Source organism: Schistocerca gregaria, chromosome 7, assembly GCF_023897955.1.
Source record: "Schistocerca gregaria isolate iqSchGreg1 chromosome 7, iqSchGreg1.2, whole genome shotgun sequence".
NCBI lineage: Eukaryota > Metazoa > Arthropoda > Insecta > Orthoptera > Acrididae > Schistocerca > Schistocerca gregaria.
Window position 1 is genome coordinate 453,368,122 of NC_064926.1, and position 144,179 is coordinate 453,512,300.

Here is a 144,179-nt window from a genome sequence, read left to right on the forward strand (position 1 = left end):
TTTTAGTATAGTTTGTTGTCGAATAGCGTTAGAGAATGTTCTGTGGTTGCATATAACACCAGCTGGAGATAATTGTTTGTAGGCCCCACATGAAAAAAAAGATTCTATTAGCAAATCAGTAATATCGATTATTTTTTCTTATATAGGATGTGGTGCATTATCTTTCTCTCTGTAAAATGCCGATTCTTCAGATTTATTTTTGTTCATTCTCTCATTTACTCCTCGGATGAAAAGTCATATAGCATGCCATATGTGTGGAGTCGGCTGACAGCTATGGAAGTGAAAATACTTGTGCAGATTCCGAAATTACGTGGCTGGTTTTCCGTCTGCGTCTAGTTTATTCGTTTACTGATTGTAATGTGTCAATTTGTTAGTAATCAGTGAACTCCTGTAAGGGTTTGTATAGTCTGTCGCGGTGTTACTGTTAAGAAACTGATGTATTTTGAAACGTAAACACTCGACTAGGTTAGTGACCAGCCATGGCTAGTACATCGACCAGCTCTGTGGGGGCACTACTGTCACGGTCTCACAACAACGATACACCAATGCAAGGCACCGATCCGTACACAGCCGGCCGCTCTACAACCACGCTGTCGCATCTGACATCGACTATGTCAACGCGCCATCAATTATCTATCGTTCCTTACTGTTCATCTCTTCAGACACCGTGATCCTCTTTGAGAATTTACCTGATAGCATCAACCATGGCTACTTGCAGGCCGTGAGTGACGTAATGTCTAGCTCAGATTTTGCGCGCCATTCATTTTTGGGCTCGAAATCATTAAAAGAAAGGCGTTTTTCGTTGCGACGGAATATTATCACGAAATTCCAATCACCAAATTTCTCCTCCGAATCCGAAAATATTTTGTTGACACCGACCTACATAGCGAGGAACGATCATCACTATAAAATAAGGGAAATCAGAGCTCGTACGGAAAGATATAGGTGTTCATTCTATCCGCGCGCTACACGAGATTGGAAAAATAGTGAATTGTGAAGGTGATTCGATGAACCCTCTGCCAGGCACTTGCATCTGATTTACAGAGTATCCATGTATATGTAGATGTAGATATCGTAAATGGCAACATCTGTATTTTTCTACACAAGTTGGATACGTTGAATCATTACTGTAAGAAGGCGCACACTAATTAACATGATGTTTGCGGCATTCAGACGTTTCAAAAGTTCAAACACACAAGTTGTTTTCTTTTCATTGTGTTTCCTTTCATATCCAAAAGCTGAGTGATTAATCAAGTGTCTAAATATGGCTGGGCCCTTGAACATATACGCGAAGTACCATTGCGGTCTAAGATGCAGGGTTTTCAAAGTACTGCACAATTTATCATTGAAGACTTCGATAGAGTGTCATCCAAATTACAGCTTCCATTCAAAGCCCGTATTTTTACAATTTGTATGTAAATGGCTGATGTAATTTACTATTAATGTAAAACTACTGGCCACATAATGAAAAAATGCCAAAATCCAGTCGATAATATGAGTAACGACAGCGATTTCTCTACGTTTAAGGTCACAACATCTGTAAGTGAACCAGTCCGAAAAGCGCTTGCTACAGTGCAAACACTATACAGGACAGTACAAGAGGTTGACGTCTCTCAATTCGTTTCAAATTGTCCCCTGGATAAACCAAGCGACCTCGCTCTTTTTCTGAAGTGGTCATGATCAGCTCTGACATGGAAAGATCAATAATATTTTGGATCTCATAAATTCTAAAAAACTTCATAAGTCCCCGACTACGAAGGTTTTAAAAATCACTAATCGATTGGCGAAAGCGTCGTTTTCTGCTCTAACGACAAGAAGCTACTCTGCAAAATGGAAGGCTTACTTAAGTTCCTTTGAGGCGTATTGTTAGTGCTACATGGTCTCCTACTGACGAGTTAGCTAGACACCTTGCTTCACTGCTGAAATCTTTATGTCGGTAGAACTGATAGTCACATTAAAAATTCACATCATTTCATTGACAAATTGAAAGAAATGCGCTTGGGTCCAGGTGACATCCATGTTAGTTTTCATGTTGCTTCGTTATTTACCACGACACAGGGGAACGAAACTATCTCATCCACAGTGAATATCTTTCCAGCGGATATTGTGGAGTTATTCAGATACTGTGGAGTTATTCAGATACTGCCTCACCACAACGTATTTTCAATACAGTAATGACTTTTATGGAAAGATTGGCTGTGGCCAATTTGTTTAAGGACATCTTTCAACTAAAAGATTAATCAGATGGTACCGACATGTCTATGATTCTTTCGTACTATAGACACACGGTGCAGAGGAGTTGGATGTCTTCCTGATTTATCTCAACAGTATCGACCGAATACAATTTACTATGGAGGCAGTTAATAAAGGCCAACTGATTTTTTGGACGTGTTTGTTATCGTGCGAGAGGGTGGGACGTTTGGCCATAGGGCATTCGTTTAAGACCAGTAAAAATTTAAAAAAAGTCCTTAGGCTACAACGGGTGGATATAAAATCTTGTAATTCTGGACTCCTTTACATTGGTAACACAAAAAGGTGTGTTAACACCCGTCTGGTTAAACACAACTAGGTTAAATTGATAAATTGACCGTAGCGGAACATGTTTACCAAGAGTGCGATCTTGAAATAAAAGTCAGTGAGACGAGCATCATTTCTAAAACATTGCGTTATCATGCCCGCTTGTATAGAGAGGCTATTGAGATTTATAAACATCGTAACAATTTTAACAGAAAAAAGGAAGGTGTTAAATTAGATAAAATTTTAATGTCAATACGATGGATTACTTTCGTACCGAACTTTCTGATTGAGAATTACGAATTATTTAGGAATAAAGGAGATGACTCACCGAAGGCAGAAGCACTGCGTTTTCGATAGGTACACAAAGTATAGAGCTTGGACAGGTTTCGGTATAAGCTTCGTTTTTCAAGCTTGTAGGAAAAACGTGGATTTTCAAATTTGTAGTAAAAAGACCCCACCTCACTCTAGTACATTCAACGTAGGCCATGAAAAAGAAAGTGCATTGTGAAAGCTAGCTAATCTCTGTACCTTTTGTTTTTGTACCTATCGACGACTCAGCGCTTCTGTGTTCCAGTGGACTGATTACTTTCAATCGAGAATGCGAGAATGTTGGCCTTGTCAGAGACAATATCGTATTCGACATCATCCGACGGGCTGTGCTGCCTTTTACAATGCCCTTATATTCGTCACTCACTGGGGGCTCTGATGGCTTTGCTTTTGAAGATGTCTCCCGTTGTCGGAGAGGAGACGTTATAAGAAAGTTTTCTGCATCGAACACGGCCTATTAGCCCGAAGTTTCAAGCAGAAGCAGTACCAGCCGTTCAAGTTCACGTTGTATGTGTTGCGATGCGCTAGCTGCTGTACATCTTGGAGTATGCTGACACCGTCACTTGCGATGTACTACTTGGGCTGAGACAACCTCGCCACTTGCTGCCGCTGCTGTGAAGTTTGGGTCACTGGCCTCGAACCCTGGACATCCGACTGCCCCGGCGACGTTTCCTGCCTCCTGCTCCCGCTGCTGACCGTTATTTGAAAGCTCATCTTCCCGGCCAGGAGATGTCTCTGCTGCGCACTCGGAACGGTACCTACCGACACCAACTTCTGCTCTGATTACTGACTGGCTGTGCTGCCCTATCCTCTATGAAGTCAGAAAGTTGCAAGTAATCACAACATCCTGCAGGTGCTATAGTCACTGCATTAAAATCTATCAATTCCTAATCACACGACCTACATGACCCTACTCATAGCACAAAATTTATTAATATTGTGTCCCGAGGATGAGTTTTGCAAGGGATTCAGCGACACGGGTCTGTGCTAAATGGAATTCAGCCGATTGACTAAAGTGAAAGGGAGACTTGATGGTCTGACTAATTCATGAGAGTGATGTATAGTATTGAAGGATAACGGGGAAAATAAGCAACTCAGAAGATACAATTAATTTCCTCGTTTGTTCCCAAATATTGTAAGCAAAACCGACATCCCTATCTGGGATTTGTCATGCTAGTAGCTAAGCCCTTAAATGCACAAAGAGTGACTGCTTATCACTGTTGTTATATGCTTACTGAACTCGTCATATGCATTGTGATTCAGCTGATCCACACGATCTCTTTTTATGCAGCCTTCAATGCGTAACTACATGTGCCACGTTACATTCCACGTTACACTTCTGTGGAACGTGCCTGTATTACGAATAAATTCGAGTACGTAATCCGTCAGTTCGGTGTTTAATACATTATTTACTTCACTATCACCTCGTTTTGAACATTATTTTCGCTCTTTGCTACGCCTCGCCACTAGCCAAGACATATTAATATAGTTATATGGTGAACGGAAGTGTATACATGATTTAAAGGATTGACGTTTTATGAACGGACTACACCACCTGTTAGTTGTGTTCAGAATCGTTTCTAAGTTGAAATCACTGAACATTAGTACCATAATGTAAGTCAGCAGGTTAATATGGTGGTGGTGACAAGTTCCTGTGGGACCAAACTGAAGAGGTCATCAGTCCCTAGGCTTACACACTAATTAATCTAACTTAAATTGACTTACGCTAAGGATAACACACACACCAGTGCCTGAGGGAGGACGCTGAACTCCGACTGGTGGAGCCGCGCGAACCGTGGCAAGGGGCCACTTGACCGCGCGGCTACCCTGCGCAGGAGAATATAGACCTTGTGACGACTGCACACGTATGCTGGGCTGCATCAGACTGTTTCGGTAAGGGCCACTGGATCACCCTCTAACTATGTTTCTATGTCGTGCCTATTGGCCGAATGTAGCAAAGAGTGAGATTAATACTTTAAACTAGGTAACAGAGATGTAAATAATTCATTAAACACAGAACTGAAGGAGTATTTACTCTATTCTATTCCTCACACGAACATGTTTCCAGCAGTGTAATTTGGCGCATGTGGTTAGGTGTTGTGAGCTGCTTAAAACGAGACTGGTAGGGGAAGCTGAATCGCCACGTATAAATTTTAAAACCAGCAGAGCCCTTCCAGCTAATTAGTTCACTCACAGTGAGTTCGGACGAGCACTCTGACCGACTCTGTCCGCGACTGCTTCTCTGCCTAACCCGTAGTGTCTCCTGTCCTGTTTGTAACTCTCCACTTCTCATAGCCAACTCTGCTTTTCAGCTGGCTATTAGCGCATACTGCGGAGAGTGAATTGTCCATCGTTTACAGACGATGCTTCACCCACAAAGAAAAACTTGCGTAAAAAGGTCGCACTAATTTTCAGTTTTTGTAAAGAGCATTCTGAAAACTGTAACAGCTTTTGAAAGTCACTACAATGAAACCAACGGTGTAGCGAGTTGTGGAAAGGATGAAACGCGATGGACTATAGTATTCGCACAACGAAAGTTTTGACTGGTCACTGTCGCAGCTGAAGCAGCCTTGGATTGACACATTATTAATCTCTTACCGTTGCTAAAATATGGGCTGCATATGACTCACGTTGCATTTGTTTTTCATGGCTCATTTATTCTTCACCCATCGAGTCTCGTGTGTTTAGAAAAGTTATTCCAAGGGCAGTTAACGAATGACTGACACGACCAGGATAGCTTTCGCCGCGCGGGGTGGGCGCGCGCTTTGAGGCGCCATGTTACTGACTGCTCGGCCGCTCCCGCCGGAGGTTCGAGTCCTCCCTCGAGCATGTGTGTGTGTGTGTGTGTGTGTGTGTGTGTGTGTGTGTGTGTACTGTTTTTAGCATAAGTTAGTTTCAGTTAGTTTAAGTAGTGTGTAAGTCTAGGGATCGATGACCTCAGCAGTTTGGCCCATTGGGAATTCACACTCATTTGAACATTTTGATAGCTTTCTATAAACAACTGCGTCGCTGCCTTAACGGAGTGTCGACTTTCACCACAATGGAAACGCATCTCAACTTTTCGGTTGTCTTATTCATTGCGGAAGTCTAAATATACTTACTATGAAGTTGTTTCATAGCCACAACAAAAGGTCACAGCCCGATAGACTTCAGGTGCACTGGAGACGTCATGACCAGCAAGACAATTATATGTTCATTTAAATTCATCACAGGAAGGCGCGCCCCTCTTCTGACGGTGGGACAGTGGTTCGTGGGACAGTGGTTTATCGTCTTGTTAGTACGTAATCCAGCTCAAAAACTGTTACTTCTTTCGCAACAGTTCAACACAGTGTGTCACACTATGATATAGAATTACAAGAACGGAACACTCTTCGTTATTTCTTTGTCAGTGAAGATTAGATGCAATATCGTGGTTCTGATTTCATGTGAAGAGATTCAAACGATTTAGTAAATTTTGTAAACTAGACACAATGACAGTGTCAGAGATGCTGCGTTGTATAGAATCAAAGGTGGTACACACTATCTGTGGAGTATGTGAGAGCGGGTAGAGTCGGAAGTTGCAGTGAAAGGGATTAAATACGATGTAGTTGCGATAAAAAGCGAGTGTGAATGAATGTGTATGCATATGGACTGGTGGCAGTGTAGCTGTAGGCCTCAGTACAGTGTTAATTGCTGAAGAAGCTTCAAGAACATGGTAAACGAAAAATATTGTGTGGCTAAATAATTTCTAACGATTTCCATAATTGCAATATGAGACAAGTTCAATGTAACTGTTGCCTTCAAACTAGTACATTATACCTTTAGCTCTGCATTATAAGACAGTACCATTTCAGACAACCAGTACTGTTAATCCTCTCCCAGTAGCAATTATTAACGCAGGACCCATATCCTATCATTTTAACTATCGAGTACCTTTTTATGAAAAAGAGAAATGATCAATATAAGAATGGTAAATGAGTCGAAAAGAAAAACTATTTTTTTCATTTTCTTTGGAATATAAATTCTTCCTAGTTAATGAAAGCCTTTAAGTAAATCTTGTATTCAAACAATATTAATCAACCCTTTGGAACTTCATTAGATATTCTAAATACTAAAGCTGTGAAACAAAAGTTTCTTTATACTCATATTCATATTTATCATTCAAAAGTGTGTGTTTAGTAATTTCATTTGCTATCAAATTTCGGCTGTGAGGGACACACGTGTATTCAGGGGATTCTTTGATGACACTGATCATTATTTAATCTGCAGTGAAATTGGAACTGTGAGGCCGAAAGTGCAGGAGGTCAGGTCCATATGTAGTAGGATAAGAGTGGAGAAACTTCAGGATAAGAAAATCAGGCACAAGTACATAACAGCGATATCAGAAAGGTACCAGTTAGTTGACTGTAGTCAATTACAGTCATTGGAAAAGGAATGGACAAGCTACAGGGACACAATACTAGAATTGGCTAAAGAATGTAGTGTGTAAAAGTAGGATGAAGCAAACAGCTTGGTGGAAGTCAGCCTGTAAAAGGAGAAAGAAGGCGTATCTAAAATGGCTACATACTAGAACTCAGGTAGAGAAAGTTATGTTGAAGAAAGAAACAAAGCCAAACAGATAAATGCACCATCCAAGAAGAAATCTTGGGAAGACTTTGGAAACAGGTTGGAGACTATGGGTCAAGCTGCGGGAAAACCATTCTGGAGTGTAATTAGCAGTCTTCGAAAGGGAGGTAAGAAGGAAATGACAAGTATTTTGGACAGGTCAGGAAAACTGCTGGTGAATCCTGTGGATGCCTTGGGCAGATGGAGGGAATATTTTGAAGAGTTGCTCAATGTAGGTGAAAATGCGATCAGTAATGTTTCAGAGTTCGAGGTAGAATGGGATAGGAATGATGATGGAAATAGGATCACATTTGAGGAAGTGGAGAAAATGGTCAATAGATTGCAGTGCAATCAAGCAGCTGGGGTGGATGAAATTAAGTCGGAACTCATCAAATACAGTGGAATGTCAGGTCTTAAATGGCTACACAGGATAATTGAAATGGCCTAGGAGTCGGGACAGGTTCCATCAGACTGGACAAAAGCAGTAATCACACCAATCTTTAAACATGGAAACAGAAAAGATTGTAACAACTGCAGAGGTATCTCTTTAATCAGCGTTGTGGGTAAAATCTTCTCAGGCATTGTTGAAAGGAAAGTGCGAGTATTAGTTGAGGACCAACTGGGTGAAATTCAGTGTGGGTTTAGGCTTCTTAGAGGTTGTCAGGACCAGATCTTTAGCTTGCGGCAAATAATGGAGAAGTGTTATCAGTGGAACAGGGAATTGTATGTATGCTTTATAGATCTGTTGTTGTTGTGGTCTTCAGTCCTGAGACTGGTTTGATGCTGCTCTCCATGCTACTCTATCCTGTGCAAGCTTCTTCATCTCCCAGTACCTACTGCAACCAACATCCTTCTGAATCTGTTTAGTGTATTCATCTCTTGGTCTCCCTCTAAGATTTTTACCTTCCACACTGCCCTCCAATGCTAAATTTGTGATCCCTTGATGCCTCAGAACATGTCCTACCAACTGGTCCCTTCTTCTAGTCAAGTTGTGTCACAAACTCCTCTTCTCCCCATTTCTATTCAACGCCTCCTCATTAGTTATGTGGTCTACCCATATAATCTTCAGCATTCTTCTATTCTCTTCTTGTCCAAACTATTTATTGTCCATGTTTCACTTCCATACATGGCTAAACTCCATACAAATATTTTCAGAAACGGCTTCCTGACACTTAAATCTATACGCGATGTTAACAAATTTCTCTTCTTCAGAAATGCTTTCATTGCCATTGGCAGTCTACATTTTATATCCTCTTTACTTCGACCATCATTAGTTATTTTGCTCCCCAAGTAGCAAAACTTATTAACTACTTTAAGTAGTTCTAATTCCCTCAGCATCACCCGACTTAATTCGACTACATTCCATTATCCTAGTTTTGCTATTGTTGATGTTCATCTTATACCCTCCTTTCAAGACACTGTCCATTCCATTCAACTGCTCTTCCAAGTCCTTTGCTGTCCCTGACAGAATTACAATGTCATCGGCGAACCTCAAAGTTTTTGATTTCTTCTCCATGGATTTTGATACCTACTCCGAACTTTTCTTTTGTTTCCTTTATTGCTTGCTCAATATACAGATTGAATAACATTGGGGCGAGGCTACAACCCTGTCTTACTCCCTTCCCAACCACTGCTTCCCTTTCATACCCCTCGACTCTTATAACTGCCATCTGGTTTATGTACAAATTGTAAATAGCCTTTCGCTCTCTGTATTTTACCCCTGCCACCTTCAGAACTTGAAAGAGAGTATTGCAATCAACGCTGTCAAAAGCTTTCTCTAAGTCTACAAATGCTAGAAACGTAGGTTTGCCTTTCCTTAATCTTTCTTGTAAGTTAAGTCGTAGGGTCAGTTTTGCCTCACGTGTTCTCACATTTCTACGGAATCCAAACTGATCTTCCCCGAGGTCGGCTTCTATCAGTTTTTCCATTCGTCTGCAAAGAAATCGTGTTAGTATTTTGCAGCTGTGACATATTAAACTGATAGTTCGGTAATTTTCACATCTGTCAACACCTGCTTTCTTTGGGATTGGTATTATTATATTCTTCTTGAAGTCTGAGATCTAAATAAGGCATATGACCGGGTTCCTAGGACGAAGTTATTGTCTGTTCTACGAGATTATGGAATAGGAGGCAAACTTTTGCAAGCAATTAAAGGTCTTTACATGGATAGTCAGGTAGCAGTTAGAGCTGACGGTAAATTGAGTTCATCGTTCAGAGTAGTTTCAGCGGTAAGAGAAGGCTGCAACCAGTCTCCACTGTTGTTCATATTATTTATGGATCATATGTTGAAAACAATAAAGTGGCTGTGTGAGATTAAGATATGTGAACAAAAAATAAGCAGTCTTGCATATGTGGATGACTTAGTTGTGATGGCAGATTCGATTGAAAGTTTGCAAAGTAATATTTCAGAGCTAGATCAGAAATGTAAGGACTATGGTATGAAGATTAGCATCTCCAAAACGAAAGTAATGTCAGTGGGAAAGAAATATAAACGGATTGAGTGCCAAATAGGAGGAACAAAGTTAGAACTGGTCGACGGTTTCAAGTACTTAGGATGCATATTCTCACAGGATGGCAACATGGTGAAAGAACTGGAAGCGAGGTGTAGCAAAGCTAATGCAGTGAGCGCTCAGCTACGATCTACTCTCTTCTGCAAGAAGTAAGTCAGTACCAAGACTAAGCTATCTGTGCACCGTTCAATCTTTCGACCAACTTTGTTATATGGGAGCGAAAGCTGGGTGGATTCAGGTTACCTTATCAACAAGGTTGAGGTTACGGATATGAAAGTAGCTAGGATGATTGCAGGTACTAGTAGATGGGAGAAATGGTAGGAGGGTGTTCACAACGAGGAAATCAAAGAAAAATTGGGAATGAACTCTATAGATGTAGCAGTCAGAGCGAACAGGCTTAGATGGTGGGGTCATGTTACGTGCATGGGAGCAGCAAGGTTACCCAAGAGACTCATGGGTTCAACAGTAGAGTGTAGGAGGAGTCGGGGCAGACCAAGGAGAAGGTACCTGGATTCGGTCAAGAATGATTTTGAAGTAATAGGTTTAACATCAGAAGAGGCACCAATGTTAGCACTGAATAGTGGATCGTGGAGGAATTTTATAAGGGGGCTATGCACCAGACTGAACGCTGAAAGGCATAATCAGTCTTAAATGATGATGATGATGATCAAATTTCGGCGTTCTCTTAATATATTTCTTCTTACTGTGGTGTTATTTATACGTCATTATTGCGGTTGTGATAATGAATTTTAACTATTTAGAAGAAATGGTTAGTTAACCTCTGTGACAGTAAACATTACTGCGAGGTTAAGCTATGTAATTATTAACGCATCATGGGAGACAATAATTCAGTCAGTTTTTATTTTAGATAATTCTTAATTGTTGAATATTGTGGTAAGTGAACACCGAAATTTTGTGGTAGTTAATACGTTAAATTGATCTTCTACATGAGTAATGACCACAGTCGTCCAAACATGTGTCATTAATTGTTACTTAAAATTCAATTTGTTCCAGTTAGTTCCAAATACTGTTGTCCACTGTAGGACTGGTTACCATATAGCTTCAATAATTAATTACGTTTTCTCTAATTTGCAATTTCTTAATCAGTAACAAAATTGATCTTTGTGTTTACCTATGATTCGAACCGATCGTTGTTAGAGCAACATACCCACATGTCACAGTAACGAGTGTTTTTACTCTTTTCCACATCATTTCTGTTTATTTCGTTCGAAATTGATGTATTTTTCGGTAATTTCTTGCCCTTAGTCACTGTCGATTCCACGAGTGCCGTAGGGTGAGGGAGTGTTACATGTTGAAGAAAGCTTCTTCCTAGAACCACAGAAAAAGTGATCGAGTCACATTTTTATCGAAGGTGGTATCATAATTTGGCATCTTTGAATGTTACAAATTACTTGCATACATCAGAAAATTGTACACATTTTAAATATAACTTGCCGAAAGTTGCATATTGATGTATTTACTCCTTTTTTTATTTACAAATTCTGCCAGCTATGGAACCCATACAACTTAAGGCTTATATTGTTTCTTTTTCTTCCTTTCTCCCCAGTACTTCCTCATTTTCTCTCGAACTGCTCGTCCCTACTCATCTGTTCACACTTTCTTGGGTCGAGGTTTTGGATCATCTTCTTCACAGTTTGCGTTTTCTATCAGTAGCCTGAAGTGATACCTGTCACGTATTATTTCTTTTGTAACACCCATTTTGTTAGCATCTTTCTTTATTGCATCTATCCATACTACAGTTTTTTCAGCTAAGTAACGCAATTAAAATTTTCTTTGTAATCCGTGTTCCCTCCATTCTTTTCATATGGCCATAAAATTTTAGCTTTCTCTTCCTCATTTTATCTGTGATCTTTTCTGTGGTTTTTGCATAATTCTTAATTTCTCCTTTTAATCCTCCTTGTTTTTCATAGGACCTAGAGTTTATCTTAGTATTTGTCTCTTTTCTATTTCTAGTTAATTCACTTTTCTCATTCTATGTTACTCTCTCTGATCCACATGTTGCTTATGTCCTAATAACTGAATCAGAATATCTAATCTTCGCTTGTATTGATATTGATTTCTTATTGTAGTTGTTTTGTGTTAATTTATATGCAAATTCTAACTTTTTTATTCTTTCTTTACTTGTTTTGTTATCCAATCCATTGGCTTGGACCCACTGCTCAAAGTATCTGAATTAATCAACTCTTTTAATTTTTCCGTACTTTGTCTTCATAAACTTTTCTGTGTTACGTTTGTGTTCTATATACTCGATTTTTTCATAGGATATTTTAAGCCAGTCTTTTCAGCAATCTCTTGTAACAGATAAAGCATATCTGTTGCGTCTGTTCGGTTTTCAGTTATCAATGCCATATCATCTGCAAAGGGTAAACATTTCACTTCAAATTGGTTCTTTCCTTGGCCCATGCTTATACCTTTTGTGCCTCTGTTTTTAATGTGCTTTCCAATGTTTTTGCTAATTTATCTAAAACCAAGTTAAAGGGAATTGTGTACAGTCTATCTCCTTGTCGAACTAATGTTTTGATTTTGAATGGTTCAGAAACTTCGCCTTGAAACTTAATCCTTGATTTTCTATCTGTGAGCGTTTGTTCAACAAGTCTACTGGTGTTTATGTCTATACCTGATTCATATAGTATCTGGAATCGTGTTCATCTGTCAATTGAATCGTAGGCCTTCTTGAAGTCTACAAATGTAACTACTATATTTTTAGTTTGTATTGCTCTCACTCTCAAAATTGTTTTTAAATTAAGAATCTGTTTTGCGCATGATCTATATTTTCTAAAGCCTGCTTGATAATCCCCAATATTAGATCCTGCTTGTTTTTCTATTGTATTTAAAACTGCTGTAGACAGTATTTCATGTGTTACTGGTAAGAAGGATATACCCCTGTAGTTGTTGGTGTCCGTTTTACCTTCTTTTCTATGTATAGGATGGATCAACGCTTGTTTCCAGTCACTGGGTATGATTCCTTTTGTCCAAATGTCTTTAATTACTTTGTGAATTTTCTGCCATGCGGATAAGCCCCCTAGTTTCCACATTTCTGCTGTTATCCCATCATCTTCTGGTGCTTTGTTATTCTTCAATGCTTTGATAATATTTTCTATTTCTTCTTCTGTAGTTGGTTCCAATGGTGGATTTTCATGTTGTGGTTTTTGAAATTGTCATCTGGCATTAGGCCCTTCACAATTTAATAGATTTTCAAAGTATTGAGCAAAAATTTGGCATTTCTCTTTGTTGCTTAAAACCATGTTTCCATGTTTATCTTTAAATTGTAAACGTGGTGATTAGAATACTGTTAAAACTTCTTTGAAAGTCTTATAGAAGTCACTAGTGTTGTTCCTTTTAACGTCTGTATCTATTTCTTCTAAACTGTCTTTGTCATATTGTCTTTTCACTGATCTAATGATTTTTGCTGCCTTTTTCCTTTCTTTTTTTAACTCCCCCCAGTATTCATGTTTCTTATTACTGTTCCATTTTTTCCATGCCTTTAGTGGATTGTCAATTGCTTCATCACACAGCTCTTTCTACCATCTGTGCCTTGGTATTTTTGAGGTTCTCCCATTTCTTTAACTGACTATCATTGTTTCTTTAATTTCATCCAAAACCTCCATTTTTCTTGTGTTTAATATATCACAGAATTTGTCCTGATTTCGAGTGAGAAATTTATTGTTTACTCTTGAAAATCTTTTTGGTTTTGGTTTGTTCGGTTGGGATATGGTCTTTATTTCAATCAGATAATGGTCTGAGTCTATGTTTAGGCCCTTCCTCTTTCTGACATCAAAGATTTCCTTGTAGTTACGAGTCCTTATTCCCACATAGTCTAATTGATATTCACCTTGATTTGGATTACGTGATACCCACGTTTTCTCCTTTTTGCAAGTTTCCTGTAAAATATCGACAGTAGTTTTAGGTTAAATTGCTTACAACAATCTATGAGTCTTTCCCCATTTCTGTTGGTTCTTTCAAGTGCTGGATAATCTCCAACTATTAATTTAATTTTTATTTCTTCGCAAACTTGTGCATTAACGTCGTCCACTAAAATTTTGATATTTTCTTTTGGTAATTTGGATATTTCGTGTTCTAACATTTCCCAAAAATCTTCTACTTTGTCAACATTTGTTCTGTTATCTAGGTTGATAGGTGCATGTGCATTTATAGTGGTGTAACCTTTATAGCCTGACTTGAACGTCAGAAATGAAATTTTTCTGATTGGGAGCGAAAATTATTGATTCCGTAAGTTGCTGTTTGACCATAAATGCTGTCCCCAATATAGTATTATGGGAATTTTTAATAGCTTGTTTTCCTTTTTATATTCTATATCCAACTGACTAAAATGCATTTTCATCCAGATACCTTGTTTCTTCTAGTGCTAATGCAAGTATGTTGCGTTGATTGAGAGTGTCCGTTAGGTGTTTTAGTTTTCCAACTTCCATAAATGTGCTGATGTTCCGAGTCGCCAGTAGTTTCCTCTTGGTTCTTATCTTTGAAGAAGTTCTAGGAAGTTGCGACTCTTCCTTACATGGCTTTCTAGGCTCTCCAGAATCCAAAGGCCTAGCTGCATCGCTATGAATAGCAATGGAAGATTGCTTACTTCCTGGAGTAGTTTTCCTTTTGAAATTTACTATCATGTCTTAGGTTAAAGTCTAGTTTGGGGAAAGGTAACTGAATCTTTCCATGATAAAAATTCAAGCATTTAGCTTAGAATTATAAGTGAGGGCGCCACTAACATGTGGGACAGACGCCTTTTGTATTTGCCCACTGTGGGAACAGACGCTACAGTCTAGTGCTTTTAAACAAAAGCCTGCCTCTTCCGCCAGTTGCGCCATTCTGAAGATCTTCATCACCGCTTTCACTCCTGTATATATATTTGAGGAGCTCCATTATAGCTGCCTATACCTGTTTAGAAATTTTTACATCGAATTCAGATGACAAAAATATTATGTTCGTATAGGTTCACAATGAACAACCAGTTGCTCTCAGACTGACAACGGGATCAAAAATTCAAGATCCCAGTTCACTGAACATAGTAATGTACTTATCACATAGTGCAGGATAACAAATTACACATCAGTACTGACACCAGCTACACCTTAGCAATTCGTCATAGAAACTTAGTTAAGACACTTTGAATGAAATTGTGACTGATGTAGTGATGATAATTTTTTTTATAGACCAAACAGAAGCAACATTCAATTTACATTGAACATTTCATGAGAATGTATATCACAGTATATCACTCAGTGTGAAGACAGTATTTCTCTCCAGAATTCCATCCGTTCCTTGAGCAAGTCCTGACGTGTCACAAATTCGAGTTTCATATCAAGGTAGTTGGAAGCATTAGCCGTCAGCTTTTCCCACACCATGGGATTTCCAGATGGTGCCGGATCCCTGGAAAAGAAATTGACGATTTTGTGGTGCATTGTGTGTATCTCTGTCAAGCAGAAAGTATAAAAAAGTTCATCTGATCAAATGTAACATAAACTCTTAGCTTGTATTTGTACGGGAAGAGAAACGATTTGTTTGGCGTATGAGAAAATAAATTGAAAACAAAATTCATCAATTTTACAAATTTAGAAAAATGACAGAATCACGCCTAGCTCGAGAGAATATAAATGATAGACACGAAAGTTAATACGTGGTTGTCTTGGTACAGCTGCACACCAACAAACAGCGCTGGGATGGCCAAAGGTAATTTGTACAAAGCTGGGACAACTACATAGCCAAATGGTGGCAGGGTTGTCGTACTCACCTCGTTAACAGTACGAGGGCGGCAATAACTCCGGCAGAGGTAACTGACGGTTAAATATTTGTCTTTCCTATCTTTATAAACTATGCAACGTCGTCTGCTTAAAAGTGCGAAGTAGTAAGTTTCAGTCAAAGACGATTAAAGGTTTATGATCGATAAATGCTGTTATACAAACGACGAGAGAGGAAAACAGTACCAGCAGTAACATCAGTTTTGATTACATCCGCCGACAAATTTATTGCTTTGAGCACTGTCTGCAGAAGAAATCAGGGAGGCTGTATGTAAATGAGGCAACAGACCAAGTGAGTATTGTTTATTGCTTGTCGGAAGAGGCAGTGTCTACAAAGGGCGCTTAATTTAAACGGTCCAGTCACATTAACGTGGTCGCCACTTATATTCGACGTTAATCTGCAACAACCGCTCATAGAGGAATGCGGTAAACAGTGCAGTCGGTCTTGTCTTGTAACAACGTCTAAAACGGTATACCCAATGACTTTCGGGTCAAAGGTGGAAGCATTTCCAAAACATATAAGTTCGTAAACTATTCGCGTGCCGCCGACCGTTCAGTGAACGTTGCTGTGTGCGGGCCTCCATAGAGATGTCTGATTCATGCACCCGTGCTTACTCCTGTTTATCGGCGACGAAGGTTGGAATTTGCACTCCAGTTCCGCAACCGGACACCCACAGATTGGCGACAGGTTTTCCTCTGTGATCTTGTCATTCTGGAATGCACATTGGATCAACATAGGCATGAATCATTACTTGGCGACCATGTTCATCTCTATATGCAGCTTGTTTTTCCTCGAAACCAGCACGACAATGCAATGTGTCACAGAGCTCACAGTGTACACGCGTCGTTTGAAGAGCACCAAGATGATTTTACCGTGGCCCTTAGCCAGCAAACTCCCTGTATTTGGTGTATTTAAGCCCAGTGAGGAATCTGTGCGATCAGCTCGATCGGGCTGTTCGCACCACGGATTCTCTCAACTGAGTAAGTTAGCGAGGCTGGCTATGGACAGAGTCAGCATGGCTCATTTCCCTGTTGGTACCTTCCTGAACCACACTGACTCTATTGCTGTAGTGGTCTGCGCTGTGGAAGGCGGTTATTCAGGCTTTTGACAGAGGGTCATGTTAATCTGACTGGGTAGTGTATACACAAGACTAAAGTCAGTGGACGAATGTTGTCCTCATAGATGACTGAGTCTACTTAGTGCATAATGCGTGTTTTAATCTGGTGAGAACATTGCGACCATTTTCATCAATAAAAAACCTGTGAAAAGGACACTTCAAAAGACAGTAAACGTATGTGCAGATGAGGCCTTTTACGTTTATGGATCTCCTTGTTTCCTTGCAATAGGATAGGACACCATTCTATAAGTTCACTATAATCTTGAGTACACAGCTTTCGTCTCAACAGCAGACACGTCATTACGTGCTGTGATCAGTTTCGTACTCCAGAGATCTTGTTTTGGATTCTTCATGAGTCGTGTTGCTGCTGACAGTCTTCCACCAAAGGCCTTTCCCGATCTGGTAGCACATTTCCACGAAAAATTGTATTCGCTTCTTACGGGGCTTTTTGACACAATGACCAGCATAATCAGATGTTGTGTGTGCTGCATAGCTTCGTGCAGCAATCACATTTGGTACTGGAGTTATTTTAGCTGGAGCCGACTGGCGCATATTATTGAAGATTTTTAATGACGTGTGTTCTAACTTAAGTTATTTACCAGAAACGTATTTGAGTGTGTTTTACACCTTGACTTTGCGGAAAATTCAACACTTTCAACAGGCATCTGAAGAACTTATCGTTAATATTATGAATTTTACCTTAGTTCGTAGAAACGTCTGCATATATTTTTAACTAAAATGTAAGGAGGTGATTGAGAAAAATTTAGCAGTTCAGCCACACATTGTAACTGTGGGGTTTAACTGGAGCTGCTCTGATGAACTCATTCCGCTCAACGGAGGACGTTCTTATGCTTCATAAAGTGACAACTCTCTTACGTTATTCGAATGGTTCATATAATTAAGTGCATTTTGGAACCGTTTAATAGTGGCCACGCTCCAAATCAGTAGACTGTGTAAGAGAGAATAATGATATAAAGGTACATTCATTCTTCTTTGTAGTCGTTAGAAATTCAGGGCTCGTTGCCCTGTTCCAAAACTAGCTACACCATTGGCTTCAAGCATTCATTTCCAGATGCTTCAGAAGCTTGTTTTTAACACATCAATTAGGTTAGCAAACGCATTCCAAGTTATTTACAGAGGCATCCAGTAATAGTCTTTAACTTCGCCAATTCAAAAACTGAGCAATTGATCTACAATGTTATCGTTAATTTGTACTAGTTCTCTCGGTATGTTATTTTTTCTGAGTACAAGTGATCAGCAGAGTATTATCATTTTTTTCCATTTAGTTTCTCCATTCCTTGTTGAATTATATCTAGAGTTGTGGCGTCACCCTCAGGCTGGCCAGTCCAACCAACGAAGGGATGTCCGGGCCAGCGGTGGACGTTGTCTTACCTTCCGTTACTGGAATGGCTCTCGCTCATTACCCTGCAACGCGACGTTCTTCCATCAGTGATGGACTAGGTTGCTACATGCTGTGGCACGATGTAACACTTCCTCAGCTGGCTACGTGATGCGCATCTCGCTCCCTTCATTACACCACAGGCCGGAGTATCTATGCTGCCAGCTCAGCTAGTGGAAGCAGAGTCCTTTCGGCGTCACGCGTTCAACCAGCATATTCTCCACGCCAGTCATCAGTCGAATGTGACGTGAAGCTACCACAGTCTCACCATGCAGCGTCACCAACTAGGTGAAGCCGCTGATCCTCGGGACATCAGCTAGCCCTGATGGTTCCAGACTTGGAACTGGAACTACCAAGGCCAGTGGGTGCCACCGCCTGACTCTCCAACCTATCTCTGTTGGTTCAGCACTGGATGCCTGCAAGTCCTGCCAGCTGCTTCGGACCGCGTGCAGTGTATGCCAGCCCAGCCATAAAGCCTGACTGCACTGCGGAGCTGACCATTTATTGCGTCTGACAGAGCATCGTCTTTGTCAGCTTCTGTTACGATGCCACAGCATTCCAGTGCCTCAGTAGTCACACACTGGTACCAGCCGCATTTGTCGGCACGACCCTCAGCCGTCGACTCCTGTATCTAAGCATCGATTAATAAGGAATGCTGTTACTGAGTGAGTTATACTATAACAGCATTCCTCATTACTTGATGCTTTCATATACGATTCGACAGTCAAGGTCCAGGTGCTGACAAGTGCGGCTATTACCATTTGGTGATTACTGAGACGTTGGAATGCTGTGGTGTCTTTACAGCACCTAAGTGAGTTATCTTGGAATACTGGGGGATTACTATTACCAAAACCACCTGAAACCAAACCCAGCAAAGACGCAAGTTTCCATTTTTCACCTGAAGAATAAAGAAGCCAAAAGTCCATGTGAGTCGGAAAGGGCAATGACTAGAATACTCCTACACTCCGAAATACTTAGGTGTGAAATTAAACAGAACTCTGGCATTTAAACAATAGTGCCGAGACACTAAGCAAAAGATTAGTGCTAGGAATAATATCATTCGTAAACTGACCAACATAAATTGGGGTGCTGACCGACAAGTGCTTAAAACAACAGCCATTGAACTCAGTTTGTCAGCGGCTGAATTTATCGCGATTCTGCGGGAGAATTTAGCCTATGTGCAATACACTGATGTGGCCATAAGTATACTCCTGCATCATGTCAGGGTGTTTCACGCCAACGCCTTCAGAGATATAACCTCTCATAGGGACAGCTATCCTCAGTATACGGCGGCAAGTTGCTGCCGAGGTGACGAACAAGAAACATATGACAGATAATAGTCACTGCCATATACGGGCACCAACAACAGCTCAGGCGGCTTCGTTCAAGAAAGAGCTTCTTTTGGACACCAGGGCCAATCAGCCCACAGTAGAAGAGAGGAGACTTCATCTATAAAAGGTGGAAACACCAAATTCATCTAGAAGCAACAAATTCTTCATAACCTGGAAGGCTCCCAACAGGCTGAGGACTAGGGTCTTAAATTGCAAGTATCACCTTGCCCAATGGGGCTACTTCGATGGGAAACCTCTATGTGACCGTGGGAATTTCCAAACTGATGACTATCTACCGACGTACTGTATTCACAGCTAGGTAATAACAAGCCAGTCTGTGTAGCTGAATATTTGGCCAAGTATATGTAACTTAAAATTTTATTATTATTGACAGAAACGGAAATCCCATCCCAGAGCAGTCCACAATTATCACTTTGGAATTGGAAGTGGTCATCTTGCAACACTGTTGGCCCTTGCGGCCCTGACACTAGATACAAGCAGTGCAATGTCATCAGAGTAATTACTTAAATAAAATGAATCTTTAGCACACCACATTTATAAACCAGACTACGAAGTATAAAATATTTCTTCCTATCCCCATACAGAATACTAATCCCATACCGACAGTCCTGAAAAATAACGAAAAACGTGGGGTGCATATAAAGTACTGTAGATGAATCATTCATGCATAAATCAGTAAATAATATAATATTAAGGAAGTGCAATATCTATGAATCAGTTATATATTGCCTGTGCTCCACGTTTATCGATTTGTATACTACAAGCATTTTCATAGCTGTTAAAAATTCACAATTACAAACTTTCAGGACTATCTGTATGGTATTAGCAGTCTGTATGGGATTGGGTAAAATTATTTTACACATGTTACTCTAATTTGAAAATATGGTGTATTGAAAATCTATTTTTGATTAAATAATAATTTTCTGCTATTTAGACTTGTGTGTATGTGAAATTTTTCGATAGATTTCAAATGTTTTGATGAGATTACAACTGAGATTGTGGTAAGTATCAGATCTATTTCAGTTTCACTTCACCTGACTCAACCAGTGCATTGCTTCCACCTACATATATCTGGCGAAAAGATCGTGTAGGCAGAAATGAGAGAGATTCGAGTGCACTCTGATGCTTACCAGCAATCACCATTAACACGAAGCGATTTCGCGAGTGGAAAAAGAGGGAGGGGGATATGGAAGTGCACACAAAGTACTCTCTGACACACAACAGACAAAAAAGCACGTTAATATTGCATTGTTATTCAGTTCTCAGCTATTTTTGTAATTTCAAGTCTGCAGCTCTTCGGAATTTAGTTTAAAATCTGTTGCAAAATTTGTACCAAACAGATACTCTGACGTAAAAGGAATCTAATGACAACAGACGAAAAAGAGAGGTGAATCCTCTATGATCCATTAACAACGTTTTCTTTCCTCTTCCTCTGGGACAGCTTAGAACAGTGTTGGTGATTCAACAGCTATGAATCCTTTTCCTAAATTCTGATTAATATTCATTGTTCCATTCTGTAATTTAGTTCGCCCCTGGGCAGTGACCCATTGTGCTGCTTACACGTCTACAGAGTTTATTTCTTTGAGTAGTTAAATTTTTATTTTATTAATAGTTGTTGAGTGATAATTTGATTGATAGAAGCTCATGGGCTATTAGTTTCATGTTTTATAATGTTCAATAACAACACCATTGTTCCAGTTTTGCGAAAATTATTTCTCCACAGAGAGTCTGTACTTAATGTAGCAAGTTCTACCTTAAATATTTCTATTGAAATGTCATCCAGGGACACACTAACTGTCTTCATATCCCGGTTAAATCAATACAAGCAATCTGGTATTAAGTCGGGAAAATACGAAATTGGTATGCGGGCGAATGTATTTTTTCCTTCTTGTGAATCTGATTTAGTAGGTATGCATTGTTTCTTTTTGATTTTGTTGTTCAGTTTATCAATTACATCTGGGTTGTATTCATTTCTCCATGCAATTTATTTTATAATGTTAATTTCTTTTTGTTTATCATGGGAGCTGAGTGCGATTTTATGTATACGACTAAATATGGATCTGAAAATATCCATTTTGTGTTGTACTGGATGACATGAGGAGTTGTTAATTACAACGTCACTAGTGGTAGGTTTTCTGTAAATCTGGAAGGCATGTTTGTTGTTTACATTAGATATTGTAAGGTCAAGAAAATTGATGCCTTTATCTACTTGATGTTCTACGCTGAGGTTGATGTTGTTGTGCATGCTGCTGAGGCCTTTAGCAAGTTTCTCAATCTCCGCAGTTGTACCATTGTACAACATAATAGCATCACGCACATACCTTTTGTAGTATATTATTTTATTTTCAGAAGCTTCAACAGCACATCATCCACAACAGTAAGACAAACAACCAATGCCACCACAAATCAGGTATTTACAAACTTTTATGTGACAATTTCCCACAGTTCTACATAGGTCAAACTATAAGGAGTTTCACTATAAGATACCGTGAGCATATGGATGCCTTCCGGCTAAATAATTTTGATAAATCCATCTTTGCAATGCATCTTAAACACCATGACCACTCAGCCACAGCCATTGCAGAAAACCTACAAATACTACACACTGTGAACAAAGGAAAGAAAATGAATGTGCTTGAAGAGCTAGAAATTTATATCCACAGCTCTAACTCACAAGACCTTATTCTCAATGAACAAGTGGAGCTTGCAAACAAATCCTATCTTCACATATTTCATGAAATATTCAACAACAGAAACTAATTATCCTCTGATATACTAACAATGTAATATTCTATGGAAATTCGATATACCAGTCATACAACAGCCCAAGTGTCAATATCGTAATTTGCAATAGTCATATTGTAAACACAAGCTGTAACTGTCATTGTATAATGTGTAATAGCTTTCAAAATTTCTAGTGTTTAACATTATTGTACCTCCTAGATCTAAGTTCTCTGACAAAAGTGTGCCTCAAAACAGTTCTAGCTGTCATTTTTTTTAAATTTGTAATAGCTTTGAGTAATTTTATATATATAACATCATTGTACTTCGTAGATCTAAGTTCTCTGACAAAAATGCGAATCAAAAAATTTCAAAATGTGTATCAAAACACGTCGCAGTCTATAATAGCTTTTTAAATTTCTATATATGCAGTACCTTTGAACTTCCTGTGGCTAAGTTCTCTGACCATAACCTACAAGTTTCTGTATGAGCAACATCTTTACATCTGTTACATCTAATTTCTTTGACCACAGCCCACATGTTTGTATGTAAACATAGTGTATTTCATGAGTGCACCTCATAATAGTGAAATATGAAGCTATACTTGGTAAAACTGAAATGTTGTTGTTGTGGTCTTCAGTCCTGAGACTGGTTTGATGCAGCTCTCCATGCTACTCTATCCTGTGAAAGCTTCTTCATCTCCCAGTACCTACTGCAACCTACATCCTTCTGAATCTGCTTGGTGTATTCATCTCTTGGTCTCCCTCTACAACTTTTACCCTCCACACTGCCTCCAATACTAAATTGGTGATCCCTTGATGCCTCAGAACATGTCCTACCAACCGATACCTTCTTCTAGTCAAGTTGTTCCACAAACTTCTCTTCTCCCCAGTGCTATTCAACACCTCCTCATTAATTATGTGGTAGAACTGTCGCCACAGCATAACTGTAATAATGGTGCTTCATCTTTATGTAAGTACCGATATATTTTCGTCAAATGCTGCCTTACCAATTACAATTGTCCCCCTTGTATCTGTGTAGACACCGGTAAATAATTTTTTGCATTTATACAGTGATCTCCAACAGTATAAACATGTAAATGAATGTATAAACACCTGAGGATGGGTGCAAGCCCGAAACTGGTCGTGTGACAAATAAATAACCTTTTATTGTGACTGGTAGTGGATATTTTTCTACACCCAATAAAGGAAAAGTCACGGACTTCTACAGCATCCACTATGGATAAAATTCACTTAAAGAAATATTCGGATGTTTGTACGATTCGATAACGTATGCTCCTTCATTGCCAGACTCTACGTATGACTCCTGGTTCCAAACCTTGGTGACGTATCATACAGAGTGACGGCATGTAACACTGTTGATGGTGATTTGTCCCAGTGAATAGTTCTCTTGGTGACCATCTTGGTGCTATTCGAGAATAGTAACTTACGTACTGGCACCATGTTTTACCCGTTACCATCATCATCATCATCATCATCATCATCATCATCATCACTATGCACACATTCAATTATGCACACACTCAACACAACAGCTACGCCCCCAAAGAAGATGCACACTTGATACCCACAGTCCGAATGGTTAGAAAGTACTGTTTCGCACTAAATTCTGAAAAGTGAAAAAAAAACCAGAATCGAAGCATTTGCGAATTGGTCTACAGAAGGATACTGAAAATTAGGTGCCGACCTGTGTGGCCGAGCGGTTCTAGGCGCTTTAGTCTGGACTCGTGAGACCACTACGGTCGCAGTTTCGAATCTTGCCTCGAGCATGGACGTGTGTGATGTTCTTAGGTTAGTTAGGTTTAAGTAGTTCTAAGTTCTAGGGGACTGATGATCTTAGATGTTAAGTCCCATAGAGCTCAGAGCCATTTGAACCATTTTTTTGAAAATTAGGTAGGGTTTTAAGTAATGAGGAGATACACCGCAGAATCGTCGAGGAAAGCATTATGAGGAAAATACGATCAGGGAGAAGGAACAAGATGATGGCAACCGTGTTAAGAAGCAAGGAAGTAAATTATATGGTAAGAGAAGATTCTGTAGAGTGTAAAATATATAGGACAGGACAGAGATAGGAATGCCTGGAATAGATAATTAGGGAAGTTGGCTGTAAGTGCTATTCTGAGAAAAGAGATGTGGCACAGAACAGGAAGTCATGGCGGGCTGCATCAAACAAGAGGACTGATGTCCAGAAGAGGACCATTGGTCAAATGAGTAAACATCTGTGCTGATCAGTATCAGCCTCTACAATGTATTATAAGTTATTCCAGCGTAAGCATTTAGTAATTTCAGTTCAGCACTATTTGTTAAATCAAGCGTGTACTCGCTTTCCTACCATATAGTCCTCTACAATACCTGATGGTCTTAACTGCCACTATGTTGACCAACGTTTTCTTTTCGGCGACAAAGGATTTTCCTACTTTCCTTTGTAGCAACAGAATTTTTTTTGTATACAGTTTAGGATTTGTTCTCACACAGGCTACGACAACAACAAATTAATAAGAAACATCCTGGCAGATAAAAACTGTGTACCAGACCGAGACTTGAACTCGCAATATCCTTTCTTCCAGGAGTGCTACTTCTGCAAGTTTCGCAGGAGAGCTTCTGTGCAGTTTGGAAAGTAGGAGACGAAGTACTGGCGGAAGTTAAGCTGTGAGGACAGTGCGTGAGTCGTGCTTGGGTAGCTCAGTCGGTACAGCACTTACTCGGGAAAGGCAAAGGTCCCGAGTTCGAGTCTCGGTCCAGCACGCAGTTTTAATATGCCAGGAAGTTTCATATCAGCGAACGCTCCGCCGCAGAGTGAAAATCTCATTCTGGCAACAAATTAATGTTATGTTCAAGCAGTAGTTGACTGAGGAAGCTATTACTAACTAAAAGTAAATAATGATGATGTACTCACCTGTATTTTGGGAGATTTGTCCATAGTGTTGTCATCTGATCTGAGACTTTTAAATCGTTGGAATTAGGTTCTGTGCCTGGTTTAAATAAACCGTCTGAAAACAGATACGTAGTTTCCCCAGCATGTATCATGCCTGTAAAATAATTATACGTTAATCGTTGGAAATGGATTAAAGTAATTGGGATGTTAGTAGATATTCTTTTTTAATTACAAGACAAACCAGGATGATTTCTCAGAGCATGCCCACTACATCGCCATCAGGAAAACCCAGTAATTATTAAAATTAAACAGGAACTACTTCCTAATTTTCTGCAAAATTATATAATATTTGTTTAAAAAGAATAATATGACATCTCCCTATGCACCAGCAATGACAACAGTTAGTGTAGCACAGCACCAACAGTAGGTCACTTCGGTTTATCATAGGAGAATTGAAATTAAACTGTCAGAATTCCTGCCTCTAATGCACGTAATACCAGGAATAGAAACCGCTTTGAAATTATAAATAAATAACAGCAAAATCTTACAAATCGAATAGAACCCCTACCAGCAAAGTAGGCTGGGCACTACTAGTGACTTTACTGCAAGTTGAGAGTGGAAATGCGACATAATGTAGGTAAAGGTAAAAACAATAAGGTAATGAAGCAAATTTACCTAATGTTACTTTTGCATACCAATATTCACTTATGGTATCACGCATTAGACGCTACCCACTTCTCGACTGACTACTTTAGGTCTGTAAGTATTATATCTTTGGAGCCTCTAGGACACAGTTCGAGTTTCTTCAACTAGCCGTTACTAAAGTCGCTAAAAATCCAGGGTGGTGCAGACAGGAAATTCATAAATCCAAGATAGCCGATGATGGAAGGCTATAAAATACGACATGGTGTTCGCGGGAATTTAAACATATAAGATTGCAGTGATTGTAAATTTGAAAGAAGCCACCATGGCAGTAAGGGAAAATTTAAAAATGCAAGATGGCAGTAGTGTCAAATGTAAAAACGAAAGAGGATGTTGAGCGGGAATTTAAAAATCATGGATCTAGCCCAGTTCTGCTTGTAGCCCCTCGCCCTTTCCTCCTTTCCTCCACCCACTCCTCTCCCCTCTATAGCTGGAAATAGCCAAAAAATGACGTAGTCAGCATAAGTAAGGTAGTCCTGTCTTATCAATATAAGAATCTTATTTCGTTTTCCACATTTCAAAGAACATTACTTTATATGTATGTATGATTTAAGATATGCGTAATTAAGGAGACCCAGTCTGAAATGTGCCTGACGTATCTCCATATTAGAAGTAATAGGAAACTGATGTGTGCATTCAAGAAACTGAAACACAGCTATTGTTGCCTCTCTGTTGCGTGATTATATTCGCTGACCACAACTCTGCGTCAAAAAATGTAACGAGTGTTTAAGCCACCTGATACATCTCACATGTCAAAAGAGCCTTTAGCAGTCGCCAGCCGCTACCTACAGGGGAGAGCAAAATAAGAGGTGCTCAGCTGAGCAGTACCTTACACACTCAACTCTGTTAAGTTTCCAGTGCTATAATTCGGTGCATATTTTCAACTTGCCTCTGAAGCTGAACACAGTCCCTTGTCATCTGTTCCCAAGATCCAACGTGCGCATCGATATGCAAAATCCCATGTAGTAATTACATGAACTGTTTCCATAACTTCAAATCGCACTTTTACGGTAGTCTTTCAACTGATAGAATGTTCTTATGCATAACATCGCATTTTATTTTAGGATGATGTGTGTTATTGCCAACCATTAGGAAGAAAACCCATAACTCCACAAATTTATTTCGATTATTCCAGACATCAAAACTGATGTTTGATGATGATTCTGTGGGAAACTGTCTTTAGTCGAGAACACCAAGAGCATTTTCGTTCTGCCTCATACTGATACGTATGTTATCACCTGTCAATAATAATTCCCAAGCAGTTTTATCTAATGGAGGCTTAACGATGTTGGTATGTTAAGAGCCTCTGAAGAAGAAGTTGTTTTGTTTATCAGCATTGTTTTCCCTGTGTATTTTAACATAATTTTCAAAACCTAATGCCGTGTAACTCCTCTTAGGAAGTATAATTTTAAGCAATATATTATGCAATCTCCTCATGCGCCAGTATCTTACTTCTATATTATTAAATCATTTCCTTCAACAGTTACTTATGAATTAATAACTATCCACACTTAGCTGTTAGATCACATATTTTGATATATACCGTGTCACGGGATTTTATGTTGGTTTAATAAATAATAACGCTGCCAGTTTACCCCATGCCCATGCCATAGTTTTCTTTTGTGACTCTTTCTCATTTGTATCACCATCTCCTCATTTCATTCGTATTCTTCTTCTACATCTGCTTTCACACATGCTATGTTTTCTTTGACCCCTTCTCGTTGATCTTTGGCTGCCTTGTTTTCCTTTTGAAAAATCTATCACTACCACTCCGGTCTCTGAGAAACAGGTTTAAATGCTCTTTCCAGACTAAGCTTCAACTACCTGTTTTACAACGCCAGTTTCCTGCAGAGATTTATGTCATAACTTCAACACCTAGCTTTTTAGAGTATTCGTTTGACAAGTGGAATAGAGACAATTGTTGACAATCATAATGCTAAATCAATATATGGAACGATTATAAGCAGTCATCTCAATCTATACCATTGCTCAAGCATAGCAGATGATATCTAACACAAATATAAATGTCGAAACAAAACGAAAATATCCATTACTTATATCATTAAGTTTGTTTATATCTAAAAAATGTATGTATTATCACTCTACGCTCATATGCAAATTTGGAGGAATGCATTAAAAGTCGTGTCCAGGTTAACATGATCGCTGAATGTATTACTCAAATCATGTTCCTCTTCTCTGAAAACAGTAATTCCACTAGCATTTTTTCTAATTAACTGGTGCAGATTTTTGAAATGTTCTTGGCACACATAAAAGCAGTCCACACCATAATGGTGACCCAAAGAAAAATATGGCTTCGTATTACTTTGTTTATCACAAGCAATATCTTTGAAATTAATTGTTGAATTTGATAGCACTTTATCTGGCGATATTATATCTTCATTATTCAAAGATGTGAAATACACAATGCATTTCTAGTTTTCACGCTCGTGTCCTAGAAATTTATGTTTATATTTCTGAAGTGATATGGACTGCGCCTACACTCTAAGAAAAAAAAAGGAATTATTCGAATAGGACGAAAATCGGTAGATGTGATGATGTACACGTAGACACAAACAAACGACTACAATTTCTGAAAAATTGGGTGATTTTTAAGAGACAGAGCTTCAGAAATTGGGCAACTCAGTAACGTGTTGGTCTACCTCTGGCGCTTATGCAAGCAGTTATTCGGTTTGGCATTCATTAGTAGAGTTGTTGGATGTTCTCCTGAGGAATATCGTGCCAAATCCTGTCCAATTGGCGTGTTAGATCGTCAAAATCCCAAGTGGTTTGGAGGGTCCTGCCCAAACGTTCTCAGTTGTGGAGAGAATCAGTGATCTTGCTGGCGAAGGTGGGGTTTGGCAAGCAAAACAAGCAGTAGAAAATCTCGTCGTGTGCCGGCGGGATTATGTAGCTGAAATATTTTCTGTAAGGGTACTGTGGATGACAATCAAAGGGGTCCTGATAGGAAAAGGAATGGCACTACAGACCATCACTCCTATGTAGCGGCACCCCCTTTTAAGATGGGAAAATGTTAGCTTTAGTGAAATATTTCTGAGTGTACAAGCTACAGCCAAGCGTTTGCCCTGTTGGCAGTAAGTTACGCTACCAGCGGTTTGCAAAGTAGAATGGAAGCCACAGGGCCATAGACCTGCTGAAAAGGGTAAACACAGCGGTTTGCAAGGCGCAAGTTACAGGCAGAAGGGGCCCACTGACCCGACCGCAGTGTTATGAGTACATGACTAGGATCGGCGTGTTAGCAAAACAGAGGCGCACAGCCGTGTATAAATAGGTGCCGGTTCACTAACAAGGCATTCAAGTGTGACAGCTCTCCTGGACGGTGGGGCATGTCGCAGCACTGGTACATGCAGCAGCAGATGGGGTGCCAGCATTCCAGTCCATGGCAGGTCGCTGGTTCGACCCTATGAGGCCAACGAGGGGTCCACAGCCAGCCAGTGGCGGGCCAAGCCATGGCTCGCTACTGCACGTAGTCTTGTTGGCTCCTAGCACACGCCGGATGCATCCCAAGGTGAGGGCCGCAGATTCGGACGCCACATCACGGGAGCTTGTTGTCGCCGCGATCTTACCCAAGCCGGTGAGAAAGCATGCTGCAGGCCACCTTGCAGCTCTCAGTGGGCGGCGCTGAAGTGGCAGGGACAGATAACGCTGAGTCGACTGCTAGCGCATCCTGAGTCGTCACAACTCGATGGCCGTACGAGGCCGACATACAGCAGGGCGTTGCACTGGTCGCTGAGGCAGCCATTCTGCGACAAGCCGTTTCACAGAGAGCAAAGTTGTGTGCTCAGCATTGCAGGACCCAGTGACACAGACTGAGAGGAATGGGGGCACTGTAGCTGGAAATAATAAATCACTTGGGAATCTCGGACGAATTTTAATAGGGAGCATCCTGACAGTTTCCATCCTCGTGCAACATTCTATCTACATCTTGTTGTCGGGCTGTATGGTGGGCAACAATCAGTTTGGTATCCCATCGCTGTCTGGGGCATCTACAGACATGTCTTCGCTGATTACTGGGTCTCAGTTCGAAGTGGGGCTCATCACTGAAGAAATTATAGTCCAGTCACTGGGATTCCAGGCCGAATCGTTTATTGTAGGACGTAAATTTTCGAGGAGACGAATCCTGTGGGTCCTGTTACTTGTTCCGTCACTGGTAAACATTAGGAGAGACTTTTGGGCACCAGCGTGATTCCAACCATTCAACAGCATGTATGTGAGGGTAGGATCATTATTATAGAAAATGGCGCTGCTTCGCACATTACGCAGCCATTGAAGTGGCTGCTGCACAGGCATCTTGGAAATGCTGGAATTTTCAGCCGTTATTTCCCCGCAGCCGCCTGTTCAAATCACCTGATTTTGATCCGTGGGTCTCCTGTCTATGGGGTTATCTTTATAGACGTTGTGTTCAGTGCCCTAATTATGAATGTAGCTGACTTGAAGGCGTACTTTTCGCATCGCATTCTGAACATAACTCCAGAGACACTCCGAACTTTAGTGGATCATGCTGTTTCACTATTTCCATTTGTGGCAGAAAATGGTGGACAGCATATTCAATATGTCCAGCACCAGTCTCACAGCAATTAAGAACTGATGTCATTTTGCATTTTGTGCCGTTTTTGAGCTTAGGACAATTGAAAACTGGTTTTTTCCATTCAGTGTTGTGAGGTAAGAGGCGAGTTATGGGGTCCTGAAAATATTCTAAGTTTGGAGTTGACGTGGCCGCATGGGCCATTCGGCAAGTCGGGGCTCGTCAGCAACCATGTGGTGCTGAACATTAGCTGGAGCAAGTCTGAGTCTGAGGGTACGTAGTTGAGGGCCGCCATAATTTTTTTTTTTTTGAAAGCCCGCAGTGTGGTACAATTTGCCTTGATGGGAGGGCTTACTAACAGTAGCACAAGCAGAACTTGTGAAGTCATTTACGTTGAACACTACGGATGTTGTAGTGTGCAACTCAAACCATAGCCGTCATGTTCCGATTAATCTGTCATTTGTAGCGGACCACATTTACTTTAACACGCTTACAGCACAATCTACTGGTAAATTTTTCGCAAATTTTTTTATTGTTCCTTGACGTTTCCCCTGCGATCAATAACACACTGTTCAAATCTGACGTCATTCTCAACAGCGTTTTCAAACTGGAACTTCTGTTATGGATACGCTATATATACAACAGCATCACCAATCTTTCACCTCCTCCAGAAATACTGAGATACAGCGACAGTTCGTTTCAATTACCTAAAATCAGAGGTGCGGCTACCTGTGTGTCAAGTTTCTGCGCTCTAGCAATTTTTTTAGCAAGTAATGACAGTCTCTCAACGGATGCCATCGAACATGGTGTAACGTTTAGCCAGTCCCGTAAATACTCGTTTATGACAGCTCTCTTTAACCTCATAATGCATATGAAATTGCCTTACTCAATTTATTTACTTGCATTGTTATGGAATTACATTTTCCTAGCGACATATAACTCTCAACTTTATCTACGATAAGGATGGTATTCGTTGCTTCAGTTGCTATCCTTATTTGTTTACACTTCCGTAACAAGCATTACATCGAGAAACAATAACGTCGCCTTTTGGAATCAGATAGGTGATATGGAAGTTTTGGACAGAGTTACTTTAAAAACGCCACTTGCAAATTCGGTGACATTATTTTCACCTTGCTGAGGGAGGCTGAGTCATACATCAAGAATGGTAACGAGAATAATACGGAGAAATGAAAAAAATATGAAACGTTCAGTTACAACAAAATTCGCAAATGATGCGAGATGAAGAGTTATATGTATGTCGATATGAAGTTGAATGATAATATAGGTCTAGTTTTAGTTTTTGAGATCGATGTTACTGAAAAAAAAACCTTATAAATAGTAGAACATCCAGCAAATATTCGTAATATTTACGTCCTATGTGTTGACTGTAACATATACGGCGGCTCAAAAATGGTTCAAATGGCTCTAAGCACTATGGGACTTAACATCGCAGGTCATCAGGCCAATAGACATCACATACATCCATGCACGAGGCAGGATTCGAACCTGCGACCGTAGCAGCAGCGTGGTTCCGGACTGAAGCGGCTAGGACCGCTCAGCCACAACGGCCGGCTTATGGCGGCTCATTTCAAAATGCTGCTCCCACACACATGTTACATCAGGTCCACCTTGCTGTACCGTCTGGATGTAAGATTGTTGAATAACCAGATTCGCCTATTTACATGCCGCCTGCAGTGAGATAATTTCAGAATTAGTTACATCAATTAGAGATCAAGACGGAAATCTTGTGCATTACTACGGTGACAAAATAATTGTTCGGTTGCACTTAAAACACGTAACTGGCATCGTACTCGTATACAGGCAAAACACTCGGCGAAGTGACAAATCGGAAAAAGCAATGTCAGGTATGGCCTTTCTACCGTACATTCCCAGATTAACGGACAGAATCGGTCGTATGCACTAACAAGGGGGAAAGATTACTTAAAAACCGACAAAGAAGATCAGAAAGTATCTCAAATTGACAAAGGAGAAAAGGAATCCACTTGCAACGTCGGGAAAATACAGCGTACGACGCACGTGCAGAAAAGTTTATGTTGGAATGGCTGGACGATCAGTTAACACGAGGATCACGGAACATAAGCAACATTGCAGGTTGGGGCAGGTGGAGAAATTGGCCGTGACAGAGCACGCTCTGCCTGAGGCCGACCTTTTAGTAAAATTCGCCGACACAGACGTTCTGGCTTTAGAAAAGAGTTATCACACACGCTTGTTCAGAGAGGCTATGGAAGTACACAAAGCCGAGAACAGCTTCAGCAAGAAAGAAGAAAGATTCAGGGTAAACGGATCCTGGCTTCTCGCGCTGCAGCCGACGATCGTCGCAGGCAACAAGAGAACCGCACCGGAAACGACAGCGAAGAAGCCCTCGGACGTTGGCGCGCCAGGTACATGTAGTCTGCGGCCGTGAGCTCGGCTCCAGTCGGCCACCAGCAATGGAGGGTGAACCTTTGACAGCGTCAGACACTCATGCCGGTGGAACGTCATAAAAATCACCAGACTAACGTCGTCCGACGAATCCGAGACAGAACCCAACAGGCAGTTTCGAGCACCTTATATTTTTTGCAACAGGATGATTTGAAAAGTGACTGAAAAGGTCCAGAACTAGTCTTTAGTTAATAAAGAAAAACTTGTGTGCAGCTTGACTTTTTTTTTTTACAGTTTTGTTGAATCATTTCAGGTTGCTGCCTTGTTGCCATCCAGCATGCTGGAAGTAAGTTTCGTACTTCTATTTAGTTAATACATTTGAGAGAAGTCGTCTGTCTCTCTCAGTGGATTCAGCTGAGTTAACAAAAACACTGATAACATACTTTTGTCTTGGATTAAGTTGTGATAGTAAAAGTAGTAGTACCATGTTTTCACACTGGGGTTAACTACATATTATACGTAAAAAAATATTTCTTTGAGTGTTGGTCGCCAGTTTTGTGGGGAACCTTCCAGACAATCGTTGTCACATTTGATGCCCCGTTTTTCTCGAAGCTGAGAGAACTGGTTAGTGCGTATTCGGATACTACAGTGTGGGTTTTCATTATTCTGCTTGTGCCATAGTGTAAGTCGTGGAGCAACACGTCAGTTTTTCCTACATTGCTGTTGCCGGTTGTCGATGGAAGAAGCGCTGAATATATACTCTTCCCTTCATAGGCCATAGCTCCCTGCTATCTTAAGTGAAGCGTATACACGTAATTTTCAACGATAAATGCATATGTGTGTGAAGGTTATTGGCTGACAGATGTGGATTTAATCTGTGCTATCTTCCTGTATGAGCGATGAAGAAACAAAATTGGTATACTTGTTTATGTCGCGTAATTCGTCGCAGGACAAGAAATGTTTGAGAAAATCAGTCAGATCGTAGTATTAACCAATAAAGAAAACAGAATTATTCCATAACTGGGTTTTGGTCAAGTGAGGTGAAATTGAACGCAGAAGAAGTAGTCCAACAAAATAAAATTCTTGTGGAAACACTATGGCTTTTTATCTAACTTTTTGTATAAATGTGTCACGCTTTAGATGGAAGCGACGCCTAATGGCGCAATCTTACCGTATTTCGTATAGCCACGGCCGTTGTAATCGAAGTAGTAGAAGTGTACAGGTACAGTGCTGGAGTTCACCACTGCCCTAGCGAAGGAATTCGCTGGTTGAATGAAGTACAGATCTGAAAACAGCTGCAAATAAACAATTACCCTGTAAAAATAAATGGAGACATCAGCCAAGTGTGTCAACACAAAAAAATGGCTATAAGCACTATGGGACTTAACATCTGAGGTCATCAGTCCCCTAGACTTAGAACTAATTAAACCTAACTAACCTAAGGACATCACACACATCCATGCTCCATGCAGGATTCGAACCTGCGACCGTAGCAGCAGCGCGGTTCCGGACTGAAGTGTCTAGATCGACTCGGCCACAGCGGCCGGCGTGTCAACACATACAGATAACGTTGCAGAGGGCTGTCCTTGTCATATCTCCCAACAAACTTCCGTATTTTTTCCCTGTGTTTCTCCTCATAACAACAATATTAGAGAAACAGCGGTTTGTCGTTTGTAATTATGTGATCTGAAAGATGGTAGTACTGTGAACCCCATATTCGTGTGGTTCGCTTTACTGTTCTGTTGTAATAAAGCATTTGGTAGGTAAAAGTATCAAAGGAATATTTCAGTAAGCTATTAGAGCTATTCACCACTTGGCCAACGGGTACACTTAGACTATACAGACAGAAGGAAATGAATCTGTGGTGTCACCCAGACACCACACTTGCTAGGTGATAGCCTTTAAATCGTCCGCGGTCCGATAGTATACGTCGGACCCGCGTGTCGCCACTATCAGTGATTACAGACCGAGCGCCGCCACACGGCAGGTCTAGAGAGACTTCCTTGCACTCGCCCCAGTTCTACAGCCGACTTTGCTAGCGATGGTTCACTGAATTCTACGCTCTCATTTGCCGAGACGATAGTTAGCATAGCCTTCAGCTACGTTATTTGCTACGACCTAGCAAGGCGCCAGTATCCGTACTATTGATATTGTGAATCATGTACCATAAAGAGTGACGTTCTCCATGAATGGATTAAAGTTAAGTATTCCACCAGCTACGTCCGTTTTTCTCAATTCTTATTCCCTTGTCATGTTCCAGACCTCACGCCAGCCTGCGTGAGCTGAGACGCGTGCATTTCGGACTCCTTTAACCATACGGTTGGCTCTCCTGCCAACCACAACATTGGCGACGAGGCAAAACCGCGTTCTTATCGATATTGCTCTGATTTCCTTGTGTAATGGCTTTTCCACAATCTCCAGATGTACTGTCCGAATGTTATCACTTACAGAATCAGCAGACGCAGGCCTTTCTGGATGCCCTTGGACAGCTCGTCCAGGGTCAACGTGCGATGCAAAACGATGCGGCAGCAGCCGCTTCACCGCTAACGCAGCCACAACACGCTGTTGCACCCACCTTTCGACCTTTTGATGCTGCACTGGAAAGCTGGACGGAGTGGTCACGCCAATTTGGATTCCATCTCGCCGCCTACAGAATTCAAGGTAACGAGCGGCAGCCTTTTCTGCTTTCATCCGTCGGGTGCCCACGTACCGTGTGATAGTCAAATTATTTCCCCGACGCGACGTAGCAACTCTGTCCTACGAAGAAATTTTGTCTGCATTAGATGCATATTTCAAAGAATCAGTCAATGTAGTTGCGAAAAGGAATACCTTCTTTCGTACAAAACGTACGGCAGGTCAGACTAATAGGGAGTGTCAATGTGGACTCACTTATTCAGATATTATGGTACGTGATGCAATTGCACAGAACGTTTCTGATGTTCGTATAAGGGAACAGATTTTGAAACTAGTAAATCCCACCCTTCAACGAGTGCTGGACATATTGGATCGGCAGGACACACTTGACTTTGCTCAGGAATCATTTGAAACTTCGCCAGCAGTATGTCAGGTTCACCGGCCCGCCGGTCGAGCTGCACGGAGCAATAAACAGCCCTCGCGCCCGGCCTCGCAGCTGCCGCCAGGCTCTCAGCCACGTGTCCCTCGTCGGCAAGCAAATGCAGTGATCAAATCATGCCCGCGGTGTGCTACTAAACATTCGCGTGACAATTGCCGGTCACGCCAAGCTATTTGCTTTTACTGTAATACAAAAGGACATGTTCAGAGTGTTTGCCAGAAAAAGCTCAGATCGGAAGCTCAAAACCTTTCCAGGCCCTTTGCTTTGCGCTGGAATAGGAATGGAACCAAGGATACTCAGGCTCTCGAAACTTCGCCCATGGAAATTCATGGAGTTCATTCCACTCCGCCCAGTGCCATTCTCTCTAACAGTGACTGTGTTCGTCCCAAAAATAGTGTGCGTCGACATCGCCGGAACTCCCGTCAAGTAGCAAGTGAATCTGTACCAGTGTCAGTTCACGTTGCACGAGACAGTCGCTCTTGTCGTCAGCAGTACAATAAACTTTTTGTGGACTTGGACATTAAAGGCAAAGTGATACCATTCCAGCTCGATACAGGAGCTGCGGTTTCCCTGATCAATCAAGACACTTACAAACTGCTGGGCACACCTCCGTTGCGTGCCGCAAATGTTCAGTTAACAAGCTATTCAGGGCAACGTATCCCTGTGTTAGGACAGTGCACCCTTCTTACTACCTACGAAGGACAAACAAAACTTGTCATTTTACGTCCTTCGTTCTTCTTCTGCAGTGAACTTGTTTGGTTTCGATTTATTTCAGTTGTTTAATTTGTCTATAGTAAATCAGGTCCTATTAGTGAACCAGACGGTGCCTTCAGACAGTGTTTCTCGTCTATGTGAAGAATTTGCAGACATTTTTGCACCGGGCCTCGGTTGCGCTAAGAACTATGAAGCACATTTGGAACTGAAAGTAAACCCGCAACCGAAATTTTTCAGAGCGCGCAATGTTCCCCACGCATTGCGTGATGAGGTCGCAAAAACATTACACGATTTGATTCGCAAGGTGTAATTGAACGTGTGCAGGCTTCTCTCTGGGCATCACCCTTAGTAATTTTGCCAACACCTTCCGGAAAGTTAGGACTTTGTGTGGACTTCAAGGCAACAGTGAATCCACAACTAGTGATGCGTACTTGCAAATACCGGTGGACGAAGAATCCCAGCTCGTTTTGGTGGTTAACACGCATCTTGGTTTGTACCGATTCAAACGACTGCCATTCGGGTGTGCATCCGCCCTGCATTGTTTGAGCAGTATCTACAAACTGTTTGTGCGTCGGTCCCTACTGCAGCTAATTATCCGGACGATATTGTGATCTCCGGAAAGACGGAAGAAGAACATTTGGCCAATCTCCAAACATTATTTCAGGTCTTGCGACAAAATGGTCTTCGCTTTCGGGAGGACAAATGTGTGTTCTTTGCTGGGGACTTACCATACTTGGGACATGACCTCAATGCCCAAGGCATACATTCCAGTCCAACGCACCTTCGTGCCATTCAAGACTTGCCTTCGCCGCGGAATTTGAAGCAGCTACAGAGTGTGCTGGGAAAAAATACGTATTACAATAAATATGTGCCGCATGCCTCTTCCATTTCAGCTCCGCTTCATCGCTTACGCCGTAAGGGTGTTCCGTTCGTCTGGACGACGGAATGCGAGCGCGCCTTTTGCCATTTGAAATCGGCGTTGCTTTCCAATACTTGCCTTACGCCATTCGATCGCCGGAAGCCCCTTTTGTTGATGGTGGATGCATCTGATTTCGGGATCGGTGCTGTGCCTGCTCGCAAAGATGGACCACACTATCGCCCTATTGCCTTTGCGTCCAAATTCCTCTCGACTGCGCAAAAAAATTATTCACAGATCGAGAAAGAAGCATTGGCTCTCGTATTTGGTGTTACAAAGTTCCATGATTTCTTGTATGGTCGTCACTTTACCATAATCACAGACCACAAACCTTTGACATCGCTTTTTCATCCGACCAAGCCTGTACCTCCACGTACAGCGCATAAATTCATTCGCTAGTCTATTTTCCTTTCACAGTACCGCTACTATATCTTGTATCGGTCCACTGCTAAGGACGGAAACGCCGATGCGTTATCCCGCTTGCCTATTGCTGAGGATAGGGCATTCGATTCCTCCGAACTTGCTTGCATGTTCATCGATGCGGAAATTGATGACGTGGTCGAATCGTTTCCGATTGATTTTCGTCGTGAAGCTACAGGCACAGCTGCCGACCCTGTCCTTGCTCCCGTTCTGCGTTTTGTTGCTATGCAATGGCCCTTGTCAAAATCACGGATCGGGGACCCGTTGGTTCGCCGATTTTTTGCTCACAAGGAGGGCCTTTTTCGTACGACGTGGTGTTTTGCTGTTGCGTTCTGATAATGATCAGTCCAGGGTCGTGGTGCCACGTTCGTTACAGTCCTCTGTCTTACAGCTTCTCCACCAACTCCACCAAGGACATTGGGGTATAGTGAGAACGAAACAACTTGCTCGTCAGCACTGTACTTGGTTCGGAATCGATGCCGCGATTACGAATATGTGCTCTTCTTGAATGGTGTGTGCCGAACAACAATCAGCACCACCGCGGAAATTCTTTGCATGGCCAAAAGCCACTTCGCCTTGGCAACGCTTACACATCGATTTGCTGGAATGCTCGATGGTTGGTTGTGGTAGATTCATTCAGTAATTTTCCTTTTGTTGTCCGGATGTCTTCCACGACGTCATCTGCCACCATCCAAGCGTTATCTGCTATCTTTTGCATTGAAGGTCTTCCACAGACTATTGTTTCCGACAATGGCCCACAATTCATGTCCGCAGAATTTCAGTCATTCTGCAAGACCAATGGTATTCAGCCGGCCGCGGTGGTCTCGCGGTTCTAGGCGCGCAGTCCGGAACCGTGCGACTGCTACGGTCGCAGGTTCGAATCCTGCCTCGGGCATGGATGTGTGTGGTGTCCTTAGGTTAGTTAGATTTAAGTAGTTCTAAGTTCTAGGGGACTGATGACCACAGCAGTTGAGTCCCATAGTGCTCAGAGCCATTTTTTTTAACCAATGGTATTCAACATCTGACGTCCGCGCCGTTTTCGCCACAGTCAAACAGTGCCGCTGAACGATTGGTCAGGACTTTCAAGTCACAGATGTTGAAGCTGAAAGAGTCGCATTCTCGGGAGGACGCGTTATTGCTCTTTTTGTCCTCGTATCGCTCTCAGCCCCGAGATGGTCGCTCGCCGGCTGAGTTGCTCCACGGTCGCCCTCATCGAACCTTGATGTCGTTACTACATCCGCCGCATCAGGTTCCTGTACAGCGGCAGACACCAGCTTTTGCTCCAGGCGCCGTTGTATACTATCGCCACTATCGAAGTTCACGGCGTTGTCTCGAAGAGCGCATACTTTGCTGCCTCGGCCGCGCTATGTATCTGGTTTTGGGGGCCTCTGGTGAAGTACGTCGGCATCTCAATCAGCTGCGCCTCTGCCGTCGCACGGGATCTGCCGCTCGACGTCTGCTTTCAGCCGTCCGGTCAGCACCCCGGGGACCCATCTATTGGCTCGCCTCAGCCCCAGGTGTTACCGACGCTGCCTTCCATTTTGCCCCATGGCGACGCGCCGCCGCCGCCGCCGCCGCCGCCGCCACCGCCGCCTGTTCTCCCGCCGGCGACGCCTGCAGTGGACGCGTCCTACAACCGCCGGGCACCTTCCTGGGTCACGTGTCACCGATCGCTTCCCGTGACTAGTTGTCATCCGACATGGAACTCTTGCCCGCTCCGGACCATACGTCGTCTTCGGCCGTCGGGTGCCCCGGCCCGATGGAGGTCGACCCTTCGGCCCCTCCTGTCTCTCTACGGGCGCATACACCGCATGTTGGCGTGCACCCTGGAGCAGGTTTTCAGGCGTTTCCTAGCTCCCCGCGGTCCGAATGGCAGGGTGCGGATGGCACAGCTTCGCCTGTTGTTAGGCTCCCCACCTCGTCGCATGCGTCAACATGCTGTCCTCCCCACGGCGGCCGGAAGCCTTATTCCAAAACCGTACGCCGATTTGCGGGGGAGGAATGTGGTGTCATCCAGACACCACACTTGCTAGGTAATAGCCTTTAAATCGTCCGCGGTCCGGTAGTATACGTCGGACCCGCGTGTCGCCGCTATCAGTGACTGCACACCGAGCGCCCCCACACGGCAGGTCTAGAGAGACTTCCTAGCACTCGCCCCAGTTGTACAGCCGACTTTGCTAACGATGGTTCACTGAATTCTACGCTCTCATTTGCCGAGACGATAGTTAGCGTAGCCTTCAGCTACGTTATTTGCTACGACCTAGTAAGGCGCCAGTATCCGTACTATTGATATTGTGAATCATGTACCATAAAGAGCGACGTTCTCCATGAATGGATTAAAGTTAAGTATTCCACCAGCTATGTCCGTTTTTCTAAATTCTAATTCCCTTCTTATGTTCCAGACCTCACGCCAGCCTGCGTGAGCTGAGACGCGTGCATTTCGGCCTCCTTTAACCATACGGTGGCTCTCCTGCCAACCACAACAGAATCAATCTATGGACTGAGCGTTGATTTCACTGTTGTAAACTACTTCGTACCTGTCTTTATCCCTCATATGGTCAGAAGTTTGTCTTCCGTCGAAGGCAGCTGTCGAAAACTCCAGAAAGATCGAGAATTTCAGCTGCATGAACACAGACTGAATACCGAGCAACTTCTATTCTCTGACAGAACTAATGCGATGTCGAGTCATTTCAGAAGTCGATGATGACCGTGAGTGAGGTTCATCGGCTGCTCGATGCTGAGTTTTGCTGACTCTATTACACGTTCGACGATGATTGGCAAAGTCTTCAGCTAATGTGTGGACCTTCACAATTCCAAACTATAGACTACCGCTACATAAAATGTGGCAAGCTTTAAAATAACCAGTAATTCTTCACCGGAATGGCCTATCGCAATTTGTTGTTCTTGGATTGCATATGTAAGAGGATATGGTGGAGCAAATAATGATAGTATAAAGTCGTAAAAATACTACAGTGGTGTCTGAATCCAGTGAGCGATATATCTACATTCAAATACAGATTACCTGTTTCTGTCACAGGTTCTTCAGATTAAGAAAATATTATTCATCAGAAAAGTTTTATTCCGCTTGAAAATCGTTAAAGAGAACCTTATACGAGAAAGATTATTCCTACTCAGTCCGTTATATTTTTAGTAGGCTGTTTAGGTTCTTATATTGGTAACGCCGCCGCCACGTAGCGCTCTGTATGAAAATCACTGGCTGTGCTTTGTGCAGTCTGTGGCTAGTTTGCATTGTTGTCTGGCATTGTAGTGTTGGGCAGCTGCGCGTAGCGTTGCGCAGTTGGAGGTGAGCCGCCAGCAGTGGTGGACGTGGGGATAGAGATAGCGAAGTTTTGAAATTTGCAAGAATTGATGTCATGAACTGATATATAAATATATTATGACTATTAAGGTAAATACATTGTTTGTTCTCTATCAAAATTTTTCATTTGCTAACTATGCCTGTCAGTAGTTAGTGCCTTCATTAGTTTGAATCTTTTATTTAGCTGGCAGTAGTGGCGCTCGCTGTATTGCAGTAGTTCGAGTAACAAAGATTTTGGTGAGGTAAGTGATTTGTGAAAGGTATAGGTAAATGTTAGTCAGGGCCATTCTTTTGTAGAGAGTTTTGAAAGTCAGATTGCGTTGCGCCAAAAATATTGTGTGTCAGTTTAAGCACAATCCTGTACAATTGTTCAAAGGGGACGTTTCAATATGTTAAATGTTTTGACGTCCCTGACGCTTGTCTTCTACTGACAGCACGTGACTTACTACGATAGGAAAGGATTACTGTCTCTCGAATAGCTTGAATTTTTGCTTTGCAAAAAATCGCAAGCAAGAAAATTCCGGAAGTATGAGAACTTTTGGTGCTAGACAGTCACGTAAAGCTACAAGTGTCATAACCCTTTAGTAATAAAAGTCGTGTGGACTCCTAAACAAGAATACAAGTTTAGGAATTTTTCCGTAGGATTTCCTCACAATCATATTTTAAAAACTTAGAACTAAAGAAAGCAGAAGTATTCTACTGTCATGAGACTCCTTCAATACATCGGAGTTAAAGAGGAATAATATGAAAGGTGTCTCATCAACACCCCCGCCCATCCCTGTTATACTTCACCACAAACGAATTAATACTCAACGAGAAATCCACAGTATCTTCATTTCAGGAGACCTAAAGCCTCACGACTGAACCTCCAATATTTGCGTCATAACTGAGCCACGAACAGAGACTATGTCATGGACACTTGCTTTTAGGCAAACCGAGTGTGGCTCCCAATCCAGCTTCAGAGGATTATAGGGAACCCAGTGTAGAGCCAACTCGATATGATATAGTTAGTATTCTCCGACACAACAGAATGCCTTACCTATACTTACATCAACAACGGCTTGAACGTCGTCTGTGGAGAAGCCGTCGTCCCCAAAGTAGAATTGCTCCAGCTGTTCCGCCGCACGAGACCGCTGTTCCTCGGTGGGCAGCGGCAGCTGGGAGCCGACCAGCGCCGTGAAGTTCTCCTTCATGTCGGCGATCCCCGCTTCCGTCAGCAGCCCCGCCGCTGGAACACACGCACAACTCTCCAGCAACTGCCAGCCATTCCATGAACGATAGCTCTACAGGTCCAGATTAAAGCTTCTAGCAGCTTCTGTAGGCCAATGAAATTTACACCTAGATTTCAGTCATTTGGTAGAACGTCCTTTAGTAATATCCTTGCTAGAGGCTATGCTTACGTATACTTCTCCATAAAGCCAGCTCGTTGTTTAGTGTTGTCACCAAAAGTCTCGAAATGTAACTGACCGATTTACTATAGATTTTTACATGATACTCTAATCTCATTCAGCCGGAAATAGGCTACGTATGTGTTAGTATTTCAAGATATAACCGTAAACATAATATATACTGAAAAGCCAAAGAGATTGGCACACCTACCTAATATCATGTAGGGCGCCCGCAAGCAAGCAGAAGAGCCGCAACACGACGTGGCATGGACTCGACTAATGTCTGAGGTAGTGCTGGAGGGAACAGACACCATGAATCCTGCAGTGCTGTCCATAAATCCGTAAGAGTACGAGGAGGTGGAGATTTCTTCTGAACAGCACGTTGCGAAGCATCCCAGATATGCTCAATAATCATCATGTCTGGAGGGTCTGGTGGCCAGTGGAAGTGTTTAAACTCAGAAGAGTGCTCCTGGAGCAACTCTGTAGCTGTTCTGGACGTGTGTGGTGACGCATTGTCCTGCTGGAATTGCGCCAGTCCATTGAAATACACAATGGACATGGATGGATGCAGATGAACAGACTTGATGCTTACGTACTTGGCACCTGTCAGAGTCGTATCTGAGTCCCATATCACTCCAACCGCACGCGCCCCACACCATTGCAGAACCTCTACCATCTTCAACAGTCTCCTATTGACATGTATGGTCAATGGATTCATGAGCTTGTCTTCATACCCGTACACATTCATCCTCTCTGAAAGGAGACTCGTCCGTCGAGGCAACATGTTACCAGTCATCAACAGTCGATCGTCGGTGTTGACGGACCCAGGCGAGGCGTAAAGCTTTGTGACGTACAGTCATCAAGCGTTCACGAGTGGATCTTCGGCCCCGAAAGCCATATCGATCATGTTTCGTTGAAAGGTTAGCAAGCTGACACTTGTCGGTGGTCCAGCATTGAAATCTGCAGCTGGCCATGCGGTTCTAGGCGCTACAGTCTGGAACCGCGTGACCGCTACGATCCCAGGTTCGGATCCTGCCTCGGGCATGGATGTGTGTGATGTTCTTAGGTTAGTTAGGTTTAATTAGTTCTAAGTTCTAGGCGACTGATGACCTCAGAAGTTACGTCGCATATTGATCAGAGCCATTTTTGAAATCTGGAGCAATATGCCGAAGGGTTGCACTTCTGTCACGTTGAACGATTCTCTTTAGTCATCGTTGGTCTCTTTCCTGCAGCATCTTTTTCCACCCGCAGCAATGTCGGCGATTTTATGTTTTACCGGATTCCTGATATTCATGTTACACTTGTGAAATGGTCGTACGGGAAAATCCCCACTTCATCGCTACCTCGGAGATGCTGTGTCCCATCGTTCGTGCACCGACTATAACACTACGTTCAAACTGACTTAAATCTTGATACCCTGCCATTTTAGCAGCAGTGACCGATGTAACAACTGCGCCAGACAATTGTTGCCTTATATAGGCTTGGCCGACAGCAGCGCCGTGTTCTGCTTGTTTACATATCTGTGCACTTGAATACGCATGCCTGTACCAGCTCCTTTGGCGCTTAGTGTGTAAAGGGGAAACTTGTTAACAAATATCTAGAGAAGATATTGACCGAATTACTTCAGATTTTTACACTGTACTATAATAAACATTCAGACCGACCTAGGCCATATACTTTTTAAGCAATAATGTACAAGTTTTCTTTTATAACCGACTGAGACCTAGAAAACGCTGTGCTGTAAAGATAACGCAGTTCCGATTTCTTTTTCACAGTCACAACCACGATAGTAAACCATTACACAAACGGTTTCTCCGATGTTGACATTATTTCTCCTTGCACATATTTTCACACAGAAGTTGTATACACAACAATGTGCTTTTATGTTTTCTTCTTTGCCGTCGGTTTCACGGAAAAGAGGAAAACTGTATTTGTATGGCTCTCATCACTATGGGACTTAATTTCTTAGGTCATCAGTGCCCTAGAACCTAGAACTACTTAAACCTAACTAACCTAAGGACATCACACACATCCATGCCCGAGGCAGCATTCGAACCTGCGGTTCCAGACTGTAGCCTCTAGAACCGTTCGGCCACCCCGGCCGGCACTGTATTTGTAGCTTATCGGCCTATGATTAAAATATTATTACGGGATCTGAATCGTCCGATGCATTGTAATTCACCCCATCGCAGATTACAACTATGTGAAATACTGTCATTGAGGCTACTATCCTCATAGACCGAGCACCAGGATAAGTCTCTCATACCCGGTATATCAATGACACCAACCGATTTACCACATTTTAAGCGAGCTCAAGACTAAATCAAGATTTCGTTTGCAACAAGAGTAAAGGTCAGAGAAAGGAACAAGAGGACAGATGGGGGGGGGGGTGAGGTATTGGAAATAGAGAGGTGGAGAAGGAGATGGACAGCGAGAGGAGATAGTAGATGATGGACAGAGAGAGAGAGAAGGTGGAGGAGGAGATGAACAAACAGACGGGGGAAGGAGGAATTGGGGAGAGATAAGGGGGAGAAGGAGTTTTATGTTGGTAAGTTCCTGCAGGACCAAACTGCTGAGGTCATCGGCCCCTAGGTTACACTACTTAATCTAACTAACGTGGCAAGGCGTCTGAGACCACACGGCGGAGGCTTTTTATGATATATCCAATTCCCATAGATATTTAGCAGTTGTGAAGCACTTTAAGGTTCTTTAATACTGTATAATGTTATGGTAACCGAAAACTGTCTAAGCTTAACTTTTTTTAAGGTCCATGTTTGATTGGCAGTTCAGTGTAATAATGTCCATTACAACTGGAACACTATGAAGCCGGCATGCAGCAAAGGTCAATCTGGGAACAAGTTTACTTCGAACTTGGGTATGCAAAAGATTACTATTTAACTGCAAAGGCAAAAAATAGGCTTAGTTTCGTCATCTACATTAAGGGAAAATTACGCTGTCCCATTTAAATGTTGTTTGTTTGTAAGAAGATCAAATTATGCCTCGTGAAAGAAGAAGAAACATCTATAGCAAAGTGTCGGAATCATACGGCTTTCATGCATCTATTGATTCGTAGGTTTCAGGAGTAGCTGAACGGCCTCCCGACTAGCGCCCGAGAGGACAGACATTTTGTCTGCTGGGCCGTCAGGGTTACACAGCGAAGTCACATCCGCTGACAGAGGGATTAAGATGGCTGCAGCAGGACAAGTAACCACGCTTGAAGTGCACTGACATCTGGAGCTCAAGGACTGTCAGCACAGTGTCCATTGTTGCTGTCCCCCATGGTGCGAAAGTAGTAAAATTAGGCCTGCCGAGTGCGGTACGTCAAACGACAACAGTGGACGCAAGGTTGGCTGGTGTCGTGGACTTCCCGAACGTGGGCTATGCAACCTTTAACGTCAACGTGGCAACATTCCACACAAATACCCCCGGACAGAGACTTCCTAATACACGTTCCAGTTACATTAATGAGACCACAGCCTACGTTCGACGTCAACGTGCCGCAACTACTCAGAGACGGCAGGTGGCAGCACTAATTGTGAAGGAAATGTAAAGCGTGTAGGGGAATCTGTAAAAGACTGCACCTGGCAAGGAGTGGATGAAGTGCTGTAAAAATTTGTGTGGGAAGAAGAACAACAAAATAAGACAGAAGAAGAAAAGCGCAGATGTCTTTCGAAGATTGATAACACAGAATTTAAGGAACTTCAAGAAGGCCTTACAAAACTGTAAAAACTGAAAGGCTCCTGGAACGGACTATTTAAACATGGAACTTCATGAATACTTACCATAAGGAAAGGATACTTCGCTTTTTAAATAAGTGCTAGCAGTGAAAGAAAAATACCGATGGAGTAGAAGAAAGCTTTGATAATAACCACTTTTAAAAGGGCGAGCGAGGACAAACTATGGAAATTATAAAGGTATAAATCTCTTAAATACGGTATACAAGAAATATGCGATGATAATAGTAAATAGAATGAGAAAAATCGTAGACGGCATATTAGTTAAAGAAATACACTCCTGGAAATTGAAATAAGAACACCGTGAATTCATTGTCCCAGGAAGGGGAAACTTTATTGACACATTCCTGGGGTCAGATACATCACATGATCACACTGACAGAACCACAGGCACATAGACACAGGGAACAGAGCATGCACAATGTCGGCACTAGTACAGTGTATATCCACCTTTCGCAGCAATGCAGGCTGCTATTCTCCCATGGAGACGATCGTAGAGATGCTGGATGTAGTCCTGTGGAACGGCTTGCCATGCCATTTCCACCTGGCGCCTCAGTTGGACCAGCGTTCGTTCTGGACGTGCAAACCGCGTGAGACGACGCTTCATCCAGTCCCAAACATGCTCAATGGGGGACAGATCCGGAGATCTTGCTGGCCAGGGTAGTTGACTTACACCTTCTAGAGCACGTTGGGTGGCACGGGATACATGCGGACGTGCATTGTCCTGTTGGAACAGCAAGTTCCCTTGCCGGTCTAGGAAAGGTAGAACGATGGGTTCGATGACGGTTTGGATGTACCGTGCACTATTCAGTGTCCCCTCGACGATCACCAGAGGTGTACGGCCAGTGTAGGAGATCGCTCCCCACACCATGATGCCGGGTGTTGGCCCTGTGTGCCTCGGTCGTATGCAGTCCTGATTGTGGCGCTCACCTGCACCGCGCCAAACACGCATACGACCATCATTGGCACCAAGGCAGAAGCGACTCTCATCGCTGAAGACGACACGTCTCCATTCGTCCCTCCATTCACGCCTGTCGCGACACACTGGGGGCGGGCTGCACGATGTTGGGGCGTGAGCGGAAGACGGCCTAACGGTGTGCGGGACCGTAGCCCAGCTTCATGGAGACGGTTGCGAATGGTCCTCGCCGATACCCCAGGAGCAACAGTGTCCCTAATTTGCTGGGAAGTGGCGGTGCGGTCCCCTACGGCACTGCGTAGGATCCTACGGTCTTGGCGTGCATCCGTGCGTCGCTGCGGTCCGGTCCCAGGTCGACGGGCACGTGCACCTTCCGCCGACCACTGGCGACAACATCGATGTACTGTGGAGACATCACGCCCCACGTGTTGAGCAATTCGGCGGTACGTCCACCCGGCCTCCCGCATGCCCACTATACGCCCTCGCTCAAAGTCCGCCAACTGCACATACGGTTCACGTCCACGCTGTCGCGGCATGCTACCAGTGTTAAAGACTGCGATGGAGCTCCGTATGCTACGGCAAACTGGCTGACACTGACGGCGGTGGTGCACAAATGCTGCGCAGCTAGCGCCATTCGACGGCCAACACCGCGGTTCCTGGTGTATCCGCTGTGCCGTGCGTGTGATCATTGCTTGTACAGCCCTCTCGCAGTGTCCGGAGCAAGTATGGTGGGTCTGACACACCGATGTCAATGTGTTCTTTTTCCATTTCCAGGAGTGTATCAAGTTCTCGAAAGGAAAATTCATCTGTCAACATCTTTTCCTTAATAAAATAACGGAAAAAAGAATAGAATACATTTTAAAAACCCACGTAGTCTTTAAAGACTACAGTAAAGGTTTTGTTAATGTGGACAGAGGAAAAATATGGGATCCCTTGTGACAGGAATCGATCGAGAACGGAGCGCACCGGCCAACGGGCCGACGGCGTCAAGCAGAAATCGCCGGTACAAGGCAGAGACACGCACACAGCAGGCATGGCTGACAACGCATACCACACGGCGAAATACCACTCCAAGACCAGAGAGCAAAACTAAATAGGATGTCGTCTACGTCCATCCATTCTGGCGGAGAATCAAAATTGCCGGACCGAGAGAGTAGAGAAATTTACGGAAAAAGGAGAAGACAGCACTACAATTGACCGAAGTGACGCGAAGTGTATGCAGAGGAACACAAATAATTGTTAAGTTAGAATCTGGAAGCATCGCCCATAGAAATATTAATAAAGGGATTGGACAATGGTTATGTACTGTATTTCACCGACACTTCATATTCCTAATTTGTGTTTAGACGACGTTGTGAGGGACCAGAAACAACGGATTATGAAATTTAATATAGAGGAGAGCTTCAGAGGAAGAGATTTTATCAAAACTCTTATGTTTGCTCATGACCAGATTCTAGCTGCGAACAACGAAGATACTGAGCGAGGTGGCGCAGTGTTTGGACACTGGACTCGCATTCGGGAGGACGACGGATCAATCCCACTTCCGGCCATCCTGATTTAGGTTTTCCGTGATTTCCCTAAATCCCTCCAGGCAAATGCCTGGATGGTTCCTTTCAAAGGGCACGGCCGACTTCCTTCCCCGTCCTTCCCTACTCCGGTGAGGCCGATGACCTCGCTGTCTGGTCTTCCCCAAAACAACCCAACCCAACCCAACAACGAAGACAACTTGAGAGAGCGGTGTATAAACTATGTAAAATAGTAATGCGACATAAATTAAGCATGTCGATAGATAGAATGAAGTCCATGGCATACCGTGGCTCACAACCCTTAAGACTTAAATTCGTATTAGAAAAAAGACAATTAGACAAGATAACAACTTCAGTATCTTGGGCTGTGACATAAAGGCGAAGTCGATGTTGAAAAATGAAAGGGAGATTCAATATGGTGTGTGACACCGTCAAAAGAACGCTCAGGTGAAAAGTACGAAAGGACACAATTCTACAATTGTTCAAAGTTGTAGCAGTTCCACGTGGACTACATTGAAGAAGCAATTGTGAGAGTAAGAGTATGAACCCTAGAAATAGTAGACTCTAAGCAGCTGAGTTTTGATTTTTGACAACAATACAGGGATTGGTAAGAAGAGACAAGTAAAATAAATACATAATTGGAAAGCATGTAGGAATTTACGACTTAAATGAATAGATTAATGAATACAGAAAAGGATGGAAAGAATATATAGAAAGACTGCACAATGAACTTACACCAAAACGACTTCTACAGTACATCCTTTAAGGAAGGATGGACATTGGCAGATCCAAGAGAAAATGGGTAGAGCAAGAAGTCGCAAAGGACCAACAGGTCTAGTGCTTGAGAGAGAAGAAGAAGAAAAAGAAAGAAAAAAGAAGCTCGATTTGTTTTGTGTTTTACTTTTATCCCCCCCCCCTCCGTCCCATTTCCCATTTTGCGAAATAATTCTTGAAGTCACAAAGCTCTTATAATTTCGCAATCGGTTTTAGATAGCGTAATGAGGTTGTTGGTAAACTACGCTGCGCCAAAGCGGGTATTCAAATGGTTCAAATGGCTCTGAGCACTATGAGACTTAACATCTATGGTCATCAGTCCCCTAGAACTTAGAACTACTTAAACCTAACTAACCTAAGGACATCACACAACACCCTGCCATCACGAGGCAGAGAAAATCCCTGACCCCGCCGGGAATCGAACCCGGGAACCCGGGCGTGGGATGCGAGAACAAAGCGGGTGTACTTTGCTGCAGAGTTAATATTAGATATTTTGTTCTTATTTACCTAGACAGTAATTTTTATTCTTAACGACATACGTAATGTCTCTATCGGTATTTGATAGCTTGCCAACTGGTGATTACAGTTACATAACAGACGCCAAAATCTTCCACAAAATAAAGTAGTTACTGGCACCAAATCGCTGGCGTTGAGAAGGTAAGAAACTGATGGCTCTCCCTGAAGGTTTTCGTGGAAAATAATGTATAGTTCAAATAAATGAAAATCGGCAGCCACAGAACAATGGCTTGCAGGATATGTTTTGAACAGGTTGCCCACTTTTAGTATTGGCAATAGCCAGTGCCTCTCAACGTTCTATTATCCTTCGTAAGAGGCTTACAGTTTCTTCCAAAACAGGAAGCGTTATTACAATTTGAAATGCATTAAACTCAAATTAGTGATACAAAATAAAGAACAATAAAAATGTACTCTGGCAGAAGTAGTACTGTTACAAAGACATGCTGTAAACTGAAGTTCACGACGAGAGCGGTATGATTATATGGAACCCACAAAGGAAGCGATAATGAAAATTCCACAGTTCGTGGTCGTGCGGTAGCGTTCTCGCTTCCCGCGCCCGGGTTCGATTCCCGGCGGGGTCAGGGATTTTCTCTGCCTCGTGATGACTGGGTGTTGTGTGATGTCCTTAGGTTAGTTAGGTTAGTTAGGTTCTAAGTTCTAGGGGACTGATGACCATAGATGTTAAGTCCCATAGTGCTCAGAGCCATTTGAACCATTTGAACCATATTGTTTCCAGCTTGTGTGACAGCTCTTCACCGACTACACTAGGCGCAACACTGACCCTGTCGGACCGACACGAGTTGGCTCTGCTCGGCCTACATGTACCCTATCTCGCTGCAAAATGTATCACGTTCTGCTTGCACACCCGTCGGCACTCCCACCAAGCGTGGCGCTATTCGGGTAATTCCTTCTCGGTGTTGCACTTTTCACAAACGGCAGTGTACTAAAAAAATTATAAGTCAGTCACATATGATTGCAAGCGTTGGCAGTAAAGCAAGGCAATGCACAGATTTTGTTACGTACAGAGATATACGACGAAACCTTCTCCAGAAGTGACGCCAAGTACGATGGGGACCTGGTTGTAGCTGCCAGCTCTGAGGACGTCTGCTGGAGGCTCGATGATCACTGCCGAGTCCGATGGTGGCTCCAAGACGGGCACGAAAGCCAGGTGCACCGGGCAGCGCTTTTCCTGCACGGGGAACACTGTGTTAACGGTGCAAGAGGTGTTAGTATGGGCTATCTGTAAATAAGAATGCTTCATCACAATTATACACAAATTATCACTGGGACCACAAGTTTTCCACATTAAAATGAAAAGAGAAAAGTAGATGCATAGTAGTTTGGCACTACAAGAATTAGGTTACAAGTTAAACGTTGGTTGCATGAGACGATCCTGAAGGAGAGGAAGCTAGTCTCTAGACAGTGATATTTCAGGACTCTCTCCCCCCTTAGCACCAATTTATGGTGGAGAGGACAACATAATATAATTGGTTTACAGTAGCAAAAAATGGTTCAAATGGCTCTGAGCACTATGGGACTTAACATCTGAGGTCATCAGTCCCCTAGAAATTAGAAATGCTTAAACCTAAATAACCTAAGGACATCAGACACATCCATGCCCGAGGCAGGATTCGAACCCGCGACCGTAGCAGCATCGCGGTTCCGGACTGAAGAGACTAGAACCGCTCGGCCGCCGCGGCCGGCTTACAGTAGCAACGTACAGCCTCAGGACAAGAAAATATATGGCCCTATACTAGCAGTAAACATGAAGTTAACAGATGTCAGAGTAAGTATGGGTTACTCATGACATGAAGACTTTTAGAAATCATCGTTTTTGATGAGTAAGTGTATCTTTTGGCACGTAAAAATAATTTGATCGGTAGGTCGACGGATCTGGGCGATCCAGTCACATGTAAAGACACACCCAGGATGCATTTTTCCAGAACGTAAAGGAAGAGAGAAACAGGTATAAATTTGTGCTGGAGACGCTTGTATAATCTGAGGCATATGAACATTAGCTGGGAATTGTTTTAGTCATAGGTGGAAGCAATGACAGTCAACATGTTATAAAAAATTTCGCCTCAACAGCACAACTTTTATTGAACCCCATCTAATTTCAGTTCTTTAGATACAACTCGAAAATGGACCTTTGTATCTGAAGTCGGATGTGGTATAATAAAATATATACAACTGAGGTGACATTTTGGATAATGTACTATATAAGCAGTTGCAGTTGCTCAAGAGTAGAGAAAATTGATGTGGAAGTCAAGTCGTTTCCGGTAGATGCCTGGTGAAGTCTGACCTGGTCACTGCGACACATGCAGCCGACACTTACAAAGAAAGGCTACTTCTTCCAATTTCTAAGAGCCATAAATCTCTTCAAAACTCCATGGTATATGGAAAAAAGAGATCTCCCGCAGAATAATTGTTAATTATTGGTTAGAATGAAGACCTGTTATCATTACACTGCTACAAATATTTTCCCTCGAATCTCCTCATCCATGATGACTTTCTTTCGGACGTCCTGCGTTATGTGTTCAGGAATTTCGTATTTACTTGAGCAGATATTTCAACCGCAATTCGCTGTTGAAATTGTAGATGAAACATAGTTAATTGGCGCACTTACGAAATCCGAGAGTGCCACAGAATCGTCAATGGCGAGGTCTGAGTAGTTTAGGGAGCGAAGGAAGGCGGCCAGCCTCGCGTCGTCGTCGTCAGTGTGGTTGCTGCCCTGCGCCTGGAAGCCGAGCGCCTCCCCCATCCGGTACGCCCTCTCGCGGGGTTTGTCCGTCAGCGCCCAAGGGGTCGTCGCTACCCCACTTTCCATGATTACTCCGCTGAAGAGTCCTGCCAAGAAATTTCTTCTTAACATTAAACATCAATCATTACCGCAGTGAAGGCGTTCTGAATTAAATTAGTATCCTAGTGTGATGTATTGATTATATATTATGCATTTATAAGAAGAAAATAAGCGGTGTCATGCCATTCTTTCACTACAACCTTCACGAACAGTACACCCTCAGATTGGTGATCATCGGGAAATAAGAATACATTCTTAAATCCGTAGCCATACTATTAGCTAAGAGACGAAGTACAATCTGGGGAAAGAGAAGCTAGAATTGTAACTAAACAGCGTTGCTTTCATATTTGCGTTTGTTGTTGATCTCTAATACGATTAATTAGAGATGATTGTGGGGAGAGAGAGTTTATCAAATCATTTTAAAAGAATATTGTGTTAATAATTCTTCACTGTCAAATACTTAGGGATGTAAATCGGTCATGTAAAGGCTGAGCCCTTCTTGAGTATGCTATATTTTATTATTATGAAAAGAGTAGTATTCCACCAAAGAAATGAGAAAGCCCTTACGCCATATACGTCTTGCATTTTGTTGAAGAAAGAGAAGGCGTTCTGCTTCAATTTATTCCGTTTAGGCTTCTCTGGAGTCAAGTTGTACTGTTTGTGTGAGATATAGTGTGATTTTTATGGAGGGTGCATTATATTACACTGCGAAAGGTGCAGAGCGATACCTAAAAGTAGCCTATGGTTTGTACTCATGCAGTGGTGCAAGGAATAGAACATATTATCTATACGTGGACTCCAGAATACAAGGTAATCTGTTTCTTTAGTTTAAGACCTGGCGAGCTGTACTGCAATAGTGTGATTTCTTTGACAATCGAACGAATAACTGTCACCCGTGATTATGATCGACCTGGGGCAGATCACCTTTTATTTACGAGTTGTTTCTGATTTTTGATCGCGTTTAGCAAGCCGACTTCTCGTACACGAAAAGGTTTTGCAGTTTAAATATCTTTTTGTTATTTTTATTTTTTATTATCCGTTTTGTGGAGCCGGTCTTAGTATGATTGTGCTAAGAGAACAACTTAAATAATGCAACAGTAATCTGATTATTCTGTGTGGAATCCTTTATCTTTATGGTTTCAAATAATAACTCTGAATCTGAATAGCAAATTTCAGTTCTTTGCTGCTACTTTGTTCTTTTCATCAGTTTAATTAAAATATTGAAAGTACCTTTGTAAGACAGTAGCACTGACGGCTTTTGCGGAGGTACTTTCAGAACTATTGTCGTGTTTTTAATTGAGTAGATAGTTTAATTCGGAAGAATTTCTGCTCCGAGCAATTAATTCAAATACCAAGGTTTTCTTAACATTAGCAAATTTTTTCAGGTTACTGAAGGTAGGTTTGCGAGAAGAGTTGCAAGGCAACAGATGTTTCGTCGTCTCGTTATTACGCTTTGTGACAACGGTACATCATTAGGCCGCCACAATCAATAATAGATCTTTTCAGGTGCCAAGAGTACTCCCGTTGCTTTTTGTATATATATATATATATATATATATATATAATGTGTGTGTGTGTGTGTAATGAATTATTCCTGTGTAAGGTCATACGGCGTAATAATATTGTATTCTTTCGGATTTATTCATTTGTAAAGAAGGCGTCTTCAATCAGAGCAGTTTCAAGTGGAACTTGAATGTCCACTACTTTCTAGGGAAGTCACACTCTGTTAAACAGATACCATGTAAGTAGACTGTTTATGTGTTTGTATGTTGGCAGCGCTGTGTAGCGCTCTGCATTAATAACTCTGACAACGTTGTACGCACTCTACGAGAGACTCTGTGGCTGGTCGGGTTAGCAGTTGGAGGTGAAAAGCCAGCAGTGATGGAAGTTGGGTGCGAGTAGTCAGCAGTGATGGAGGTTAGGAGTTAATAATTAGGAGTGTTGTAGGTTTGCAGTATTAGCGCGAGCGGACGGTCTGAATGTGCATCCTTCATGAGGATTTATTACTGATGATTATATAATTTTTTTGATCTGGTTGCCACTTGATTAAGTTAAAATCTGCTAAATACATTGTTTTCTCTGCAACAAAATCTGTTCTTTGCTAACCACATGCCTATTAGTAGTTAGAGCCTTCAGGAGTTAGAATCTCTTTTTTAGCTGGCAATATTTTCTGTGAGGTAAGTGACTTATGATGTGCATGGGTTATTATTAGGATGTTTTCTTACTCAGGTGCATTTGAAATCAGGTTATCATTTTTTGAGAAGTCAGATTGCATGGTGCTAGAATATTGTGGGTCAGTGTTGAAATGATAAAGACTAGCAAAGTGACAGTACATTCAGTTTCACTCCGCAGTTAAAGTACAAATCTTCATTAGGAAGTTTCAACCATCTTAAGTCTCAAGATTGTTGTCACTTCAGTTTAATGACAAATACTAACTTCATTACTTTCTTTGCAATGTTTGTAAAGTAATGTCATTTAAGATCTTGTTAGTTTCATCGTGGGACAAAAAGCAATAATTGCATTTATTAGGAAATAAATTTATGAAATGTTATAAAACTAATCACTGATTTCCTTTCCAGTTTCGTCCGTTGAGAACATGGCGACTGGTATTGGCTAGTAGAATTATTTGTTTTGAGGAAGAAAGTTCTCAACGTGAGTTAGTATTGCTTCATGGATCATTAATTAACAGAACGATAACTGAGGGTAAGCATGGAAATGTCTATTTTGTGTTTGGATATAAAAAGAAGGTAATCGGGGAGGGGCAGTTCATTGATTCAAAGGTCTATAGAACCAACGGCAAACTGTGACACAAGGTCTGCCAAAAAAACACCTACACCTGCAATTACCTACACGCTGAATCTCAACTTCATACGACTCAGAAGCGTGTCGTCTTCAAAATGGTTGAAATGGTTCTGAGCACTATGGGATTTAAAATCTGAGGTCATCAGTCCCCTAGAACTTAAAACTACTTAAACGTAACTAACCTAAGGATATCACATACATCCATGCCAGTGGCAGGATTCGAACCTGCGACCGTAGCGGTCGTGCGGCTCCAGACTGAAGCTCCTAGAACCGCTCGGCCACAGCGACCGGCAGTGTCGTCTTAACAAATGCCATTTGCCCGAATTCACGTGCTTGGGTAGCTCAGTGGTAGAGCACTTGCCTGCGAAAGGAAAAGGTCTCGAGTTCGAGTCTCGGTTCGGCACATAGTTTTAATCTGCCAGGAAGTTTCATATTAGCGCACACTCCGCAGCAGAGTGAAAATCTCATTCTGGATCCTGAAACAGCTTCACAACATCAATAGTGGAGACCACTACACGCGCTAGGAGTTATTTCTGCCAACGTTCATGATATGACACACCACATGTGATAGAAGTGCAGCGGTCTAACTGCACTCTGCTTCAATCTGCATGTACAACTGGCATCATGTTCCCCAGAAGCTACTCGCTGATTCGTATTGGGCATTCATTCATAGTGTGTCTGGTCCACAGACCCGCTCTCCGGCCTGTCCGACTGTGAGTGGACACCGGCAACTGCTTGGCAAACTCTACGTGGTTGCACTGACTGAAGTGTGGGTTGGCTGCTAGCGGTCGAGGCAAGTAGGTAGATCGAACAACGGACGTTGACCACGGATCCGACCGCGGACTCATCGTCAACGCACAGAGTGAACAGGTCGGGACAGACTTGCTCAACGGACAGTTTGGCGGACTCGTCCGCCTGTGTACGGTGGCCTGTAGAGGCCGATTACCATCAAGCCGTGTAATCCACAAATAGTCTACTACATACAGCCTCTCTCTCTCTCTCCTAATACCGACCAGTGGTATTTCAGACCCAAAGGAATCAAAGAAATCTGACGTGTGTGGTCTTGTTAAACCGATATACTGAAGCATACGTTACCCACCAATCTAGTCTTTCTCTGACAAAGCCAACTGTAACAGGCCAAAACGAGGAATACTGTAATATTTTAACATTTTAAGTGCTTCATAAGACACTTCGTCAGTTCACACAGAGGAATTTTAAGGAGAGGCTGTAATTAAAACAAGAAACAAACTGAAAGATTCATGTAAATTTGTCAACTTTACTGATATATTTGCTTTTCTTATCTTGCTTAGGAGTCTTCGAGTTCTTGAATGAATGCACATGGTTTATGCTCTTGACTCCTTGACAGGTGCTCACCCTTGGTCGCCGGTGAGAGAAAGAGGTGTGATACGGAGCAGCCACCTGCGCTTTCCCCGAAGATGACGACCCTGCTCGGATCTCCCCCGAACGCTGCGATGTTCCTTTGTATCCACTGCAGCGCCAGCACCTGGTCCTTAAGTCCCGCGTTGCCCGGGATGTCGTCGTTCTGAAGGCTCAGGAAGCCTGCCGCAAGACAACAGCATTACCAGATATATTTTCCTTCAAAACATAGACTATCAAACGACAACAAAAATGTTTATGCTATGTAAAAGTTGCTTTACATCTCTCTCTCGAAATCTGGCATAAAACCCGTGGAGATTCTGGTCGTATGTAAAGTACACCAGTGGCAAGATACAATCAATACCTTCACTGTCCGATGTTACTGAAGATAGTGCCATCAAAGTAGAGTTACCAAACACCGTTTTCCGAAATTCTTTCACCAAAGGAGAAGAAGTAGATAGTCCTGAATTTGAATCAAAACAACTGCCAATACCAGTAACTTAAAACTAGGTATCTTCTTTGTAGCGAAGTAACTCAAATCATTTAATAATGGCAACGCCTCCAGTCTAGATTGTATACCAGTCGTGTTTCTTTCAGAGTACACTGAAATAATAGCTCCATACGTAGCAATCATATACAACGGCTCCCTCGTCGAGAGATATGTACCTAAAGACTTGAAAGTTGCCCAGATCGTTACAAAACCCAAGAAAAAATAAATGCAAGTCACTAAACTACGGATCTCTATAACTAAAGTCGACTTGCAGTAGGTTTTTAAAACATATGCTATGTTCACACATTATGAATTACCTCGCAGGAATCGATTTATTGACAAATAATATCGTTCTTGTGAAATACAACTACCTATTTATTCTCACGAAATGATAAATGCTATCGACACGGCATGTCAAACTTCTAGAAGGCTTTTAACACCTTTCCTCGCAAGGAACTTCTAATCAAATTGTGTCTCTACGACTATCATCTCAGCTGCCAGATTGGATTCATGATTTTCTGTCAGAAAAGTCACAGTTCGTAGTACTTGACATAAAGTCATCTAGTAAAACAGAGGTAGTATCTGGCATTTCGCAAGGAAACATTATAGACCTTCTGCTGTTTCTGATTTACACGTAGCCCGCATCTCGTGGTCGTGCGGTAACGTTCTAGCTTCCCGCGCCCGGGTTCTCGGGTTCGATTCCAGGCGGGGTCAGGGATTTTCCCTGCCTCTTGATGGCTGGGTGTTGTGTGTTGTCGTTAGGTTAGTTAGGTTTAAGTAGTTATAAGTTCTAGGAGACTGATGACCCTAGATGTTAAGTCCCATAGTGCTCAGAACCATTTTTTTTTTAATCTGCACGTAAATGATTTTGGAGGCAGTCTGAGCAGCGTTTTTAGACTGTTTGGAGACGATGCTGTCATTTAATGTCTTGTAAAATCATCACATGATCAAAACCAGATACAAAATTATTTAGTCAAGATATCTCTATTGTGAGAAAAGTGCCAATTCACAATAAATAATGAAAGGTGTGAAGTCATCCACTTGAGTACTAAAACGAATCCATTAAATTTCGGTTACACGATAAATCACACAAATCTAAAAGCAATGAATTCAGCTAATATTTAGCCTACAATTATTCGTAATTGGAACGATCACATAAAAGCGAGCCAAAGACTGCGATTTGTTGGTAGAAAATGTAACAGGTCTACTAAAGAGACTGCCTACACTACGCTTTCCTTTCCTCTTCTGGAGTATAGCCGCGCGGTATGGGATCCACATCCGCACGAAGAGATTTAAATGTTAGTTTTCTCCGCTCGCTGTTCGAGAGTGGAACGGTAAGGAAACAGCTTAAAGGTGGTTCGATGACCCCCTGCCAGGTACTTGATTGTGTATTGCAGAGTAGATGTAGATGTAGATGTAGATGTAGTTTTTGATTCTTTTGACGTGAGGCAAAATATCCAACACAATTAGGCTCTACAGCAAGCTAAGCAATATTGTGGTTTTAGACGTATCTGAGAGACGACTTGTCACAGTTTGCTTGCCTAATGTACTGATCCCTTGGTATCAGTTTATTAATTATGTTTTTGCAGATTGTGGATATGACAACGGAGTAGGTGGCTCCCTGAAGCACAAAGTGGCGTATGGATGTTCAGAAGCAGTTGGATAAGCGTGGGGCATGTGTGTGGTATACAGGTAAACTACCTCTGGTAGTAGATAAAAAGGAAGCAAATATGCGTCCGAGGTATCTTCACAATAGAAATGTCAGTTGCTGCAGATAAGTGTGTATCGCAGGGAGATATTTTTTATTTTTTTTACACGTCAAGTTCCGTAGTACCAAATTGAGGAGCCAATCTCCAAGGTCATGGAACGTGTCAGCACATGAAATTATAAAATAAAAGTAAGAACAGCTAAAAATAAAATGTTTATGAAGCCGAAAAAAGTCAGTCCATAAGTTTGAACAAACGCAATCACCAATACAACAAGAATCAGCTTAATTTTTCAAGTAACTCCTCGACAGAGCAGGTACGACCCATGAGGAAACTCTTCAGTTTCAATTTGAACGAGCGTGGATTACTGCTAAGATTTTTGAATTCGAGTGGTAGCTTATTGAAAATGGATGCAGCGGTTAAGGAATTCCGATTCAAATGCACGTTTGATTTCTGCCGAGTATTAACTGAATGAAAGTTTCTTAATCTTGGGAATAAGTTAATACTGTAAACAAGAAACAACAGTAAGGGATGAACATATGTTATGTGTACATGTGTCTGGAAACGCTTACTTCCCATGTTAGAGCTCATTTTATTACTTCACTTGAAATCATACTAATCATGGAATGGAACACACAGCAACAGAAGGTACCAGCGTGACTTCAAACACTTTGTTACAGGAAATGTTCAAAATGTCCTCCGTTAGCGATGATACATGCATCCACCCTCCGTCGCATGGAATCCCTGAAGTGCTGATGCAGCCCTAGAGAATGGCGTATTATATAACAGCCGTCCACAATACGAGCACGAAGAGTCTCTACATTTGGTACCGGGGTTGCGTAGACAAGAGCTTTCAAATGCCCCCATAAATGAAAGTCAAGAGGGTTGAGGTCAGGAGAGCGTGGAGGCCATGGAATTCGCCCACTTCTACCAATCCATCGGTCACCGAATCTGTTGTTGAGAAGCGTACGAACACTTCGACTGAAATGTGCAGGAGCTCCATCGTGCATCAAGCACATGTTGTGTCATACTTGTAGAGGCACATGTTCTAGCAGCACAGGTAGAGTATCCCGTATGAAATCATGACGGTGAATCGAGGAAGTACAGTACATACTGAGGGAACTAAAACGAGCTCTAACATGGAAATTAAGCATTTCCGGACACATGTCAACATAACATCTGAAAGTTCGGCCGTACCTTTTTGTAACACCCTGTATATACATTGAGAGGCCAATGCCAAAATACCCAGACTCGTGAACAGTGGTCGACAAGAGGTACGTGAACATACATCACTTATTGCCCGAACCACCCGTTTCTGAGCGAAAAATATCCTTTCAGAATGAGCAGCGTTACCCCAAAATATAATACCATGCGACATAAGAGAATGAAAATAAGCAAAATAGACTTATTTTCGTTTCGAAAGATGACTCACTTCAGATACCTTTCGAATAGTAAAAATTGCAGCATTAAGCCTTTGAACAAGATCCTGAGCGTGGGCTTTCCACGACAGCTTTTTATCTATCTGAACACCCAGAAATTTGAACTGTTCACTTTCACTAATCATATGCCGATTCTGTGAAATAAAAACGTCAGGTTTTGTTGAATTGTGTGTCAGAAACTGTAAAAGCTGAGTCTTACTATAATGTAACGTTAGTTTATTTTCGACAACTCATTATCTTAGGCCATGAACTGCACTATTTGAAACTGAACCAATGATGCACACTACATCCTTTACTACCAAGCTAGTGTCATCAGCAAACAGAAATATTTTACAATTACCCGTAATACAAGAGGCCGTATCATTTATATAAATAAATTATATTTCTCCTTAGATTATCTGGCCTATGCTCAAGCAGATCAATTCTCAGATGCTAGATGACACTGATTTATACATCCGCCTCACTTTTTTCAGGATGAAAGCAGTCAGTGTTGTCTGTTTTTCTAAAGTATCTGCGTCATCTTTCATAGCAAGAACACAAAATTAGAACCCTGTAACTTGAAAGCCCTTTTTACGGCATCATCGCTGGCCCTTAGTGATGCGGTAGGACTCTGGGCAGAACAAAAACACGGGAAGCTTGTGAGACAGACACCCTTAGGCAGGTAGTAGACATATTGGAACAAGCCCTGCGTAAGGAAAGCTGGCGATAATTTCAAGATTTTCTTTCATTCCTCCAGGATCATTTTTCATACAAACGAGCTGCGGTAAAAGGCGGGGTTTGTTTGCGGTCTGCAAGAATTCCTGTTTTTTAATTAACAAATACAATGCTTGTATGTCACATAACACGGTATTTAACGTTATATACTGTGTTAAGTGGCTTGAATATTATCATCTTATATATAAATGCATAAGTTTCAGGGGAACTTTCACCTCCTGCTGGCCGTATACTTTATTTTCATACTAGCTGCCAAACCCGGCGTTTGCCCAGGTATTATTCATTTTACCAAATTTCTATTAGAAACGAAAACAAAAAAAATTAACAGTATTTTTAATGTAATACCGATAAAATTTCATTTACATACATTCGTGAAAAGACCTTTGAAATTATCACACAGTTCCAATATCCTGGGCGCAGCTCCTTCGTGTGTCAGCAACGCGATTTTCTAAACTTGTCTGTTTCAACGCCTCTTCATAGCTCTATGAACGGCTGTTGTTTTCGCCTACAGCCTTTTGCACTTCGCAGTTGATAGCTGTCAAAAGGGCTGCCAGGTGGCAGGGATTTCGTTAAGATGGTTCAACTGTAGGGGTATCTTGGTCGTAAAGAATAAATGTATTAAAACTTCACGCATGATGCGGTATCTTTTCACACATCTCAGTGTTTATGGGGTCATATCTCTCTATCTATGTGAGTACAATGATATATTTGTGTAGCAACATTCAGCGACATTTGTGGATACTGTCTACGAAATGTGTTGCGAATAGAGTTAGTAGCAAACAAGTAATAAAGTTTAAACATCAAGCACAATGAGGCAGCCTTTCGTGCATCCCATTGTTTATGACATCATACATCTTGAAGTATGACGACCCGCCAGAGAGCTGCTTCCTGGACTCGTGTAGGACCGCCGGCCCCAGATCGATTCCTCCTGGCGGATTAATGACCTTTTGTTTCGTGAATCGTTACACTTATCGAAACGCGCTTTCCGGCAAATGTTAGAGCGTCGTAGGGCCCGTATTTTTTGTTTGGTTAATGTTTTTAGTGCTGATAGCAGTGGAGACATTGAAGAAGATACGTTTTCTTAAATGAAACCGTGTACTTTTTATAACTGCATTCGATGGCTCTTGTGAAGACAATCACAGTGATACAGCGTTTGTTAATGTTGACTTTGAAACCTGTCGTTAGTTAAATTAGAGAATTGTCCTAGAATTTGAGAGCATCGTGGCCGAAACGGCATTAGCGGTGCAAACACCGCCAAGCAGAGCTCTCGTGTTCTTCTGTTTACTGTTTCACTGCAGGCCGCTCATTTCTGCTTCAACATTCGTTGCGTGCAGACGTGTACGCCAATGAGGAGAAATTGGATATACTACTGTTATATAGTTGATGTAAAATAAACGCCGTAAGAACAGTACAGTGATATTGGGCTACCTATCCGGATAACCATTTTCCGACGCTCCAGCCAGTTGCACGAATTATTAAGAAGGCAGTGCGGACAGGCTGCTTGAATGTCAGAAACGGGCCTAGAAAGTAGACTGCAACCGACAGAGAACACGAAGTAGCTTTTCTGACTACGACGCTAATAAACCGCACCGTGGTAGGAGACGTGTTGCCAAGGACTGTGGAATCAACGAGGCGAGTATCATTTGCATCCTGCATCGACATAATTTCCATCTCTATCATGTGCACTTACATCAGGCACTCACCGACGATGATCTCAGACGTCGTACAAATTTTGTCAGTGCCCTATACCAACTGAGGGACGACCCTAGATTTTTCTAAGGTGCGCTCTTTACCGATGAAGCAACGTTTACTAACCACGCTAACTTAAATTTACGTAATATGCACTACTGGGCAGCGGAAAATCCACACTGGCTTCGTCTGGAGCACCGTCAACAAATGTGGAGCATAAACGTACGGTGCGGCGTCGTAGGAAATTACAGTGTGGGACAGGACGAAATTCTGCTGTCAATTGACCTGCGAAGTCCCCCGATTTGAGTCCTTTTGATTTCTATCTTTGGGGAGCACTCAAAGACGCAGTCTATGACGAAGCCCCAACTACGCCAAACGATTTGTGTTACCGAATCGCCAGTGCATGCCCTACCATATCATCTACTTTTCACCGTCCTTTGGAACGGCGATTGCAAATGGCCTTTCAGTTCATGGTCAACAGTTTGAACACATGTTTAAACAAAGGATGATACGCTTTTTGGAAGATAAAATTTTTATTATGTGTCTCAGGTGGTTACCAAATCATTGTAAGTGAATTGTTTATTTCATTTACGTGTGTACTAAATTGCATTGCAGTCTCAAATAAGTAGTCAGTGTGTATTGCACGCGTCTGCTAACACTATCAATACGCTCTTACGTTGAGTATGAAATGACGTTTCGTTAAGAACAATATTTGTTTTGAGGTGTACAGATGGTCACCAATGCATTTTTAATAAAATATTTAGTTCAACGAATGTATCCCATATGCTATAATTTAGAACAGTATAGGCAGAGACAGTTATCCGGCAGCACATGTTTCACTTCTGAGAAGCATACGACCGAACCACGTACCGGAAAAGATAGGTCAAATCTTCTTTCTAATATTTAGATATTTAATACGGTAGTGGCTTTTTGCAGCATATAAGAACTCTTCATTTTTGAAGAATGAACGACTGATTTCTGTTTCAGCGCACGTATATCTGAGAGGAAGCACAAATGTGAGATAGTTTTCCTAAGTCCTAGTTTCTAGCATTTGACGTATTTCCATATGCAACACTCGTCGATGAACCTGCATCTAGGTTGTATGTTGGTTCAAGCGGGAAACGCAGGCCTACCTTACGGTACAAAACTACTCAGCCTGGTCCGAGACGCCTCCTTGGCAGTGTTTGCACTGCTCATGTAGCTTCAAGCCGCCGTGCTCTCAAATTGTAGGGCATATCTCCAACGTTTATACGACAGATTTCAATGCCAACAATAACATGCGCTATATATTGTATTTGTCTTCTCAAGAACTATCGAACGCAGTTATAAAAAGTATACAGTTCCATATAAAAACGAACTTACTTGAATATCTCAGTTGATACCAGCGCTAAAAACGTTAACCAAAGAAAAACATACGTGGCCCCCGACTCTCTAACATTTTCCGATATATCATGTACAAGTAAAATGTTTTTGTTTCTAGACACTCATTTCAACATTCTTACACTAACAAATAAGAATTATTTCCAAGAATTGCTTTGACAAAGAAATATACATACACAAGTATTGAGATACTGTATTATCCTAACAAATGGTACAAATGTTAAAAAAAAATGATAACATCCAAGAAGATAATTTTTTATTCTTTGTTTTTATAAAGAGAAAATCAGTAAAGTGTAGTTATTCTTTTATTTTTATGAGGAGAAAATAAGTGGCATATAGTTTTAGCGTTTATTGTGCCTTACTTTGTGTTCTTTATATAGACTCCATTTCAGAACTAATGACTTTTTTTTATCGATAGTCTATTTTTTACTTAAGTCCATAGTCAATGACTGTTATTTTGTAGTTTATTAGCTGTCTGATGTGCTTAACTTATTTAGTTTTTCACACATTTCTTTTGCACTATTCCTACATCACACAATTTGATTTCACACATTCACACAATCCTATGACTGTTTAAGCATGCGGTTGGCGAATGTTTTTGCATGAAGATGATGGACTTGAGCGAAATGGATGTGGGCAAGTATTTGATGATTTGATGTACAGCTTCGTTCGTCGTTCCTTGTTGGCTTTGCAAGTGTGTTGCTGTTGTGGAGGTTGCATAATGGAATGGAGCTGTGAGTGCAGAATCTCGTGGTTTACTGGCTTTGTATGCGTGATAGTCATCGTTATGTGTCGCTGAAAGCGGTCGTTTTTCGTTGTAATACTTCGCAGACTACTAGTTTACAATAGGATAGGGATTTGGGAAGGTATGTCGTTTGTTCTTCACCCATCTTCTTTTTTGGTCTCAATCATGCGAATCTTCAACTTCTGTTCTTCCTGCTTTTCCTCTGCTTCTTACTTGCTTCTTGATTCTTCTCTGGGCAGGATATGGAAATATTTATTGCTAACTAGTCGCTTTGAAGTTCTTCTCCTAGTGACAGTTTGATAAATTGTTTGGGCGTGTCATTTTTTTGTGGAAGTTTTCTTCAGTTTCGTGCATCAGCGTGCTGTTTAATAGCAGTAGTGTCACTTTTACACATATTTTTTTTCCAGTGGTGGCTTGCCCAAGCGGTCTTCTCGTCATGCCGTTTGCTCCACTGAGTGGGGGCGTTCGGTGTCCGTCGCATCTCTGCAGGGCTCCGGCACTCTGCGGTTCCGCTTGGCAGGTATACAGCAGCCCATTTCAGCTACAAGGGCCTTCTGTTGGTCTCGCTGTCCTTTCCCTTCTCTCGACTCTCGTGCTTTGTAGGAATGGTGTCTTGCTAATTACGTCCTTTTCTTTCTTGATACATCTTGTGTTGCAACTTGTGGGTCGTTGCATCTCTTCCTTGCTGGAGTTTTTACAATGGTTCTTACAAAAAGTTTTACTTATAATCATGTAACATATGTCTAGTATCTACTTGTTTTACGCTTCCTTCAAAAGCTTTACAAATTTCGGCGCCCTTTCCATGTTACAATTCTAAAATATTTGGAGTCTTAACGTCTACTCAAGAATCCTCAAATTCATTTTTTATTTTTGTGTAGTGTCGTGGTGTGTAGCATTTTAGTATTTCATGCTGTTAGACTATCTACGCTTTATCCCTTCACCTTAATCTATGCTACTATTGGTGTTGTTATTAAAACTACTTTATTTTTCCCACCATCCTCTCTCTTCATTCTTACTTCTCCTGACTATCTTATTTGCAACATAATCTTGAAATATTGTGCTGATTATTTACCAGTAATAAAATTAATCTTCAAACTTGTACTGAAAGTGTTTAATACTGCCAGCCTCAGGTAAAAATACCTCTGCTTTATCTCGTAAAATACCCTCCAATTCTCTTTTACTGTGTTCCGAAATACCTTGAACTTCTTGTAATTTTTCGTCGATTCCTTTATGGACTTCTAACATGAGTCCCCTTTTGTGGATACCATTACAATTCTTCATCCTCTTTATCTCGCATCGTTCTTAATTGTTTGTTTATAACTGGTATTTCTTCTAATTTTAGCTTTTGCTCAAAGAGAAGTGTGACATTCCCGAATGTTACGCTACCTTTCCCTATATCTATTTTTGCTCGTCTCTCAGTTAAAAATCTGCACCTATAATCAAATCTACAGTTAGTTTATGTATAATCACTAAGTTGACTTCGATCTTTTGATCTTGGTACGAAATAGTTAACCTTGTTTGTCTCGTAACTTCTGCAGCATTGTTTCTAATAGGACCTCTTACTTTAATCTTATGTGTTTTCAGAACTGGCAATTCCTCATTGGCATTACAATGCATGAATAAATTTTCTGAGATCGCAGTCAGTTCACTTCCGCTATCAATTACAATATTGACTGGGATATACTTTACCATGGCCTTCACAATTGGTTGAATTTGAAAGGGTTGGTTCTGTTCTTCTTCTTCTTGCATCAATGAATCCTCCACTGAATCATACATGACTCTTTTCAGGAATTTCTCTTGTGAATTCGAACTTTCTGTAGGATAAGCTTCGACTGCTACTTCTCTCTCTTTTATTTCCTCTTCTCTCTTTCTTCCTTCATTTACACTTCCTTCTACATCCTCTACTTTTCCTCATCCTCGTCTATCTTCTCCTACTTCTTCGCTACTTCCACATAATCGCATCTAAATGCACTAATTATCGCTTCATAACTTCCTTCGTTATATACGTTGGGTTGTATGCCCACTAGTAACTTATTTTCAACTTCAGTCGACTGCGCATTATCCTCATTGAATTCGCTTTCCCCAGTTTCCCTCTCAAATAGCTCTGCAATACTCATTACTTCGTCCTTTCCTCCTACATTCGTTGTGCATGCCTCTGGTAATTAATCTTCCTCGTCAGTATTCTCCCAATTAATTTCGTCCCAACACAATATTGTTATTTTCTTGTCTTCCATTCCACCTGGGCCCTGCGGACTTGTTTCTTCCTTCTTCTCTTCTCGTGATAAGATTTTTATTTCTCTGTTCAAGGTGCTGCAATTGTCCTGGGTCGGTGCGTCATTCTCTTTGGCATGGGCACTTAGCTGTCAATTCGAACGTTTATCGGGGTTTGGTGGTCTTACTTCCACCTCTTCTATATGTATTCTCTTTTCTTGTTCAGCTTGTTGATAATGGTTTCTTTGTTGATAATTTGTCGGTCTATTGGTTCTCCAGTACCCGTTCCGGTTGTCGTTATTCCCTCTGTAATAGCTGTTGCCGCTCCTGGGTGAATTATAGTTATTGCCATATTCTCTTCTAAATCCATAACCGATTCTTTGTTGAAATCTATTGTCGTTTCTTGGTGCGAAGTTACCACGTGGTTCGTAGTTATTGTTTCTTCGCAACGGTGTCTTGTGGATTCCACTGCTTTTTGCTTTCGTTTTCACGTTCGATTCGTCTTTTTCTTGCGTCATCTTCCGAAAATATGAACTCTAATTCCCTTAGAATACCTTTAAAGCTGGCCGCGGTGGTCTAGCGGTTCTCGGCGCTCAGTCCGGAACTGCGCGACTGTAACGGTCGAATCCTGACTCGGACATGGTTGTGTGTGATGTCCTCAGGTTAGTTAGGTTTAAGTAGTTCTAAGTTCTAGGGGACTGATGACCACAGATGTTAAGTCCCATAGTGCTCAGAGCCATTTGAACCAATACCTTTAAATGCTTCGACGTCATTGCCTCCGTGATCTACTAATGATTGTTGGTATTTCAATGGTAGCTTCATCGCGCATAATTTAATCAACTCTCCGTCACTGTGTGGTACATCTAAGCATTGATTTAACTTTGCCATTAGTACGAAAAATTTCACGGGACTCTTCTCTCCTGAATTTTCAAAATATGGGTTCTGTAATAATTCGTACTTCACTCTGATCTGTGCTTCGCTGGACCAATATCGTGAGAGAAACTTCTCTCTGAAATCTTCGTACGATCGGCATGTCGCTGCAACATTCTGCATGGTTTCTGCGACTGTTCCTGACATGTGTGCACATATAAAGTCTAATTTGTGTGCTAGCGTCCAGTATTCTGGTAATCCTACTCGGAATTGATCAATAAAAGATCGTGGATGTAATGAGTTTCTTTCTCGAAAGTGCTGAAATTTTCTGACTGTGAGGAAATGATCGTTGTCGTACTTCGTCATAGTTCCACAGGAAATTCGCGATTCTTGGACACTTTTGTTTCTGATCATTTCTCTCGTCGTTCATTCCGGTCGTGGGAGATCCATTGGATATTGTCCACCGTAACTTTCGCCTACCCTTGCGTAGTATCGTTGGAGTGGTACGCAATAATTTTCTTCCATCGGTTGGGAACGTGTAGCTGAATGCATTGCACTGTACTCTTCGCGACCTGGCTTTCCATTGTCACTTATTGGTTGGGTATCTTGTCTGGCTAACCTTGCTGCTTCATTGCACGATCCAAACTGTCTTGAAACATACATTTGTTGTTCCGCATGTGTTTGTGATGACGTTTGTTCATCAAGAATTTCGAAACGTGTTTGTTGCTGTGCAGGCTGTCTGATTTCACGTACGTTACTTTCCGCCTATGATTGGAATCGCAAATGCGTAATATCTTCGTTAATTACTTGTTTTTCAGGTGCTGTTACAGATACGGATGTGGTTGCAGACTCTGTGCTTGTTCGATCCTGTTCACTACGCTGTTCAACGGTTTGCAACAACTCTGTTCGCAATTTCTCAAATTGTCGCTTCGTTTGCTCTTCTATTTTGACTATGCGATTATCATTTCTTTTCAGCGCTGCTTTTGTGATACGTTTGTGTAACACACTGTTTTCAACAATTTCACGGGCTGTACCTGCTGCTTGTCTAGTAATTACGTTTATCTGTTTCTTTAGTTTCTTGACTTCTCCCTGAGTGTTGTTACGTAATGTTTTGATCTCATCCTGAATGTCATTACGCAATGTTTGTACGTCCGCTTGTACCTTGTCAATGTCTGTTCTCAATTGATTGTGACCTGTTATTAAGTTGTAAGGTGTCAGGCAAATCCAACACCTTCCATGAAAACCCTGACATAATAAGCAAATCTATTAGTTGTCACATAGCTCCGAATAAATCGTGACATTAAATTAACCAAAGTAATACGAGTAACAGGTGAGCAAATGGAATACCACAGACTAACACAAGAATGCCTAAATGCATGTCGTACCTTCCCACCGTGAGGCAGACGCAGTTCCGAGGGGACGAACAAGGACAGAAGCCGAGAGCAGAACCGTGTTAAGCTAGAAGGCCCTACGATAACGGACGGAGTGGACACCCACGTCGCTAGCCTACCGCTAAGTCTACCACCCGCACGTTTTAATGTGAGGCTTTTTCGCGTCTCTGTTACGTCAAGGACCACCCCACCCCACCCCCCCCCACCCCCCAGCCCATGTTAAAAGCTAGAGCCCTTCAGAAAAACAGTATAGATCTTACGATAACACAAAAAGGGCCACTACCACCTGCAAGTTTTAGCGTGAGACTTTTTCGTGTCTCAGGTACGTCAAGGACCACCCCCAGCCCATGTTAAAAGATAGAGCCCTCCAGAAGAACAGTATAGATCTTACGATAACGCTAAAAGGACCACACCACCCGCACGTTTTAGCGTGAGACTTTTTAGCCTCTCTGTTACGTTGAAAACTGTAAAAACATTGCCCCACCACGAAAAGTATAACGTTTCTCATTGGATAGACAGAATTTTTGTAGGCGGAGCTTAAGATTAATATTGAGACCCTGATTGGTCAGATGAAAACATAGCCAGATAGTTTTTTTTAAACTAACTTCGGTAAATTGTAGTAAGGAGAAGTTAGAGGAGAGTTAGTTCCGGGACGGCGAGCTGGATGGCTGGTGTCTCCCTACCACTTTCGCGCAACGACGCTCTGAGCGTGTTTTTTGGGAATTGACTAGTTTGAACCTGGAACCTGTTCCTGGTAAGGAGACGCCAGACCACACAAGACATGTAGAATTCAGAAGAGTTCAGTGATTCTAACGATGATATAAGCAAATACTAAATGATCTCAGCGTCAGCTCCACTGCACTCCCTGTAAAAGAATCTTAATACTAACTAAATATAGTGGAAAGTATTCAAGGCTTTCCTATTTTTAGTTAGCTGGTAAAAAAGACGTCGAAAAAGCAGTTAAGTTTACCATTGGAAATTTTATTCTACTCACAAAACATCGTTTATAAATTGCACTACTGATAAAAGGAAATGTTTTAATACAGGATGGTAAAAACCAACTGCGTTCAACAAAAATGTGAACGAATATTCCCTGAATGGGTTTCCAAGTTCTACAATCGATCGAAGGATGACCTATGCCATATCACATCTATAATCTAGGTTTAAATTAAGTTTGACAAAAGAGAAAACTATCAAAATGGTCTACAGTGACCCTCAATTATCTTTAATTACTTATCTAACTTGTCGTAAATTACAGTGGCTGATGTGGCTTCTCAATAACTATATAAAGGAAAATCATCGCGTTTCAGATCTGCTCTTCAAGTGGCAAATGCGAACACCATGAGCTTTAATTGACGATCGACACTAGTATTACGCAAAAAAGGGGGTGTAACAGAAGAGACTTCTGCAGTTCTGAGTGAAGCCTTATGCGCCAAAAAATGCGGCATCGCGTGCGTCCATTACCTTGTCGGTGTTTAGGCAGCGTCAGGGCGGCAGCGGGCAGCACAGCTCCGCTCACCTCGCCATCTCGGAAGCAACTCCTCTCTCCTAACTTCACCTTACTACCATTTACCGAAGTTGGTTTAAAAAAAAACTATCTGGCTGTGTTTTTGTCTGACCAATCAGGGTCTCAATGTTAAACTTAAGCTCCGCCTACAAAAATTCTGTCTATCCAATGAGAAACGTTAGTCTTTTCGTGTTGGTGCAATGTTTTTAAAGTTTGCAACGTAACAGACGTGAAAAGGTCTCTCGCTAAAACTTGCAGCTGGTGTGGTCCTTTTAGCGTTTCTTCTGGAGGGCTCTATCTTTTAACGTGGGCTGGGGGGTGGTCCTAACGTAACAGAGATGCGAAAAAGTCTCACGCTAAAACTTGCCGGTGGTGTGGTCTTAGCGGTTAGCTGGCGACGTGGGTGTCCGTCCATCCCTTATCGTAGGGCTTCTAGCTTAAAACGGTTCTGCTCTCGGCTTCTGTTCTCGTTTCTCCCCTCGGAACTGCGTCTGTCTCACGGTGGGAAGGTATGACATGCGTTTAGGCATTCTAGTGTTAGTCTGTGGTATTCCATTTGCTCACTCGTTACTCATATTACTTTGGTTAATTTAATGTCACGATTTGTTCGGAGCTATGTGATATACTACTGGATTTGCTTATCATGTCAGGGTTTTCATGGAAGGTGTTGGATTTGCCTGACACCTTACAAACTGAGTTTCGAAATGAATAACCATTCATGAAATAAAATGAGTGTTACGTGTTACGTGACTCAGGCTATATACAGGGTGTTACAAAAAGGAATGGCCAAACTTTCAGGAAACATTCCTCACACACAAATAAAGAAAAGATGTTATGTGGACATGTGTCCGGAAACGCTTAATTTCCATGTTAGAGCTCATTTTAGTTTGTTCTTCCACCTACCCTCAATGGAGCACATTATCATGATTTCATATGGGATACACTACCTGTGCTGCTAGAACATGTGCCTCTACAAGAACGACACAACATGTGGTTCATGCACGATGGAGCTCCTGCACAATTCAGTCGAAGTATTCGTACGCTTCTCAACAACAGATTCGGTGACCGATGGAATGGTAGAGGCGGACCAGTTCCATTGCCTCCACGCTCTCCTGACCTCAACCCTCTTGACTTTCATTTATGGGGGCATTTGAAAGCTCTTGTCTACGGAACCCCGGTACCAAATGTAGAGACTCTTCGTGCTCGTATTGTGGACGGCTGTGATACAATACGCCATTCTCCAGGGCTGCATCAGCGCATCAAGGATTCCATGCGACGGAGGGTGTATGCATGTATCCTCGCTAACGGAGGACATTTTGAACATTTCTTGTAACAAAGTGCTTGAAATCACGCTGGTACGTTCTGTTGCTGTGTGTTTCCATTCCATGATTAATGTGATTTGAAGAGAAGTAGTAAAATGAGCTCTAACATGGAAAGTAAGCGTTTCCGGACACATGTCCACATAACATATTTTCTTTCTTTGTGTGTGATGAATGTTTCCTGAAAGTTTGGCCGTACCCTTTTAACACCTTGTATATGACATCTCAAGTGTCTTAAATGGAAACAATTCTCTCTTAAATGGAAACAATTCTCTACGTCAATAATACTGTTCAACCTTAGAAAATAAAAAAGTATGTTTTGTGTTTGATGAGTTGAATTTTTGTATAAAATTCTAATTTGTCATCAACACTCACATTTTCGTGCATCTGGTATTTCAGAATAAAGGCTGTTATTTTTATTAAAAAATTGTGATTCAGTATTTCTTAAATAACATTTCCGTTTGTTACTATGTATGAAAATTAGTTAAACGAAAAACAACCCTGTTGCTGATCAGAATCTAATCAATGACTTTACGATTACGAAACACGCTCAGGCAGTTGTCATTTTATTGGGAGATTGCGATGGGATACATGCGTGGAGGGTGTGACGTGAGGGGAGGGGGGGGGGGGGGAGGGAGGAATGATGAGTAGAATGAGTATGTGGTCAACCACCGGCGACTGTGGTAATGAGATAGAAATATTTTATACTTAACAGCGCTCGGAAATCTACTTTTCGCTGCGTGGGTTAGCCGAGCGGTCTTGGGCGCCCCGTCACGATTCGCCTGCCTCGCCCCGGCGGAGGTTCGAGTCCTCCCTCGGGCATGGGTATGTGTGTTGTCCTCAGCGTAAGTTAGTTTAAGTAGTGTGTAAGCTTAGGGACCGATGACCTCGGTAGTTTGGTCCCATACCTTACCACAAAATTCCATAAATCTACTTTTCAGAGAGTTTTTTAAAAAATTGTGTCATGCTCGATTAGGAAAATGAGCTTAAAGTATTAATATTCAAATCCTGAAAGTATGAGGAAAATCTAAGAGGGTAGAGCAGGCCGTGAGGTGCACTTGTGAGAACTCTACCAATTATGTCGAAAAATTGAAGATGTGTTCAAAATGGTTCAAATGGCTCTGAAGCGCCTAGAACCGCTCGGCCACTAAGCCGGCGAAGATGTATCATTAAACCTGTAGACCTTCGGATCTGAAGGAGCTATGGTAACTTAGTTTGCCATGTATTTGACGATCTGTCACTCATACTGTAGCTAAAAACAGTGCTGGTTCTATGTGTGCAAACAGAATCGAAGACGGAATCCGTATCTTCGTATTTCCATTTTGTATCATCTCTACTTCTGCAGTCTGGAACCGCCCGACCGCTACGGTCGCAAGTTCGAATCCTGCCTCGAGTATAGATGTGTATGATATCCTTAGGTTAGTTAGGTTTAAGTAGTTTTAAGTTCAAGGGGACTGATGACCTCAGATGTATATCCCATAGTGCTCAGAGCCATTTGAACTACTTTTGCAATTTGTTGGTTATTTTGTTGCCCAAATACCAAAACTGATCGATTACATTTAGAGTCTGATTTCCTAATGTGATTCGCACAGCAACATATCATTTAATTCAGGTACATTCCACAACCCTGTCTTTTTCTATTTTTTAACTTTCATCTTACAATTTCTTTTCAAGAGCGCATTCTGTTCATTTATTTTTTTCAGGTATGCTGCCGTTTGTGACAGAATTACATAGTAATTGGTGAACCACAAGCGTTTAAATTCTTTTCTCTGGACTTTAAATCCTTTAGAAATCTCTTCATCGTTTCCTTTAGTGCTTAGTCGATGTGCCAACTGAATAACATCGAGAATAAGTTATAACACTTTTTCTCTCCGTTTTCAGTTACAGCTTCCATTTCTTGTCATCCGACTCTCATAATTGCTGTCTGGTTCCCGTATAATTTGTAGACAGATTTTCAGTCTCGGTATTTTATCCCTGCTACCCTCACAATATCAATGAGTCTACTACAATCAAACATTTCCAGATCCTTCTCTGAATCTTCTAGAAACGCAGGACTATCTTTCGTCTGTTTTAAGTGAAGTCGTAGGGTCAGTATTGCCTCGCCTCTTCCTACTTTTCACCGTAATCCAAACTGGTCTTCCTTGAGATCAGATTCTAACACTCTTCCTGTCTTTTGTAACTAATTTGTATCAGTATTTTTGGACCATGATATTTCAAGCTGATGGCTCAGTAACATTCCACCATTCTGGACCGGCCTTCCTTGCAACAGTAATCCTTCTCTAAATGTGTGTTGTTAAATTTTAGATTTAGATTTTGATAGTGATATGCTGTATTTTGACATCAAACCCTCACTGAAAATTGTAAATCGCCAGTGGCTTTCTTTTAGTGGCAGAAACTTCAGGATTTATGTGAAATGTGTCGAAATAGAACCTGAATTGTGAACACATCGAGTAAAACTATAAGCAAAAGGATTGACTTACCGAGGGCACCGAGACGATAAGCGACCGAGACCATCAGGACGCCTTTCTCCACAAAATAGTCCGGTGCGCCATTGGAAGGAGAACCAGTCCTGAATGAACCGCCGTGGATGTGAACCATGACGGGCAAAGGACCACTCGCCGCAGCCGGCACGAACACGTTGAGGTAGAGGCAGTCCTCGGAGCCAGCAGTGGGCTGCGCGCCTTGAAACTTTGGCTGGGCGCAGTCGTCCGCCAGGGACAGCGCGTCTCGAACCCCGGACCAGGAGGTAGCAGGCTGCGGGGCCTGTCGGGGGGAAGCTCGGATGTCCAGCCAATAATGCTACACTTACTTACGCATCAGTGCACGAGGTATTTCTGCAAACATTTAAAAATATATCATAAGCAGCAAATCATTAAAAAGATGTCATTATTCACTTTTGAAAACGTTATTGGAAATAACAGCGGTCTGATAGATAATTAAAATACTAATCAGTCGTGCTCGCACAGATTTATTAACAATTAAAAACCACACGTTAGCAGTCGTCTCTGCTCACTACCTGATGAGACATGGTCTGAATATGATTTTTGATAAAATCGGAACCAGCTACCATTTTGACGTGTGATTTTTAGTTTTTAATAAATTCGTCTTTTCAACACATTAGCATTTTAAATATCATTATTCCATTTGCAAATCGTCAAGCAAGAAAGGACGGTTATTTATTCGATTGTTTTCCCAGGTCAGACTGAAGCCTCCACCCTAGGTGAGATCAGACCCCTTACAGTCTGGGTGAACATATATCAATTTTTAGATGATGACGACAGAATAAGATAGAATGATCAACTAAGAAAAATTGACCAGGTGAGAGTACGACACGCTCACAGAGCGTTCTGTACAAATTTAATTAGGTATATAGACAGTTCATTCATTCCGGGAGTCGATGATCTCGACGTTTTTTTTTCCTGTTGTCGACACTGACACTGGCAAGATATCTATCTCAGGGACTCCAAGACTTTCGAGAATGTTTTAATTTCAAGTTCGAAGTCGGAAAAAGGCAAAAGAAATATTTTTTCGTGTAAGAAATTAAACATTAATAATTTTCGAAGTTTTTCATTTGGTTGTAGTTTGAAACCTAGCTATTTGCCAAATTACATGATTATAGGTCAACGAAAGGTACCCTGTAGGTTTTGATGACTGAGTTTGCCACTATCAAAATTTTTGACTTAAACGGGCGTATCTTTTGATTGCATTGACAGAATCTTCAATTTTCTCATCACCAAAGGACCGTAGACTTCTATGTATGACATAAATTCCTGCAAAAAAAGGGTTTTGAACAGTTAGACAGGTAGACAGAGAGATTGGACGGACAACAAAGTGATTCTGCAAGGTTCCGTTTTTACAAATTGAGGTACGGAACCCTAATTATGAGCAAATGCTTGACACGATGTTGGTGCACCTTTGGAAAGCAGTACAACTGCGGTTGTGCATGGCATGGATTCTGCAAATCCTAGGCAGGGTTCCGGGACTGTATGGAACCAGATGTCCATGCAGTGGTCACGCGATTCCCGTAAATCACGGGTCGTTGCATTGTGGACGAGCAGCTGTTGCAAAATAGCGCTCCAGATTTGTTACACGCGGTTCAGATCAGACAAATCTCGTAGCTCGCACATCAGTGTGAGTCTACTATAATTCTCCTCAAACTACTGTAGAACGATTCTGTTGTAACACAGACAGATATCCAGCTGGAAGATGTCTCCGTCGAAGAAGACATCAAACGTGGATGCAGGTGGCCCACAGGAAAGCCCAGATAGTACACAGGTGCCATCGTGCTTTCGTTTAGTACTACAGGTGCCAGGCAAGCTAAATTGAATGTCCGCCATCACACATTGTGTCTCCACCGACCTAGTCTAAGAACAAAGGTAATTCATCCAACCAGCTGAGAAGTTTCCGTTGATCGACTGTCGAATCTCGATGATCTCGTGCCTATTATACTCTTGACTGACGATGTCATTGAGTCAACATAGGAACACATTTGGATTATTTACTGACATGCTTACATTCGGTAATGGGTGAGCCGTGCGTGGCTCGTGTTCCCGCCATCATGTATTTTAAAGCCTGTTTTTAAAGTACTTCCACCTCACTACGTTAATTTAAATTACTACTGTCACTTGCTGCTTTGCCTGACCGTGACCGGCATTAGCAGCGCGTATCGATACATCCCCTCTCGTATCTTTGCTCGACTGCTATTACTTCCCGGTCGTTGTTTGTCGTAAGCCACTTCCCGTCGTGAGATCGGGCTACGAGTCAGTTGGAACGAGTCCGGAGCGCAGTCCCGACCTGCCAGTCGGGGAGTTGCAATGCCTGACTAGTCGGTTTGGAGAAGTGAGGTCTGCGTCGGCATGGCTCGCCCGACCATTTCCGCCACGCATCACTTGATCCGGGCCACGGTCTTGGTGGATCGTCGGTCGGTCGTCCTACCGGACGACGCGTTTTGGCTCGCCGATCGTTTATGAGTGGGCTGTGTATGTGTATGTGTATGTGTGTGTGTGTGTGTGTGTGTGTGTGTGTGTGTGTTGGTTTGTGTGTGTATATGTGTGTGCATCTGTCCGATCGCTACTAGCTTCGTGGTTCATCGACCCAGGACGTCAAGATTGAGTAGTGGTTTCAACTGATCCATTCATGTTGTGGTGGTTCGTTTCGGTGGTTCGCTGTTGGACAGGTTTTCCTGTGAGCAATACCGAGTGTTTCTATTGCTGACATTTAGCCACCATGTGGTGCAGTTAACTATATTGGTTGACTACAGTTCGAGTGCACCAGCGGAATTTTCTGCCTTGTGGCCGTTAGTGTTCTGGTTACCTGCCCAGGCCATTGACGTAAATAAGGCAGTTTTCTTTTGGGCGAAGTTAACTATATTGCCTTATTTCCAATTGAAGTGTACCAGCGGAATTTTCTTCCTTGTGGCCGTTGGTGTTCCGATTACCTGCCCTGGCCACTAACGTAATTTCAGACACCGTCCTTTCCTCACCTGTTGTCGCTGTCCAACATGGTGTGTAATCTTGACAGCTAATACATACATCATTGTGGCTTATCACGTTCGTAACCTTTTGTGTTTGAGTTTTCATGTACTGATTGATGGCAGGCAAGTCGTTGTGTTATTCGGTCCGTGTCTGTCCCCTTGTTGGGTTCCGACGGATCAAGTGTAGTTGGGCTCACCACCTGTCTCACCTAAGTGAACGAGGGCAGACCGACCTCCCTGGAGGCTTCTGAATGCCGTTGGCTTTTTTGTCTTTCCCACTGGTGTTCAATTATCTGTTTTTAGCTACTTAAAATATAAGCCTTATGGTTATATTTTTTTTTTAAATTCTGGAAAATTAATTATGGGCTTTCAGCCTTGCAACTTTATTTTTAAAATTATCTTTCAAGCTTAAAGATTGCGGCATTCTGCCTATAAAAGATTATGGTAATATATTTTAAAATTTTGAAATTTAACTGTGGCCTTCAGCCATTTATATTGCACCTTGCATATGTTTGTTCTATCTATTTTGTCTTGAGGCTTTCCACCTAGCTGTGATATATTTCTTTTTAATTATTTTATTTGCTATTTTACTGCATTTTTATTCTGTTAATTTTTAAGATTTCTTGTTTGGAGCCCTTCAGCCTTGAAACAGTTGCATTTGGTAAATGTTAGGCTATGTGCCGCTCTGGTTGTAAATGTGTTATTAAATTATAATAAATTACTGTTAGAAGGTGAAACTGACCCCAATGTTATTTGGCCCTTTCCACAATCCTAATTGCCTGTTCTGCCCAGCGCGTTTAGCGGGTGTCGCAATGTGTAATGAACAATGTGCTCCGAAACGTGCCTGCACCAGCACTGTCAGCTTTGTCAATATTCGTCACATCCTGCTTTACATAGTGGGCTACACTCAGGCTTTCACATTCTGTAACGACGCGCGATCATCCAATACCTTGCCGCCTCTTCGTGGCTTCACCATCCTACAACTACACTGATGGAAAAATAGGCATAATCAAGAAATAATTGATATAGAATAATGAAATTTCGCGAATACATTTCTCGAGAGAACATATTTAAGTGATTAACGTTGCAAGACCGAAAAAAGTCGTTGAAAATATGAAATCGTGGTACATTAATAACTGATATAACGACCAGAATGTTGAACGCAAGCATGCAAATGGTCAGTTGTTGTACAGATGCCGGATGTGTACACATGCCTGATATCGGTTTGTGGGATGGAGTTCCTTGCCTTTTGTATTTGATCGCTTCAAACAGGATGGTTAACGCTGTAGCGCATGATGCTGGAGTTGTCGTCCGACGTTGTCCCATACAGCTCGCCTGGAGACAGATTTGGTGATCCAGCAAGCCGAGGCAATATGTCGACACTCTGTGGAGCACGCTGGGTTACAATAGCAGTATTTTGGCGAGTGTTGTGCTGTTGGAAAACACCACGTGGTATGCTGTTCATGAATGGTAGCACAACAGGTCGAATCATCAGACTGGTGTACAGATTTGCAGTCAGGTTTCGTGAGACAACGAGAGTGCTCCAGCTATCATGCGAAATCGCACCCCAGAGCATACCTCCAAGTATAACTATGGTGCGTTTAGCGCGCAGACCGATTAGTTGCAGACCCTTAACTCGCATACTTGCAACCAACATAAGGTCAGTACAGCACCTAGGCGGAACAGGCTTTCATCAGAAAACAGAATAGATCTCCAATGAGCTGTCGAATAAAACAGTTCGTTGTGCCACTGTGGCGCCAGCTGCTGCTCGAATTGCTGATGCAGACGCAATATGATGGCAACCATAGTCATAAACGAAAAACGAGGGTCTTCCCTCTCGGTAGTGGCACGTGGCAGTCCGCAGCCTACTTCTCTTACGAGCGTACATTCTTGTCAAGAGATAATCGTCGTACACAGTGGTTACATTCCTACCAAGCCTTTCTGCAGTATAACGTAGCCTCATTGCACGACCTCGTTTAAACTCAGTGAGCTATTGACAATAGCATCTTTCACTCCATTTCTGACTAATATACACTCCTGGAAATGGAAAAAAGAACACATTGACACCGGTGCGTCAGACCCACCATACTTGCTCCGGACACTGCGAGAGGGCTGTACAAGCAATGATCACACGCACGGCACAGCGGACACACCAGGAACCACGGTGTTTGCCGTCGAATGGCGCTAGCTGCGCAGCATTTGTGCACCGCCGCCGTTAGTGTCAGCCAGTTTGCCGTAGCATACGGAGCTCCATCGCAGTCTTTAACACTGGTAGCATGCCGCGACAGCGTGGACGTGAACCGTATGTGCAGTTGACGGACTTTGAGCGAGGGCGTATAGTGGGCATGCGGTAGGCCGGGTGGACGTACCGCCGAACTGCTCAACACGTGGGGCGTGAGGTCTCCACAGTACATCGATGTTGTCGCCAGTGGTCGGCGGAAGGTGCACGTGCCCGTCGACCTGGGACCGGACCGTAGCGACGCACGGATGCACGCCAAGACCTTAGGATCCTACGCAGTGCCGTAGGGGACCGCACCGCCACTTCCCAGCAAATTAGGGACACTGTTGCTCCTGGGGTATCGGCGAGACCATTCGCAACCGTCTCCATGAAGCTGGGCTACGGTCCCGCACAACGTTAGGCCGTCTTCCGCTCACGCCCCAACATCGTGCAGCCCGCCTCCAGTGGTGTCGCGACAGGCGTGAATGGAGGGACGAATGGAGACGTGTCGTCTTCAGCGATGAGAGTCGCTTCTGCCTTGGAGCCAATGATGGTCGTATGCGTGTTTGGCGCCGTGCAGGTGAGCAACACAATCAGGACTGCATACGACCGAGGCACACATGGCCAACACCCGGCATCATGGTGGGGGGAGCGATCTCCTACACTGGCCGTACACCTCTGGTGATCGTCGAGGGGACACTGAATAGTGCACGGTACATCCAAACCGCCATCGAACCCATCGTTCTACCATTCCTAGACCGGCAAGGGAACTTGCTCTTCCAAAAGGATAATGCACGTCCGCATGTATCCCGTTCCAGCCAATGTGCTCTAGAAGGTGTAAGTCAACTACCCTGGCCAGCAAGATCTCCGGATCTGTCCCCCATTGAGCATGTTTGGGACTGGATGAAGCGTCGTCTCACGCGGTCTGCACGTCCAGCACGAACGCTGGTCCAACTGAGGCGCCAGGTGAAAATGGCATGGCAAGCCGTTCAACAGGACTACATCCAGCATCTCTACGATCGTCTCCATGGGAGAATAGCAGCCTGCATTGCTGCGAAAGGTGGATATACACTGTACTAGTGCCGAGATTGTGCATGCTCTGTTGCCTGTGTCTATGTGCCTGTGGTGCTGTCAGTGTGATCATGTGATGTATCTGACCCCAGGAATGTGTCAATAAAGTTTCCCCTTCCTGGGACAATGAATTCACGGTGTTCTTATTTCAATTTCCAGGAGTGTGTAACTCACTACGTGCATCCGCAAAGGTAACTAAGACTCACGACGGTTACAGCGCGTATTTGAAGCAAACCAGATTTTCATCCTCATAGCGTTGGCACTTGCGCCACTCTTAGGCTAATGGCGTGAAATTTGAATAGTCTTGTTTCAGATGTAGAAACACGCCTAACAACTTTCGTTTGTCACGCATAATTTGTTCTCGGTGTTGGGATTTTATTTCGTCAGTGTATTTTCCATAAGTGGCAACGACAGTAGCTTGTGATCAGAGGACCAGCTTTGCCGTCTCCGATATGCGCGTTCCTAGGCGCTGCGCCGTAACGATGTGCCGTTTGCCAAAGTAACTTATGTCAGTGGACCTCTCCATTTCCGGCTAGAATAATTCCCCTTCAGTGTCTGCTCTGCGTTCTCACTTCGTCACTTGTCCATGATGCCACCAGGCCGCATTCTTTCAACCGGTGGGCAGTGGTCATAATGTTATGGCTCACCAATATAAGTGATGACCATTTTCTTATATTGAAACAACGATAACACAATCAGATTTTACAGAGAGAAGCAAGAGAATAAAAATAAAGGTATGAGAAACAATGAAAAGAGACAATTAGTTGCTTGCAATGTGTAAAGACACGCTTAGGATTTAGCAATGTTCAACTTTTGTTCTACTAAGTTTACCGAGGCATAAATAGTTTGGGCATCTTTATCATTGCATACTCTACCTTCTATTTGATTTTCTGGACAAGCGGTCCGATACAGTTTAAGTTAGTCAAGATTCCTGTGTTAGATGTAATGCTAAACTTGTGAAGATATGTCACGATAATGTAAGTGAGCTAACAACAGATTTACACGAAAATTGATTTAATACAGTTTGGAGTAAAGTGATGAACAAAAACCACATGCACTACCTGCCGTGACCATCTAGGCTTTCAGCTGATACGTATAGTAGCTGGTAGCTGTGCGTTTCTCCGACATAAACTTTGCAAAGTAATATTTACGAAAACAAACGCGCAATCTGCAGCAATCTATGACGAACGGCGCTCCCTCGTCAGAGGATTATAAATACGGAATGTCTATATTTTTGGATTGGAAACTTAAGATAAAAAAGTACGTACTGCAGAGAATGGCGTTAAGCAGTTGCAGCCGCCATGTCTATTGGTAAGACGTCGTGGTAGCTGATTGTTTCAGCGTTGCACTTAGTAACTCGACGACGCAAACTTCAAAGAAACACTTTCTCTCCGCTGCATCGTTAGAAAGTGGAGCTACTGCTAATAAATCTACGTGGAATACTTGACCGAATTTTGAATTTACTCTGAAGCATTCTCATATGGGGTTAGAATAGGTCACGAAAAGAGTGACTTGCGTTATCAGTTGAATAAAGTGATCATGAGTGTTTGCACTGTGTATAATATATATTATACAGGTTGACCATATGGTTTTAAACTTTCAGTTGTAGTACTCACACGGAAACGGAGATCTCTCAGGGGTGGTGTGGCATAAGGTATGCCTAGGAACTGGTTGTAGACAGCACCGTTCAGTGATGTGGTCACCACGCCCCTCAGAACGCCATTCTCTACAGTCACGAATACGTCGTCTCCCTGTAAGAAGTACTCTGTTCACCATCCTCTTCTCTCTATTACACACAAAAGCTCTCTCTCTTTCCTTCTCTCTCTCTCTCTCTCTCTCTCTCTCTCTCTCTCTCTTTATCTCTCTCTCTCTCTCTCTCTCTCTCTCTCTCTCTCTCTCTCTCACACACACACACACACACAGGTGCAGAGACATGTGAATAATTATTAGGGTAGATGCAACTAATGACTGCTTATAATAAGTAAAAGTTATTTACAACAAGGATGTCAAAGACATTTATGTAAATAGCTGTGTTGTACTCACGTTTAGTTTTATGCGACGTCCACATTATGTCGGTAGTGGACTGTCTTATTACTGACACTATTTTAGGAAGATGGGAAATAACGTCAAGATGTTGAAACTAAAATGTTAATTACAATGTGACAGTAGTTCGACAGTTCCACTCTTACGACGCTACATGTTTACAAAGACTGTGCAGATGAATCCATATTATGTAGGTAGTGGACTGTCTTATTACTGACACAGTTTTAGTAAGATGGGAAATAACCTCAAGATGTTGAACATGAAATGTTAATTACAATGTGACAGTTCCACTTTTACGACGCTACATGTTTACAAAGGCTGTGCAGATGAACAGTGATATTATTTTACTAACTAAAAGTTGTTACGATTGTCGGTAATTTCCAAGAATGATTTGCCTATCGAAGTCGCGTAGTCCAAACGATAAATATCGAACATGCGATTCTAAATCGATCACGCAAGTCTGGTGGCGGGCGTTATGGGTACGTTTACGGTGATCACTACAGCAGTAACCATAGAAGACCGTTACAAAAACACTTGTACGTAATTACAAAGGAGATGACTTACCTTACTCGTCGTCGATGTTATCATGTGAAAGTCTATCGGACGTGTACGCTACGGGAACAATTCCCTTTTTGCCATTAATTAGCGAAGGTATGTAGCTTAGAGCAACTAAGGGAACGATGAAAAACAGATAAAAATGACAATCACAAATAACTGATCATAACGCCCGCCACCAGAGTCTCGTGATCGATTTAGGATCGCACGTTCTTTATATATTGTTTTGAACCCGCTACTTTTAAAGCAATCATTCTTGAAAATTACCCGATTGTCTTTGGTTGTTGCATATGTTACTTCCGATTTATCCATTTTTGTCCTCTATAAAACCAATTAAAATTTTGAGGTAGTACTTGTGTCTAAACCTGTATGTCTGTTTAATATATCTTGTGGGTATTTTCTCACGTACAGGTAGATTTCTAATTATTCAAGAATGATTACTGCAAAATATGGTCAATTATAGTGTTCGATTCCACTCTTCGGCTTTGAGCAATGACGTCATCCCTAAGGCAGAGACGCTACACAGAGGCAATCTTTGAAAGCAAGCGATCATATTCGTAAACAAATGAATGTGGCTTACGATAAAGTTGCAATAACAGTTCATGTGATTAATTACTTAGTCATTAATTATATCGAAAAGAACTGAAGGCATCGAAAATAAATATGAACAGAAAAGGAGAGGTATACATATCTCAATAAATTATTATCGTAGTTCGTGTGAACAAGAAAAGCACAGAGAACCTTGAAATCCATTACAATATAGCAAAATGGTTCAAATGGCTCTTAGCATTATGGGACTTAACATCTGTGGTCATCAGTTCCCTAGAACGTAGAACTACTTAAACCTAACTAACCTAAGGACATCACACACATCCATGCCCGAGGCAGGATTCGAACCTGCGACCGTAGCAGTCACGTGGTTCCGGACTGAGCGCCTTAACCGCAAGACCACCGCGGCCGGCACAATATAGCATATGATGAAGTCGTAACATTGTGAAATATCGTTAATGTTTAATGATAATTATTGAATCTAATGGAACTAGTATACAAGTAGCGAAAAATCACAAAAAGTAGGATCTAAAAAAAATTGGAATCGGTAACTAGGCCAATTCTAGTTACCGATTCCAGTCAGTCCCTGGTACATTATGGTTTTTCCAGCAGGTGTGTGCATTGAAATGTAATAGGATTTCTGCATCTGTAATTGCTCTTTGAAGTTCTGTGGAAAGATGACTAATGTTTGCATCGGTGACTAGAAGTGACTTATATACGTTAATTCTAGATACCGATTCCAATAATTCCACATTTCGTTATTTGGACCGTGTTAACAACAAGCGCGTGCACTATAGTGTTACAGGATTACTACATTTTTTCCTTCCTTAATTATTACGAAAAAGAACAAAATTGGAAACTGTACCCATAATATTTGTTACTTTTTCGTAGTACTTCTGAGATCAATAAGAAAAGTATAAATCCTACAAAAACCTATAGGTCAATTCTAGTTACCGATTCCTACCGCCATTGGATCGTTCATTAATTGGATTGATTTTTCAGCAGGTGTGTGCACTAAAATGTAGTGTAATAGGATTTATGCACTTGTAATTGCTCACTGAACTGCTCCTAAAAAGTTACCGATATTGGAATTGGTAACTGATTACTGATTCCAGTTTTTGTTATTTCACCGCAGTACTTTTAGAGATCATTAAAACTGTGGAAATGTTATTACGTTTCAGAGTATACAACTCCTGCAAATGTACTTTACATATGAATTGTGGAACGGTTGGAATCGGTAACTGGAATTTACATATAAGGTTAATTATAGTTATCAACTGCGATATTCGTTATTTTTTGCTGATTTTAGTTAGTTGTATGCTGGCTTTCCTTCTAGAATTTAACGTGTCGGTTCCTCCACATTTCATGCTGCTGTTTCGTATTTGTTGTCATTCTCTTCATTTTCACGTTCTTCTGTTACATTTTAGTTTCTTCCCGTCCAAAACACTAACTTTCCTGCGCTTCTCCTGCTGGAATTAATAATTAAGAGTAAAATTAACGCTGTTTTATAGTAGTATGACTTCACCATCTCTTTGCTGTAATGCAGTTTAAAGGCTGTCTGTGCTTTTCTACTCGCATAAAGTACAAGGATAATTCTTATCATACATGAAAATTTGGTTTTAATTCTTGTTCTTCTTTAATTTCGTTATCTGCAAGTCCATTCGATATTATTCATAATAAATAACTGCGTGAAATGTTATTGTAATTTTATCGCATGCTGCATTCGTTTGTTTACGAGTATGATCCGCTGCTTTTATTGACTGCCTATACGTAGAGGCTTTGCCTTAGGCATGACGCCATAGCTAAAAGCCTACGAGTGGAGTCGGACACTAGAATTTATTCGCAAAACCTTTTGGTAATTTGCGCAGAATCTATAGTGCATTTTTGATCGTATCAGAAGAATGATTTTAATTTTTCAAGTGTAGAAAGAAGCTCGACTGATTATATTCGCTCTCCCTAATATCTTCTTTATATAGCACTTTAAAATTTCTTTCTGTTTAGCCAATGTAAAATCTATTACAGCTGCCCCATGTGATTATATATATGCCTGGGTTATCGTATTTCGATATTCTAGTGGTGACGCTACGTAATTTCACTGGAAGGTTGTTATTGATTAGAAAGGCTAGTTGAATATTTGTGGCTTTAAAAAGTGCGTTAATTTTGTTGAAGATTCTACCATGGTTGACTGTTGGTACGCACCTTATTTTCTATGTGGATTCCAACGTGAGATATAAAGAACACATTAGAGAGAGCGAGTATAATCAGTCGGGCTTCTTTCTACACTTGAAAAAGCAAAATCACTCTGCTGATGCAATCGAAAATGTAATAAATATTCTGCACAGAATACCAAAAGATTTGGCGATGAACATTCTTAGAGAATTAGAAACCTATCTGTGCACGAGAAAATATCCACAAGAAGTACTAAGCGAACACAAGTACTACCTCAAGAACTTTATTGAACTTATAGAACACGAAAATGGATAAATCAGAAGTAACATACACAACAGCCAAAGACAATCGTAACAAATTTAGTTAATAAAATAATATCACTGTTCATCTACACCGTATTTGTAAATGTGTATCGTCGTAAGAGTGGAATCGTCAAGTTACTGTCACATCGTAAATAGCAGTTTATTTTCAACATCTTGGCATGATTTACCATCTTACTAAAACAGTGACAGTTATAAGACAGCCCACTAACGACGTAATATTGACGTCACATCAATCTAGACGTGAGTAGAATATAGCTACTTTAATATAAATGACGTCGACAGTCATACCTTTTCTCACCAACATTGCAATCGCAGGTACTTGAAAATTAGCGAGAAAGCCGAAACAGTCTATCATAAATAAAGATTACTTATTATAAGCCACTATTTTGTACATCTACTCTAATAATCATGTCGCTATCAGACTTATGTTATGCTGCTAGCCCCAAATAGGAAACATTGTTGATGCATGTGAATAAATTATCAACGAGACTAACTTTAGCACTTTTTTGTATTGAATGGCTATTCTATATCAAAACCCCATGGGCAAACCGATCACCATTAAGAGTGTAACTGCGTCAGGTATACAAAGAGGTTAGTGACTTAACCCAGGAAAATGACTCATTATCCTATGAGATGGACAGGAATTTATCAGTATCTTCCTGTATCACATTGTCGGTAATAGTTTCTTCATAGCTCTTCAATTCCCTGGGTAGAAAGAAGGGTTTTTCAGTGAGCTCCTTCCCTGATTGGTTTCAGTGAGATGCTTCCCTTACTGCGTACGATAACTACAAAAAAAGGTCCCCGAGAAAGGGAACGTTACTTTTATTTAATGACATGTTAGAACACTACAAGCGAAGAAACATTTACTTATGATTCAGAGCAAAGGAGGAAGTCTAACCATGGATACATAGTATGAAAACTAGGCTCGGCTTGTAGACAGGAGCTGACTTCACTTGGCGGTCTACCTGATCGAATGCATGACATTTTTTGGTTTCACTAACCGCTTCAGAAATATATAGGACAGTTTCCTTAGCGGTTTAATGAGATCTTCATGTCATCTTAGCTATAAAGTGGGAAGCCATTCCAGATCGTTTGCGGACAGCAGCCGTCAAATTTTTGCGGCAGTTGAATGAATGCGAAGCGCCGTTGCCGAAAACATTATTCCACAAAAAGTTTGTCAAAGTCGCACTCAGTGAGAACTATAAGAATGGTGACAACTCGTTTAAAGTCCTCTTCACCATTCTGACTATCGCGTTACGAACATCTATAATCCAAATTCAAGAATATGTACCACTGGGGAGAACAGGAAGAAGGAGAGGACCGACATCAACGATCACATGTCCAGCTACCACATCAAAGTACTACATCTCAGAGCTAGGAAGGGTTTCATGCAGGCAACCATCCCCACAAATATTCATCTCTGACACGTACTAAAAACTGCTGAGATACAGAAATTGTCACTCAAGGAAAAAATGGCAGATTTACAGCTTTTACCATAAGGCTATTGAATGTACCGTCGGCTGAGAAGTGTAAGAGCAACGTGGTGAAACGAGATTATGACAAATGGGATTTCGTACAAATGTAGGTTTCTAAACATCATGTCGTCTGCACATATCTAGACGAATATGTGAGCCAGAAAGATTCATTTCATCAAGCGACAATTCTATAAATGCTGCTAAGTATATGGAATCTAAGATTTATGCTCTTTGGACTCGGAGAGAAAGTAGTGAGCTACTGCTATGTCTCTTACGAATTCTGTATCTAAATATTGAAAAAAATTTAATTTTGCTACCTACTTTGCTGATTATCGTACCTCTTGAATCTTTGGACGGCTTGGGGCAGCGTCCACCTTCGTCGAAAAGGTGGCAGCAATGAGCAGCAGCGCAGCACAGTGCATGTTTGCCTCTGAGGGGACGCAACTGTGCTGGTAGTATATATACCCAAAGATCGCAGCGCAACTGTCTCTCATATTATTTACAATACGAGCAAGACGATAATTAGCTGTAGTTCAAGTATCCTACAACCTGTTCGTAGAAATACATTGCGTCATAAATAACGTTTTTATCTTATCGGCAGCACAAGAAGACGTTGCGACATATAATAACGATGAGTACCTGGTGATACGTACAATATCAAACCACAATGCCTGAGGGTCCACCAAATCAGAAACGAATGCGCACAGCACTGTGAACTTGGTACTTGTCGTCTTGGAAGACAGAAGTGTCCACAGAATATTCGTCATGAAGAAGTAAAAGAAAGGGTAACTTCTAATCACCGACAGTTCTGAAACAAAAATCCTGCCTCGTGTTCAGGGTAGCCTGAACGAGAGGCCGTCAGAAAATCACAAACCAATTCCGCTCTGACATACACCAACCACACACTACGTCTCATTGGGCTATATATGTACTTGACGGTTTGCATCATTAAACAAAATTGTGATTGTAGTTACGGACAGCCTGTTGTGAGTGATGTTTGGATCACTGAGGACTATATCTTTATATGGCACTGTGAATAACACCCTTTCCCGAGCTCGTTGTTGTTATTGTCCAGAGACTGGTTTCATGCTGCTCTATTCTGTGCCGGCTTCTTCATCTCCAAGTAACTACTGCAACCTACAGGCGGCTTCTGAATCTGCTTAGTGTATTCATTCCTTGGTCTCCCTCCACCATTCCCCCTCCCCCCCCCCCCCCCCGGCGTTTTCATCCAGTACTAAATTGGTAATCTCTTGATGCCTCAGAACGTGTCCTACCAACCGATCCCTTCTTCTAGTCAAGTTGTGCCACAAATTCCTCTTCTACCCAATTCTATTCAATACCTCCTAATTAGTTACGTGATCGACCCCATCTTCTGTAGCACAACATTTCGAAAGCTTCTATTCTCTTCTTGTCTAAACTATTTCAACTATTTATCGTCCATGTTTCACTTCCATACATGGCCACACTCCATACAAATAATTTCAGAAGCGACTTCCAGACACTTAAATCTATACTCGATGTTAACAAATTTCTCTTCTTCAGAAACGCTTTCCTTGCCATAGCCAGTCTACATTTTATATCCTCTCTACTTCAACCAACATCAGTTATTTTGCTCCCCAAACAGCAAAACTCATTTACTACTTTAAGCGCCTCATTTCCTAATCTAATCTAATCTACATCTACATCTACATCCATACTCCGCAAGCCACCTGACGGTGTGTGGCGGAGGGTACCCTGAGTACCTCTATCGGTTCTTCCTTCTATTCGAGTCTCGTATTGTTCGTGGAAAGAAGGATTGTCTGTATGCTTCTGTGTGGGCTCTAATCTCTCTGATTTTATCCTCATAGTCTCTTCGCGAGATATAAGTAGGAGGGAGCAATATATTGCTTGACTCTTAGGTGAAGGTACGTTCTCGAAACTTTAACAAAAGCCCTTACCGAGCTACTGAGCGTCTTTCCTGCAGAGTCTTCCACTGGAGTTTATCTATCATCTCCGTAACGCTTTCGCGATTACTAAATGATCCTGTAACGAAGCGCGCTGCTCTCCGTTGGATCTTCTCTATCTCTTCTATCAACCCTATCTGGTACGGATCCCACACTGTTGAGCAGTATTCAAGCAGTGGGCGAACAAGCGTACTGTAACTACTTCCTTTGTTTTCGGATTGCATTTCCTTAGGATTCTTCCAATGTATCTCAGTCTGCCATCTGCTTTACCGACGATCAACTTTATATGATCATTCCATTTTAAATCACTCCTAATGCGTACTCCCAGATAATTTATGGAATTAACTGCTTCCAGTTGCTGACCTGCTATTTTGTAGCTAAATGACAAGGGATCTATCTTTCTTTGTATTCACAGCACATTACACTTGTCTACATTGAGATTCAATTGCCATTCCCTGCACCATGCGTCAATTCGCTGCAGATCCTCCTGCATTTCAGTACAATTTTTCATTGTTGCAACCTCTCGATACACCACAGCATCATCTGCAAAAAGCCTCAGTGAACTTCCGATGTCATCTACCAGGTCATTTATGTATACTGTGAATAGCAACGGTCCTATGACACTCCCCTGCGGCACACCTGAAATCACTCTTACTTCGGAAGACTTCTCTCCATTGAGAATGACATGCTGCGTTCTGTTATCTAGGAACTCCTCAATCCGATCACACAATTGGTCTGATAGTCCGTATGCTCTTACTTTGTTCATTGAACGACTGTGGGGAACTGTGTCAAATGCCTTGCGGAAGTCAAGAAACACGGCATCTACCTGTGAACCCGTGTCTATGGCCCTCTGAATAACGCGATCTGGGTTTCACACGACCGTCTTTTTCGAAACCCATGCTGATTCCTACAGAGTAGATTTCCAGTCTCCAGAAAAGTCATTATACTCGAACATAATACGTGTTCCAAAATTCTACAACTGATCTACGTTAGAGATATAGGTTCAAATGGTTCAAATGGCTCTGTGCACTATGCGACTTAACATCTGTGGTCATCCGTCACCTAGAACTTAGAACTAATTAAACTTAACTACCCTAAGGACATCACACACATCCATGCCCGAGGCAGGATTCGAACCTGCGACCGTAGCAGTCGCGCGGTTCCGGACTGAGCGCCTACAACCGCGAGACCACCGCGGCCGGCCACAAGAGATATAGTTCTGTAGTTCTGCACATCTGTTCGACGTCCCTTCTTGAAAACGGGGATGACCTGTGCCCTTTTCCCATCCTTTGGAACGCTTCGCTCTTCTAGAGACCTATGGTACACCGCTGCAAGAAGGGGGGCAAGTTCCTTCGCGTACTCTGTGTAAAATCGAACTGGTATTCCATCAGGACCAGCGGCCTTTCCTCTTTTGAGCGATTTTAATTGTTTCTCTATCCCTCTGTCGTCTATTTCGACATCTACAATTTTGTCATCTGTGCGAAAATCTAGAGAAGGAACTACAGTCCAGCCTTCCTCTGTGAAACAGCTTTGGAAGAAGACATTTAGTATTTCGGCCTTTAGTCTGTCTTCCTCTGTTTCAGTACCATTTTGGTCACAGAATGTCTGGACATTTTGTTTTGATCCACCTACCGCTTTGACATAGGGCCAAAATTTCTTAGGCTTTTCTCCCAAGTCAGTACATAGAACTTTACTTTCGAATTCATTGAACGCCTCTCGCATAGCCCTCCTTGCACTACATTTCGCTTCGCGTAATTTTTGATTGTCTGCAAGGCTTTGGCTATGTTTATGTTTGCTGTGAAGTTCCCTTTGCTTCCGCAGCAGTTTTCTAATTCGGTTGTTGTACCACGGTGGCTCTTTTCCATCTCTTACTATCTTGCTTGCAACATACTCATCTAACGCATATTGTACGATGGTTTTGAACTTTGTCCACTGATCCTCAACATTACCTGTACTTGAAACAAAACTTTTGTGTTGCGCCGCCAGGTACTCTGTAATCTGCTTTTTGTCCCTTTTGCTAAACAGAAAAATCTTCCTACCTTTTTTAATATTTCTATTTACGGCTGAAATCATCGATGCAGTAACCGCTTTATGATCGCTTATTCCCTGTTCTGCATTAACTGATTCAAATAGTTCTGATCTGTTTGTCACCAGTTTGTCACCTCAGCATCAACCGATTTAATTCGACTACATTCCATTATCCTCGTTTTGTTTTTGTTGATGTTCATCTTATACCCTCCTTTCAAGACATTGTCCATTCCTTGCAACTGCTGTTGCAGGTCCTTTTGCAGTCTCTGACAGAATTACAATGCCATCAGCACACCTCAAAGTTTTTATTTCTTCACCATTGGATTTTAATTCTTAATTCAATTTTTCGTTTGTTTCCTTTACTACTTGCTCAATATACAGATTGAATAAGATCTGGGATAGGGTGCATCCCTACCTCATCCCCTTCCCAGCCACTGTTCCCCTTCATGCCCCTCGACTCTTATAACTCCCATCTGGTTTCTTTACAGATTGTAAATAGCCTTTTCTTCCCTGTATTTGACCCCTGTCACCTTCAGAATTTGACAGAGATTATTCCAGTCAACATAGTCAAAAGCTTTCTCTAACAAGGGGACCCTCCATACTGTAAATCACGGATTTTGATGCGCTTCAAATATGTTGTATAGGCACTTACCCTGAGTACCTGGTTATCCGGTTTTTTAGCGACGGGCCTTGGATTTTGAGAAAATCGGTTTTGAAGTTCATTGCGCGATTTGTATATACATAACATTAGGCGTATTCCGGGACAGTCAGGGTAGCGTAGTGGTAAATGTTCACGGCTACCGCGCTGGAGGTACCGTGTTCCAATCCTGCATGTGTACTTAAAAAAAAAAGACCGAATTTTTCAATTTTATTTCAAAGAATATCAACACAATGTAAGGTGTGCGAAATTATAAGTATATATTCAGTTATTAATTTTTTCTCTCATACAATATTAAAAAATCTTATTTTGCATCGTCCACATTGCTTGATGTGCCAGAACAATATTGTGAGTGATTAGAAACAACCGAAGCACAAATTTCCGCAGCACCATGCGCATATTATGAAAGTAACCGTCTTGCAGGCGCACGGTTTCTTCTTAAGCGATACCGGGAAACACAATTCTTTTGCATTCAAAAAGATTTCTCTTTCATCCGCTAATTTCGATGCCAACCATGCGTATCTAATCACGCTTTCAAAATTAGGTGCGCTGAATTGATGTAGGATTAGCGAATGTAATTTTATCGAGCTTCCCTAGGAGCGATCTCTCTACTGTTTTTCATCAAGTCGGGAGCATTCAGAATAATTTTCGTGAAGATTTTCACCTTTCGGTAAAAATAAACATCGCAGGGCTGGCAATAAGGAGTGCACTTTGGTGGAACCACTTTTAGGGTGCAGGTACTCGCTTTACTTTCATCAGTGAATAGGTGGTATTATAAAATGGAATCGGTTTTCCCTCCCCATGAATCGATAATGTAGAAAAAAAATTTCCACGTACGGAAGAATTACAGAACGCAAAAATTCTTCATACACCAGTTTCGTGAACGTCCCGGATTTCGTGCAGGACACGACTACATTTCTGTATTTCTGATATTTCTGAGTTAATTCGTCTACTCGTTTTTGAACGTTAGGACCAAATTTTCCGGATGGTTCTAGCAGAAATAAAAAAGGGGGGTGGATTCGAACAAGGTACCTCCGGCACGGTAGCTGTGAACCTTTACCACTACGCTACGCTGACTTGCTCGAAATATATGTAACGTCACTGGTATACAAAGCACGTATTGAACTTCAAAATCGATTTTCTCAAAAACCAAGGCCCGTAGCTAAAAAACCATATAGCCAGGTACTCAGGATAAGTACCTCTACAACACATGTGAAGCGCATCAAAATCCGTGATTTACAATATGGAGGGTTCCCTTGTAAGTCAACAAATGCTACAAATGTAGGTTTCTCTTTCCTTAATCTAGCTTCTAAGATACGTCTTAGGGTCAGTATCGCCTCGCATGTTCCAACGTTTCCATGGAATCCAAACTGATCTTCTCTGAGGTCTGTTTCCACCAGTTTTTCCATTCATCTGTCAAGAATTCGCGGTAGTATTTTGTAGCCGTGACTTATTAAACTGATAGTTCGGTAATTTTCACACCTTTCAACACCTGCTATCTTTGGGATTGGAATTATCATATTCTTCTTGAAGTCTGAGGGTATTTCACCTGTCTCATACATCTTGCTCACCAGATTGTAGAGTTTTGTCAGGGCTGGCTCTCCCAAGGCTATCAATAGTTCTACTACTGTCTACACCCATGGCCTTGTTTCGACTTAGGTCTTTCAGTGATATGTTAAATTCTTCACGCAGTATCATTCTCCCATTTTATCTTGATCTACGTCCTCTACTATTTCCATAATATTTTCCTGAGCTACATCGCCCTTGTATAAACCCTCTACAGGGTGGTCCATCTGAAATGTAGGATGAGATTGTCTCGAAAACTATACATCGGGTAAAAATATTGGGTAAGGCAAGTTCGTAAGGTGAAAGGGGGACATCAAATGATACTATACGTGACTTCCAGCCTCCTCCTCTTGGGTGGGGCAGGTGGCAACTTTTAAATCTTAAATGGAAACACCCATTTTTTATTGAGGATTCGGATTCTCTACAAAAAAGTAGCTATTCGTAGTAGCTTATCGGCGCTACTAATTTTTTATTCATTATTAAACCTACTCGTGCATTACACCTATTTGATTTTGTGTTTATAACCCTGCATTCATCTGACCAGAAATCTTGTTCCTCCTGCCACTGAACTTCACTAATTCCAACTATACCTAACTTTAACCTATCCATTTCGCTTTGTAAATTTTCTAACCTATCTGACAGATTAAGGGATCTGACATCCCACCCTCCGATCCGTACAACGCCAGTTTTCTTCCTCCTGATACGACTTCCTCCTGAGTAGTCCACGCCCAGAGATCCGAATCGGGGATTATTTTACCTCCAGAATATTTTACGCAAGAGGACGCGATCATCATTTAACTGTACAGTAAAGCTGCATGCCCTGGGGAAAAATTATGGCTGTAGATTCCCCTTGCTTTCAGCTGTTCGTAGTACCAGCACAGTAAGGCCGTTTATGTTATAAGACCAGATAATTCAATCACGTTGCCCCTGCAACTACTGAAAAAGCTGCTGCCCTATTCAGATACCACACGTTTATCTGGCCTCTCCGTCATGGTTGGACCTACTGTACAACTACCTGTATCACTGAGGCACGCAAACCTCCCCACCAATAGCAATGTCCACGGTTCTGAGGTACTCAAAATAACCGATACTCTTCCCAATGATCACTAGGAAACTACACGTGCCAATCACATTAATCTGACCACCGCCTATGTTTGACATCAACGTGAGTAGTGGTAGCGTAGGTCTGGGACACATGTCAAAGCAAAGTGAAAATTTTCCTCTTAGTTTTCACTTAATGCTTCCACATAACTTCCTGTTCAAAATTAGCAAATGAAAAACATCAGAAAAAACTAAAAAGTGAAAAACATCAGGCAGAATTAGCATGCGAAAAACATCAGAAAACATTAACAAGTGAAGAACATCAGAAAAAATTAGAAAGTGAAAAAATCATAAAAAATTAGCAAGAGAAAAATGTCAGAAAAACTTAGCAAATGGAAAATATAAGAAAAAAAATTAGCAAATGAAAAACATCAGAACAGTAACAAGTGAAAACATCAGAAAAAACTAACAAGTGAAAAACGTCAGAAACAATTAGCAAGAGAAAAACGTTATAAAAAATTAGCAAGAGAAATCAGCAAATGGAAAACATCAGAAAAAAATTAGCAAGTGAAAAACATCAGAAATAATTTCCTGAGCATTTTCGCTTATGAAAGCCTTTAACTTTTTGGCCCAATGTTGGCAACTTTTTTGACAGCCACTTTTTTGCTCAAATGTTCGCGATTTTTGAAAAATTGCAACATCATTTTGGCAGGCACTTTTTGGCAGCTATTTTTTGGCAAGCCCTTCTTGGTGACCATGCTTCTGCAACGACTTTTTTGAGGCCACTTTTTTTGCGCCCACTTTTTTGAAACTGCATTTTTTGCAACCGCTTTGTGCTGGCACGTTGAAATGGAAAAGTCCATTAAAATCATTTAAAAATTCTAACTAATTATATCATGCTTAACATTGTATGTTAAATTTCTCCTGCGATATATAACTATGTACGCCAAAGTGTTATGAGGAATAGGCGTATTAAAAGTCGCCGAGAATTTCATAGCAGTTTTTTGTGTAGTAAGAACATTTTTTCATCTGTTCATATTGTTGACGTAAGTTGGGTATTCATTAATGAAACTATATGCTTTAATTTTTGTGCCATCTTTTACTTCAGTTACTCTTTTGAAATATGTAAAAGCACTGCATGCTTTCCAATATGTGATAGGTGATTCAATGTTCTACAGTTCTTCAGGAAATGTTTCGGCCATTCCTGAGATAAATATTTTGCAGATTAACAAGATCATACAATGATTAAACAGTGTCTTGGTTGCCTTTCCTATTGATCTGAAACATCACAAAAACAAAATACGGCATATCAAAATCCATAGTATTGTAGTAGTTTGTGTCTAGTTGAAAATTTCTTTTACTAGTGATTCCTGCTATTTCTTGTGCTTGAATATCAAAAAACGAAATTGCAATTTTAGGCTCTCTTAAAATGTTTTCTCTCAATTGAGTTTCGTAGTTTGCTTCGTATTTAACGACTGGCGAGAGTATTTCCATATCTGTAATTGCAAATTTACCTTCAGATGGACGACTACCTGGACTGTCAGTGCCATCACCATTTTAGGAAACCATCTGTACAATGCATGAATTTGCGATGCCAACTAATTTGATCGTTGAATCGCCTTCCCACATTATTTCTTTGTTGTCTTTAAAAAAGGCACCCAACATTTTAAGTGGATATAAGTCTTCGTTTTCTTTCCTTTGTAACTTTCCGTTGTTAATGAAATTGCCTTCATATCTTATGTCATCAGTAAGGGATGACGTTAGATGATATAAAACTGTTGAGGAAATTCCAGGATGTTCTAGACTATAGATTATATGGCCTCTTTTTTTTAACAGTTGTTGCACTTCATAACTGACTTGGAAAAGTTGTCAACTAATTTCACATTCGTTTTTCCTTCATATACTGTATAGTCTGTGCCATTTGCATGTGTAGCATTAAATGTCACGTACAAGTAAGCATTATTGTTAAACCAACCATCGCCAACTTTTACGTCTATTTCCACATGTTTCATGCTAAATGTAAATTATTTTCGGTCTTTTCGTTTACATGAAAAGACTTCCATTGATAACTTCCTGTTTTATTCATTCTCTATTATCAATGCAGAAGAAAATTTTGTATGACAGCATTTCCAATAGCACAGTAACATTTTCACCATCGAAATCTATCACATGGTCGATTTCATCAGTGATAATGACTTTCAGATTTTGTACTTTATCGTGAATTGAAAAAAATAATGAAAATTTTGCCTCATACACGATAGGGAAAGCAAACAATAAGTGGCCAGCTAGTTGCTCCATTTCTGGTTTCAATGATGCGGTAGTGTTTGTTTTGCTATGAAAGTATCTAGAATTCTTGACGAACATGCCATCGGGTAAATTAAAGGGCACTGTAATTTTTTCGAACAGAATAATTTTTGGCAATTCTGCTGCTACGGTTTTCATGCCCGGCTCAACAATCTGATTCTTAAAACCTAACAATAAGCCAATACTATTTTCTTTATCGAAAAGTAGTTTGTAGTTTGTGCTCTCAATTTCCACTCTATAGATGGCATTGTTTGATTTTATCGTTGAAGTGTCAGCAATGAACGAGTGCTGATGTTGAATTTACTTTTCTAAATCTTCTAGACTGTACTGGCCTATAGGAATAGTCAATGTGATGATAACGTCATCTTTGTCATAATGTAGCATATTGTTTTCAGTTGCAACATTTGCCGTCAAGAATGTCGTCTAAAAACCAACCAACCCTACTTCCGTAAAAGTGTTTCGTATTGGCACGTTAAGTCTTTTTTCTAAAGTTAACGAATTACCGCTGAGTTCACAAATTCTGTTAATTTATAATAATATAAATGGCAACTGATTGGGAGACAAAAATCAGAATTCGTGAAAAGAAACATGGTGAACTTTATCTAATTCTATTCGATGTGCAATAATAGGCTCAAGTGGCTGTGGGAAAACAACGTTAATGATAGATAATTATGGCTTAGCGACATCATAGTTGAACTGTAAAAAAATTAACCACCTGTATGTTTACTCTTGAAGTTTAGATGAGCCGAAATACAAGAAGTTATAAAAGCATGCAAAAAGAGTGAAGATAAAAACAAAGAAAAAAATATTACTTTTATCAGCAACACTGATGAAATTATTCCACTACATGAAAGTAAACATAACTCCGTTGTCGTTTTTTAAGACTTCATTCTTGAAAATCAAGATATAGTCAAAGAATACTTTACCAGAGGACGACATGTTTACCACAAACATACTCAAAAATTCCCAAGCAGTTGGTGAGAGATAACCTTAATTTTCTGAACATTTTTAGGCAAGATGACACAAATTTAAAGTACATCCACGACGAATTTGTGGGTGGAGATTTGAAGTGGCACGATTTTAGAGAAATTTGCAGTAAATCTCGGCACGAGGACTTTGGCTTTATAACTACAGATATGACTCAGAATGCGAATTTAGGCAAATATAGAGATAAAATTAAAACCTTTATCAGATTTTAATGGATCAAGACCCATTAAAATTACACTGCTTTTATTCACCCAGCTACTGTGTGAGCTACAAAACCTAGCCACTTCACATAAACTTTATCACCTTTATTTTTCAACACTTTTTCCACGAGATAAATATTTGGCTATTTCGTCTTCCGTAATTTCTGCTCTTAGAAGCATCCTTTAATTTCGTTGCCACTCTTATCCTTCAGCTTATATGTTCGCGGATTTGTGTAGCTGACATTAACGACTGCAAATAATTCAGTAGACCAATTTGCTGTATAACCTTTCTCGCACAAACCCTTCATTTTGCTGTTTCGCACTTTATCACCTGACACGTACTTGGGAGATTTGCCTCTGAGTTCCACAGCTTTTTGCCGTAGCGAATCCATTACATCTACCTACTGAGCAATGCACAGTTGTGATTGTGTATCAACTTTGGCAGTAGGTCGACCCACCTGTAATTAACTCGAAGTGCAAACTGTTTCCACATTTTCCCTTGAGTGTTCTGTTAGACCGTTCGAGGACTGACGCCTTAATATCAGAAAAAGTAGAGTAGTGATTTATGTTTTCCAGCTTCATCGCCTCTCTTAAGTGTTTGTTGTAGAATTCTTTACCGTTATCTGTCTGCAGATTTTTCGGCTTCCTTTCTGCCAATTTATGTTTGAAAGCACTAGTAACGTTTTCACTAGATTTATCGTCAACAGGAATCGCCTAAGCAAATTTTGAAAACGCTTTTATCACAATCAACAAATACCGCGTATTTTTATTGATTTTGGATATGTTCTTTAGGTTCCTAGAATCCATTTCAAGCAAATCAGCTTGCCACAAGTCGTCTATGCAAAAGGCCATTGCTGGTCTTCTTGGGACATTTTTCCTCACAGGTTTATGTAGTTCATTGACATTTTCTTCACCAATATTCATTGTCGAACACCTTTTTTTACAAACTTGCATTTGAGATCATTTCGAATAGTCACACCCAGATACTTGACGAATGTTACCGCTTCCAAAGACTGAGCATTTATTTTGTGCTCGTACATAAATCGGGATTTTCGCTTTGTTATATGCGGTAGGTTACACTTACTAATATTGAGAGATAACTGCCAGTCATTACACCACGCATTTATTTTCTGCAAATCCTCATTGATTTGTTCACAACTCACGTGTGATACTACTTCCCTGTAGACTACAGCCTCATCGGCAAACAGTCTAATGCCGCTGTCAATACCATCAACCAGATAATTTACGTAAATCGTAAAAAGCAGCGGACCTATTACGCTGCCCTAGGGCACACCTGAAGTTACGATTGTTTCTGTTGAAGTCACTCCATTCGGGACTACATACTGCTCTCTGTCTGTTAGAAAACTTTCTGTCCAACCACATATGTCATCGGATAGACCGTAAGCGCGCATTGTTTGGAGCAAGCGACAGTGCGGGACTGAGTCGAACTCCTTTCGAAAGTCGAGAAATATGGCATCAACCTGGGAGTCAGTATCTAGAGCCTGTTGTATATAATCTACAAAGAGGGCCAGCTGTGTCTCGCATGATCGCTGTTTTCTTAAAACCGTGCTGGTGAACACTCTTGTAAACGTAGAATAAGTCATTCTCAGAAGACAGTCAGCAGTCATATGATATGTCACCCTATGTTCCGTACAATATAATTGCATTTGAAAATGTTTTTCTCATGAAGATTTTATGTTTTATGGCAATAGTTTCTTAATGGATCCTACAAAAAAGTCTCTGAATAACCATCTGGTAAACATCCCATTCACTGAAATTATTTTTTTAGTATAGATATATTTACCTAGTTGTATAACCTCTCTTAATTGCGCATCTTATTTTGAACCTTGTATGTAAAAGCTTCCCCATGCAGATACTAGATAAAATACAAACATACAGCTCAGTTGTTTTTAAAGCGCTTTCGTACGTCGTTTTTAAAGCGTTTTCCATCGTCATTAGGGGTTCTGTCGGTATGTAAGACGCTTGAGAATTCGGCAAATTTATTTTTCAAGGCAGCGAGTGTCAGCGCCCATGTATTAATAACTACTAAAAAATTGTTTTTCGGTTTCAACACTTGCTTTATAGATACATCAGGTTAAGAATTGTATAATGTATTATAGATAAGACACCTAAAGTCAACTGGACACTTTTCACTGTAGATGATGTAGTCCATGCGTGTCCATCACAAACACGTCTGTATGGTGCTACATTTTATGCAGTGATATTAGCTGTATTTTCTTTGTAAATCTAGAAACGACTGACGATGATGATAGTCTAAGAAAGGGAATCGAAAAATATATTCGATTACTTTAGAATGAGGTGGTTACGCACTCAGCTACCAGGGGCAGACAGGAGTACAATGATGGACATCAAAAGCAGACTAGCTATGGCAAAAGAGCATTCCTGGTCAAGAGAAGTCTACTAATATCAAATATCGGTCTTAATTTGAGGAAGAAATTTTTGAGAATATACGTCTAGAGTACAGCATTGAATGGTAGTGAAACATGGACTGTGGGAAAACCGGAACAGAAGAGAATCGAATTGAGATGTAGTGCTACAGACCAATGTCGAAAATTACGTGGACTGATTAGGTAAGGAATGAGGAGGTTGAGTGCAGATTCGGACAGGAAAGGAATATGTGGAAAACAATGATAAGGAGAAGGGACAGGATGATAGAACGTCTGCTAAGACACGAGGGAATGACTTCCATGGGACTAGAGGGAGCTGTAGAGGGCAAAAAGTGTAGAGGGAGAAGAGGGAGACAGAGATTGGAATAAATCCAGCAAATAATTAAAGACATGGATTGCAAATGGTACTCTGAGATGAAGAGGTTATCACAAGAGACAACAGCCAAGAGGGAATAATAAGAGTGCTCGACCGAGAATGGAGTGCTCATATTAAAAAGAGTGTAAGACAAGGATGTAGCTTTTCGCCCCTAATGTTCAATCTGTGCATCGAGGAAGCAATGATGGTAATAAAAGAAATGTTCAGTAGTTTAATTTAATTCAAGGTGAAATGATCTGCTGAACGGAATGAACAGTCTAATGAGTACAGAGCATCAAACCAGTCAGAAGACTGATGAAAAAAAAGAGAGAGAAATCGTGCTGAATACTGTTAATGAGCGCACACGAAGCGTTACCACCAAACCTACTACTGTTCCGCCAAAATAATTGAATACTTCACAAATACTTTCGCCCGACATACACTTCTGCTCTTGCCTACTGTAGACTTGGTTGGTGGTGATTAAACTGAAACAGGTGCGGAATGACGATGGCGAATGGGAAAAGTTATTTGCTGAACTGATTACTTCTGATTCCCAATTGGATTAACTGATCTCTCCTGCCAATCTTCTCCTGCCATGCCTTAGTGGCACAGTGAAACTGCTACATGTGAGCAGTTCCATTGGTTTCATCTACAACTACTTCATAATCCGCAAGTCACCTGACGGTGTGTGGCGGAGGGTAATTCTGGTTGGTTGGTTTTGTAGAGGGGACCAAAGAGTGAGATTATCGGTCCCATTGGATTAGGGAAGGAAGTCGGCCGTGCCCTTCCCAAAGGAACCACGCCTGCATTTGACTGAAGCGATTTAGGGAAATCACGAAACACCTAAATCAAGGAGGGCAGGACTCGGGTTTGAACCGTGGTTCTCGCCAATTGCTTCACAAGTGCAAGTGGTGCTGAAACAGGTGTCGAACCACTTAGTTCATCATCCTTGTCACACAATAAGTCATGAATGCCGTCTCTAGTGAGACGTATTAAAGAACAACCACTGTTCAAGGGGCAGGTAGTAAATATAACCACGTAGGTGGAAGATCATCAGCAACATATTAAAAAAACAATTATGAACAGATGTCGAGTAAGTCAGCAGCAACACGAACGCGTAGTGCATAAAAGAAAATACGGGTGTTAAAGGGAGGACAAGGTGCGCTTGATACAAAAACTGGTGTTTGCTCGTTTCAGGGATGCTAGATACAATTTGTAGGTGTGCATAATAGTGACGCAGTATGTTATGAGCTCAAATTAGGCGCGACATACGGGGGATAGGCAAACTAGTGGGAACAGTGGTAGTAATGGGATGGTTGTGTTTGACGGTCAACAAAGCAGGTAAGACACGTGTGCAATACGGAGTAGGCATCAGGACAGGTTGCTTATGGATAGCGCACACGTCGCATTTGCATCCAGAGGCCATGGTGACGTGCACTGAAAGATCTAACGCAGTTCAAAAGAGGGCAGACTGTGGGGGCCTGATTAGCTGGAGCATCAGTAACCAAGACAGCCAGCGTATTGAATGTTTCAAGAGCAAATGTTTCAACAGTAATGACATCCTACACGAAACATGGAAAGAGATCATCGTGTAAACGTAATAGTGGGCGCAAATAAAAGCTAAGTGACAGAGATCGTCGTACGCCAACACGAATTGTGACAAAACAACACAAAACAACGGCGGCTAAAGTGACTGCAGTGTTCAACAGTCATCTTCGAGACCCCGTATCTATCGAGTTTGTCCACCGATAACTCCATAAAGCAAGTTTTCATGGACGACGTGCTATACGAAACCATTAGTGAGGACAACCAACGCAAAGAAGCGTAAATTCTAGACAGCTGATCAGTGGAAACACACCATATGGTCTGACGAATCAATTTTTCGTTATTTCCAATATCGGGCAGGTTTACAACTGGAGAACGCCAAAAGAAGCCTACAATCCTTATTGCTTGATTACAACGGTTAAGCATGGAGGTGGTAGTGTGATTGTGTGGGCAGCCACGTCATGGTATTGTGCTGTTCCCATCATTACTCTAAAAAGTCGTGTTACAGTCAACGATTATGTGAACATTTTAGGTAATCAGGTGCACCTCATTATACGAATGTTGTTTCCCAACAATGATACCATATTTCAGGACGATAATGCACCCATTCATTTAGTCAGGACAGTGCAACCGTGGTATGAGGAGCATGCAACTCAGTTGCAGCGTTTCTCTCGCCAGCAGAGTCCCCAGACTTGAACATTACCGAACCCTAGGGGGCGATATTGGAGTGCAGACTCTGTAGGAGATTTCCACTTCCTTCGCCACTACTGGAGTTAGAAGAGGATTTGATCGAGTGGCATAACATTCCAGTGAACACAATACAATCATTACATGCCTTTATTCCAAGAAGAATCGTAGCTGTATTACGAGAAAATGGTGGTCCAACTCCTTATTAATAAACCATTTCCAAGTAAGTACTAGCGTTCACATTAGTCTCATTATCCCCAGTAGGTTCAATGATTTAAAGGGTAGCAGTGGATTGTTACAAAACTTCAAACACTTCTACAGAATTGGAAAACATAAGGAAGTTTCAAACAAAGCGTCAACTTGACGATGCACAGAAAACTGCGTAGTCAGCCAAAAAATTTTTGGAGGAGATAAACAAACTTATCCCACCGTTCAGTAAGGAATTTGTTTTCAGGTCCCACTAATCGTGACTTAAAGAGGAAATGCATATGAAAGGAACCCTGGGGATTAGAGGTACCAATAGAGTTGTATCAAGATCAGCTGCCATCAATGGCTTAACGTATTCTTATACAATTATGCTGACTGTCAATCTGGTTGGTAAATAAACTGGGCCCTTAGATTCTCTTAGATTCTTTCTCGTGTACGTGACCTTGCAACGGTAGAAGCGAATATTTACGTCCCACAAACAGATGTCTGAAAATGGGCGTAATAATACTATAACTGTGGTGTGAGAACTGGTTTTGCCCAATACCTGGTCTAAATAACTTGCTTTTGCTTGATTCCTCGTCTGCGAATACAGATCATACTCCTTTAGAGCAAACTATACCTCCTAAAAACTATGTGACACTGCAGTTCATAACACTTGGAACCAACGAACAACTTCAGCCTCTGGATGTTTTTTCGTGCCTGTGAAACATATAGGTACTGCCTACAGGAAAATTAAAGAGACCTTTGGAGATAAGAGAACCACTTGTATGAACATCGAGAGCTCAGATGGAAACTTAGTTCTAAGCAAAGAAGGGAAAGCAGAAATGTGGAAGGAGTATATAGAGGGTCTATACAAGGGCGATGTACTTGAGGAGAATATTATGGAAATGGAAGAGGATGTAGATAAAGACGAAATGGAAGATACGATACTGCGTGTAGAGTTTGACAGAGCACTGAAAGACCTGAATCGAAAAAAGGCCCCCGGAGTAGACAACATTCCATTGGAACTACTGGCGACCTTGGGGGAGCCAGTCCTGACAAAACTCTACCATCTGGTGAGCAAGATGTATGAGACAGGCGAAATACCCTCAGACTTCAACAAGAATATAATAATACCGATCCCAAAAAAAAGCAGGTGTTGACAGATGTGAAAATTACCGAACTATCAGTTTAATAAGTCACAGCTGCAAAATACTAACACGAATTCTCTACAGACGAATGGAAAAACTAGTAGTAGCCGACCTCGGGGAAGATCAGTTTGGATTCCGCAAAAATGTTGAACACGTGAGGCAATACTGACCCTACGACTTATCTTAGAAGCTAGATTAAGGAAGGGCGAACCTACGTTTCTAGCATTTGTAGACTTAGAGAAAGCTTTTGACAATGTTGACTGGAATACTCTCTTTCAAGTTCTGAAGGTGGCAGGGGTATAATACAGGGAGCGAAAGGCTATTTACAGTTTGTACAGAAACCAAATGGCAGTTTTAAGAGTCGAGGGACATGAAAGGGAAGCAGTGGTTGGGAAGGGAGTGAGACAGGGTTGTAGTCTCTCCCCAATGTTATTCAATCTGTATATTGAGCAAGCAGTAAAGGAAACAAAAGAAAAATTTGGAGTAGATGTTAAAATCCATGGAGAAGAAATAAAAACTTTGATGTTCGCCGATGACATCGTAATTCTGTCAGAGACGGCAAAGGACTTGGAAGAGCAGTTGAACGGAATGGATAGTGTCTTGAAAGGAGGATATAAGATGAACATCAACAAAAGCAAAACGAGGATAATGGAATGTAGTCTAATTAAGTCGGGTGATGCTGAGGGAATTAGATTAGGAAATGAGACACTTAAAGTAGTAAAGGAGTTTTGCTATTTGGGGAGCAAAATAACTGATGATGGTCGAAGTAGAGAGGATATAAAATGTAGACGGGCAATGGCAAGGAAAGCGTTTCTGAAGAAGAGAAATTTGTTAACATCGAGCATAGATTTAAGTCTCAGGAAGTCATTTCTGAAAGTATTTGTATGGAGTGTAGCCATGTATGGAAGTGAAACATTGACGATAAATAGTTTGGACAAGAAGAGAATAGAAGCTTTCGAAATGTGGTGCTACAGAAGAATGCTGAAGATTAGATGAGTAGATCACATAACTAATGAGGATGTATTGAATAGGATTGGGGAAAAGAGAAGTTTGTGGCACAACTTGACCAGAAGAAGGGATCGGTTGGTAGGACATGTTCTGAGGCATCAAGGGATCACCAGTTTAGTATTGGAGGGCAGCGTAGAGGGTAAAAATCGTAGAGGGACACCAAGAGATGAATACACTAAGCAGATTCAGAAGGATGTGGGTTGCAGAGGGTTCTGGGAGATGAAGAAGCTTGTACGGGATAGAGTAGCATAGAGAGCTGCATCAAACCAGTCTCAGCACTCAAGACCACAACAACAACAACATCTGCAGCTACGCCTTAAAGGATAGCCACTTTCCCGATAAGCTCCACGACAGACTGTTTCGCATTCGTTTGCATGCCATCATATTCCATCAATTCTCATTGTCCCCTTAAACGAATATGATTCTATATGCATTCCTGAAGTGTGGATAGCTAGCTGAACAATAGTCGATTTGTACCTCCCAAGGAGGTCGCCTTAGATTTTGATAGTGCGAACCTTTGTGATCACTGCGACGAGTCATTTCTCAATTGGTGTTCATGGTGCAAGATAATAGTTTGTTTTTTACATTTCTTGAATGTCGACGATGTCTACTTTGTGAATTATAATACGTTGTAAGAGGTCCATGACTAAGGAATTTATTGGAATTTATTTCTAGCGCACTCGAGCAGATGTAATTTCGATGGATTGCTCACGTGTTGCCTGCGATATGTAAGCTACAAAAGAATCGCAGACCAGAGAGCAGTGACGGCTGCAGAGAGCAGTGCTGGCAGCAGTAGTAATTGTAGCTCCGTCAGTTGGCTGCAAGTAGTTGTGGGGAGCCATGGCCTTACTAAAGCTTGAAGTTCAAATGGCTCTGAGCACTATGAGACTCAACTGCTGTGGTCATTAGTCCCCTAGAACTTAGAACTACTTAAACCTAACTAACCTAGGGACATCACACACATCCATGCCCGAGGCAGGATTCGAACAGCTTGAAGTTGTTACTACCTTTGCTCACGTGCAATGATCTGATTCTTTGTCCATACCTATTCTACAAGAGAATAGGTTTGAATACAAGAAATAGTCCAATGACATCAGAGTTTGTGTCAAAATATAAACGTTTCTATATCCAGTTAAATAAGACACACAAACTTTGCACCACCGACTGATTCAACTGACTCTGAGCCGCAGCCATCACCTTGATTCGCAGAACATATTATGTTTTTTTTTTTTGTTGAACTTGAGACGATATGCATTGTCTAGCTGACAGACTCCTAAAAAAAATTTTTTTTTATATTAAGTCCATAAACGATCCACTTGACTGACATTTGCTGAATCGTTCGATTAATGACATGTCTCAGTCGGACCTTCAACGGTTGCGGTTCAACGTTTACTTCATCACTCGCTCGAGTGTATTTTGTCACGGAAAACAACCTATAAATATTGTTTTCTTGCTTAACGCCTTCCATTATAGTTTCTTTGTCTCTTACTGATATAGCTTGATCTTCTTTGAAAAATTCAGTAATTTTCCTTGATGTACTCTGACAGTAATGCAATTCCTTGTGGTAGATGTTACATACCCCAACTATTCGAGATGTGCCTCGTTCGATTTGCCTCGCATTCTTTGTTTACAATGACAGTTGACATTCTGGTGACTTGGCATTGTTTAATGACACTGAGTGATAAGTTTTATGCCCTTATGGACCCAAACTGCGAGAACGATTCTCCTCGAAAAGTTGCGCCACTGTCCATCAACCAAACGTCCAACTGATAGTACCTCAGCCTTTCGACGCAAGTCACTTTAAAAACTGTACATGTTTTGCCCGACGAGACACTTAATTCATAGTCAGTTTTTTTATTCGACACTTTTACCTTTCTCCATGTCTCGCTTTGCCTTCTGGCACTCCAGAGCAAACTGTTCTCAGTTTTTTTCAATAAAAACACTTGCGAATGTACAAAGAATGATTACAATTGATATTTTGAAAGTTTTCTCGCACACTCGATTCCTTTTAAGTTACTTATTCGTTCATCGTCTAGGCAACAACCAACACATCCGTCGCAACAACCTATTAATCTTAGTATTAACTGTTGGATAAATTATATAAAAACGCAGGCAGGATTTGACATGCAATAAAAAAATTCAATTAATGTTATCAAATGATTTGGATTTCGATTCAAAATAAAAAAGTTTATGGGTTCCATTTTGTGTCTGAATTATCACAATGATATAACACATTTACTGACCGGAGCACGACACCATGCTTTAACGATTAGAACGTTACAATAAACTACTTACATATTCTATGTTCAACTCCGTCCAGCTTGCGAGAATTACTCTTATCAAAAGTCCAAACATTTGTTTACTTGTTTAAATTTTACTAGTCCTCACCAACTTTTCACCAAAAACCTTCAAAATTTTCACCACCATCGCACAGGAATATCACGAGTCTCCGAAATCGTATTTAGAAAAATTCTGAATACGTCAGTTCGCGACTTACTGGCTGCTCATCAACATATACGTCTGCTCCGTTTCATGTCTCCAGATCGACTGACCCAGGGTAAGAAAGCTACCGACTTCTTACGCCCTTGATCTGTAGTTGAGAAAATCCTCATATAGTATTTTCCATACATATTAAAAAACATGTATCTTGCAGAATGGACTTTCACCTTGCACATTAGTGTGCGCTGATATGAAACTTTGTGGGAGATTAATAATGCGTGCAAATGCAGGACTCCTACATGAGTGGTGGGTCTCCCAAGTTCCGAAGGACAATTTCTATGAATTTTGGAAGGTAGGAGACAAGGTACTGGCGGAAGTGCAGCTGTAAAGACGGGTCGTGCGTCGTGCTGGAGTCGATCCCACGGTAGAGCACTTGCCAGTGACAGGTAAAGGCCCCACTTTCGAGTCGCAGTCCGGCACACGGTTTTAATCAACCAGCAAGTTTCAAATATGTATCTTATGTTAAACATAAGCACAATATACGAGGGTGAGTCAAATGAAAACCTTAAATTTGTAATAACAAATCAAAATTTCGCGCCGTTATTCTGTCAGTTGGTAAGCGTGCTACAAGCAGCGTGCAGAATGGCCTGTAGGTGGCAGCATAGTGCAGATGCACACATACCGTCGCAGTATCAGTATAAAGACTTGCACCAGGGAAGAACAGCGTTCTGTTATTCAGTTTTTGCGTAATGAAGGTGTGAAACCTATTGAAATTCATCGACGAATGATGGTTCAGTACGGTGATGCAAGTTTGTCACAGCAGCAAGTGTACGAATGGAGTAGGGAGTTCGCAAATGGTGTGACTTCAGTGGGAGATGCTTCTCGTCCAGGTCAGGCACAACGAGTTGTGATTGCACAGAACATTGCAACAGTGAATGAAAACCTCCGAGTGACACTGAATGACATTGCCACATGTTTACAGAGTAGTCATGGGTCAACACACCATATTGTGCACGATGTGCTCCATTTTCACAAAGTGTCTGAAAGATGGGTGCCGCGGCAGCTGACTCCTGAAATGAGAGGACGACGTGTTGATACTTACGAAGAACTTCTTCGGAGTTTTGAACGAGAAGGTGATGGCTTCCTTGCAAGTATCGTTACTGAGGACGAAACCTAGGTTCACTTCCACCAACTGGAAACGAAGAGAGCGAGCAAAGACTCGCACCATTCCTCATCAACAAAACCAAAGAAGTTTCGGACAGAACAATCAGCAGTGAAGGTCATGCTGACTCTCTTTTGGGACGAAAAAGGCGTCATTTTGGAGCATTACATGCCTAGAGGGACCACTGTCACCAGTGTATCATACACAGATCTCCTAAAAAATCACCTGTAGCCTGCAATCAAATCAAAGCGACGTGGATTGCTGTCAGCAGGTGTCCTTTTGCAACATGACAAGCAAGGCCCCACGCTGCCCATACAAGAGTTGCAATAATCACAGACCTGCATATTGAGTGTCTTCCTCATCCACCATACTCACTAGACCTTGCCCCAACTGGTTTCCATATGTTTGGACTACTCAAAGACGCAAGGGGAGGAAAGAAGTTCCGTTCTGATGAAGAGGTACGCCAAGCGTTGCATAAGTGGTTGCGCGGACTACCAAAAGAATTTTTTTTTCTAAAAGAATTTATATATTCTGTAAGCGCTGGAGGACTTGAATTGAGCGTGAAGGAGATTACGTTGAAAAATGATACAGATTTGTACCACTTCCATACAATAAATAATACACTCCTGGAAATGGAAAAAAGAACACATTGACACCGGTGTGTCAGACCCACCATACTTGCTCCAGACACTGCCAGAGGGCTGTACAAGCAATGATCACACGCACGGCACAGAGGACACACCAGGAACCGTGGTGTTGGCCGTCGAATGGCGCTAGCTGCGCAGCATTTGTGCACCGCCGCCGTCAATGTCAGCCAGTTTGCCGTGGCATACGGAGCTCCATCGCAGTCTTTAACACTGGTAGCATGCCGCGACAGCATGGACGTGAACCGTATGTGCAGTTGACGGACTTTGAGCGAGAGCGTATAGTGGGCATGCGGGAGGCCGGGTGGACGTACCGCCGAATTGCTCAACACGTGGGGCGTGAGGTCTCCACAGTACATCGATGTTGTCGCCAGTGGTCGGCGGAAGGTGCACGTGCCCATCGACCTGGGACCGGACCGCAGCGACGCACGGATGCACGCCAAGACCGTAGGATCCTATGCAGTGCCATAGGGGACAGCACCGCCACTTCCCAGCAAATTAGGGACACTATTGTCCTGGGGTATCGGCGAGGACCATTCGCAACCGTCTCCATGAAGCTGGGCTACGGTCCCGCACACCGTTAGGCCGTCTTCCGCTCACTCCCCAACATCGTGCAGCCCGCCTCCAGTGGTGTCGCGACAGGCGTGAATGGAGGGACAAATGGAGACGCGTCGTCTTCAGCGATGAGAGTCGCTTCTGCCTTGGTGCCAATGATGGTCGTATGCGTGTTTGGCGCCGTACAGGTGAGCGCCACAATCAGGACTGCATACGACCGAGGCACACAGGGCCAACACCCGGCATCATGGTGTGGGGAGCGATCTCCTACACTGGCCGTACACCTCTGGTGATCGTCGAGGGGACACTAAATAGTGCACAGTACATCCAAACCGTCATCGAACCCATCGTTCTACCATTCCTAGACCGGCAAGGGAACTTGCTGTTCCAACAGGACAATGCACGTCCGCATGTATCCCGTGCCACCCAACGTGCTCTAGAAGGTGTAAGTCAACTACCATGGCCTGCAAGATCTCCGGATCTGTCCCCCATTAAGCATGTTTGGGACTGGATGAAGCGTCGTCTCACGCGGTCTGCACTCCCAGCACGAACGCTGGTCCAACTGAGGCGCCAGGTGGAAATGGCATGGCAAGCCGTTCCACAGGACTACATCCAGAATCTCTACGATCGTCTCCATGGGAGAATAGCAGCCTGCATTGCTGCGAAAGGTGGATATACACTGTACTAGTGCCGACATTGTGCATGGTCTGTTGCCTGTGTCTATGTGCCTGTGGTTCTGTCAGTGTGATCATGTGATGTATCTGACCCCAGGAATGTGTCAATAAAGTTTCCCCTTCCTGGGACAATGAATTCACGGTGTTCTTATTTCAATTTCCAGGAGTGTATTTTAAAAAATATTTAAGGTTTTCATTTGACTCACCCTCGTAGCAAAACTAGACCGAAATTTTCTCAGCTTTTCGGTAATGCCTTCAGTTTTTGCCGACTCTCTAACATTTCTTCATGGCCTGGTGTCTGAAGGAGAATATCATACTCCTCTTTGTTGCCTAAAAACTGAGTAAGAAGTAACATCGGGGTCCCAACAGTAGAAACAGTCCTACGTAAAACCGCACCTTCAGTGAATGTTACGGTAAGCGACAGCTTTACAGGGGTGTGCAGCGGGTCCTATCTATATCTTCCATGACGTATCTGCCATTGGCAGTGAAGTCAGCCTCCGCGCTTTCTCGATCTGTAAACTGCCTACCCTTACGTGCAGTGTGAAGCCACTCGTGCGTTGTTCGTCATCCTGTGAATTCTGTCTCTGTACAAAGTCCAAAGACTAATGCGAGGAAGTGGTTTTCCTCAAGTAACAAATTCTTTGTAAAAATGAAATATATTCTCAAAGCACGTTGGCGTCTTCATATGAAGTTTTATGAAAACAACTTCCATTCAGAGAGACTCAGAGTCCACTAAGACGGTGGCCGTGTGATTATGGCCCTCTTTGTGTGTCTTACGCCACCTGGCGCAACATCCCAGTCGGTAAGAATTTGTAATGACTTTTTTAACAGTTAGGCTGACATCAGTTGCGTTGTCACAAGGATAATGCTCTTTCCACGTATGTCTTCCCTATACTGTTATTAGATCTTTTTCAAAGTAACGATACACAATTACGCAGTCCTGTCCAAATAAGGTCCAATATTTCAAATTGGTAGCGATTGACCTCTGCTTGACCACGAAAGAGAAGTACAGTACCAGGAACAAGCACAGCAGCTGACTTACCACGTCATATGGCATCCACCTTGCTACACAGGATAAGTGTTGCTAAGAGAACTGCGTTCGTCTACCCCTCTGTCATCATCATAATCCAAATCAAACTTTAATTCACAGTGACAGAATTACACAACCTACGCCTAAGTTGCTTGACACACTGTTGGTGTGTCTGAAAATTGCGCAAAGCTCATTTATGAGATTAGGTCTAGGATGCAAACGCCCACCTGTCCGTACCGTTCACCGCCAGAGCTCCAGGTCCTAACAATGGTGTTCATGCTGCCCTTCCCTCTCTCTGCGCCGTTGTGGCGTCAGCCACCATCTTTCCCGTGATACTGACCGTACTGAGGCTTAACTCGTTCTTGCTAACTCTCTAGCTCTCGAATTACGCAATTATGACTTTATACTCGTATAATTGTTGCCGCTGCATCTGGCTTCGCGATATTGTTTACCCATAGAAATATTTTGCCTTTACCGGAGGATGCTGTTAGGACCAGTCTACCTTTGTCAGTATGAAGGAGTGTCCGACTATGGATACTGTGTTTTACTCATAGTTGTGTCCGCCACTTCCGCGCCTGTGTTCCTTCGCCTTCTTTCTCGTCTGTCACCGCGCTCCCACGACGACACCCGACTCGGCCCATTTCGTAACCATTCGGCACTGTCAACCACACGATCCTCGGCGACTCAAACCACGCCCAATACCAAACTGAATTCTGATTCGCTCCGTTTAGTTACAATCTTTGTAACTTCTGTTTCGTTGCTCACAGAGCAACCCCGTTTACTTCTCCCGTAAGCGACTGCTGTTATTCACATACGTTACAGATTAAAAGTAGTACTGAACTAGGACAATAGCATGCGTGATCATCAAATTTACCTAGTTTTCTAAAAATTTACAGTTTTGCGATACTTGCTGTTTACAACTTATAAAAATATAGAAATAAATACATTTATAGGTAGTACCACAGCCTAATATACACTCCTGGAAATTGAAATAAGAACACTGTGAATTCATTGTCCCAGGAAGTTGAAACTTTATTGACACATTCCTGGGGTCAGATACATCACATGATCACACTGACAGAACCACAGGCACATAGACACAGGCAACAGAGCATGCACAATGTCGGCACTAGTACAGTGTATATCCACCTTTCGCAGCAATGCAGGCTGCTATTCTCCCATGGAGACGATCGTAGAGATGCTGGATGTAGTCCTGTGGAACGGCTTGCCATGCCATTTCCACCTGGCGCCTCAGTTGGACCAGCGTTCGTGCTGGACGTGCAGACCACGTGAGACGACGCTTCATCCAGTCCCAAACATGCTCAATGGGGGACAGATCCGGAGATCTTGCTGGCCAGGGTAGTTGACTTACACCTTCTAGAGCACGTTGGGTGGCACGGGAGACATGCGGACGTGCATTGTCCTGTTGGAACAGCAAGTTCCCTTGCTGGTCTAGGAATGGTAGAACGATGGGTTCGATGACGGTTTGGATGTACCGTGCACTATTCAGTGTCCCCTCGACGATCACCAGAGGTGTACGGCCAGTGTAGGAGATCGCTCCCCACACCATGATGCCGGGTGTTGGCCCTGTGTGCCTCGTTCGTATGCAGTCCTGATTGTGGCGCTCACCTGCACGGCGCCAAACACGCATACGACCATCATTGGCACCAAGGCAGAAGCGACTCTCATCGCTGAAGACGACACGTCTCCATTCGTCGCTCCATTCACGCCTGTCGCGACACCACTGGAGGCGGGCTGCACGATGTTGGGGCGTGAGCGGAAGACGGCCTAACGGTGTGCGGGACCGTAGCCCAGCTTCATGGACACGGTTGCGAATGGTCCTCGCCGATACCCCAGGAGCAACAGTGTCCCTAATTTGCTGGGAAGTGGCGGTGCGGTCCCCTACGGCACTGCGTAGGATCCTACGGTCTTGGCGTGCATCCGTGCGTCGTTGCGGTCCGGTCCCAGGTCGACGGGCACGTGCACCTTCCGCCGACCACTGGCGACAACATCGATGTACTGTGGAGACCTCACGCCCCACGTGTTGAGCAATTCGGCGGTACGTCCACCCGGCCTCCCGCATGCCCACTACACGCCCTCGCTCAAAGTCCGTCAACTGCACATACGGTTCAAGTCCACGCTGTCGCGGCATGCTACCAGTGTTAAAGACTGCGATGGAGCTCCGTATGCCACGGCAAACTGGCTGACACTGACGGCGGCGGTGCACAAATGCTGCGCAGCTAGCGCCATTCGGCGGCCAACACCGCAGTTACTGGTGTGTCTGCTGTGCCGTGCGTGTGATAATTGCTTGTACAGCCCTCTCGCAGTGTCCGGAGCAAGTATGGTGGGTCTGACACACCGGTGTCGATGTGTTCTTTTTTCCATTTCCAGGAGTGTACTATGCTATTACTACTTTTAACAATTTGTTATTTATAAATAATAGAGCGCAGCAATAAGTCGTCCTTTTTTTGGAGGTTGTAAATACAGTTTTCGGCTAGTGCCTTGTCTTTATCAGTGCAGTATTTTCTAGTCTCAGTGCATGTCAGTTCCCATTTGTTGGGGCGTCAGTCACAGTTCTTTGAATACTACTGCCCTCTATAATTTATAAATCATATCACAGTCGCTGAGTGCACCCACGTTCCTAATGGAAGGTAACCTGATGAATTTATTATTTATTTTATGCAGAAGTTATATTTTTATATCTCGCTGTACTTATTCTGGCATATAGCTTAAAGTACATAATACTTACAAAAACTGTGTTGTTATTGCTCCTTTAGCGCTCCTTGAGCTCTGCTCATTGACACATAGTTTATAAAAAATTTCTTTAGGCGTTGGAAAGATATAAATTTTTTACCTTCATTTTATCTGACAAACCTTTGTAAAGCACATTTTAAAATCTATAGGTCTTACTGAGGACACGGTTACATGTTTGCACTCGTCTTATTTTTCCTTTTCTGAAGAAGTGCGTGCTTATTTTATAGCTGTCTTTGATTGTGTTTTACATTATTTAGGTCTGTTTAATAATTAGTCTCTCATTTCTGCCGTTGCGGCTGGTCCTACACACATCTCTTCCGTGGCCAGCTGCCCAGCCAAACCATCAGTTTATGTGCTGCCCTCCTGCAAACATGGTATTTCTCGTGCTACCATTTCAGGCAATCACTCAGACTGAAGCTCTGTCATCTGGTGAGCTATTTGTAAGTGTATCAAATCTGCTGACATCTACTGACGAACACTGCTTCTCCGCACAGACCGTCTCTGAATCCGACTGACCACAGCCGAACGTCCTCTTAGCTGCCTCTCCATCATAAGAAGACGTGAGAGCAGAGTCGGTGTCCTTTTTTTTTATGTTCCACCTTTCAGCCCATTTCTGGCTGTACCGTCACCCAATAGACATCAGATCGTATTTTTCGTTCTTTAGGACCGTTTGTTTCACCTGATGGAATTGTTTCTTCGTTTCGCCAGTGCTGTAAGTCAGGGGTGGACAACAATTCGGTCGACGAGCCATGCCCTTACACAAGTGTAACAGTGGTCGGCCTAGCTGCACATTCCCCTCACCGCCACGGCACGCTATCTGAGCGTGAGGAGGTGGAAGGCGGTAAACTGCAAACAGGCCGCATTTAAATGACAATGCGGTCGTGCTGCACACCACGTGGTTTCATATTTCAGATTTCTTAACAACATAGATCACAAGCAAAATTAATATTCAGTATTATTTATTTATGGTGGGCTGAAGACATAATTTAATTTTTATCTGGTACAAACTGTCGGCATACTGAAAGACGCAGACGATTTCATAGAGTTTCGGACTCAGATTGTCTCGTAATCGTGAATTATTTAGTTTCGTAACTGGAAAAATGTCTTCCACACACGTTTGTTGATGGATGTGTTTTAGCAAATTTGCGACCTCATTGTGGAGAAGTGGAAGGTCTATGAGGAAAATAATGTGGATGTCTTGGACAATTTTGACATAAAAGGATTAGTTTTTAAAATGGGAATTACATTCCAGATCAATCAATTAGCACAGCTTCACACACAGGGGGTTTTCGAATGAAATGGCAAATGCTCTCAGATATACACTCCTGGAAATGGAAAAAAGAACACATTGACACCGGTGTGTCAGACCCACCATACTTGCTCCGGACACTGCGAGAGGGCTGTACAAGCAATGATCACACGCACGGCAAAGCGGACACACCAGGAACCGCGGTGTTGGCCGTCGAATGGCGCTAGCTACGCAGCATTTGTGCACCGCCGCCGTCAGTGTCAGCCAGTTTGCCGTGGCATACGGAGCTCCATCGCAGTCTTTAACACTGGTAGCATGCCGCGACAGCGTGGACGTGAACCGTATGTGCAGTTGACGGACTTTGAGCGAGGGCGTATAGTGGGCATGCGGGAAGCCGGGTGGACGTACCGCCGAATTGCTCAACACGTGGGGCGTGAGGTCTCCACAGTACATCGATGCTGTCGCCAGTGGTCGGCGGAAGGTGCACGTGCCCGTCGACCTGGGACCGGACCGCAGCGACGCACGGATGCACGCCAAGACCGTAGGATCCTACGCAATGCCGCCACTTCCCAGCAAATTAGGGACACTGTTGCTCCTGGGGTATCGTCGAGGACCATTCGCAACCGTCTCCATGAAGCTGGGCTACGGTCCCGCACACCGTTAGGCCGTCTTCCGCTCACGCCCCAACATCGTGCAGCCCGCCTCCAGTGGTGTCGCGACAGGCGTGAATGGAGGGACGAATGGAGACGTGTCGTCTTCAGCGATGAGAGTCGCTTCTGCCTAGGTGCCAATGATGGTCGTATACGTGTTTGGCGCCGTGCAGGTGAGCGCCACAATCAGGACTGCATACGACCGAGGCACACAGGGCCAACACCCGGCATCGTGGTGTGGGGAGCAATCTCCTAAACTCGCCGTACACCTCTCGTGATCATCGAGGGGACACTGAATAGTGCACGGTACTTCCAAACCGTCATCGAACCCATCGTTCTACCATTCCTAGACCGGCAAGGGAACTTGCTGTTCCAACAGGACAATGCACGTCCGCATGTCTCCCGTGCCACCCAACGTGCTCTAGAAGGTGTAAGTCAACTACCGTGGCCAGCAAGATCTCCGGATCTGTCCCCCATTCAGCATGTTTGGGACTGGATGAAGCGTCGTCTCACGCGGTCTGCACGTCCAGCACGAACGCTGGTCCAACTGAGGCGCCAGGTGAAAATGGCATGGCAAGCCGTTCCACAGGACTACATCCAGCATCTCTACGATCGTCTCCATGGGAGAATAGCAGCCTGCATTGCTGCGAAAGGTGGATATACACTGTACTAGTGCCGAGATTGTGCATGCTCTGTTGCCTGTGTCTAAGTGCCTGTGGTTCTGTCAGTGTGATCATGTGATGTATCTGACCCCAGGAATGTGTCAATAAAGTTTCCCCTTCCTGGAACATTGAATTCACGGTGTTCTTATTTCAATTTCCAGGAGTGTATGATTGGTACCATCTTCAAAACGTTTGAAAAACTCTCCTTGTAATTCTGTCAGTGTAACAATTAATACTTCAAACCTCGCAGTTTCTTTGACGGCAGTGCGCTGCTGGATCTGGACTGTGTGAGAATTTTTTCTTTCCAAAAAGCGAATTTCTTTTAAGATGCATCCCCATCGAATCGGAAAGAAGTTGTTTCTCACCTTATAATGTCTTCCTGTGCGCAGTAAAAAGTAAAGTCTGCTTAAAATATGAGTTTTGCAATCCATTCCGGATGTTCCTGCACTCATTTCCTTTCATAAATTCAGCAACAGCGGGGTTTAAATCGAAAAATCGTTCCAGGCATGCCTTTGACTAAGCCGATGTAATTTGCAGATATATATAAAGTCCCCATACTCCTCGTTCAAATCGATTGAAAGCTTCACTTGAAATTTATGGGATAATAGGCCGCATGGAAAGTGAGCTCGGAAGTTTTTAGTGATGCCGGTACCAACCGCGAAACCCTACATTACATGACCACTGGAAACTATCTCAACAGACAGTGGAATAATGCGTGAGACTTCAAAAACTATTTTATTAATACCACAGACTTCTTCATGAGCTTCGTGCCTACAAATTCAGCACAAAGTAATTCTTGGCTTAGAGAGTAATGAAACCTGTTTATCAATCTTTGTAATTTTCTGCTCTTTCATTAAATGAATTTTTAAATTCTTTCTGCACGGTATCTTAATGTCGTTTCGTAGCAAATTCGGAGTAATCGTCGATTAGGTGACTGCATAATGGATGTTGAGAATTCTCATCCCTCGCCTTTTTCATTCCCATCCAGTTTTACAGGTTTGTGAGAACACATAGCTAGTTTGTCTCTGGACTTGTGAACGTCCTGTATACCATGAATAAATACCGAAGGATAACCAGGGAGGACACCATGATTCTTCGAACTGAAGAGAGTTGTGCTGACCGAAAAATGCCAGGCCGCAACGAAACGTCGTGCTGTATCAGGTACTTCGGAGAAAGAACGAGCAATGGCGAGTAGACTAAGACTCGGTCCGCACACGGCTCACGTATCCGGCAAGTACGGTGGTTAGCACACCGTAACAATCCCAGCTGTAAATGCATCAACTTATTCACCACTCGTGGCCAGCTGGGACACTTCTTTGATAAAACTTTTCCATAATTTGTAGTCTATTTGGCATGGTGTCATATGCTCTTTTAAATGTATTATTCTTAGATTGCAATGATGTAATGATTTTTGCATTTTTGTGAATATGTCAGAGAAACGTCCTCCAACATTTCGGGGCTGTAGTGGCAGGTTTGCAACGTTAGCTAGGTGGCCAACAACCGAATCATCTGCATTCATCTGATATTCATGGAAACGCTATGAATGGGATTGCTGTTGATCGTTGTTTGCGTCTGGATCTGATTCAATGTATTATTTCTAATAGATTTTGTATTTTATGTTCATGTACTATGGGGACATGGTGTTTTCTCTTATCCATGCTTTCATGGCGGTTTTAGCCGATATAATTCGTGTTCCAAATACAACATAAAAATTCCGTGGGCCTTGCGAACTGCAGTGATCTGGAATTTCCAGGCCTCATAATTCTAGCGGTTAATTTCGTGGTATGCCTCCAAAGAATTTCCTCAGCTACTGTAGAGAAGTTTTCGTCCGAGCACGTCGTGATCGAGATAACGAAACTTCTGCTAGTAGCGTCAAGTGACAACGTTTTTCTGAGTAACTTCTCACGATACAATCTGTTCAGTTTTCTCAGACAAACTGTGCGATGCCTGGGCACGTAACCTGACGAGGTACGTGAAGATCTGTAGACAGGTATAACGTTTTTGTATAAACTAAATTACTAATTTATTTGACTGAACTAGCGTCCTTTTCAATGACAGATTAGGGACATAATTCATAATGATGAACAAAACGTAAACGCATGAGTATCAATTAGAACAAAGATTTTTTCGTTAAGCACGCTGCTCTATATGCAGGGGAGTAATACATATTCAACAATAAACTAACGTAGTAAATTTTCCATATTTCTACAATACATAGACGTCAACGATAATGGTTCAAATGGCTCTGAGCACTATGGGACGTAACTTCTGAGGTCATCAGTCCCCTAGAACGCAGAACTACTTAAACCTAACTAACCTAAGGACAGCACACACATCGGTGTCCGAGGCAGGATTCCAACCTGCGACCGTAGCGATCGCGCTGTTCCAGACTGAAGAGCCTAGAACCGCTCGGCCACTCCGGCCGGCGTCAACGGGATCGAGGTATAAATAAATATGTATGTTCGACGATTCTTACTAAGAAAGGACATGACTTGCGCACTCTTCAAAGCTGCGGGACCCTCATATGCTTCAGAGATACGCGAAAATCTCCTGTTGGCATGGGAACACCTTGTTTCACATAATACGTGTAGAGTCGTAGAGGAGCTTCATCATGTCCAGCTCGTTTCGTCGATTGAGAGATTTTAATTGATTTTATGTTCAACGCAATGGTCACGCCGGTTCCCGTGAGATCACCGAAGTTAAGGGCTGTCAGAATTGGCTTGCATTTGGTTGGGTGACCATCTGAGTCTGGCGAATGCTGTTAGCAAGCGAGGTGCACTCAGCCCTTGTGAGCTACTTGACTAAGAAGTAGCAACTCCGGTAAAGCAAACTGACAACGTCGGGGAGAGCGGTGTGCTGCCTGCACCCAGTAACACCTATGGATTGAGAATGATATGTCAGTCGGGCGGTACCGTTGGCCCTCAAGACTTCTTCGGATGTGTGTTCGCTTCTTAACTGTGAGAGGGAAAGGCATTACAATCTTCGAAAGTGAAATATTTATGGAACAACGAATCCAATGTATAGGCCTTCTGTCATCTCCCATTCCCGTGCTGGTATGCTCCCTAAGCTTACCTTAAATAAGACCAGAACATCTTTCGATGTTTTATCTGGCCATTGAGCAAAAGTATACTTTCCAGTTCATTGAATGCATCCAACATGACTCTCAAACAGCCATGTTTAACTTCGTTCAACATTTCTCTTCAGCAAGGCTTTCACTTCCCGTAAATTTGTGACGAAGCTTTCTATGTTTACGTGACATAGTACACGATATTTCAACCACCAACGGCCGGTCGCCATATGATGTCGTGGGATGAGAAAGCAGGCCGTCCAGTATTATAGTGTCCCAACGAGGAAATCCTCTCGCTCCGAAGGACAGGTCTGCAGTAGAGACGAAAGCTCTTCTCCACATCTACATCCCAATTACTTTCTAATTTTTTTGCCTTTCCTCCCCATAGTTTACCCATCACAACCACAGTTAAAAATACTCTACACAATTGTCATTGGAGAACAATATGAAAATTTACGGGTGTTATAACTATAGATTACAGAAAGAACGTCAGTTTCATGTTCATTTTCGCTGAAATACTAGAGTACTGTGGGTACCAAAAGAAGAACATGGGCCAAATAAGCTATCTACATCTACATGACTACTCTGCAATTCACATTTAAGTGCTTGGCAGAGGGTTCATCGAACCACAATCATACTATCTCTCTACTATTCCATTCCCGAACAGCGAGCGGGAAAAACGAACACCTAAACCTTTCTGTTCGAGCTCTGATTTCTCTTATTTTATTTTGATGATCATTCCTACCTATGTAGGTTGGGCTCAACAAAATATTTTCGCATTCGGAAGAGAAAGTTGGTGACTGAAATTTCGTAAAAAGGTCTCGCCGCGACGAAGGTAAAAATAAATTTATTAACAAACTATTATTTTAATAAATAAACAAGGAAGTAATTTTTAAATGTGACTATATACAATGTTTGTAAAACGTTTGCTGCTTCACTGTAGGAGACCAACGGTTGACTGAGTGCAACGTGCTACATGTGCAGTAGATCTCTCCAAAACGCCATTCGTTCCTCGAGGAAGTGCTGACGTGACACGAATTCGAGTTTCATGTCCATGTAGCTGCCCGTGTCCGCTGTGAACCTGTCCCACGTCATCTTCCTTCCATCCGGCGTTGGCACTCTGTGAAAATAAACAAGGTACACTATGAATCCTTCTCGTCGTATGCGTACGTCTGCTTCTTAGTTCAGTTTCGATATATAGATGAAGTCTGATCTGTATTTAGTATTATTCATTGACTTTGGAGAAGAATGTGTTGTAAATAAATATTTGATATGATGGAAGTACAGTCCCCAGTACCTTACTATAGGCAGATTGATAGTGATGTCCCATTTGGTTTGACTCCATTGGATCGAAAAATGTTACTCTCCTAGACTGAAATTAAAATAATCATTTTGTCAATTGCCATTGATATCTAATTGTCTTGTGTGCTGTCAATGAAAGCTAGACATAATCGCCACTGTTACGAGTATCAGACTAATACTCATTAGCAGTTTGGACTTATTGTATTCTCATCACGTAGATTCAATTATTGTTAATAATTCCTTTTCACCGCCGCCTCCACCTTCCTCTCTCCCTCCCTCCCTCCCTCCCTCTCTGTGATGTTTGTTGTGGGAAATAAGACACAATTTGAAAGTATATGAAGTCTTCACGGGTTGTCAGCCGAGTAGCATCGTCGTCTCGTAGCAACGTTTCGATGGAATGCGTCTCCATCATCTTCAGGCGAAGTGTCGGGATATCGTGCGGCTGCTCTCATCTGTTACTTTCCCCTCTTTGGGGAAGTCTGAGGGGGAGTTTGTAGCCTTTCGGCTTTTACTCCCCTGTGTACGTGTGTGTGTGTGTGTGTTTATATCTGTAGTTTTTTGGTGTTTGTGAAATGTGATGCTTGTTCTGTTTGTGTCTGGTATTTGCCTGAGGTTGGCGAGATGATTGGTGTTATATGGGAAGGAGCAGGATTAGGTACTGGATATTGGAATTTTCTCTTCTCCTTAATCGTGAAAGATCGTGCATGTCGCGGGACATGTCACACCGACCTAAGGAGTGGATGAGGGCGTTTCCTGATCCGGAGAACCTTCATCGAAGGCCCTTGCCAGACCTTGGAAATGCTCTCTCAGCAGTGGGTTTTCAGCTGCGGCGTGCAGATCATCTATGGGGAATCCAAGAGGTAAATGCAATGCTCTTCTGAGGGCGCGGTTCTGCAGCCTCTGAAGTTTGTCCAGGTGCAGCTTCGCCGCGTATCCCCAGGCAGGGCACGCATATTCCATTACTGGCCGGATCAGGGCCTGGTACACATTTACTGCTACTGGGCAGGGACGGGAGCTGGTTGAGTTCAGGATTGGGTATTGTATGGACATTCTGGCGCAGACCTTCCTGTGGACCTCGTCTATGTGGGGTTTTCCACGTAAGACGAGAGTCCAACGTTACGCCAAGGTACTGCGCCAGGAGAGTTGGGTTCCTTCTAGGTGAAGATGGAGGGGAGAGGCGGGGGGGAAGCGTTGAGGAGGTTCGCGACTTCCACGCCTGCGGGTGATCAGCATAGCCTGTGTCTTTTCAGAGTTGATGGTGATGCGCCAGCGTAGGGCCCATGTTTCTGTGTCATCTAAAACCCTTTGTATCCTACGAATAACCAGTTCCTTGTCCCCATTTCTCGTGTAGAATGCTGTGTCGTCCGTGTCCTGTACAGTGTGCACCAGGGGAGCCGTTGGTGTGTCCGTAGTGTACAGACTGTATAAAACGGGCCCCAGGACCGATCCCTGTGGCACCCCAGCACGGATACGCCTTTTGGTGGAGGTGGCAGTTTCTACTTTGACGGATAAAGTTCTATTCGTGAGATAGCTTTTGATCAGCTTTACTATGCTCCCGGGAAACCCTTGCGTGTACAACTTGTAGAGTAGCCTTCTATGCCATACTGAGTCAAAGGCTTTGGCTACATCTAGTAGCAGTATCCTGCAGTAGTCTCTGTGCTTGAAGCCCTCTGCGGCTGCTTCAACCACTCTCATGACCTGTTGTGGGGCACAGTGGTTCTGCCGGAACCCGAATTGGAAATCCGGCAGAAGTTGCTCTCTGGTAATATGGGTCTTAGCAAGAGGCGCTCATAGATCTTGCTGAGAGTTGGCAAGAGGCTAATCAGCCTGTAGTGCTGCTGGAATAGAAGGTCTTTTTTTCTTTTTTCTTTTTAAAAAAAATTCTTTATTCCATAACATAATAATTATAACCCACCTCCTTAGTGATTAGTGGGTCCTCTGTTTCTAGTTTTATATTTGCAGCTATTACATTCTATTAGACTACAGACAGTGCTATTTATTACTAGGCAGACTACTTCTAATTTAATTAGTGTTAGTATTATTTCTAGCTTCTATGAAAGGTTAGTATTAGCTGCCTGCAGCGTTACAGTTGTGCCAGTGTTAATAATATAAACCTAGTTGGGTGCCTTGCTCATAGAGATAATCCCTATGATCATGCCCCTGGCACAGGGCAGGCAAAAAGTATTTATCGCTGCAGGTTCCTAACTTACTATCCTATTCTAATTGATTAAAATCTACTTCCTATTCTACGTCATAATCGGTGCGTTGTCTCAGTTCAGGATCACCCCAGTCCCCCTGGTCATGCACGTGGCGGATTCAAACTGTAAAGTCGATCTATCCACGAACAGGCGGTACGGGATTGGGGCAGTGGTCGCAATCGGTGATTTTATTTATCTAGTCATGAAGGTCTCTCAAAAAGGTTTTTAATACTTTTTGTGATACCTCGTTGGCTAGCGTGTTCAGTCTCTGAAAGGTCTTCTCTTGTCTTAGAAGGTCATAGGTGTTAGTACTTGGTAATTGTCGTCTCAATGTCTCGGCTACATCATCGAAAAGGGGGCACTCGTAAACCACAGGGTCAGGAGTACCCTCCGGTGCGCCACAGTCGCACGCAGGCTTCGCCCTTTTCCCAAACCGACATAGGTAAGTCGGATAGGGGCCGTGACCTGTGAGAAAGTGGAACAATCCTCGAGTTGGCTCAAAGTATTTCATTTTTAGTCTTTCCTTAACATCTGATAGGAGCTGAAAGGTTCTTCTGCCCGTTTCATCTGACTCCCATATCTCCTGCCATAGTTCTTCACCCCTTCCCTTATCTCCCCTTTTCACCTGACTGGTGCCCCCATAATTTCTTCTGGTATTGTTACCTCTTTTGGCCCAGTACCATGCAGCCTGTTCCCTTATCTTTATATCCAGGGGACAGAGCCCCATTATAATTAACAGGGCACCTCCTGGAGATGTTCTATATGCTCCCACGGACCTTAGTACCATGTTCCTTTGTACTCTTCTCACCGTCACGGCAGGCACCACCCTCGTGAGCCTGTGTGCCCAGACTTCCAAGCCGTGACCCACTATTGATGTCAGTATACTGTTATGATAGAGCTTAATTAGATGAGGCGGAAGGTGGAATCTCTTGTGTCCTATGGAAATCAGGTTATTTAGTAGTTGTCGTGCTTTCTGGTTTACGGTTTCAATGTGCCTTGCAAAGTTCCACCTTTCATCGATGACGATCCCCTAGTAGCGCGTTTCTCGTCTCCGAAAAACTGGCGTACCGTCAATTCTCACGGTTGGGTTTCTCATTAACTGTCCATTGAGTAGTAGGTAAGTCAACTTGGTTGGTGAGATAGTCATCTTGGTGTTGCGGCACCATAGTTGTAGCTAGTCAATAGCTCTCTCTATTTTCGATTCTATGTCTTCGCGACTTCGGCCGCCGACCAGCAGGAGGAGGTCATCGGCGTAGGCTATCACCTCTAGCACCTCATCGCTCTATTGCAGGCTGTCCAGAAGAGGCTCCATGTGGATGTCCCAGAAAAGGGGACCCAGCATGGAGCCTTGGGGGCATCTCTTGGTCATTGTTTTCCGGACTTTCCTGATAGGAGATGATAGCCATACCTCCCGATCTTCACAACAGCTCCTCAAACAACCATATAGTAGCCCTGGGCACTCCTTCTCCTGAAGGCAGGAGAAGAGCGAAGGCCACCACAGGTTGTCAAAGGCGCCACTGATATCCACCATGATGCCAAGAACATACTTACAAGGAGATGAGCCGCAGACCTCAGCCGCCAGCGCGATTGCATCAGATGCCGATCGCCCCGGCCTGAAACCGAATTGCCTGTCGCTCACCCCCTGCAGCATGCGGTGAGCAGTCAGTCTGTCAGCTAATAACTTTTCGAGAAGTTTGCCAAAGCCATCCAGCAGGCAGATGGGCCTGTAGGATTTGGCCTCGGCAGAGTCCTTCTCAGGGCCTTTCTTAATGATTTTCACGTTTGCAGTTTTCCATATTTTTGGAAATTTGCCCTGCCCGAGGCATTCGTTAAAGAGTTGTGTGAATGGCGCAGCTAGCTGTGGGGCTAAGAACTGCACCACCTCCTCCACAATGCCGTCTGGCCCGGGGGCTTTTCCTTTCTTTAGGGACTTGATGAGAGCAGCAACCGTCATTTACATACCTAGCAAGGTCTTCATTCCTTAATTGACGCTGCTCTTCTGTGTCGTCATTTCTGTCATCGTCAGGCAACAGGGACCGGAGGAGGACCTCGGCAGTTTCCTGCCAAGATTCCGTCATTCCGTCCCCGTGCCTGAGCGTTGATATCATCGTTGGGGAGCGGATCTTTTCCCTGACCAGTCTGTATGGCACACCCCATGGGTCAAGGGCCAGCTGACTGGTTACAAAATTTTCCCATCTTTTTAATCTGGTCTTCTGTAGCTCTTTTTGAAAGTTATCTTTTGCCTCCCGGTATAACTGCAGCCACCTTTGCTTTTACCACCACACGACACTGCGCTGGTAGTGCTTTCTCAGCCTTCTGACAGACTGACGCAGATCTTGCAGCTCGACTGACCATGGTGCCGGTGTGGCCGCCACGGCCCTCCTCCTGGTTGGTACGGCCGCCTTAATCGCCCTTGTTATTCCACGTACCAGCCCCTCGGCTCTGTCGTCCACGTTAAGGTCCTGTCGTGCGTCCCCTTCTGGTAATGGAGCAATGTCGCACTCTCTGGCTAGGCGTTCCCAGTCTGTCTTCCTAAAATTTCTTTGCACCTCCCACCCCATGGCCCAGCGGCACTCTCTATCTCCTACTATGAAGGTAATTAGATTGTGATCACTAGTGGTGGCATTGTCTACCACTCTCCATTCTTGGAGCACATTTACTGCGTTTGGCGTGACCAACGTCACGTCAATGTTGGTGCCCTGACCCCCTCCAGCCAAGTAGGCGAGGGGATAGCCTGGTCTGTTTGCCAGCACTAGTTGAAGAGCCATAATCCTTTCCTCTGCTTTAGCGTCGTTTTCATCTCTTGTGCCACTGTACCATAGGGGGATTTGGCTTTTATGTCAGCAGTTATAATGATTTTGTGTCCCCGCAACGCCGTGGCCACACTCACTAGATGGTCTATGTGCTGTTCAATCCTGTCTCCGTACTGGAACTACATGTTAATGATGATTACAATTCCAGCAGGAGATTGTATCTCCACGACGTTGCAGTGATTATTGGAATACTGTGACAGAGGTGTTGCACGCAGTGCAGTGTTTGTCACCAGGATGGCTGCTTTGGGGGTGTCCCCACTGCTAACGATTTGCCATGTTGCGGCAGTGAACGCAACTTTTCCAGCCAGCGAGTACGGCTCCTGTAAACAGAGTATGTCCAGTCTCTTTTCCACCACTTCCTTACGGATCTCCTGCAACACTAGTCGACTGTTATGAGTATTGAGTTGTCCAATTTTTATTTTGGTCGTCATGGAAAGTAAGTATGTATGTGGTCATGTGGCCAGGTTTTGTTTCAGTCATATGCTAGTCGTCCGTTTGCTATCACTGATTGATGGTAGATTTCATCTAGGTCAAATATTTCTCCTCGTCTTTCAAATACGTTTTTGAGTAAGTCGCGCAGTGCTGCGAAGTCAGTGGGGAGGTTCACTGACTGTAATTGTATTCTGTCCGCAGCCTCCATCACCGAGAAGGGTACCCTTCGTCTGTACTCATGTCCTACTCGGACCACATGTCTCAAGGTAGTGGTCAGGGTAGTCCGTTGCTCCAGCCTAGCAAGTTGCATGGTGTACTCGAGATTAGGGTACACCCTCACCAGTCTTTTGTCATGGAGTTGGCGGTGGAGCTTGTTATTGTGTTTTCTTGGATAGGTTTTGCAGCTTTATCTGTCGCCACCACAGGATGCTCTTGCCGTTGTGGATTTTTAGTCGGCAGCGTGTCCCGGCATTGGGAGGAGGATGCTCCGAACACTGATGGGAGCTCAGTTTGAATGGCAATGTCCCTAGTGGGGGACTCTGTTTGTATTGATTTCTCGACCGTTGGTACGTCGACGCTGGTGAGCGACTTCAGGAAATTCCTGAATCTACTTGCTCGCATAGCATCTCTCCTCCTTTTGCTCGGGGATTTGTGCTTTGGCATCCTGCTTGGTATGCCATTCTCAGCCATAATCAGTTCGTGATATTAATCGTTGTTCGAGCATCCTGTAGGTAGGGCAGCTCCGTCCTGTGGCTTCACAGGACTTCTTGCCTCGACTCTTGCAAGGGATGCAAACGCCTGTTGCCTTGCAATCCTTCCGGGTGTGACCACTATTACGGCATTTGGAGCAGGCCGACCCCCTGGTGCAGTGCCTCAAGATGTGTTCCAAGTCGCCGCAATTGTGACAACGAGGAACCACAATGCAATCTCTGGTATTTATTGCGTGGAATCCCACGTATAGTCTGCCCATTGATGTTATTTGTCTCCACATGGTTGCAGAGACCTCGGCAACGTGATGTACGACATCACGGTCCCGAGGACCCGTCTTAAATCTCAATTTGAAGCTGCTCTGGAAATCCTTTTCGTTAGTGCCCTCAAAGTTTTGCTTTCTGATTGCCTCACAGAGTCCCTCGTTAGTCATTACTGTAGGAACATCGTACAGTATGACCAACGGGTTCCTCTTTCTTGATTTTATAACTGCGTTTAATTTGGGATTTTGAAGCAGCTTGTTTTTATCCTCTTCGGACGCAACTTCTACAATTACCGAGTTGCGGCTTGGTTTGACTCGTTTAATCTTTATTTTGTCTTTCACCGGGTCGATTGTAGTGGTTAAGAGTTCCTGGATCTTTTTGACACTCGTGTCTTGTCCAGGCAAGGTCCTAAGAAAGACTGCCGTCTCTTGTTTTTTAGTCACTCTGTCTATTGTTTCTTTTGTGTTGTTATGTCTGGGGGTGGCTTGTGCAGCCACCACCGCTCAGGTCTTGCTCGGTTCTTGCTGCTGTCTCAACCGGGTATTCTCTTTCTCCAACTCCTCTACGTGTCCTTCCAGCTTTGCATGAGCGGTTGCCCATGCGGCCAATTCATTTTTTATTTGTGAGATTGCTGCCTGGCTTATTTTCCCATTTTTAATACTTTGCACCAGGAGCAGCGTAATTTTGGCATGTCTCATCATTACTGAATAATTCTCCTCTGCCTGTCCTACCTCGTCCTGCGGAGAGGGATCAGGCGCGAGAGAAGTTCTCGATAGCGCACTAGTATCACTCGTCTCGGTTGTCGCCATTTTGTACGAGTGATAAAAAAGAGGTGGGAGACCGTCTCTTACCCCGGACCGGCTCCTCTGGCATGGGGGGGGGGGGGGGACTTCTGCAGCTCGCCCACCGACCTCGCCCCTAGGTCAAGGGCACTACCGAACTTCTGGGTCCAGCACACTGTCGCTAGTGCACTGGTCCCCCTCGGTGACTCCGTCATCGACGATTTCACGCGACGCTCCTCGGCAACTGCAACCCGCACTCCGGAGAGGCGGATACACCACTCGCTCTTCGCCGCCTACTAGCCCGAGCTTCCACCTCTCGGCCAGGGACCCACTCCTACTCAGGTGGTGGGCCGGTCCCCCAGACGTTCGGCGGTCTGGACCCATCTAACCTGGCCCAGGCGATGTCACCACCTCCTGGATTTGGCAGAACACGCTGCGGTTACCCAGGGGCGCGGCGAAGCACCCTTGCCGACTCGCGCGCGATCCCACGCCGACAAACGAGATCGCCGGCATGCAGAGCACCTGCTGGTCTGTGCCCTGCGAATGGAAAGGGACTGGTGTTCGGTCCCTCGACACAGCTCCCCATGTGCCACGCACCCTTCGCTTTCGCATCGGGTTGGGTCGCAGCTCTCCCTTTTGTAACAACGCAGAAGCCAAGCATAACATCTGGCACCACGGGAAGGCGGAAAGAACCACTTGGGAAGGAGAAGCTATGTGAGGACTGCCGCGGCACGCCCGAGTGGAAGCGATACGCCCCAGTGCGAGGTTCCGTGCCTTACGGTGCGCCGGTAACGGGCGGGCCCGCGCCGCACTCGCTGTCAAGCGACCGACCTCACGCCAGAAGGTCTTTCCCTGGTTTGTGTACCGCGACCACTTCCGCATGTCTCCAGCAAGCTGGGAACTCGCGCGATCGAGTAATCTCGTTGAGGACGTTCGCGAGGTGTGCGATCGCCGTGGGTGGGAGATTTTTGACTAACTGATTAGTGACACTGTCGTGCCTTGGCGCCTGTTTTGTAGGGAGGGACCTAATTACTCTTGCAGTGTCCTTGGGGGCAAAAAGTATGGGATCGTCCTCTGGGTCCTCCTCAGCATTGAGGAAGGCAGCCAGTTGACGACTGACTACCTCTTCATGCTCTTCATCCTGGGGTTCTGCCCCTTGAATCTGCTTCTCGAAGGAGTCGGCGAGGGCGTTGGCCTTCCCAGCATGGCTGTAGACCAGTCCCCGCACGCCGTGCTGTGGCGACATCCTAGCGCGTCTTTTTGTGAACTGTTTGGTTGCTTGCCATAGTGTATGATCGTCTACTTTGAGAGCTGTGAGGCGGTTTTGCCATCGCTGGTTTCTGTGCTAATTGAGCGCTACCTTCAGTTCTCTCTGTATACGATTGAGCAGCCTCCTGGTGACCTGATTTCTGGTGATTTTCCACTCTTTTTCCACTTTGTTCTTATGTCGAATTTGAGCTAGCAAGTGTTCTGGGAGCTGTGCGGCGGTGGGCCATCCCTTTGTGGTGGGGTGGCCTCTTCCGCTGCCTGCAAGATGGTGCCTGTTAAGTCTTGTAGCGCTTGTTCTACTGTTTCGGCAGTAGGTGGCGGAGCGCGAGCGAAATCAGAGGCGACAGTTTCTCGGTATCGCCCCCAGTCTCTATGTTTGTATGATGTCTGGTACCGTGGGAGTGCTACCCATTCTCCCAAATCGTCCTCTAGAATCACTGGGTTGTGGTGGGAGGACATTCTGTTGATTGTCCTTGCGGCCACAAACCCTGCGATCCTCCTAGTGAGAGCTCTGTCTAACACGTAGGGCCTGCCTCCATGTTTTGGAAAATGTGTGGGCTCGACTGGACCCCATGTTTCGAAGTGGTGGGTGCGCGCGAGTTGTTGCAGTTTGGCGCCTGCTCTGGAGGTTACTCTAGAATTCCAATCAGGGTGTTTGGCATTGAAGTCGCCCCCTATTATGAGTTTGCCTTCAATTTGCCCTAGAGCAGCTATGTCTCCCTCATCTATCTGGTCATGTGGGGGTCGGTAGACTGCAACAATTGTTAGGGGTCCGGTGGCAGTGGTTACTTCCACCGCTACTGCTTCGATTTTATTGGTACCTGGTAAGAATACCTGGTGGTGGGGGATCCCTCTTTTTATGTTTATGGCCACTCCTCCGCCTTGGGTTGGCCTGTATTTGCGGTAGCTAACGTAGTTGGGGACTGTCGCTTTTATTCCCGGTTTTAGGTGGGTTTCCCCAATCATGCATATGTCGATGGAGAACTCCTTCATGAGTTCTCTGAACTCTACCTCTTGATTAACAATGCCGTCTGCGCTAAAGACGCACATTGTCAGAGGGGAGTGACTGCTGAACTGCTGCCTGAAGGGCAACGAGGATCTGTGTGTTCTGCCTCTGGGCTTCCCTGAATTCCTTCATCATTTCCAATCATTTCCATGACGAGGTTCATGGTCTGCACTATAACGCCTAACAACTGATCCACGGGGGGGGAGGGGGGGGGGGAGGGGGGCACTGTGTGTGGGGCTCCCTACAGCTTTCTCTGTCTTTATGGACCTGGTTGTTGTGTGTTTCCCAGTGTTGTTCTAGTGACTGTGTTTGATGTTGTGGTGACAGGGCCACGCTTTTATGGCTTCTCGGAGGAGAAACCACTTCCGCGTATGTTGCCCTTGGTGTGTCCAGTCTTGGTTTTACCCAGGCCTTGTCTGTGTGTGTTTTGTGGTTTTTGCCACACAGCGCGCAACTTATTTGGGGGTCCGTGTGTTTTAGTGTACATGTCCGGATATTGTCCGTGGCTGGCTTATATCTCTGCTGGACCGCTCTCCGCTTCCCGCTGCGTGCCAATCACGCGCCCGCGGAATCGCCCGATGCGACTGGATCGGTCGGTGGTGAGTGTGTGTGTGTGTGTGGGGGGGGGGGGGGGGGAGGATGGACGCGTGCGTGGGGTTCGAGTCCCGGCGTCCATATCTCTATCTGCTCCGTCCACGGCCCTTGGTGGAACGGAACTTTCCTTCCTGATTTTCCTGATTGCAAGCTGCCAGGCTGTGCTGGTAGCCACTGTCTCGGTTGATTAGGTTGTCGTGTAACCAGCAGAGAGATATAAGCCCGCGACTGATGATATCCCGACACACGCACCCACGCGGGCACGCTCGACGCTGTGGCTGCCGAAGTGTGCGGACGCTCTGTGCTGAAGCTGCCGAGGCTTACCTCTCGCTCGTGATTTTGTAGCGATCGGTTGCTTAGGTTCACGCATTTGGCTACTCGCCTTGTGTATTCTCGCTAACCAGCGTTTTCTCTCTTTCGATCAGAGTCGACATCAGCCTGCAAGGGCCTTTAGGGACTCGTGCGGCAAAATCCACGTGGCCTGACCGCACTCTCTGAGAAAGCAAAAACTGTCGTGACTTTCTAAAGAGGCAAAGTTGTCGTGTTGGGAGTTACGACATAGAGGAGAAGCCGGAACGAGACGATCGCTCCGGCGAGACGCAGGGTGTAGGAGATAGCGGTTTAAGGGAAGTTTCCCGGACGACGGCAGCGTCTGGCCCCCCACTACCGACGTGGACGACGATTGAGCGTGTTGCTCGCGGCCGCCGGACGGACGCGGAAACTTCCGCGAATTGACGGCGCCGTGCACCCACACTCTCTGTGCCGACACGACGCATCGAGCCGCCGATTCCCTGACAAAGGAGGAATTTGCCGCCGCCATCGCCAGGCTGACTCCCGAGGACAGTTGTATCTGCATGCAACGCCTGGCCGTGGGAACCGATGCGGACAGGGTAGGGTACTGACGAGACTCCGGTCCCTGGTACCTGTGGGTCGCGACAGTCAATTACCTGTTGCCACGACAGTTGCCCCGCCAGCAGTCGCACCAGCCGTGGTGGCTGCAGAAGCCGCCACGCCCTCACCAACTTCGAGGCTGGCAACACCCGACAAGCCTGCCGTGGTCGAGCAAACCTCGCGGAAGCGCCCAGCCGCGGCCGTAGAGAACACTCTCTCTCCCAGGCAAGTTCCGATCGCGCCAGGTGGAAGAAGAGGAAGGTACGTCGCAGGACGACGACCGCATCGCCGAGGAAGCCTGACGAAGAAGGCTTCATCGCGCCCTCCCGGCGAAACACAGCGAGAGACAGGTCGTTCGAACTGGTGACGCAAACCTACCGGAAGTAGCCGAGAGCGACGGGGATGGGACCACACCGACAACGGCGACGAAACCTCCACGCCGCCCTCCGCTGATTACCATCCAGTGGAGTGAGGGCTATAGCGAGCTCAGACAGAAGCTCTGCTCCGTAGCAAAACCTCGAAAGATGATCGCGGGGACCGACAGTTACAAGGGCAGAGCAGAGTGCATAGAGGACCATGCGAAACTCATGCAACTCTGTGAGACCGAGAAGTGGAACTACTTCACTCTGAGCACGAATCAGATGAAGCAGCTGAAGGTCGATTTTCGTCACCTGCCGCTGAAGATGGAACCGGCGTTCCTACAGCGGCAGCTTGCTGACCTTGTTCCTTGTGGTTTTAGTCGACAGTGTCGACAACCGGAAAAATTTTCAGGTTGAATACATTGCCGACTTCGACGTGAAAGTCGAGGCCACTCCGCGCGAAAGGCAGACGAGCCCAGTGCTTCAACTGCCAACTTATGGACCATGTGGCAAAGTTTTGCAGGATGCCTTTGCGCTGTTGCAAATGCGCCGAGGAGCACCTGTCGCGGGACTGCCCGAAGAAGAAGGAAGACCGACCGACGTGCTGCAACTGTAACGGGCACCACGTCGGTTGTTACCGGCGATGCGCCGCATTCGACAGCGGGAAGCGCGCCAGCCGCGCAAACCCGAGTCGCAGCTTCGCGGACGTTGCTAAGGGGAAGCCGGCCGACCCCTCCGAGAGGCCACGGTCGCTCGCAGGGGAGGCCGCCCCGGCACCGCAGCCGTCGCAGCTGCCTGACCCGCGGCGCCGCCTGCAGACGGGGAGGCCGGCTTGCCGGCGCCCGCGGCTGTAGGGAGGGTTGCCGCCTGCGCAGGGCGTTCCCAGTACGCCGCTCCGCTGCCGGCTACGGGAAACGTTGCGAAGGTGACCTTCCTCAAAACTGGGATCGACGTGCGAGCAGCAAATTTTTGCTGCTGCCGAGATGAAAGAGTCACCCACTGGGGCGGCACTGGCATCTAAGTGAAGAAGTCACTGCCCCACCACCGCGTTCAACTGACGGCGCTCAACGCGCTGGAAGCCACAGGAGTGGCCGTCAACACCACCGCCGGAGAGATTCTTTTGGTGTCGGTGTATCGGCAGCCTAGAAGACCGCTCGACGACGCCGACTTCGACGTCCTGCTGTCGCTGGAGGGGCGAGCTTTCACTGCCGGGGATTTCAATGCGAAACACACCGAATGGAACTCTCGAACTGTTAGCAGCAGCGGGCGCCGCGTCTCTCGCGTTGTTCACCGCAACGGCGCGATCACCGTGGGGCCCTTTGACCCCATGATCTTCCCTGCACGGGGACAACCCGACATGGTCGATATTGCCCTTCTGAAGGGCATCGGGCACATCGCGACCGCCTAGACGCGTAACGGTCTCTCCCCCGACAACGTACCGGTCATTTTTGACCTCGATGTGGCCGAAGCTTCTCTTCCAGACACCCGTCCGAGCTATAGCAGGCTCCACGCCGAGTGCTTTCAGACGAAAGCCGTCGAACTACTCGAGGACGCACCAAACCCCGCTGTGGTAGGGGCAGATGCCGCCCTAGCATTCTTCACCCGGAGCAGCGGAGGAAGCCACGCCGAGACATCGCCAAGGACCACGGGACTTCTCGCGACAGCTACCGCGCCCTGTCCTGGACGCGATCACCGACTGTTTCGTGAATGGCAGCTCACTCACCAATCAGACAAGTAGTACCGCTTAAACCACATGAGACGGGAAATTAAGGCAGCAGTCGAGCAACACCGGAACCAGGAATGGGAAGACCTTGTGTCTACCCTCAATCCTGAGGATGGCAGTGCACGGAGGGTGGTAAAATCCTTCCTGCACCGGCGACAGCGAATACCGCCTTTACAGGTCGGGAACGACTTCGCCAGCGACCCCGACGCGAAAGCCAGCGTCCTGGCTGACGCCTTTGCAGAAAACTTCACATCGGTGGCCGACGTCATCGACGACGACCACATACGGCGGGTCCACGAGCAACTACCTACCTTCCGCGCCGCAAGGGAGGAACGCGACGTTATAGAGCCGATAACAGAGGAGGAAGTCGCTGTGCAGCTTTGCTCGCTGAACCCCAAGAAGGCTGGAGGCAGCGATGGCGTCACAAACCTCCTGCTGAAGAGCCTTCCGCCGGGCTTACACCGGCAAGTTGCCGATGTTTTCAACGAGATTCTCCGATCAGGTGTCTACCCCTCTGCGTGGAAACACGCGGAGATCGTGGCCATTCTGAAATCCGGCAAGGACCCAAGCCACGCATCGAGCTACCGACCCATCAGCCTGCTCCCGTCCCTCTCGAAAGTTTTCGAGAGGCTGCACGCGAGAAGACTGATGCGATACGTCACCGAGGAGGGCATCATCCCGGACGAGGAGTTCGGGTTCCGAGAAGAACATACCACTTCCCACCAACTCTTGCGGGTGGTAGAACCGGCGATGATGGCACTAGAAACAAGGGGATTCTTTGGAGCAATGTTCCTCGACGTTTCCCGAGCGTTTGACTCGGTGTGGCACGACGGTCTCGAGTTCAAACTTTTTGAACAAGTGATACCGACGTCACATATGACACTGCTGCGGTCGTACCTGTCTGAACGAAACTTCCACGTGAAGGCTGACGACGGTACATCCACAGACCGGCAGATACGTGCAGGGGTGCCGCAGGGGTCGGTTCTCGGCCCCTTTCTGTACTCCCTGTACACTGCAGACGCGCCGAAAGTGGCAGGAGTCTAACTGGCGCTGTACGCTGATAATACAGCCCTGTTCACTCGCAGAATGAACGCCCAAGTGCTGAGAAACCGCCTCCAACGCGGGTACGTCACCTTGGGCTCATGGGCAACAAAGTGGCTGCTGAAATTCTACGCCACAAAGAGCCAGGCAGTCGTCTTCACCCGAAGACTTCTGCCCCCAGGGTTTACGCCGGTCGAAATCCTGGGAGAACCTATCCCTTGGAGTGGGACGGCTAAATACCTAGGGGTTATCCTAGACCCCAGGCTCACCTGAAAGCATCAAATCCGTGATGTGAAAAGGAGAGCAATAGGACACCTCCGCATCCTGTATCCACTGCTAAACCCGCTGTCGTCATTGCTACCGCAACCCGGCATCACGCTTTACCTAACATTGGTTCGCCCACTGTTACAGTATGCGGCCGTGGGCTGGGGGAAAGCCGCAGATGCTCACATTGTGACTCTGCAGCGGATACAGAACCGCGCCCTGAAGACTGCTATGCATCTTCCGAGGCGCTTCTCGACGCGCCACCTCCACGAGGACACCGGGATACTGCCTCTCCGGGACAAGTTTCGCCCCATCGCCAGGAAGTTCTACGAGAAGACCGGACGCTCCCGCAATCGGCTCATCCGTGAACTGGGCCAACAACCTCATCACAGGCCAACCACGCGTTGGCCTGACCTGCTGAGGGATTAAGTTTTACTAATCCCTCAACAGTGCGTGTCTTTCTCTTTTACACCAGCTAGGACCAGTCAACAAGAGTGGTAATATATCTTTCTCTATTTTACAGGAACCGCAGTAATGACAAATTTTGTCTAAACTGCACCACCTCGAGCCCCAGGATAGGCTCGTCTTTTCAGCGTCAGCATATCCTAACACTTCGTCTGAAAATGATGGAGACGCATTCCATCGAAACGTTGCTACGAGACGACAATGCTACTCGGCAGGCAACCCGTGAAGACTTCCTATATGAAATTCGCCGAGAAAGCCTGCACTCGAATATAATTTGAAAGTAATTCATTCAGAGCTGTAACACCAGGAAAAATTACACTCTCCTATTCCCAAGTTTAACCTATTGATTTACAGAAAGAAGCAAAGTATACAGCCATAAAAGTACCTGACCAACTCACTCGTGGAGTAAAGGTACTGGCAGATAATGGTTCCAAAAACAAGTTGAAATCATCTCTGCTTGACAATTACGTCGAGTCTGTACATTACTCTCTAAGGAGATATTATGTATACTTTTGAGTTACATTTATCTAATTTTGATGTACATTTTAAAAGATATAGTTATATAATGGCCACCATTACACATATTTCCGTAGAGGAAGTATACCCATTTGAAATGATTCGCATCATGGCGGGTTGTCACGAATTAGATCCAGGGAACACGCAATATAACTAACCGAAACGAATCTAATACGTCACATAATTGGAACTGCATATAAATACTCGCACATACTGTCAAGTAAATTGCAACAGATCGTCATATGTCACTCCCCAACGCTCTTTGCAGTATCTAAGAGTTCGAAGAAATTATTTTTAGGAGACTGTCTTGTTAATACTATTTAAGGTGAAGTGGATGCGTATTGAATATGTGTTTCAGAATATCGGTTTGTGAACACTTAGAAGTATTTGTGCCGCTCCTTGGTTATAGGGTGTAGGTCCACACATGTGTGTAAATTTACATGTTGCTCGTACTATTACTGTATTACTCGAAAGACATAGTCGGATGTTAGAGTAACCACTTACACGTACATCTCATCTGCGAATGTGTAAATGAGCACGGTTGCAATTCTTTGTTAGGAGTCCACTTGTACGTGGAGCCCGATTTTGTGGTACATTTTATGAAAAATGACCTAAAACGGTTGTCTTATGTAGAAAAGGTTGTATCTTGGCACCACTGGACCAAACATGCTGCTTGTGTGGCAGAAACGATTGTAACTCGGAGCGCACAGATCACAGTAGCACTCTGTTATAGTTAGCATGTAAGATTTAAAGCTAGGGGCTAGCTGTGAGAGTTTATTTGTTGGTCTATGGGCCCAGAACAACACAGTTTTTTATAAAATAAAGTGATAAATGATATTGTTTGCGCTCACACAGAGCCAGTAAATGTTAGGTCGTAGTTATTTCTATGAAAGTGTAAAACGTGTATTATTAATTTTTAAGGCTATAAGATTATCAAGAATTGAAGTGATACTGAAAAATGGACAAAGAAAAAACGCGATCCGAATCTATCACGCCACTGCAGAAACACGTTATCATGCCAATCTACTACACTACTGGCCATTAAAATTGCTACACCAAGTAGAAATGCAGATGGTAAACGGGTATTTATTGGACAAATATATTATACTAGACCTGATATGTAATTACATTTTCATGCATTTTGGGTGCATAGATCCTGAGAAATCAGTACCCAGAACAACCTCCTCTGGCCGTAATAATGTTTTCAATTGGTAAGAGATCTGGAGAATGTGATGGCCAGGGCAGCAGTCGAACATTTTCTGTATCCAGAAAGGCCCGTACAGGACCTGCAACACGCGGTCGTGCATTATCCTGCTGAAATGTAGGGCTTCGCAGGGATCGAATGAAGGGTAGAGCCATGGGTCGTAACACATCTGAAATGTAACGTCCACCGTTGAAAGTGCCATCAGTGCGAACAAGAGGTGGCCGAGACGTGTAACCAATGGCGCCCCATAGCATCGGACCGGGTGATAACGCCAGTATGGCGATGACGAATACACGCTTCCAATGTGCGTTCACCGCGATGTCGCCAAACAGGGATGCGACCATCATGATGCTGTAAAGAGAACCTGCATTCATCCGAAAAAATGACATTTTGCCATTTGTGCACCCAGGTTCGTCGTTCAGTACATCATCACAGGCACTCCGGTCTATGATGCAGCGTCAACGATAACTGCAGCCATGGTCTCCGAGCTGATAGTCCATGCTGCTGCAAACGTCGTCGAACTGTTCGTGCAGACGGTTGTTGTCTTGCAAACGTCCCCATCTGTTGACTCATGGATCGAGACGTGACAGCACGATCCGTTACAGCCATGAGGATAAGATGCCTATCATCTCGACTGCTAGTGATACGAGGCCGTTGGGATCCAGCACGGCGTTCCGTATTACCCTCCTGAACCCACCGATTCCATATTCTGATAACGATCATTGGATCTCGACCAAAGCGAGCAGCAATGTCACGATACGATGAACTGCAATCGCGATAGGCTACAATTCGACCTTTACCAAAGTCGGAAACGTAATGGTACGCATTTCTCCTCCTTACACGAGGCATCTCAACAACGTTTGAGCAGGCAACGCCGGGCAACTGTTCTTTGTGTACGAAAAATCGGTTGGAAACTTTCCTAATGTCAGCACATTGTAGGTGTCGCCACTTGTGTGAATGCTCTGAAAAGCTAATCATTTGCATATCACAGCATATTCTTTCCGTCGTTTAAATTTCGAGTCTGTAGCAGGTCATCTTCGTGGTGTAGCAATTTTAATGTCCAATAGTGTAACAATTTCAGGGCAAAGAAGAAATTCAGAGTAAGAGGACTGAATGCTCAGACTGGTCATTCTATTTCATGTCCACCACATCCTATTCCTGATCCAGACACGAGCCCGTAACCATCTGGTCCACCAAAGGAGACAACCTGATCCCGATCCATCGACTACACATCCCGGTAGCAGTCGTGGGGGAAGAGAGTCAGCATTCGAGATCAGCACGCCCTGCTGCGCCCAGCTTTCCTGTGTGATCGACCGACGTCACCCAGCTCCTCTGCAATAACTAATTGTGACAAAACTGAACAAGAGGATTGTGAATTAAATTTATAAATTTCAGTCACAGGTATCAAATTGCTAAATGGGATTGGAAACCAGGTTGACTGACCTCATTCCCGGTTTTCCATGGGTTCCCGTGGAGGCTTTGCCCACATGGAATGGGGATGAGGGTTGTCCGAAATCTACAGGGGTCATGGCCCTACCAATCGCCTATTGTCAACGGTGTTTGGTAAGAGTGGTTCAACCTGGAATAAGAGTAGATGTATACAGCTAGTACAGAAACAGGTTCGCGAAATATTGTAAATAAAATTTCGCTCCTACAGGGGGCGTATAATATCCCTTCACCCGTTCTACCGGGTAAGAGTCGTTGGTCGATCAGCTGATCGGTTCACCGACCTCCCTATTGTTATTGGTTTAAAGTTATCACGAGGTGGCTCTTTTATCCTGCGCGAGCGAAATATTTTTACCTTGAGTTAACGTTGCTCCACGGCGAGCGAAGAAAAGTTCGAAAATTGGAATGTGACTGGACTTTGTTGCGAGGCAGGAGAACGATAGAACGCGTATGAAGTGTGCGCAATGAAAAAGTCATTGTTAGCCACCATATTGTTTAATTTGTGGTTTTTGGGCTTCACAAGCGATATGTAATGTTAATGTGGAGTTTAGTAACGGCCATAATACAACCTGTTGCATGTAAAAGGTAATTCAGCGTATTTAATGTTGATCAAAGGATTCTGTGTCCGCGGCTCGTAGTCTTCCCACGCACGGGGTCCCGGGTTCGATTCCCGGCGGGGTCAGGGATTTTCTCTGCCTCGAGATGACTGGGTGTTCATCCTCCTTCACTCGCAAGTCGCCATAGTGGCGCTAAAGAACTTGTGGAGCGGCCGCCGAACTGCACCGCGACGGGTCTCCCGGCCACCAGTGCCATACGCTCATTATTATTAAAGGATTGTGATTAATTGTTATGTAGTGCAAGATGGTATAGGACTTCGAACGTTGGTGGTAGATGTTTGCTGTAGAATCTGATTCAATAACACGGTCAAAAGCATAGAGAAAGTTTCCTCTGCTAAAATGAACTAATTTCACTCGCAGACAATCATCGAATGACCAAATGCGAATGGTAGTGTTCCAATTCGAGAAGATCCTATAGAAGTTTTCTTTGTCTTACATTTAAAAAAATTCACACGCAAGTGTCAGAGTTGGCATCTGCTTCTACACCATTAGAGTAACTTGTATACGTGTATCAAATTACGTACGTTGTGGGGGTAGGCGACGCCGTTCGTATATTTTCCTTCACAGACATACAGAGACACTACACACACTAGTTCAGTAACAACGAGTTTAATATTACCAGCTTAAAACATTAATTTCTGCTTTGGAGCAATAGTATTATAAACGTTACAACAGATAGAATGTCCACCAGAGTGCGATAGTGTTGCTCGTTTTCGCTGTTGTTACCAGGCCTGGTAAGGTATATAACTGGCGTGAAGAGCTTGAGATGTTGGGTGACCACTGTGAAGAAACGGCGTGAACTCGTTTGAGACGGTTGTCAGCATCTGTCAGAGTTTGAAGGCGTTCTCATTGCGGCTCTCCCAATCGTGCGAAATCGTGCAGTCTCTCCACTGTGGGGCAGTCTGATGCGGCAGTGGCCCGATACTGGAGTGCATAGGAACGTGAGGCCAAGAGTACTTGTCGTACTCTGGGTCGCCCACGTCTGACTACCACGAGGGAGGATAGTCATATTGAGGAAAAAGCCCACCGCAACATCTCCACATCTGTGCCTGTCCACCGAGTCATGGACTCCACGTAACTCATCGTGTCATACTGCGCATTTTTTGGAAAACTAGCATTAGGTTGACTAGGGGACTACCGTCTCACGCACATACCGCGCTAACACTACAATACAAAGAGCTGCGTGTTGACCTGTGCCATGAAAGGGAAGCACGGGCTGCTGAAAATAGCTGCACATTATGTTCAGCGATGAATCGCGAATAATTATCGTCGACTGTAGATAAGGCGACGACGCGGCGAGAGGTCACATTCTTCCATTGGTTTGGAGATACGTACCAGTGTTTCTCATGGCGTCGTGGTCTGAGGAGCTATCGGGTATGTCTTCTGATCACGGCTGATTGTAACTGAGTGAACTCTGACGGCGCAACGGCACGTCTAGGTCACGGATATCCTGCGGCCTCGTATGTTACCTCTCATGCGACAGTATTACGGTGTCATTTTTCAGCAGGACAATGATCAGCTAGACATTCCATGCGCCTCTATCGACTGTCTGCGTGATGGGTTACTCCTGTGAAAAGTGAGATCCCCAGATCTCGGACGTCAACTTCATCTCCGTCGCAGTACCCAGGATATTAACGACCAGCTATAACAGTTGTGGATATGCGTGAGTGAGTTGAGGATGCAACGGCTTTATTATCTTCCTTCTATCCGTGTCAGTGTATGCATCCAGGCCAGTGAGGTTGCAGATTTGATACTGATAAGTGAGTTCTAACAGCCAAGTTGTTTGTAAACTTGACTCGATTATGTAATCACTGAAATTACATTATACATCATCTCACTCCGTGAAGTTTCATTTCGCTACTTCCGCCCATCTTGGTGCTTCATTGTTTCCACATGCGGTGTAGTAATTGTAATAATTATTTTGACGAGGCGATGGCTCACACTTTAAAAAAACATTGAGTAATTATGTCAAAACTTCATTAATAATATCAGTTTTGGACAAACAGCTGATAATCCTTAGCCCTCTACACGCAAAGAAAATACCATTATTAAGCCGTTACATTGGAGAATCTCTCCCCAATGAGAACGTTTGGAGCAGTATGGTCAGGGTCCTCCAACCATCTCGGGATTTAAAGGATCTAACGTGACAATTGGACAGAAGTTTGCACGACATCACTCTGGAGAACATCCAATATCTCTGTCAATCAGTGCCAAGAAGAATAACTGCTTCCATGAGGACCAGATGTGCACCGACACGTTACTGACTGGCTCAGTTTGTGGACTCTTTCTGTTAAACAAATCATTGAGTTTCCTGAAATTATGATCATTTGTTGTCTATTCATGTACATCACATTTACGTGGTTTCAGTCCTAATCGAGTAATGCCTTCTTGCTGCTTCGCTTTTTTTTTTGTCTTGCAATACTGAAATTTCTGTCTCATTGCGAAATCTAAACAACAGCGTCACGTGACTATTTATGATGTTTGTGACATGCGCAGTATGTTATGCTCTCTTCACATGTATTCCTACTGTATGAGAATACGAGATTTTCCTCTTAAGAATGCCGGCCGGATTGGCCGAGCGGTTCTAGGCACTACAGTCTGGAACCGCGCTGCCGCTACGGTCGCAGGTTCGAATCCTGCCTCGGCCATGGATGTGTGTGATGTCCTTAGGTTAGTTAGGTTTAAGTAGTTCTAAGTTCTAGGGGACTAAGGACCTCAGAAGTAAGGTCCCATAGAGCTCAGAGCCATTTGAACCATTTGAACCTCTTCAGAATGCATCTCTCCATGCGTCTTCCCACGTCGGAAGTTTGAGTACTCCCTCGGGCATGGTTGTCCGCCCCGATAGCTGAGTGTTCAGCGTGACGGATTGCCGTCCTACGGGCCCTGGTTGGATTTCC

At 43.4% G+C, this 144,179-nt stretch overlaps 1 protein-coding gene across 1 annotated transcript; it reads right to left on the minus strand.

Moving 5' to 3' along the window:
* Positions 1-15,103: 15,103 nt before the first annotated feature.
* On the minus strand, positions 15,104-88,860 carry LOC126281983 (cholinesterase 1-like). Its single transcript, XM_049981366.1, has 10 exons — positions 88,775-88,860; positions 82,939-83,073; positions 75,041-75,323; positions 57,097-57,282; positions 52,747-52,967; positions 51,144-51,309; positions 42,316-42,494; positions 33,996-34,119; positions 25,219-25,351; positions 15,104-15,344 (listed from the first exon to the last, which is right to left on the minus strand). The coding sequence occupies exons 1-10, from the start codon at positions 88,856-88,858 to the stop codon at positions 15,194-15,196; spliced, it is 1,662 nt and encodes a 553-aa protein (XP_049837323.1). The 5' UTR covers positions 88,859-88,860; the 3' UTR covers positions 15,104-15,193.
* Between the last annotated feature and the right edge of the window lie 55,319 nt (positions 88,861-144,179).

Excerpts from the sequence above, each read along its gene's own strand:
- LOC126281983 (XM_049981366.1), bottom strand. The coding sequence starts at position 88,858 with ATGCACTGTGCTGCGCTGCTGCTCATTGCTGCCACCTTTTCGACGAAG. Across the intron at positions 34,120-42,315 it reads ACGTTCAAGCCGTTGTTGAT|CTGTTTTCAGATCTGTACTT; the intron begins GTAAGTATAGGT and ends GTTTATTTGCAG. Across the intron at positions 25,352-33,995 it reads CCGTGGCTATACGAAATACG|GCATGATACATGCTGGGGAA; the intron begins GTAAGATTGCGC and ends ATTATTTTACAG.